The sequence below is a fragment of the Budorcas taxicolor genome, chromosome 11 (genome assembly GCF_023091745.1).
Source record: "Budorcas taxicolor isolate Tak-1 chromosome 11, Takin1.1, whole genome shotgun sequence".
NCBI classification, from domain to species: domain Eukaryota; kingdom Metazoa; phylum Chordata; class Mammalia; order Artiodactyla; family Bovidae; genus Budorcas; species Budorcas taxicolor.
This window is the reverse complement of record NC_068920.1, coordinates 108504968-108647499: the sequence shown is the minus strand read 5'-3', so window position 1 is coordinate 108647499 and position 142532 is coordinate 108504968. Positions and strand designations below refer to the sequence as shown.

At 48.3% G+C, this 142532-nt stretch overlaps 2 protein-coding genes, 1 long non-coding RNA gene and 1 pseudogene across 9 annotated transcripts; 3 read left to right on the top strand and 1 right to left on the bottom strand.

The window, feature by feature from the left end:
* Positions 1-2993: 2993 nt before the first annotated feature.
* LOC128056306 (heterogeneous nuclear ribonucleoprotein A1-like) lies at positions 2994-3928 on the bottom strand (annotated as a pseudogene).
* A 30212-nt stretch (positions 3929-34140) lies between these two features.
* On the top strand, positions 34141-36514 carry GNLY (granulysin). Its single transcript, XM_052649455.1, has 5 exons — positions 34141-34192; positions 34451-34554; positions 35051-35152; positions 35852-36020; positions 36375-36514. Exons 1-5 carry the CDS (start codon positions 34141-34143, stop codon positions 36386-36388), a joined length of 441 nt encoding a protein of 146 aa, XP_052505415.1. The 3' UTR covers positions 36389-36514.
* A 42545-nt stretch (positions 36515-79059) lies between these two features.
* Positions 79060-81849, top strand: LOC128056732 (uncharacterized). The gene is made up of 3 exons (XR_008200176.1): positions 79060-79163; positions 81044-81084; positions 81465-81849. It is a non-coding gene; the product is annotated as an uncharacterized LOC128056732 (long non-coding RNA).
* Positions 81850-98725: 16876 nt separating this feature from the next.
* ATOH8 (atonal bHLH transcription factor 8) lies at positions 98726-139846 on the top strand. 7 transcript variants are annotated; one of them, XM_052648090.1, is made up of 5 exons: positions 98726-99584; positions 111442-111633; positions 137167-137312; positions 138165-138319; positions 138811-139846. In XM_052648090.1, exons 1-4 carry the CDS (start codon positions 98835-98837, stop codon positions 138316-138318), a joined length of 1242 nt encoding a protein of 413 aa, XP_052504050.1. In that variant the 5' UTR covers positions 98726-98834; the 3' UTR covers position 138319; positions 138811-139846. The 7 variants fall into 7 exon arrangements, 4 of the variants coding, with proteins under 4 accessions (XP_052504050.1, XP_052504051.1, XP_052504052.1 ...); XR_008200116.1 differs by lacking the exons at positions 137167-137312; positions 138165-138319; positions 138811-139846 and adding exons at positions 102172-102315; positions 110802-110981 and having other exon boundaries at positions 111442-111553; XM_052648091.1 differs by lacking the exon at positions 138165-138319.
* The last annotated feature ends 2686 nt before the right edge of the window (positions 139847-142532 follow it).

The window sequence follows — 142532 nt, the reverse complement described above, 5'->3', positions numbered from 1 at the left end:
AGAACGGAGTCCATTGGAATTAATTAATTAATTAATTAATTTCTGGGTTTTCCTTGGCAGTCCAGTGGTTAGGACTCAGCACTTTCACTCCAGTGGGCCTGAGTTCGATCCCTGGTCAGGGAAATAGGATCCTGCAAACATTGAGGCATGGCCAAGGAAAGAAAGCAACTTCCATTATTAGTTAACTTGACAGCAGAGAAACTTAGCAGACAGGGGATGCTACTAATGGACAAGTCAACATCATGGGATTCATGATGTAATGCAATGAGAAGAATGTACAGCTCATTTCTGACAATAAGCCTAAATCATCGGGAAAGATCAGACGAGCTCAAACTGATATTTTACATAGTAGCTGCCCTATACTTTTCAAAAATGCCAAGATCAAGAAAGACAAGGAAAGACTGAAGAACTGCCCCAGATCAAAGGAAACTAAGAAATACATTGATCTAATTGCAATACATGATCTTGTTCGGGATCCAGACCTATAAAAGACACTGTTGGGGACAAGCTACGAAATGTGACTGGAGTCTGTGATGCTAATATTGTGTTAATGTTAGTTTTCTGATTTTGATGGTTGTACTGTTATGTATGAGATTGTCCTTGTAAGGAAATACACACTGAAGTATCAAGAGGGGATGTAAGGCACCATTTTCTACAATTTACTGTCAAATGATTTAGAAGCAATCGTGATATGTTCACATAGAAAAGGGGCTTCCTTGGTGGCTCAGTGGTAAAGAACTTCCCTGCCAAGGCAGGAAATGTGGGTTCAGTCCCTGGGTTGGGAAAATCCACTGGAGAAGGAAATGACAACCCACTCCAGCATTCTTGCCTGCAAAATGCTATGGACAGAGGAACCAGGAGGGCTACAGTCCATGAGGTTGCAAAAGAGTCAGACACCACTTAGCGACGGAACAACAGCAATAGCACACAGAAAGACACATACCACATACCTATGGTAAAATGTGAACAGTGGGAATATGGTTAAGGTTAACAGAAACTCTTTGTGCTAGTCTTGCAACTTTTCTCTAAATTTGAAATTATTTAAAGGTGAAAATAAATGACTTGTAGTCATTTGGCCTTAGCAAATGCATAGATGATGTTAAGGGTGTCATCAAAAAGACCTGACTCCAGTTTGACCTGTGGGCTGGACCCAGGTGTTTGGAGGCTGTTCATAGTAGGGATAATCCTTTTCCTCTCTGTAGGGTCAGTCATAATGTCCCTTCTTCTATTTCTGATTCTAATAATTTGAGTATTTTCTCTTTCTATCTTTGGTCTATTTCTGTAAGTTCATCTGTACCACATTTTATTTTTCATTATTTCTTGCTTATTTATTTTTGGTTGCGCTGGGTCTTCATTGCTGCACATGAGCTTTTTGTGGTTGCAGAGAGTGTGGACTACTCTCTAGTAGAAATGCACGGGCTTCTCATTGCAGGGGCTTCTCTTGCTGCCGAGCACAGGCCCTAGAGCATAGGCTCAGTAGTTGTGGCACATGGGCTTAGCTGCCCTGCAGCATGGGAAATCTTCTAGGACTTGGGATTGAGCCCATGTCCCCTGCATTGGCAGGTGGATTCTGCCAATTTGTAGCATATTTTATTCTTTTATTTTTTTTCAAGAGGATACGAAATGTTTTACTGATTACCCATGATACAAGGTTGATACACCAGCTTCATTCCCATCTATAACTTTATCTGATATCATAATTCAATTTATATCTATTACATAGGATGTGCCAGTGATCATTAACAACTAAGAAACTCCATGACTTTGAGTGGGTGAACCTTTTAATGGTGAACCCATGTCACAACACAGTAACTGTCTGTTCAACTACATCAAGGTTCTAAAGACAACAACTTCTCCACCAAAGCAGGTTGTAAATAAATTTTGAATTAAACCTGGGATCACCCTGAAGGAATTCTAACTTCACACTGCTGGGGTAGTTTACCAAAAGGCTTTTGGTAAACTAACTTTACATGGCACATTAAAAAAAAGAGACACATTTATTCAGCGTCACGATCAGACTATTACATTTAGTAATTAACAGCATGGATGCAAAAAAAAAAAAAAAAGAAGAAGAAGAAGAAATCCACATTAAAATCCTTTTTTGGCATACTTTACACTTTCCACAGAACAGAAACTAAGTTAACCTGTTACACAGTTAGTCAAAGCTACTGTTTTTCCAGTAGCCACATATGGATGTGAGAGTTGGACCGTAAAGAAAGCTGAGTGCTAAAGAATTGATGCTTTGAACTGTGGAGAAGACTCTTGTGAGTCCCTTGAACCGTAAGGCAATCAAACCAGTCAATCGTAAAGGAAATCAGTCCTGAATATTCATTAGAAGGACTGATTCTGATGTTGAAGCTAAAATACTTTGGCCACCTGATGCGAAGAACTGATTTATTGGAAAAGACCCTGATACTGGGAAAGATTGCAGGCAGGAGAAGGGGATGACAGAGGATGAGATGGCTGGATGGCATCACTGACTCGATGGATATGAGTTTGAGCAAGCTCTGGGAGTTGGTGATGGACAGAGAAGCCTGACATGGTGCAGTCCATGGGGTCACAAAGAGTTGGACACAAGAGTGAACTGAGCTGAACAGAACAATTAGCCAAAGGGCTTCCCAAGTGGTGCTAGTGGTAAAGAACCTGCCTGCCAACAGACATGGGTTTGATCAAGGAGAAGGGCATGGCAATCTGCTCCAGTATTCTTGCCTGGAGAACCCCATGAATGGAGGAGGCTGGTGGGCTACAATCCGTAGGGATGCACAGAGCTGGACATGACTGAAGCAACTTAGCACACACACATGATTAGTCACAGCATGGTTCTTGAGTTTTTTGCCCATACAGATGAGTATTGTCTAAAACATGTCTTCTTTGTAGCAGGGAGGCCCTGCCACCACTGTCCTTAGCTGAGTTCACAAATTTGTTGTAACTTGCAGCTTCCCTGTCACTTCTCTGGCTCTCCTCTCTGGCTAAGCTTTGTTTCCTGGCAATAATTAAAACCTTCTGCCCTTGCTATAGCTACTGCTGCTGCTGGAACCTCCATAGCCACCTTGCTTTTGTGGTTTGTCAAAGTATTGGCCTCCACCACCACAGGGGCTAGAACTTCTGCTTCCAAAATTTCCTTCTTTCATGAGTCCAAAATTTGAAGATTGATTGTCGTAATTGCCAAAATCACTGTAGCTTCTGTCACCTCCAAATTGCTTCCATCATCACCAAATTCATTCTAGCCATCCCCTCTGCCACCATATCTACCACCATCATGGCTGCCACCAAAGCCACCTCGACCATTCCATGACCAACATTGTCATTCCCTCCAAAACCACCTCCACAGCCATCACCAAAGTTTCCAGATCCACTTCGACCTCTTTGGCAGGGTGAAGCACTAGCGATCTCTGGCTTAGACAGGGCTTTCCTTACTTCGCAGTTGTGGCCATTCACAGTGTGGCATTTCTGAAAGCCAGTCTTATCTATGGAGTCGTGGTCATCAAAGGTTATGAACGCAAAGCCTCTCTTCTGCCACTGCCTTGGTCAGTCATGATTTTAATCGCTTCAGTTTTCCTATACTGTTCAAAATAATCTCTCAGGTAATGTTCTTTGGTGTTTTCTTTAACGCCACCAACAAAAATCTTTTTCACAGTTACATGGGCACGAGGTCTTTGAGAATGTTCTTTTGAGATGGCCCTCTTTGGTTCCACGAATCTTCCATCCATCTTGTGTGGCCTTGCCCTCCCGGCTGCATTAACCTCCTCCACATGATCCATGTGACAGACCCAGGGCCTCTGGAGGGCGTGGTGTTCAGATCCTTCATCACCACACAGTCTGTGAGTGTTCCTCTTTGTTCAGAATGGCTCCTCAAACTTTCATTTGTTGTTTCAAAGCTCAATCCTCCAATGAAGAGCTTCTGCAGCTCTTCTGGCTCTTTGGAGGACTGACTTAGACTTTGACTCTGACTTAGATGGCAGTGGAGAGGGGAACCTTCAAAGATGATTACTCACGGGCAGAAAGTTGTATCATATTTTGAATTACACATATAGGTGGCATCATATTATATTTGTCTTTCTCTGTTTGACTTACTACATTTAGTATGATAATCTCTAAGTCCATCCATGTTGCCGCAAATGGCATTACTTTATTCTTTTTTATGGCTGAGTAATATTCCATCGTGTGTGTGTGTGTGTGTGTGTGTGTGTGTGTGTGTGTATCACATCTACTTTATCTATTCATTTGTTAGTGGACATTTAGGTTGTTTCCATGCCTTGGCTATTATAAACAGTGTTCTATGAACATTAGGGTGCATGTTATATTTTGAATTAGAGTTTTTGTCTTTTCTGGATATATATACTCAGAAGTGGAGTCACTGGATTATATGGTAACTCTATTTTTAGTTTCTTAAAGAACATCCATAATGTTCTCCATAGTGGTATACCAATTTACATTCCAGCCAACAGTATAGGAGGGTTCCCTTTTTTTATACACTCTCCAGGAGAAGGCAATGGCAACCCACTCCAGTACTCTTGCTTGGAAAATCCCATGGATTGCGGAGACTGGTAGGCTGCAGTCCATGGGGTCACTAGGAGTCAGACACAACTGAGTGACTTCATTTTCACTTTTCACTTTCATGCATTGGAGAAGGAAGTGACAACCCACTCCCGTGTTCTTGCCTGGAGAATCTCAGGGACTGGGGAGCCTGGTGGACTGCCATCTATGGGGTCGCACAGAGTCGGACACGACTGAAGTGACTTAGCAGCAGTAGCAGCAGCAGCAGCAGCAGCATTTATTACTTGTAGACTTTTTGATGATGGCCATTCTGACCACCAAGGAGAGGTAAGAAAGCCTTCTTAAGTGAACAATGCAAACAAATAGAGGAAAACAATAGAATGGGAAAGATTAAAGATCTCTTCAAGAAAACTAGAGATACCAAGGGAGTATTACTTGCAAGGATGGGCACAATAAAGAACAGAATTGGTAATAACCTAACAGAAGCAGAAGAGATTAAGAAGAGATGGCAAGAATACACAGAAGAACTCTACAAAAAAGGTTTTAGTGGCCTGGATAAGCACAATGGTGTGGTCATTCACCTAGAGCCAGAAATCATGGTATGTGAAGTCAAGTGGGCCTTAGGAAGCATTACTATGAACAAAGTTAGTGGAGGTGATGGAATTACAGCTGAGCTATTTCAAATCCTAAAAGATGATGCTGTTAAAGTGCTACACTCAATATACCACCAAATTTGGAAAAAGGAGTGGCCACAGGACTGGAAATGGTCAGTTTTCATTCCAATCCCAAAGAAGGACAATGCCAAAATATGTTCAAACCACTGTACAGCTAGAAGGTAATATTCAAAATCCTTTAAGCTAGGCTTCAGCAGTATGTGAACCGAGAACTTCCAGATGTACAAGCTGAATTTAGAAAAGGCAGAGATCAAACTGCAAACATTCACTGGATCATAGAAAAAGTAAGGGAATTCCCGAAAAACATCTACTTCTGCTTCATTTACTATGAGAAAGCATTTGACTACGTGATCACAATAAACTTTAGAAAACTTTTAAAGAGATGGGAATAGCAGACCATCTGTCTGTCTCCTGAGAAACCTGTATGCAGGTCAAGAAGCAACAGTTAAGACATGGAACTGTTCCTTTAGGATTGACTGGTTTGATCTCCTTGCTGTCCAAAGGACTCTCAAGAGTCTTCCCCAGCACCACAATATGAAAGTGTCAATTCCTTGGCTCTCAATCATTTTCATGGTCCAACAGTCATATCATACATGACTACTGGAAAAGCCATAACTTTGACTATATGGACTGTCTGGTTAGGAATCATACATGGAACAACAGACTGGTTCAAAATTGGGAAAGGAATACGTCAAAGTTGTGTATTGTCACTTGGCTTGTTTAATTTCCATGAAGAGTCCATTATGGGAAAATCTGGGCTGGATGAATCATAAGTTGGAATCAAGATTGCCAGGAGAAATATCAACAACCTCAGATATGGAGATGATACAACTCAAATGGCAGAAAGTTAAGAGGAACTAAAGTACCTCTTGATGAGGGTGAAAGAGGAAAGTGAAAAAGCTGGCTTAAAACTCAACATTCAAAAAACTAAGATCGTGGCATCCGGTCTTATCACTTCATGGCGAATAGAAGGAGAAAAAGTAGAAGCAATGACAGCTTTTCTTTTCCTGGGCTCCAAAATCACTGTGGATGGTGACTATAGCCATGAAATTAAAAGATGCTTGCTCCTTGGAAGGGCTTCCCTTGCAAGTCGATAAAGAATCTGTCTGCAATGTAGGAGACCCGTGTTCGATCCCTGGATTGGAAAGATCCCCTGGAGAAGGAAATGGAAACCCACTCCAGTATTCTTGCCTTGAGAATCCAATGGACAGAGGAGCCTGGCAGGCTACAGCCCATGGAGTTTCACGAGTTGGACACGACTTAGCAACTAAACCACTACCACCTTGGAAGGAAAGCTATGACAAACCTAAACAGCATATTGGAGAAGGCAATGGCACCCCACTCCAGTACTCTTGCCTGGAAAACCCCATGGATGGAGGAGACTGGTGGGCTGCAGTCCGTGGGGTCGCTAAGAGTCGGACACGACTGAGAGACTTCACTTTCACTTTTCACTTTCATGCATTGGAGAAGGAAACGGCAACCTACTCCAGTGTTCTTGCCTGGAGAATCCCAGGGACGGGTGAGCCTGGTGGGCTGCCGTCTATGGGGTCGCACAGAGTTGGACACGATTGAAGCGACTTAGCAGCAGCAGCAGCAGCAAACAGCATATTAAAAAGCAGAGAGACTACTTTGCTGATGGTCCATATAGTCCAAAGCTATGGCTTTTCCAGTAGTCATGTATGATATGACTGTTGGATCATAAAAATGACTGAGAGCCAAGGAATTGACGCTTTCATATGTGGTGCTGGAGAAGAGTCTTGAGAGTCCTTTGGACAGCAAGGAGATCAAACCAGTCAATTCTAAAGGAAATCAGCTCTGAACATTCATTGTAAGGACTGACACTGAAGCTGAAACCCCAATACTTTGGCCTCCTGATGCGAAGAGCCTATTCCTTGAAAAAGACCCTGATGATGGGAAAGATTCAGGGCAGGAGGTAGAGGGAACGACAGGATAAGATGGTTGGATAGCGTCACGGACTGAATGGACATTAATCTGAGCAAACTCTGGGAGACAGTGAAGAACAGGGAAGCCTTGCATGCTTCAGTTCATGGGGTGGCAAACAGCCAGACACGACTTAGCAACTGAACATCAGCAATAAATTCTGACCAGTGTGAGGCGATTCCTCACTGTAGTTCTGAGTTGCATTTCTCTAATAATTAGTGATGTTGAGCAAGTTTCCTTGTGCCTGTTAGCCATCTGTGTGACTTCCTTGGGAAAATGTCTATTTAGGTCCTATGCTCACTTTTTGATTGTGTGTTGTTTTTTTTTTTTTTACTGAGCTGTATCATCTGTTTCTATATCTTAGAAATTAAGCTCTTGTTGTTTGCATCATTTACAAATATTTTCTCCCACTCCATAGGTTGTCTTTTCATTTTGCTTATGGTTTCTTTTGCTCTGCAATCAATTTTAAGTTTAATTAAGTCCCATTTGTTTATTTTTGCTTTTGTTTCTGTTACTCTAGGAGATGGATCCAAAAAAAATGAGAATTTTTTATTCTATCTTTTTATTTAAAACTTTACAATGCTGTGTTGGCTTCTGCCTTACAACAATGCAAATCAGCCATAAGTACAATACATACCCTTCTTCCCTAGGCTCCCTTCCCTCCCCCCATCCCATCCCTCCTGGTCATCACAGGGTGACAGACTGGGCTTTCTGTGCTAGACAGCAACTCCTGATAGCATACACATGCTGATGCTACTTTCTCCATTCTTCCCACCCTCTCCCGCCAGCTCTGTGTTCACAAGTCCACTATCTACGTCTGCATCTCCATTCTTTCCCTGCAAATAGGTTCATCAATATCATTTTTCTAGATTCCATATATATGTGTCAATATACCGTATTTGTTTTTCTCTTTCTGACTTACCTCATTCTGTATCACAGGCTCTAGGTTCACCCACCTCACTAGAACTGACTCAAATTTGTTCTTTTTTATGGCTGAGTAATATTCCATTGTATGGATGTACTGCTGCTGCTGCTGCCAAGTTGCTTCAGTCGTGTCTGACTCTGTGTGACCCCATAGACGGCAGCCCACCAGGCTCCCCTGTCCCTGGGATTCTCCAGGCAAGAACACTGGAGTGGGTTGCCATTTCCTTCTCCAATGCATGAAAGTGAAAAGTGAAAGTGAAGTCGCTCAGTTGTGTCCGACTCTTAGCGACCTCATGGACTGCAGCCTACCAGGCTCCTCCCTCCGTCCATGGGGTTTTCCAGGCAGGAGTACTGGAGTGGGGTGCCATTGCTGGAGTGGGGTGCCATTGCCTTCTCCATGGATGTACTGCATCTCCTTTATCCCTTCATCTGTTGTGGACGTCTAGGTTGCTTCAGTGTCCTAGCTATTGTAACCAGTACTGCTATGAACATTGGAATATATGTATTTTTTTCAATTATGGTTTTCTCAGAGCATAAGCCCAGTAGTGGGGTTCCTGGGTCATGTGGTAGATTTATTGCTAGTTTTTTAAGGGTACTGCTGCAATTATTGTCAAAGAGTATTCAGTCTACATTTTCCTCTAGGAATTTTGTAGTATCTGATTTTACATTTAGGTTTTTAGTTCATTTGAGTTTATTTTTGTGTATGTGACAGAATGAGAATGTTCTATTTTATTCTTTTTCATGTAGCTGTCCAGTTTTCCCAGCACCTCTTGTTGAAGAGACTGTCTTCTCCATTGTATATTCTTGCCTACTTTGTTGTAGATTAATTGGCCATAAATGTGTGAATTCTCTATTCTTGATGTAATCAATTTCTATACAATCTTTATTTATTTTTTCTAAAGTTTGTGAAAGTGAAAGTTGCTCAGTCGTGTCCAACTCTTTGCAACCGCATGGACTATATATAGTCCGTGGAATTCTCCAGGCCAGCATACTGGTAGTGGGTAGCCTTGCCCCTCTCCAGGGGATCTTCCTAACCTAGGGATCGAACCCAGGTCTCCCGCATTGCAGGTGCATTCTTTACAAGCTGAGCCATAAGGGAATCTCCTGTTTATGTATTTATTTATTTTTGGCTGCCCTGGGTCTTCATTGTGGTATGTAGGGTTTCTCTAGCTGCAGCACACAGGCTTGGCATTTGGGATCTAAGTTTCCTGACCAGCGATCGAATCCAGGCCCTGGTAGTGAAGGCACCTAACCACAGGACCACCAGGGAATTCCCTGTTCTTTCCTATTTCTTTATGTCTTTTAGTGTTGTGTTGTTGTTGGAAACTGGGTATCTTAGATAACATGCAAATATTATATATTATTATAGCAAATATGGCTACTGTTCATACTGTTCACCCTCCCCTCCCCAGGTATATTATTGTCTTTTAGAGATGAATTGCTTGTTGTTTAGTAACTGGATAATTTTAGTGAGGTACCTCCACCCCTGACAGTGCGAAGCCTCAGATGTTGCACCTCAAGGGGTGCAACCTTGAGCATGCCCACAGCTATCCTGTGATGACAGAGGTCTGGGCAGGGTTCTCTTTGTTTCTTTCTCTCAAAACATCTCTTGTGAATCTCCGCAAACTCCTGGCTGACTGCTCTATTGTTTTCAACAATGCTCCAGGGGATAAACTGCTTTACAGTGAAGTGTAACCAAACCCAAATCCTTTATATGGATAGTACCAGAGGTCAATGTTGGAGACTTTTCTCAGATCAAAGGAGGCCTCTTCACAGCTTTTTCTGTGTTTTCTCTCCAGCAAATTAGCCACTTAGAGTTTAGCTTCATGTCTCCAAGGAAGCTATCATTCTCCTTCCAAATGTCTTTTACCACAACTTCTACTGTTTTTAAGAGCACTTTGAAGCTTAAATCTCTCCACACTCTGTTCCAAATGAAGTCAGTTTTTCTTCCTTTTTTAAAAATTTAATTTTTGATTGAAAGTAATTGCTTTACAATATTGTATTGGTTTCTGCCATACATTAACATGAATCAGCCATAGGTATACAACTATCCCCTCCCTCTTGAACCTCCCTCCCACCTCCCACTCCATCCCACCCCTCTGGGCTGTCTCAGAGCATCAGTTTGAGCTCCCTGAGTCATACAGCAAATTCCCACTGGCTATCTGTTTTACATATGGTAGTGTATATGTTTGCATGCTACTCTTTCCATTCGTCCTGCCCTCTCCTGTATTCACGAGTCTGTTGTCTATATCTGTGTTTCCATTGCTTCCTTGCAAATAGGTCCATTAGTACCATCTTTCTAGATTCCATATACATGCATTGATATATGATATTTGTTTTCTCTTTCTGATTTACTTCACTCTGTATAATAGACTCTAGGTTCATTCACCTCATTAGAACTTTTTTATAGCTCTATTATTCAGCATTCCTTTTTTATGGCTGAGTAATAGTCCATTGTGTATATGTACCACAGCTTCTTTATCTATTCATCTGTTGATAGACATCTAGGTTGGTTCCCTGTCCTAGCTACTGTAAATAATGCTGCAATGAACACTGGGGTATTGAGGTCAGTTTTTTAGGGTGGGATTTGGAGCTCTCTGTTTCTAGCTTGCTTCTTTCGTATGGCAGAAATCTCTGAGCCAAGGCTTGGGTGCTGGAGGTGGGGACAATGATGTGCTTCTCTCTTTGTGACACCTCTACTCTGGGAGCTGAGTGCTCAGTGGAGAAGGGGGGCAGCAGCCCCAGGTTTTGCTCTCGTTTAGGTATTTCCTGCTTTCCATGAACTGGAGCAAAAGGAAACTGTGGCCTCAGTATTTTCATTCATGCCACACTCAGCATGGAGTCTCAGTCAGGGGTGGAGAAAGCCAAGGCTTTGGTGGCAACATTCTTGTCTGATTAGTCTGGAGTGGATTCTTATTCATTGTACCACCAGGGGAGCGACCATCTTACTGAGCTGGGAAGAGGGGGGAGAAGGTGAGTTTTGCTTCAAATACCACAGACTTGTGTAGTTCTTACTGAATTTTACAAGATTTTCTTTTTGGCGGAGAATACAGCAATACGTGAACCGTGAACGTCCAGATGTTCAAGTTGGGTTTAGAAAAGGCAGAGGAACCAGAGGTCAAATTGCCAACATCCACTGGATCATGGAAAAAGCAAGAGAGTTCCAGAAAAACATCTATTTCTGCTTGATTGACTATGCCAAAGCCTTTGACTGTGTGGATCACAATCAACTGTGGAAAATTCTGAAAGAGATGGGAATACCAGACCACCTGACCTGCCTCTTGAGAAACCTGTATGCAGGTCAGGAAGCTACAGTTAGAACTGGACATGGAACAACAGATTGGTTCCAAATAGGAAAAGGAGTACGTCAAGGCTGTATATTGTCACCCTGCTTCTTCAACTTCTATGCAGAGTACATCATGAGAAACGCTGGGCTGGAAGAAGCACAAGCTGGAATCAAGGTTGCCAGGAGAAATATCAATAACCTCAGATATGGAGATGACACCACCCTTATGGCAGAAAGTGAAGAGGAGCTAAAAAGCTTCTTGATGAAAGTGAAAGAGGAGAGTGAAAAAGTTGGCTTAAGGCTCAACATTCAGAAAACTAAGATCATGGCATCTGGTCCCATCACTTCATGGGAAATAGATGGGGAAACGGTGGAAACAGTGTCAGACTTTATTTTTTTGGCCTCTAAAATCACTGCAGATGGTGACTGCAGCCATGAAATTAAAAGACATTTACTCCTTGGAAGGAAAGTTATGACCAACCTAGACAGCATATTAAAAAGCAGAGACATTACTTTGCCAACAAGGTCCGTCTAGTCAAGGCTATGGTTTTTCCTGTGGTCATGTATGGATGTGAGAGTTGGACTGTGAAGAAAGCTGAGCGCCAAAGAATTGATGCTTTTGAACTGTGGTGTTGGAGAAGACTCTTGTGAGTCCCTTGGATTGCAAGGAGATCCAACCAGTCCATTCTAAAGGAGATCAGTCCTGAATATTTATTAGAAGGACTGATGTTGAAGCTGAAACTCCAATACTTTGGCCATCTGATGTAAAGAACGGACTCATTGGAAAAGACTCTGATGCTGGGAGGAATTAGGGGCAGGAGGAGAAGGGGACGACAGAGGATGAGATGGTTGGATGGTATCACCGACTCGATGGACGTGAGTCTGAGTGAACTCCGGGAGTTGGTGATGGACAGGGAGGCCTGGTGTGCTGCGATTCATGGGGTCGCAAAGAGTCGGACACGACAGAGCGACTGAACTGAACTGAACTGAACTGAATCCATTTATTTATTTTATTTATTTATGGCTCTGCTGGGTCTTCATTGCTGTGCAAAGGCTTTCTCTAGTTGTGATGTGCAGGGGCTACTATCATTGCGGTGCACAGGCTTCTCATTGCGGCGGCTTCTCTTGCTGCAGAACTTGGGTTCTAGGTGCACAAGCTTCAGTAGTTTTGTTGCAGGAAAGGGGACCCCTTCCAGGGCCCGAAACTGGGCTCTTGTCTAACACTTGGAAATAAATTGTCCGAGGAGACACATGTGCTGACAAAGCAAGAGATTTTATTGGGAAAGGGCGCCTGGGGGGAGAGCAGTAGGGTAAGGGAACCCAGGAAAACTGCTCTGCCGCAGTGGCTCACAGTCTTGGGTTTTATGGTGATGGGATTAGTTTCTGGTTTGTCTTTAGCCAATCATTCAGACTCAAGAGGCCTTCCTGGTGGTGCAAGCCTTGTTCATCCAAAATGGATACAGTGAGAATGATTCTGGGAGGTGGTTGGACATGTGGAGTCTCTTTTTGACCTTTCCCAAACTCTTCGCTTGGTGGTGACTTATTAGTTCCATGTTCCTTACCAGGACCTCCTGTTGTAAAACAGCTTGTGCAAATGGTTACTATAGTGCCTGGCCAGGGTGGGCAGTTTCAGCCAGTGTGCGTTCCCTAACAGTTAGTGCATGGACTTTAGTTGCCGGCTGCATGTGTAATCTTCCCAGACCAGGGATCGAACTTGTGTCCCCTACATTGGCAGGAGGATTCTTATTCACTGTACCACCAGGGACGTCCAATAGATTTTTTTGAACAAATTTTTGTTTTTCATTTGCTCTCTAGGTCAATTTCTAGAGACTTTAAATAGCTGTTTTTAAAATAATTTTTACCAATTTCACCGGGGAGCAGCTCATGGTGCTAGGCCAGAAGTTGAACTCCCTTCAGTGTTTCATCTGGACAAGTGTAACTGCAGATAAATAAGAGAAGGCAGGTCTTGTAGCTTCAGTTGGCTGCTTAGGGTATGGTTGCTTGTTTGGTGGCTGATGTCACAGCAAGGTCAGGAAGATAGTGACATGGAGTAACTGTGTTTCCAATGCTAAATGCTTCCCACATATTGATTCTGAAGCCAGTTTTGCAAACGTGGAGGTTGAGACATGGAGAGATGAAAAGACATGCCAAGCTCCCACAGCCTTCTCAGATTTGGGGTTTGAACAGAGGCAGTCTGAGCTATCTCTACAAATGCTGCCTTTCTCAAGTGATGGAGGTTTGGGTTCCCTTGTAACTTAGGATAAATGTCCAGCATAGTAAATAACCTGGGCGTGTGTCCTTAGGAACAGCAGGATGAGAAAGTTCTGCATACATTGGAAATGGCTGGTGATAGGAAAATGAAGAACCTGACCATGTTGACCATTTCCTCCATCCTAGGATGCAGTGAGCTTGACCCGACTTGGTTTCCGGAACAAATTCGAAGAATGTTGCAATAGCACGTAGGTAATCACTAGGCTTTTCCTATGAGTTGAGTAAACACTTGAAATTCCACCACTCGCTTCTCTTTTCATACAGGTGGCCTAATTTTGTCAAGTGAACTCAGGTTTTCCGTGTTCTTATCAGAAGTTGTCAGCTAGCAGATGGTTTGCTGTTGTTCAGTTGCTAGGTTGCATCTGACTCTCTGAGACCTCATTGACTGTAGCACGCCAAGCTCCTCTGTCCTCCACTGTCTCTCAGAATTTGCTCAAATTAATGTTCATTGAGTTGGTGATTCTATCTAGCCATTTCGTCCTCTGCTGCCCCCTTCCCCTTCTACCTTCAATCTTTCCCAGCATCAGGGTCTTTTCCAGTTCTTTGCATTAGGTGGCCAAAGTGTTGGAATTTCAGCTTTGGTATCAGTCCTTCCAATGAATATTCAAGGTTGATTTCTTTTAGGATTGATTGGTTTGATCTCCTTGCAGTCCAAGGGACTCACAAGAGTCTTCCCCAGCACCATACTTCAAAAGCATCAATTCTTTATCACTCAACTTCTTTACAGTCCAACTCTTACATCTGTAAATGACCACTGGAAAAACCATAGCTTTGACTAAATGGACATTTGTTGGAAAAGTGGTGACTCTGCTTTTTAATACTCTGTCTAGGTTTGTCATAGCTTTCCTTCCAAGGAACACGTGTCTTTGAATTTCATGGCTGCAGACATTGTCTGCGGTGATTTTGAAGAACAAGAAAATAAAAATCTGTCACTGCCACCACTTTTTCCCTTTCTATTTGCCATGAAGTGATGGGACCGGATGCCATGATCTTAATTTTACTGATGTTGAGTTTCAGGCCAGCTTTTTCACTCTCCTCTTTCACCCTCATCAAGAGGCTTTTTATAACAGTTCCTCTTTGCCTCCTGCCATTAGAGTGGTATCATCTGCATATCTGGGATTGTTGGTATTTCTCCCAACAATATTGATTTCAGCTTGTGACTCACTGAGCCCAGCATTTCCCATGATGGACTCTGCATGAAAGTTAAATAAGCAGGGTGACAATATACAGCCTTGACATTCTCCTTTCCCAATTTTGAACCAGTCCGTTGTTCCTATCTGGCTCTAACTGGCTCTAACTGTTGCTTCTTGACCTGCATATAGGTTTCTTAGGAGGCAGGTAAGGTGGTCTGATATATCCATCTCTGAGAATCCTCCACAGTTTGTTGTGATCCACACAGTCAAAGCTTTGGTCAGTGAAGCAGAAGTAGATGTTTTTCTGGGATACCTTTGCTTTCTCTATGGTACAATGAATGTTGACAATTTGATCTCTAGTTCCTTTGCCTTTTCTAAATCCATCTTGGACAGCTTGGATCTCTCTGTTCATGTACTATTGAAGCCTAGCTTGAAGGATTTTGAGCATTTCCTTGCTAGCATGTGAAATGAGTGCAATTGTACGGTAGTTTGGACATGCTTTGGCATTGCCCTTCTTTGACTTGGCCTCTGCTCAGATGCACTGTCCAGACTTGGCAGGGCCCCAGCCACACAGGCGGACATGGCATGCAATTCCACCTCTGACCAGTAGGTGCAGAGGTGGCACTGCACCTTCCCTGGTGGCTTTAATACACTGAACATGGAGCACCCAGGGGGTTCAGTCTCTCTGCACCCCAGGTTCCACACACCATAGATGTGGCTGTACCTTGATGAGGAAGGTGCTTCTTCACTGCAGGCAGATATTTTTTTAAGCCTCTTTTTTTTTTTTTTTGGTCACACCACAGGGAATGTGGGATCTTATTTCCCTGTCCAGGAATCAAACCCAAGCTCTCTGCAGTGGAAGCGCTGAATCTTAACCACTGGACAGCCAGGGAGTTCCCTCCTGTTACTTCTTGCAACACTGGATACCTGGGATTCTCAGCATTTTAAAAAATAAGTTTATTTGCTTATTTATTTGCTGCGCTGGTTCTTCATTGATGCGAGAGCATTTCTCCAGTTGTGGTATGTGGCTTTCTTGTTGCCACGGCTTTCCTGGATGTGAAGCACTGGCTCCAGCGTGCACGGGCTTCAGTAGCTGTGACATGCGCATCGTTGCTCCATGGCATGTGGGGTCTTCCCAGACCAGGTGTTGGACCTGTGTCTCATGCATTGGTAGGTGAATTCTTTACCACTGAGCCACCAGGGAAGCCTGCTTCATGGCATCTTAAATATTGTTTCTTCTGTTCACACTTACAAGCATGGTTGTTGTCTTCTTTCCCAGTAGAATGTAGACTTCATGCAGGCAGGCCCAGGTTACTCACTTTCCTATCCTCAGTGCCTGGTGGGACATGTGGAAAGGAGTAGACATTCATTAGTATTTGCTGGAAACATGGATGTGGAAATCAACCCTGAATACTCATTGGAAGGACTGATGCTGAAGCTGAAGCTCCAATACTTTGCCTACTTGATGGGAAGAGCTGGCTGACTCATTGGAAAATACCCTGATTCAGGGAAAGCTTGAAGATGGGAGGAGAAGGGGGTGACAGAAGATGAGATGGTTGGATGGCATCACTGATTCAATGGGCATGAACTTGGGCAAACTCTGGGAGACAGTGAGGGACAGGGAGGCCTGGCGTGCTGCAGTCCATGGGGTCACAAAGAGTTGGACGAGGCTTAGTGACTAAACAATAGCAACAACATTGATGGGGATTGAGGCAGGGCTTCTGGTTCAGGGTGTGTCCTACTGACTGGTTGGGAGGGACTATCCAGAGCCTACCTGAGCAGCTGCTGGGAGAGTCCACCTTCTCAGGGAAGAAGGAAGCAGCCTGAAACTCTAGTCTGTAGCAGAGCTCCAGTGTGCCATGTTAGGACAAATCTGAAAACAGCCAGGTCTGTCCCCAGCCTCGCCCCCAGGGACCCTTGTCCAAGTCCCAGGGACAGAATGTCTGTAAGTAAACACTGAAAGAGATGCTTCAGCTAAACCCCCTGGGACATTAGACCCCCTAGTGGTCTAATGGCTAAGAATACGCCTCCCTGTGCAGGGGACACTGGGTTGATCCCTGGTTAGGGAACTAAGATCCCGCATGCTTCAGAGCAACTAAGCCCGTGCGCCATGACTGCTGAATCCCCCGCACTTGGGAGCCTGTGTGCCACAACTACAGAGCATGATCACTGTGTCGAAAGGTCCCACACGATGCAATGAAGATCCCGCACACCACAACTAAGACCTGATGCAGCCAAATAAATTAAAATAAAACATCAAAGACCTGGGACATGCTGGTTCATGTCTCCTAAAAGATGGAGAAGCCGTAGTGGTGCAAGAGCTTTTCCTCTCTTCAGGATAGAACCCTTGGTGCTTCGGGACCTCAGGGGCCCAGCTTTGAAGCCCTGGCAGAGATGGCAGCCAGCAGGTCCTGGTGGCAGTGCAGAACAAACAGCTGTGCTGTACTGAATTACCTTAGCCATGTCCCACTCTTTGAAACCCCATGGACTGTAGCCCACCAGGCTCCTCTGTCCATGGGATTCTCCAGGCAAGAATACTGGAGTGGGTTGCCATGACCTTCTCCAGGGGATCTTCAGAACCTAGGGATCAAATTAGCATCTCTTAAGTCTCCTGCTTTGGCAGGTGGGTTCTTTACAACAAGTGCCTCCTGGAACGCCCAAAAGGAACAGTACCCATCATTAAGTACCCTCAGGGAAAGGTGATACCCAGCGTGGCCACACACACTGCAGTTGGCCTGACTTGTAAGTGATCGAGTCACAGAAATAGCTGGAGGGCAATTTGTAGGAGTCCTGCGAGGCATAAATGTCACCCTCTCAAATTTACTCACAGTGAGTAATAATTCTTTAAAAAATCTAAAGACAAGTAGTGTATCGACCGGCTGATGGTACTGGTTGAAGCTATTTCTTGGTAGAATTATGTTTGATCATCACCCATTGTCTCTATACTTAAAAAACACTGAAACAAAAGAAAGGAAAGCTTCCCTCACTCCTCAGGTATACTAGCAAATAAGAAGCTATTTGAGAACAATTCAAGTTACTGTAGATTTTATCCTATTTTAGTTATGTGGTGAGGCAGGATTGGTGTGAGTCAATGGTAAGAAGACTGAATGCCCAAACCTGAAAGGTTGGGCTGGGGAATAAAATTCCAGAAGAATGACAGCAGTGTCCCCTGTCCTGCCACATGCGGTGGATGTGGCAAGGGTCAGGTACCAGGTCACCCAGCGGCAGAGGTCACTGTTTAAGTGAGCTGCAGGGGAAGCTGGGGTCACTGGGTGATTCCAGAATGGAGCTAGTAGATGTGAGGATGGGGAAGGGGTCCAGGTGAGGGCTCAGAGTGGACTGTGAGAACCCCATTTAGATGGTTTCTGGATCCAAGGTCCCATCAACCTTAGAAGCCAGAGATGGAAGTTGCCAGTGACTGTGAAGTGATGTGAAGATGAGTAAAAGGTGGATACAAGGGAGAAAGGGTGATGATGATAAAATGAATTTCTGAAAGAGAGGCCTCAGTGAAGACTGGGCCCCTCTTGCGGCCTGGGAGCTTGAGAAACTGGTTATGGGCAATCCAGATGAGGTCTGCTGAGTCCGTGAGAGATTGCTAATCTCTCTTTTTATCACACCCTGAAGTGTGACTCAGATGGTGGTGGCTGTGTGGTTGCAAGTGTGTCCTGAGCTCTGATCAGCAACAAGCAGGAGAGGTTCCAGAGTCTGTCCTCTCCATCTGATTTGTCTTTCATTGGCCAGAGTGGTGTGTTCAGGAGCTCCTGTCTGAGACACAAAGCAAGGCAGGCTTGTAATTTATCAAGCACCAGTCAAGCTTCCAGTGTCAACAGGCTTCCCAGGTACCAGGGTGGGTCCACAGAGTCAGCTTATGCATGAACTGTCACTATAACGTGATTTTTAGAAGATATTGAGGGAAGTACATCCAAACTGTTGTGTGTTAGTTGCTCAGCTGTGTCCGATCCTGCGTGACCTCATGGACTGTAGTCTGTGCTCCTCTGTCCATGGAATTCTCCAGGCAAGAATACTGGAGTGGAAAGCCATTCCCTTCTCCAGGGGAGCTTCCTGACCCAGTGTTCGAACCCATATCGCCTGCATTGCAGGTGGATTCTTTACTGTCTGAGCCACGAGGGAAGCCAACATTCAAAACAGTAAAAGGAAACTATGCCACATGAGGCTCCTTCCTGTCTGTCCGCCATTCATCCATCTATCCATTCATCCCTCTCTCCCCCAATCCCTCCCCTCCATCCAGCCATTCACCTACCCAAAAGGACACAAGGTGGTGATGAACAAATTCACTTTCACAACTGCCATAATATTTTCACACATATATACACGTGTCAAAAGTGATAGAAGGTGTGCACTTCAGATGTATGCTGGTGAGTATACTTTAATTATATCTCAGTAAAGTTGGGAAAATGGCAGGAATTCAGTGTATATCTGTAGGTCAGAACTGATGACAACTCACGCAACCATCAATGGAGAATGGATGAAGTATGGCATATTCATGCAAGGGAATGGTACTCAGCAATGGAAAGGAACAAACTCTTCATACACACAACAACGTGGGTAAATCTCACATACCTTAATGCTAATTAAAAGAAGTCAGACATGGGGCTTCCCTGGTGTTCCTATGGTTCCCCATGCTTCCAGTGCAGGGGGGGATGGAGTTGATCCCTGGTTGGGGAACTAGGATGCCATGTAGTGTGCTCCCCCAAAACAGTCACACCAGAGGACCCATTGTTTGTGATTTATTTATACACGTTTCAAAACCAGAGAAGAGAGAACTATCGTGTTTAAGAGTATGTGCTCTGATGGTAAAACTATAGAGAAGCAAGGATAGGATTATCATTAAGGTTAGGGTTGTATTAGCTTAGGGGAGGAGGGTCTGGAAGTTAAGATGCTTCTGGGTGCAGGCAGCATTCTTGGCCTGGGTTGTGATTATGCACCTATCTGCTTCCTAATAAACAATTGTCCATTTTGTTTTGTGCACATTTCTGAATATGCTTTACATTTCATAATTGAGAATGGAGCAATGTGTATGTGCTATGCTTGCATGGAAAGAGAAAAAAGAGTTTTAGCAGTAGTTTACTCTGAGGAGAGAGTCTATGTGAAGGTGGGACAGTGGAAGGTTTTATTTGTTTTCCTTATACATTTCATTAAAAATGTAAATTCCCTCATGCAGTTCATAAATAAAATTAAAAAGCATAATCATAAACTCATGGATAATAAAGCAAAGGAGGGACTGCCCAACTGTAGGTGCTGAAATGGGGACCCAAGGAGAGAAAAAGAAAGAACAGGCAGGATGGCCTGTGTATCTATGTCAGTAAGCGTATGTCAAGTGAAAGACTGGAAGATGAGGCAGAGAGAGCCTCAGAGGGATTCAAACTATGAGAAAGGCCTGATCTGGACAGAGAAGGCCATGAGTCAGGAAATGCCAGTGGCCTCTAGAAGCTGAGAACGAACTTCAGATGACAGCCAGCAAGGAAAAGGAAACTTCAGTCCTACAGCCACAGGGGACTGAATTCTGCCAACAACCTGAATGACTTTGGAAGTGGATTCTTCCCAGAAAAGAGTCCACCCAGCCAACACCTTGATTTTGGCCTGATGAGACCCACAGCAGAGGAACCAACTGAACCCACTCAGACTTCGGACCTACAGAGTTGTCGGATCTTTAAATGGGTGTTCTTTGCTTGCTTGTTTGTGAGTTTGGAGCAGAGAGAGGTTTATTAAAGGGCCATGCAAGGAGATGGGTGGCTCATACCTTAGAAGACCTGAGCTCCCTGGAGGGTCTATATGGGTGCGGTTTTAAGGCACTATGTTTGTGATAACTGTCACAACAACAAGAGAAAACTAATATAGCCATGGGCTGACATAGAAAATAGAAGTGATTCTGTAGCCTATTGTATAAGGGTGTCCTTGAAGACAATGCTCCATGGGTCAGGGGCTTCTGGGAGCAAAATGGAGACACATTAATACAGGACACAGAAAGGTTCCATCTATTAATAGATAGGAGAGGTGGTGGGAAGGACGAGCATTTGTGCTTCTAAGATAGTTTGTCACCTCTAAGACTGATCTACTCTTCAAAGCTAAAGCCACATCCTTGTTAACCACCTACCTGGCAGTTTAAACCATGGGGTTAAGAAGACAAAACTACGTGAGTGTGTGTGTGTGTGTGTGTGTGTGTGTGTGTGTGTGTGTGTGTGTACCACACTCTCAGGGTTCCCTGAAGATATAGAGGACACAGTGCAGGTACAGGTACAGAGAAACCCCTCTTTGGCAGAATAAATTAGATCCCACCCACTCCTACTTTCTTTTCTGGGAGGATTTTACACAGGGAATTAGGTCCTTAAAAATCATATGTAGGACTAAAGAAGTAGGTTCTGAATTGGGCCTTGAAAAATTCAGAAGTTATTCTCAATAGTTGATGCTAAAGGCAACTTGAAGCTGGTTCTGAAGCTCAGAGTTCAAGAACTGACATCCAGGAATAAATTGCTATCCAGGGATTAGAAAGCCAAATTCAAGAAGACTTTTGATACTGGAAAAACTCCTGCCTCCAACTGTCACACTTTCATGACCTTGCTTGCCAGCAGCCAAAATAGTCAAAAGAGAATAGAAAGATGGTATTGGGGTTAGCCTCCCAAATCCCATATCAGTGCATCTAACTGTCCATGGTTTCGCATCCAGACCCCAGTTGCAATGAATTCTGGGAAGTGTTGCTAACTTTCCAACCTCTCCAGATAGAAGGAAGGAAAAAAACAGAAGGTGAGAGAGTCTAAGCATAATAGTCACCCAAGGTGGCTTTGTCTTGTTTTCCTCTCTCATGTTTATATTTTGAGTGGTAAGCTGCTGCTGAGAGGTCTAAAAAAGATTTTTTAAATTGACATATAGTTGATATACAATGTTGCATATATACAGCAAATTGGTTCAGTTATAAATATACATACAATCTATTCTTTTTCAGATTCTTTTCTATAATAGGTTATTATAAGATACTGAATATAGTTCATTGTGCTATACAGTATCCATGATAAAAATTTTGATTAAAATGTTTTAAAGGCTCATTTCCAAAGTTTGCATAAATCTCATATTTATAGAACAGTTTGCATCTAGGTTTTTTGGGTAGTACAAACATCAGTATAGCCAGAAATCAACTCATTTAACTTCAGCAAAGTTAAAAGTTAACAGAAGTTAACTCATTTTACTTTTGCGTTAACAACAAATTAGCATTTGTAATGTACAATGTTCCTGAACGGATATAAACACTATCTTGAAATTATTTTGTTTTTAAAGGAAAGCATTATTTAATAAATAGTATAATGGCCCCAAAAGATGCATTATGAAAAGGTATGAAAGTTGATGGGGGAAAAACTACAGTTCAGTTCATTTTTGTATGTGCTGAGTCATCATTCTAACTCATGTAATAATTATGATTCTTTTTTTATTTTTATTTTTTAAATTATGATTCTTATTGTTATAAGTTTTCATTAGTTTTAATGTTAAAACTAAGTTGTTAAAATATAAAAAAATTATTATTTTCTTTTTTTATTAATTTATTTTAATTGGAGGCTAATTACTTTACAATATTGTAGTGGTTTTTGCCATACATTGATATGAATCAGCCATGGGTGTACATGTGTCCCCCATCCTGAACCCCCCTCCCACCTCCCTCCCCATCCCATCCCTCAGGGTCATCCTAGTGCACCAGCCCCGAGCACCCTGTCTCATGCATCAAACCTGGACTGGTGATCTATTTCACATATGGTAATATACATGTTTCAATGCTATTCTCTCAAGTCATCCCACCCTCACCTTCCCCCACAGAGTCCAAAAGTCTATTCTTTACATCTGTGTCTCTTTTGCTATCTTGCAAGTAGAGTCATTGTTGCCATCTTTCTAAATTCCATATATATGAGTTAATATACTGTATTGGTGTTTTTCTTTCTGACTTACTTCATTCTGTATAATAGGCTCCAGTTTCATCCACCTCATCAAAACTGATTCAAATGCATTCTTTTTAATGGCTGAGTAATACTCCATTGTGTATATGTACCACAGCTTTCTTATCCATTCATCTGCTGATGGACATCTAGGTTGCTTCCATGTCCTGGCTATTATAAACAGTGCTGTGATGAACATTGGGGTACACGTGTCTCTTTCACTTCTGGTTTCCTCATTGTGTATGCCCAGTAGTGGGATTGCTGGGTTGTATGGCAGTTCTATTTCCAGTTTTTTAAGGAATCTCCACACTGTTCTCCATAGTGGCTGTACTAGTTTGCATTCCCACCAACAGTGTAAGAAGGTTCCCTTTTCTCTGCACCCTCTCCAGCATTTATTGTTTGTAGACTTTTTGATAGCAGCCATTCTGATCAGTGTGAGGTGGTACCTCATTGTGGTTTTGATTTGCATTTTTCTGATATATTATTGATTTTTTCAATTTGCTCAAGATTATGAATTATAAGTGGACAAAGCTGCATTTCTAGTTGACAGATGGAACCACAAGTAATGTGGTGTTCCTTTTATTTGGCTGTGCTGGGTTTTTTGGCTGTGCAGGGTCTTTGTTGTGGTGTGCAGTCTTTTTTTTTTGTCTAAGTGTGTTGCTCAGGCTTCTCTTATTGTGGAGCACAGGTTCTAGAGCGCTCAGGCTCAGTAGCTGTGGCTTGGGGCTTAGCTGACCCTCATGTGGGATCACAATTCTGTCACCAGTGATTGAACCCACACCCCCTGCATTGGAAGGCCAATTTTTAACCACTAGACCACCAGGGAAGCCCAAAATGATGTCTCTTAAGTTAAGCTTGTGACAATTAAACCAATCCACTGTAGCAGTAAGAAAACTATTGACAAAGCAGAACCAAAGAATGTTCCTCTTCAAATATGCTAGAGGCTGTACTTTCAGTAAAAGGATGACTACTTGAAGTAGCCCTGATGGTTACCAGGTACCAAGAAAACAGATAATGAGCTTGGACAAGAGTATTTTTTAGAGCTCTCATTATAATTGGAATGGGATAAAAAGGGAAGATAAGATAGTCTCATTCATATGGGAAGTTACTTTAAATAGGCTATAAAAGGATCATGACTTCTGACCAGAGGTTATGTCATAAATAAAATCGTCACCATGGAAAATGACAGGCAGTATGGAGGAGCCTGGTGGGCTGCAGTCCATGGGGTTGCTAAGAGTCGGACACGACTGAGTGACTTCACTTTCACTTTTCACTTTCATGCATTGGAGAGGGAAATGGCAACCCACTCTTGCCTGGAGAATCCCAGGGACGGGGGAGCCTTGTGGGCTGCCATCTATGGGGTCGCACAGAGTTGGACACGACTGAAGCGACTTAGCAGCAGCAGCAGCAGCAGCAGCAGCCCTAAATGCTGAAATCAAAAGAACATTAATAATATTAAACACACTGTGTCTTCAGGTTTTAGTAGATAGTTGGAGCTCTCAAAACAAAAGCAAGGACTGAAATTCAAATTAAAATACTGTAGATAAAAATAAAACAAAGTGTTGACATAAACAGAAACTTGATGACTTTAGAGAAATTCGGGTAATAATCTATACATGCTATCAGGAAAATTGGAGAGACTTCCATGATGGTCCAGTGGCTAAGACCCCATTCTCCCAATGCTGGGGGCTGGGGTTCAATCCCTAGTCAGGGAACTAGATCCCACTTGCTGCAGCTAAAGATTCTGCATGCCACAACTAAGAGTTCACATGCTGCAGCTAAGATCTGGCACAGCCAAGTAAATAAACTCATGAATAAATAAATAAATAAAAAGAAAACTGGAGAACTCGTGGCTGCAAAAAGCTGTTAGTCAAGGAAAAAATTTGGATAAATAGGCGGACATAGTACTCAGTAAATGTAATGTCTTAAAGTACTGAATTCCTGAAATACGATACAATAGAAATGTTTACAGAAGAAAAATATCCATGAAGACCAGTGAAAAGCAAAATACTCCATACAATTTCGGTGGGTATTTTTTCCCTTCTTATTCCAAATGTGAGGCTATTTAATATTTTTCCAAGTATAATCAAGAAAAGCAGACAGTTAACCTCAAGGGGCTGATTTATTTCATGTAATTGGAACTGAATAGAGCAGCTCTCTAAAGAAAGAGCAGGTTTTTTGTTTCTTTGTTTTTGTTTTGTAGAGCAGTCATTTGTTAGTTAAATTTCAGGTGGCCTGTTGAAATATAAAACCTTGCATCATTCTGTTTTTCACCACCTACTTTCTCCAGTGGGCTAATGATCTTTCCATTTATTTCAGCTTTACTGCCTCTAATGATCTCTTTCTTTTTCTACCATTTCATTTCATTATATGAAAATGCCCCGTGAGTAAGCTTAGAGTCATGTGCCAAGTGTGGGACTGTGCGAGCGCAGTGCCTCTAAGCTGCACCTTTCTCGGAAGGCGGTGGGTCCCTACTGTGGCTGCGGGGATGCGGGAGTGGGGGTTGTGCTTTGCAGTCACCATCTCTGGCCACTCGATGGAGCTCAGTGTCCCTGAGTCTGAGTTATTCCTAAAACTTTTTTGAGTGGTGTAAAGGAAGACAGAAAAACTGAAAGTCATAGTATGCTCATGGCTGGAAAAGTGACTGTAAAGAGATGAATTTTTCCCATATTAATTTTTAGTTCTAACAAAATTTGGTATGAGAATTTCATTGTGATAGTTTATTAGTAAAAAAAATTCTACATTGTTATCTTTAGTATTTAGTATTAACACAGTGGCAAAGAATCCGCCCGCCAGTGCAGGAGATGCAAGAGACTCGGGTTTGCTCCCTGGGTCAGGAAGATCCCTTGGAGTAGGAAATGGCAACCCACTCCAGGATTCTTGCCTGGGAAAATTCAATGGAGAGAGGAGCCTGGCGGGCTACAGGCCATGGGGTCGCTAAGAGTTGGACGCAACTATGCACACACATACACATGGAAAATATACTTTATACATACTTTTGGAAAATAAAGTATTAAAGTATATAAAATATTTTAAAGATACTTTTTCTTGTTTTTTGAAGTACACTTTTAAAGTAAAGTGCTATCAAAGAAAAATCTGAAAAGAAAGTTGCGGTAGTTAAACCATGTGGTATTAAATAGGACACTAGATACTCAGACCAGTGGGACAGAAGAAATAGCTCAGAATTTGATTTTATTAAAGGTCACTTGATATATGATAAAAGAATAAATTCAAATCAGCAGAAAATCAGGGAAATCAGGGAAAATATATCATCAACAATCTAAATTAACTGAATATACCATTTTGCAAAGAATAAAATTTGATTCCCACATATCTTACTAAAATGAAGTTCCAGGGAATTAAAATACCACATTAAAAAACTAGGTAACAGCAAAAATTTGAAAAAAAATTTTTTTAGATAAAAGGCAGTAATGACATGACAACTTTCTAAACTGAAAAAACATGTCATAAAGAAAAGATGTGTTTGACTATAGAAAATGAAACATTTCTAAACAAAAGAAAAATGTCACCAACATTTAAAGGTAAGCTATGAAGTGACACAGCATTTGGCATATTTTGTTTTATTTTTTATTATTTTTTTTAATGTTTACTCTTGCTTTTTTTAATCCTCTCTCCTCTCCCAAGTGGAGTAGTTTAATCATACCATTACTATACTTATTACATAAAGAATCCTTAGAAATTAAAAAAAAAATAGTAGAGTCTAATAGATAATGAGCAAGGGACAAAAATCAAAATAAGAAAGATAATTCCCCCAAATAAAAAGTTTAAAAAATATATGTAGATGTTTATTTATTTGGCTGCCTCTGGTCTCAGTTGCAGGAACTTCATTGGATCATATGAGATCTTTTTTTGTTATGCAGGGACTCTCTAGTTGTGTTTGGGAGGCCTTAGCGGCTCAGTCGGAGAAGGCAATGGCACCCCACTCCACTACTCTTACCTGGAAAATCCCATGGACGGAGGAGCCTGGTGGGCTGCAATCCATGAGGTTGCTAAGAGTCAGACACGACTGAGTGACTTCACTTTCACTTTTCACTTTCATGCATTGGAGAAGCAAATGGCAACTTACTCCAATGTTCTTGCCTGGAGAATGCCAGGGACGGGGGAGCCTGGTGGCCTGCCTTCTATGGGGTTGCCCAGAGTCAGACACGACTGAAGTGACTTGCAGCAGCAGCAGCAGCAGCTGATCAGTGGCTTGTGCAATAGTTCCCTGACCAGGGATCGAACACAGATTCCATGCACTGTGAGGTAGATTCTTAACCACTGGACCACTAGGAAAGTCCTCCTCCCCAAAGTAGGGAATCCTACTAGGGATTAACAGTAAATACTATTAACAGTAAATAAATATTTGGGAAAATATTAAATAATTTGTGGTCATAAGTGGAGATTAAAAGTATTTACTATTTCTACTCATTACATTTGCAGATGAAAGGCTATGATAATATCTAACGCTGGTGAAAGTACAGCAAACTTGTAGGTAATGGCAGTGTTCAGTTCAGTTCAGTTCAGTCGCTCCGTCGGGTCCGACTCTTTGCGACCCCATGAATCGCATCACGCCCGGCCTCCCTGTCCATCACCAACTCACAGAGTTCACTCAGATTCACGTCCATCGAGTCCGTGATGCCATCCAGCCATCTCATCCTCGGTCGTCCCCTTCTCCTCCTGCCCCCAATCCTTCCCAGCATCAGAGTCTTTTCCAATGAGTCAACTCTTCGCATGAGGTGGCCAAAGTACTGGAGTTTCAGCTTTAAGATCATTCCTTCCAAAGAAATCCCAGGGCTGAATTCCTTCAGAATGGACTGGTTGGATCTCCTTGCAGTCCAAGGGACTCACAAGAGTCTTCTCCAACAGCACAGTTCAAAAGCATCAATTCTTCGGCACTCAGCCTTCTTCACAGTCCAACTCTCACATCCATACATGACCACAGGAAAAACCATAGCCTTGACTAGACGGACCTTAGTTGGCAAAGTAATGTCTCTGCTTTTGAATATGCTATCTAGGTTGATCATAGCTTTCCTTCCAAGGAGTAAGCATCTTTTAATTTCATGGCTGCAGTCACCATCTGCAGTGATTTTGGAGCCCCAAAAATAAAGTCTGACACTGTTTCCACTGTTTCCCCATCTATTTCCCATGAAGTGATGGGACCAGATGCCATGATCTTAGTTTTCTGAATGTTGAGCCTTAAGCCAACTTTTTCACTCTCCTCTTTCACTTTCATCAAGAGGCTTTTTAGTTCCTCTTCACTTTCTGCCATAAGGGTGGTGTCATCTCCATATCTGAGGTTATTGATATTTCTCCCGGCAATCTTGATTCCAGCTGGTGTTTCTTCCAGTCCAGCGTTTCTCATGATATACTCTGCATATAGGTTAAAGAAGCAGGGTGACAATATACAGCCTTGATGTACTCCTTTTCCTATTTGGAACCAATCTGTTGTTCCATGTCCAGTTCTAACTGTTGCTTCCTGACCTGCATACAGGTTTCTCAAGAGGCAGGTCAGGTGGTCTGGTATTCCCATCTCTCTCAGAATTTTCCACAGTTTATTGTGATCCACACAGTCAAAGGCTTTGGCATAGTCAATCAAGCAGAAATAGATGTTTTTCTGGAACTCTCTTGCTTTTTCGATGATCCAGCGGATGTTGGCAATTTGATCTCTGGTTCCTCTGCCTTTTCTAAAACCAGCTTGAACATCAGGAAGTTCATGTTTCACGTATTGCTGAAGCCTGGCTTGGAGAATTTTGTAAACTGATATAATACTTTTGGAAAGTATTTGATAATGTTCATTGTTGTTGTTGTTTAGTTGCTAAGTTGTGTCCAACTCTTTTGAGACCCCATGGATTGTAGCCCACCAGTTTCCTCTGTCTGTGTGATTTCCCAGGCAAGAATGTAGGAGTAGGTTGCCATTTTCCTCTCCAGGGGATCTTCCTGAACCAGGAATTGAACCTGTATCTCCTGAACTGGCAGGCCAATTCTTTACCACTGAGTCACCAGTTGTTCATTAGAAACAACTAATGAACATTAGGAACCATGAGATTGTAACTTAAGCATTGTTAGATAATCTTTTTGTTGGGATGTGATTTCATATACTGAAATGCATAAATCTTAAGTGTAGAGAGTGATGAGATTCGATAGATGCATGTACCCATGAAATTCACACTCCAGTCAGGATGGAGAACATTTTCATCACCTGAGAGAGCCCCTTTGTGTACTCTCCCCAAAACTCCCACATCCTCTTCTCACCTCCTATCATTTTTCTGCTGTTTTTCACCATATGTGAATTTTGCCTGTTCTAGAATTTCATATCAATGGGATCATGCAGAGTGTATTTTTTGTGTGTATTTGGCATCTTTTTGCTCAGTGTTTGGCATTCATCTATTTTGTGGCATGTATTAGTATTTTATTTCTTTTTTTTAATCATCAAGCAGTATCGCATTGTATGGCTAAACTTTATTCATCCACTTACCTGTTGGTGGGCTTTTGGGTTATTTCTGATGTTTGGATTTTGTGGGAAAGTTTCTAAGAGCATTATCGCTCTCTCTCTCTCTCTTTTTGTTATTGTTGTGGTAAAACACATATAACACAAACTTGCCATTGTAGCCATTTCAAAATGTACAATTCAGTGGCACTAATTAAATATTCCACAAATATCATCAGTATTTCCAAAATTTATTTTTATGACCTTAAATAGAAACTCAGTAACCAATAGCAATAATTCCCTCTTTCCCCCTCCCCTCAGTCCCTGGTAATCCTTGATCTATTTTTTATCCCTATGAAGTTGCCTTTTATAGATATTTCATGTAAGTGGTATCATACGTATTGTTTTGTATCTGGCTTATTTCACTTAGCTTAATTCTTTCAAGGTTCATCCATGTTGTTACCTGTATCAGAACTTTGTTCCTTTGCATGGTTGCATGAATACAATATTCCATTCTATGTATATACCATATTTTGTTGATCCGTTCATCTATCGATGGACACTTGGGTCATTCCCACTTTTGGTTATTTTGAATAATGTTGTTATGAACATTGATGAGCACGTGTCTCTTTGAACCCTGTTTTCAGTTTTTTGGAGTATATATCTATGAGTGTAGGTGCTGGGTCATGCTTCTGTGAACATTTTTGTAATAGTCTTTGTATGCGCATATGTTTTCATTAGCATGGGTAGACATGTAGAGGTTATATGACATGTGTATACTTAATTTTGTGAAACAATGTCAGTCTATGTTTAAAAAGTTCATTTTATATTCTCACCAACAACTTTTAAAGTACTCATTGCGCCACATCCTTATTAACACTTAGTATTGTTTGTCTTTTCTTCCCCCACATATGACAAATATTTAATATGATTTTTAATATCTCAGTACATCCTTGTGCAATAGATGTTATTATTCATTTTAAAAAATTTGAGATGTAATTGACATATGACACATGATATGTTTCAGGTTTACAACATAATGGTTTGATATAATACAGATTGGAAAAAGACTATGACCAGAAGTCCAGTTGTCATTCATCACCACATGTTATGATTTTTTCTTGGGATGGGAACTTTTAAGATTTCTCTCAGCAGCTTTCAAATATACATATAGTATTATTAACTATAGTCACTGGGCTACATGTTGCACATCCAGGACTTGCTTTATAACTGGAAGCTTGTACTTTTTTACCACCTTCACCTATTTTGCCCTCTTCCCACATCGTGCCCCACGCCCAGAAAAGGGCTCTGTTTCTATGAGTTCTGTGTTTTTGTTTTCTTTTGTTTGTTTCATTTTCAGATTCCACACATAAGGGAGATCTTGTTGTTTTAATTGTAGTCATTTTGATGCCATCATTTCATGGTAGTTTTAACATAGAATCCCCTCATGAGTTATGGTATTTAACACTTTTTCAAATATTTATTGGCTATTCTTCCTTTATGAAGTTCAAATATTGTGCCCGTTTAAAAGAATCAGAGTGTTTCGATATTATTATTGATACAGTACTTGCTGTGATAAAGAACCTACGAACAGACCCACATTTATACAGTCATTTGATTTCTGACCCAGATGACAAAGCAATTCAATGGGAAAATGAAAATCTTTTCAACAAATTGATCTGAAGCAATAGAATTTCAACCCAGCTCATTTGAGATGAATTACAGACCTAAATGTAGAAAACTATAAAACTGCTAGAAGAAACAAGAGGATATCTTCATGACACTGGGGAAAGCAAAGATTTCTTGAAGAAGATTGACTTGCAATGGGCCGGTCCACGGGACCCCACGACCACAAACGGATAGGGCTTGTGGACTTGTGCTAGGTTCTTGTCACGTGGGACCCCAGGGCCCCTTGTCCATACCCCTTAGCATTCCAGAAAAGGGCTTGCTCGAATATCTGATCTTACAGAATTCCCCAAAGATATTTGTATATGTGTGTATTTACTGATATGTGTATTTACTGAATATGGCAAAGAAAGACATGAGTCACCTTCTTGGGCTTTTCCCCCTTCACTAATGTGGTCTTCACATATACGCCATGGTATCTTCATGTGGTTAGGAAAGAGGAGGCTTGTGGAGGGGAGCAGGAACAGCGCCTGACCTGGTGGCTAGATGGCAAGCAACTCTGGCCTAGAAACCTAGAGACAGGGCCAATGTGGAGTGGGGACGAACTTGGATTTTGGAGTCTGAGTTCAAATCCCCAGACACATGTGGTTTGAGCTGTGTGTCCTTGGAGCATTCACTGGACCTCTCTAGAGTCCTGGTTTCCTTACAGGAGGCGAACCCATTAGCTGACTCTCTGGTCTCAGGGCAGTTCTGGTAGTCAAGGGCGGATGTGACAGCAGAGGCAGCCCTGCCCTCGAGCAGACCACACAAGTACAGCACCTCGAATTCAGCTTTCACACACAAGCTCCATTTCCTAATTTTCCTGCTTCACCACTGGCCCCTCAGCCTTCAAATACTATAAAACTTTGGCCTCCTCTCTCCTCTGTCTCTTGTATCTGATTAGTTACAAAATCCCATACATTTTTCCTTCAAAACACTGTTTAGCAAGAAGTCCTTCTGTAGCTGATACTGCTGTTGCCTACCTGATCCCCCTGACTTCTCATCTGTCCTTCCTGGCAGAATCTCAGTTTTGTTCAAAGTCCAGCCAAAGGCTTCCATCTGTATAGCCCTTCACAGTTGCGAGTACCTGCTGGGACATACTGATGCGACAAACTGAAGGTCTCTGGGAAATATTTGCTTTAAAAATATATATATAAGTACCTCCCTTTCCTGCTTCATTCTTCTAATTTTTCCACCTGGGGTGGGGCCCTAGGGCCTGGAGGGGCTACAGTAGTCATCTTGAGATTATGAGGCAACCAGTCTGAAGAAGGCATTCGTATCACTCACCCAGACTATTGCACAAGCTATTGATGGGCTCTCCCGACCTCTGCTCTGCAAGTGGAAGCCTCATGAGTCCCAGAATTGAGGACTCCAGTTAGAGTTCATCTCTAAAATAGAATATGAGGCAACCAATGGAAATGATGAAGGAAATCTAAATTTATTGACTGGGATGATGTTCATGATATCTTGTTAAAATTAAAAAGCTGTTCCAAAACATTTTTTATGATATATAACTTTATATAAACATATACTTATTTATAAATATATTCATTTAAAGGTATAAATGGATATTTCTATAAATTTTTATAATTAATTTCCAATGTACTGAGATATCAGACATGCAGCATTATATAATTTTAAGGTGTACAACATAATGATTTGACTTACATTCATCATGAAATGATGATCACAGTGGATTTAGTGAACATCCATCATCTCATAGAAATCAACATTAAACAGACAAAAAGTTTTCCTTATAATGAGAGCTCTTAGAATTTATTTTCTTTACAATTTTCATTTATAATGTACAGCAGTGTTCATTATCTTTATCATATTATACATTACATCCCTAGTATTTACTTATCTTATAACTGGAAGTTTGTACCTTCTGACCACCAGCTTCATCCAATCCTACCCCTTACCCTTCCACCCCAGCCTCTGGTAACCATTAATCCAATCTCTTTTTTCTAAGAGTTTATTTTTAAAGTATAATTGACTGACAACACTATGTAATTTCCTGGTACACAACATAGAGAATCAATATTTCTATAAATTTAAAAATGATGACCACTATGAGTCTAGTTGTCATCTGTCAATATTCCTGTAAATCTGTTTGGTGAACTTATAGGTGGTTTCATTTATTGTTTCTTACTTATCTAATTGAAATTTGCTTAAATTCCTTGCTCCTTAGTGTGGCATTCAGCGACTTCCACAATGGGCAAGAATAAAGGTGGTGTATTTATGTGTGAATTTATGAGTAGATGAAAGTATGTGGTTGTGAATTAATGTGTGAGTATGTGTATGTGGGCATCTGGGAGTGTGAGTGGGTATGAGTGTGTGTGAATTTGTCAGTGCTTTGGAGAGTGTATGTCCCTGAGTTCATGTAACCGTGTGTAAGTGTGTGACATGACTTAGTGTGAGCGTGTCTGCTACCCTGGGATTTGGGTAATAAACCAGAAAGGATTCAAGGGGCTAGACAAACTATGGAATGCTCAGTTTAATTTGAATTTCAGGTAAACAACAAATGCTCTTCAGTGTAAGTATATCCCAAGCAATATTTGGGACATACACATACTAAGAAATTATTTTTATCTAATATTCAATTTTTCTTACAGATGAAGGCCAACGGCCTTTATGACACAGATGACTATTCAGAGGCCCGGAAGTTGGGACCAGACCCTGGCTGGGGCTCCTGTCCTTCCCACCAGCTCTCTCTGCCCATGGGCCAGGTCACAGCCAGGCTGGGCTGAACCCAGCTCTGAGGGAAAGGCCTGGCCTCCTTGATGATGGTGAGAAGGCTGGTGTGGGTCTAGGGGACCCAGGGTGCCCATGCAGCTCATGATCAAGGTCCATGAACCTGGAGAATGCAGGGCTGGGAGGAGGAGCTGTCAGGATCTGCTCTGAGGGCACCTTTTTCTACATCTGAATCAGGTAGTGCTACACTGGCTTAAATGGCTGGAAGGAGACCCGGGATATGAGAAGGATGATGTAGCAACACCAGCCCGGACCTCTGGGGTGGGAGAAAGAGATGAGGCAGGGGGCACGGACGCTCACCTGGCCGAGGGCCCTACCCGACCCCTCGGTAGTGGGGACTTCTCCTCCCGTTACCACATCAGGGCAGGGTGGGCATCACGGCGGCCAATGCTCTCCATCAACACCCGGCTCTGCTCAGAAAGTTCTAGTACGGGGCAGAGTGGGTGGAGAGGGGTGTGTGGAAGCTCTGAGGTACACCCCTCCCCCTACAGATCAGCACCGGTGTTTGTGGTAAACCCAGTGACGAGCGAGGTGGCCAAAAAGAGGAAGAGGACCCTGTTAGGTCAGACTGCCAGGTTCCCAGCCTCTATAAAACAGGTGTGGAGGGAGCCTGGGCAGCTGCCTCAACATGACCTCCTGGGCTGTCCTGCTCATCGCCTCGGTGCTCCTGGTCGCCCCAGGTGAGGACATTCCCCTTGGGGTAGATCCCGATGGCTCCTCCTCCCAGCCCTGCCTTCTCAGATTTGATGGACCTGAGCATGAGCTCCAAGGGCATCTGGCGTGGGTCAGAGCAGCCCCAGGGCAGAGCAGGGCAGGAGGCCTCAAGGCCGCCTCCCAGTCCTGGGCACCAGCTGCCTCCTGGGCTCTCCCCAGCCAGAAGCAGTGACTTCTCCTCTCCCTCTGTCTGTGGAGGGCTGCTGATGCTGTTTCTTCTCCAGGGCTGGCCTTTTCCGGTCTGACTCCTGAACGCCACGACCAGGCAACGGCCCATCTGTGCAATGGAGATGAGTTGTGCCAGGGCCTGGCCCAGGAGTATCCCCAGGTATGTGGATGGCTTCCTGCTGCTCCCTCACCATTCCTCTCCTTCCTCTCCTCCCTGGGCAGTGCCAGGGGCGAGGGTCTGGAGACCGAACTGGTCAGGGGGTGGGGAGGCAGGGCTGGGAGCTGAAGATGCTGGTTTTGTTCACACTGGTGCCTGACTGCGGGGTAGGGGCTACACTGGTGGCTGGGCCCTCCCCAACAGCCTCCTCCTTGTCTGCCGGTAGAACAGCAGAGGGGCAGATGCTGGGCTGGGGAGGGTGCTGTGGGTGTGGGGGCAGGTCGTGGGGTCTCTCAGCCCCCCCCCCCACCCCCCCCCCCCCCCCCCCCGCCCCATGAGAGAGATGGGCAGGGGCCAGCCAGTCTGGCTCAGGTCCTCATATGGACAGACAGACCATGGGTCATCCTACTGGCTGGAAAGCTCCCAGGGGACCCTTCCTGGTGCCCTTCCAAGGTGGGGTGTCTGAGAGACCACCCTAATGGGCTTCCTTTCCTGATAGGGTGGGCTGCTGCTCCAAGGAGAAGAGCTAGGCCTACTCTGTGGTCCTTGTCGGAAGATAATAAAAAGTCTGGAGGACATGGTGGGAGATCAGCCCAGTGAGGTGAGACGGGAGGCTTGTGGGACCTGGTGGGTGGAGAGGTGCCCCCAAGGGGAGTGGGGAGGGCTGGGACTCCCTACCTGGGCTCTTTAAATGAGCTAGAAAGTGGGATGTACTTAGCTCTGAGTGAATACTTAACAAGTGGATGCATCATCACCAGAACCATAGTTTCATTTTCCCTCCCTCCCTCTTCTTGGCTTCCCCAACCTGCTCAGGATCACTACCTTCACCCTGGGGTACTCAGATTTATCCCTTTCCATGGGAGATGTCAGAAGAAGATTTTTCAAAAGCAATGGACCAAGGCTCCAAGCTTGGATCCCCTCCTAACCCACCATACCCCACCCCCCCAGCAGATGGGCCCCCAGTCTGGCCCTGGACCCAGAAGCTATGTAGACAGAGCCTTTAAAGTGGATTTGGGCACCACTCTCCACCCAGAAGACAGGGCCCGGGTATACAGAGGCTAAGACTCAGCAGGGTCAATCGTCCTTTCCAGAGCCCCTGCTGGCAGGCTTGGGATGGGGAGGGGGGCTGAGCCCTGTCTCTCCAGTCCCTACTCCCACTACCACCTGGCACCAACTCCCGGTACCCAGCACTCCCACTGCCAGACCCGCTGAGAGCCCAAGGCTGCCAGGGCCTGCAGAGAGACAGTGCCTGGCAGGGCTCACCTGAGGCCCGTTTCCCACCACGGTGCTGCCGCTGCAGGATACCATCCGCGAGGCGGCCGCCAAGGTGTGCAGCAAGATGAAGCTGCTGAAACGTCCGTGTCAGTCAATCATGAAGAAATTTCTCCGTCGCATCACTGAGGACATAAAAGCTGGAAAACAGCCTCAGGCTATCTGTGTGGACATCAAGGTCTGCAAAAGCAAGGCAGGTATGTGCATAGGCAACAGTAGGGACTCATTCCCTGACAGCCTTCCCATGAAACGGAAACTCCTAACAGCCTGAGGCAACCTCCCCCTGCCGCTCCCCACACTCCCACAAACAATCCTGGAGTAAAATCAGGTCTCCATTTCTCCTCAGCTGTGTGACCTTGGGCAAGTAACCTAACCTCTTTAAGCCTCAGTTTCCTTACCTGTGAAACGGCAATAATGATTTCTATTTCTGAGGTTGAAATGAGGATTGAATGAGACCATCACGTAAGATGAGGTTGACACCAAGGAAATGGCCTGAGACTGAGGTACTGGAGAAATCAGAGCCCTGATCAACCTGTCTCTTCTCTCCACAGTAGGTTTCATTTGATTCCCTGGGTCCTCTGACCCCACCCTGGGGAAAAAGCACAGAAACTCCAGCATCCTCAGCCAGCTCCTTCCTTCCTGAATCCAGGAGTCTTCCTCCAGTTTCTCTCACCAAATCCTTCCACTGCCTTTCCCTCTCAGAATAAAATATCATGAAAGACTTTTGCTTCAGCTTCTTTTCCTTTGTTGGGTTTCAGAAGAGGGGCACGCTCATCTGACTCATAAGTTCAATCAATAAACATGTTGTATGTCCACATGTGGTTCTAGATGCTAGGGATTTAGTGGGGAACAAGACTACTTAGCAGCTCTCACACGTATGGTCATGAAATAATTATTGTACTGCTTGCCGCTCCAAGAACCTGGGGTACATCACAAATATACCCCCAGGAGCTCTCAGACCAGCTGAGGAGACCATTCGGGTTAGGGTTTTGTTGTTGTTCAGTTGCTCAGACTTGTACGACTTTGCAACCCTATGGACTGTAGCCCACTAGGCTCCTCTATCCATGGGATTCTCCAGGCAAGAGTACTGGAGTGGCTTGTCATTCCCTCCTTCAGGGGATCTTCCCGACCCAGGGATGGAACCTGAATTATCTGTGTTTCCTGCATTGCCGGCGGATTCTTTACCAATTAAACTACCGAGGAAGCTCCATATATGTATAGATAGATAGATAGATAAAGATGTGGGCTATTATAAATAGTGCTATTGAACATTGGGGTACATGTTATATTTTCAAATTATAGTTTTTGTCTTTTCTGGGTATATACTCAGAAGCAGGGCTGCTGGATTATATGGTTACTCTATTTTTAGTTTTTTTTAATTTAAAAATTAAAAAAATTTTTTTTTACTTTACAATATTGTATTGGTTCTGCCACACATCAACATGAATCCGCCATGGGCATATGTGTGTTTTTTTAGTTTTTTAAGTAACTTCCTTACTGTTCAGCATAGTGGCTGTATCAATTTACATTCCCACTGACAGTGGAGGAGGGTTCCTTTTTCTCTATACCCTCTCTAGGATTTATTACTTGTAGACTTTTTGATGATGGCCATTCTGACCAGAGTGAGGTCAGATGGCCATCATCAAAACTACCTGAATGTAGTTTTGATTTGCATTTCTCTAATAATTAGTGAAGAAACCTGAGCCCTGAAGAATTGATGCTTTTGAACAGTGGTGTTGGAGAAGACTCTTGAAAGTCCCTTGGACTGCAAAGAGATCCAACCAGTCCATTCTAAAGGAGATCAGTCCTGGGTGTTCATTGGAAGGACTGATGCTAAAGGTGAAACCCCAGTACTTTGGCCACCTCATGCAAAGAGTTGACTCATTGGAAAAGACTCTGATGCTGGGAGGGATTGGGGGCAGGAGAAGGGGACGACCGAGGATGAGATGGCTGGATGGCATCACCGACTCGATGGACATGAGTTTGAGTGAACTCTGGGAGCTAGTGGTTTACAGGGAGGCCTGGCGTGCTGCGATTCATGGGGTCGCAAAGAGTCGGACACGACTGAGCGACTGAACTGCACTGAGTAATTAGTGGTGTCGAGCATCTCTTCATGTTTCTGTTGGCCATCTGTCTGTCTTCTTTGGAGAAATGTCTACTTAGGTCTTCTGCTCATTTTTGGTTGTTTTTTAAAAATTTTTTATTAAGCTGTGTGAACTGTTTTTATGTCTTGGAAATTAAGCCCTTGCTGTTGGTACGATTTACAAATATTTTCTCCCATTCCATAGGTTATCTTTGTATTTTATGGTTTCTCTTGCTGTGCAATTTAAAGTTTAATAGGTCCATTTGTTTATTTTTGCTTTTGTTTCCATTACCCTAAGAGATGGATCCAAAATACTACTGCTGCAAGTTTTGTCAAAGAGTGTCTGGCCTACATTTTCCTCTAGGAGTTTTATAGTATTTGATTTTGCATTTAGATTTTGAATCCATTTAAGCTTATATATGACGAAATGAAAGTGTTCATTCTTTTACATGTAGCTGTCCAGTTTCCCTGGCACCACTTGTTGAAGAGATTGTCTTTTCTTCATTGCATATTGTTGCATAGTTTGTTGTAGATTAATTGGCCATAAGTGTGTGGGTTCTCTATTCTTGATGCAATCAATTTCCACATAATCTTTATTTACTTGTTTTTCCTAAAGTCTACGGTTTATTCAGATTTCCTATTTATTTATTTTTGGCTGCACTGGGTCTTCATTCTGGTGTTTGGGGTTTCTCTAGTCACAGCACGCAGGCTTTGTTGCCTCGTGGTATGTGGGATCTAAGTTTCCTGAACAGGGATTGAACTTACAACCTGACAGTGAAAGGGCTAAGTTCTAACAGCTGGACCACCAGGGCATTCCCTATTCTTTCCTATTTCTTTATGTCTTGTAATTTTTTGTTGGAAACTGGTTATCTTAGATAATATATTATAGCAAATATGGCTACTGTTCACACTCCCCTCCCCAGGTACATTATTGCTTTTTAGAGATGAATTGCTTGTTTTCATGTTTAGTAACTGACTGGGTAATTTTAGTGAGGTCCCTCCACCCCTCATAGTGTGATGCCTCAGATGTTGCACCTCAAGGGGTACAGCCTTGAGCATGACCACAACTATCCTGTGATGACAGAGGTTTGGGAAGGGTACTCTTTGTCTCAAAACACCACGTTGTGAATCTCCAAAATTTCTGGCTGACTGCTCTATTATTTTCAACAATGTCCCAGGGGATAAATTGCTTTATGAAGTCCAATCAAACCGAAGTCCTTTATGGGTCACTGTTAGAGACTTTTTTCTGACCCAGGGAGGCCTCTTCACAGGTTTTTCTTTCTTTGCTTTCTCTCCAGCAAATTAGTCAGTTTAGCCTTATATCTCCAAGGAAGCTATTGGTCTCCTTCCAAATGTCTTTCACCACAGCTTTCACTGTGGAATTCTGTTCCCAGAACAAATCTGAGGACTGCTGCAATAGTGAGTAGGTGATCTTTAGACTTTCCCTGTGAGTTGAGTAAACACTTGAAATTCCACTCCTCCCTTCATCCAGGTGGCCTAACTTTGTCAAGTGAACTTGAAAAGGAGCAAGACCTAATGGTCCTTGCCCCACCCCACCATGTCCTCTGCCTGCCTTTTGTCTGTGGGAAACTTTAGTCAAAGAATAGGTTTAATCAGAGAAGTGAGAAAAGGAAAACAGTCAAAGGAGACTAAATAATAATGCAGTCACTAAGCATAGTCAAGGACTTTTAGTTTCTTCTTAAGGGCTATAGATAATCTGGGGGCTTCCCTAGTAGCTCAGATGGTAAGGAATCACCTGCAATGCAGGAGACCGTGGTTCGATTCCTAGGTTGGGAAGATCCCCTGCAGAAAGGATAGGCTACCAACTCCAGTATTCTTGGGCTTCCCTGGTGGTTCAGACAGTAAAGAATCCGCCTGCAATGCAGGAGACCTGGGTTCCACTCCTGGGTCAGGAAGATCCCCTGAAGAAGGGAATGGCAACCCACTACAGTATTCTTGCCTGGAGAATCCCATGGGCAGAGGAGACTGGTGGGCTACAGTCCATGGGGTGGCAAAAAGTAGGACACAGCCGAGTGACTAACCTCAGCAGAGCACAGCACAGAGGTAATATTCTGAGCCATATCCTGTGAGCTGTCTTATAAATACCGAAACACCAGGTGGAGAAGTTAACATGATGAGCAAACTGTACCCAGGACATGAGCTGCCACACCTCTGAGAATTGACCTCAAAGAAATGGAAACAAATGAACCCTGGAACTGAAGATTAACTGTACCTAAAACAATCAAGATGATGCTGGTCAGACCACTGGTGACCAGTTTAAAGATGACTGTTAGAGATAACTGTGCTGTTTCTGCATGTAGACCCACCCCGCCCACCCCTGTCTATGAAAGCTCTCACCCCTTGCTTATTGGGCAGGGGTGGAGTTGGCCCTTGGACAGATGTCCACCACTCTCGCCTCCTCCCCCATCCCACCCCAGTTGCTGGCATCTGAAATAAAGCAAACTTCCTTTCGACCAACCTGGCCTGTTTATTGGCTTTTGAGTAGCTAAGCAGCCAGACCCACCATACCCTTTCAGTAACAAACTAAGGCTTTCTGTGTTCTGATTGGAAGTTGCCACCTGGCAGATGGTTAGGGCTAGCAAATTTTATTTGGACAGGACTTCCCTGGTGGTGCAGTGGATAAGAATCTGCCTGCCAGTGGAGGGAATGTGGGTTCAGTCCCTGGTCAGGGAAGATTCCACGTTGTTGCTACTGCTGATAAGTCGCTTCAGTCGTGTCCGACTCTGTGTGACACCATAGACGGCAGCCCACCAGGCTGCCCCATCCCTGGGATTCTCCAGGCAAGAACACTGAAGTGGGTTGCCAATTCCTTCTCCAATGCATGAAAGTGAAAAGTGAAAGTGAATTCGCTCAGTCGTGCCCGACTCTTGGCGATCCCATGGACTGCAGCCTACCAGGCTCCTCCGTCCATGGGATTTTTCCAGGCAAGAGTACTGGAGTGGGGCGCCATTGCCTTCTCTGTTCCACATTCCATGAGACCAACTAAGCCTGTGAGCCACAGCTACTGAGCTTGTAAGCTGCAACTGCTGAAACCCGCAAGCCTAGAGCCTGTGCTCCACAACAAGAAAGGCACTACAATGAGAAACCCATGCACTTTAATGAAGAGCAGCCCCTGCTTGCCACAACTAGAGAAAACCTGCATGCAGCAACAAAGACCCAGTGCGGCCAAAAATAAAATAAAAAAGAATCTTGGCCAGTTCATGCCTGGTCTTTGAATCCCTCATGCAGAAGGGAAATGAGGAATTCTTTCTTCCTTAGCATGAGCTGGTGTATTAGCCAGATTCACTGATGGCAAGCAACAGAAACCGACTCAGGCTAAGTTAAGAAAAGGGAAGTGATTGGGTGGCCATGGATGCCTCAGGCTGGAAGGGAAGACCTAGAACAGAACTTGGACAGGAGCTAGGTGGCTCAAAGGGTCCTATGAAGCAGGGAGAGCACTTCAGTCTCACCCAGATGCAGTCATTGGGGTGAATGAATTTCCACAATGAGCTTACTCTGTGTTTGTGTCTCCTGCTCCAAAGCCAAATTCCTAGGAAAGAGAATTCAACCAGCCAAGCTTAGATCAGATACTTGACTTTGATTGTTCTAAGGTGATGAGAAGGAAGTCAGACTCTAGGAGATCTGGGTGACTGTTTTGGCTTATGAAGTGGAGGATAGATTGCTAAATGAGTTACTGCCCACTGAGACAGTACACAGTAGCTGTCAGATAATTCCCCAAAGGAAATTAGAGTGATTATTAGGAAGGAAGAGTAGATGCTGTGTGGCCAAAGCTGCAAATGTCCAGCCCAGCTTGTAATGATGGTGAGTGTTGTCTCTGCGTGTGTGTGCGTTGTTTCAGTCGTGTCTGACTCTGCGACCCCAGGGACTGTAGCCTGCTAGGTCCTCTGTCCATGGGATTCTCCAGGCAAAGATACTGGAGTGAGTTGCCAAGACCTCCTCCACGGGATCTTCCCAACCCAGGGATCAAACCTGCCTCACTTTATGTCTCCTGCATTGGCAGGCAGGTTCTTTACCACTAATGCCACCTGGGAAGCCAATATTGTCTCTGAGGCACTTCCGAATAGGAAGATATTTCTCTGATGGGAATCAGGAACTGTGGATTCCTGGTATTAGGAGCTTGCCTATCTCTAAGTAAGATGTGCTTTCCCATATATTCAGGTTGAGAATCTTGGAGTTTACTCAACAGGCTTTAAGAGTACTGCCTGTGGGCACAGGCCAGGGCCCCAGACAGGTCTTGGTTACATTCAGATGATGTTGATCTTGGCCTCTTTGCCTCTTTGGTTTCCTTATCTGACATAGAACCAACAATACTTGCAAGACTCCTACGTTGCTCTGCTTAGATAACTCATGTGAGTGCCTAGCATGGGGTAAGCTGTGCTAAGAGGTTACCTGGAAGATGGGGCATTATCTAGAAGGCGCTGGGAGTAAAGAATTTTAGGCAGAGGATGAGGTGGTGAGAATCGCAGTTGTCCATGGTGAATGAGACACTTTCCTGCAGGCTGTATCACAGAGGGAAGCTGGAGTCATCACCTTTTCTTGCTGCAGATTCAGCCCCTGTTCCAGCAGTTGCCAGAAACCCAGAGCCTGGAGATGAGTTCCTGTCCTGAGGCACAAGACTCATGCCTGCCTTATGTTTCTCTCCTAGATGCTACCATCCCTCCCTAATGTCCTCCAGAGGACCAAAGAATCACTGTATCTTCAGAATGGATGCTGGATGCCCTTCTCCTACCACCCAGTTCATTCCCATCCAAGGAGATGTTTTTTGGGGAGTGGGGATGATGCTCAGGGGAGCACTTATAGGTACATCTAAAAATCACAGTACCCAGACACTGCAGGCTTCATGTTCACAGGCAGAGACTAAGAGTCGGGAGGGGTATGGATCCCAGGCCAGTAGAACCCTGCAGCCTCTGCGCCTGGAGCCAGGGGAGGGTGCCAGGGAGGAGAGTGGGCTGGTCCAGAGATTTAAGGCTCACTCAGCTACTTTAAAGGTGGACTGGAAGCAGCCCAATGTAGTGTTGAGGGCTTATATACCAAATATTTGAGGATGGATGAAGACTGTTTTTATAATCAAGACATTTAATAAAGACAAACATGGTGAAGACCATCACTTCATGGGAAATAGGTAGGGAAACAATGGAAACAGTGAGAGACTTAATTTTGGGAGGCTCCAAATTCACTGCAGATGGTGACTGCAGCCATGGAATTAAGATACCTGCTCCTTGGAAGAAAAGCTGTGACCAACCTAGACAGCATATTAAAAAGCAGAGACATTACTTTGCCTACAAGGGCTTCCCTGGTGGCTTAGAGGGTAAAGCATCTGCCTGCAATGTGGGAGACCGGGGTTCAATGCCTGGGTGTGGAAGATTCCCTGGAGAAGGAAATGGCAACCCACTCCAGTACTCTTGCCTGGAAAATCCCATGGACAGAGGAGCCTGGTAGGCTACAATCCATGGGGTCGCAAAGAGTCGGACAAGACTGAGTGACACAATTGTTTGTACTTTGTCGACAAAGGTCCGTCTAGTCAAAGATATGGTTTTTCCAGTGGTCATGTATGGATGTGAGAGTTGGACTGTAAAGAAAGCTGAACACTGAAGAATTGATGCTTTTGAACTGTGGTGTTGGAGAAGACTCTTGAGAGTCCCTTGAACTGCAAGGAGATCAAACCAGTCAATCCTAAAGGAAATCAGCCCTGAATATTCATTGGAAGGACTGATATTGAAGCTGAAGCTCCAATACTTTGGCCACCTGATGCGAAGAACTGACTCATTGGAAAAGACCCTGATGCTGGGGAAGATTGGAGGCGAGAGGAGAAGGGGACGACAGAGAATGAGATGGTTGGATGGCATCACTGATTCAGTAGACATGAGTTTGAGCAAGCTTTGGGAGTTGGTTATGGACAGGGAAGCCTGGCATGCTGCAGTCCATGGGGTCTGCAGCAAAGAGCTGGACACGACCGAGTGATTGAACTGAACTAAACATGGTAAAATTTTCACCTTAAGTTGCATTGAGAAAGTGAATGATGATCATTTATATTTACTGATATAAAATATTAATATAATAATATATGAATATATTATTGACAACAGGAATAATTAAGAAAAGTACTGTGGCTCAATGACACCTTTAAATACATTCATATTTTATCCACAAGCTTCCCTAGTAGCTCAGTTGGTAAAGAATCTGGCTGCATGCAGGAGACTGCGGTTCCATTCCTGGGGTGGGAAGATCCCCGGGAGAAGTGAAAAGCTACCCACTCCAATATTCTGCCCTGGAGAATTCCGTTGATTGTATAGTTCATGGGGTCGCAAAGAGTCCATCACGACTGAACCACTTTAACTTTTATTTTATTCACAACAGCGCATACATATCTTTGAAAAATGTTTTATGTGTGTGTTGACTTTACTGGTCTATTCCTGGCTGTCCACCTTTTGGAAGAAAACTCTCCATGGTTGGCTGCTCTCAGTGACCTTGCGACCTGGGAAGCCATATGGGTGGAGCCTGGTCTGTGGCCCGGGCTTACAGCGATGTGCTGGGCCAATCAGAGCCCTTGATCTAGAATTAGAACTAACACACCTGGAGGTGAAAGGCTGTTTAAAGTCTTGGGGCTGGGCAGCAATACCCACTGCAAGCTGAAACTATCAGGGATCAGGAACCATAGTGAAGCAGTGCATGAAAATGAAATAACAATAATATTTGTGGTAACAAAAATGAAAGCTAAGCTTTGTTGAGCCTTTTCTTTGTGCCCCGCTCAGTTCTAAGAACTGTACATTATAATCTCACGCAGTCGTCATAAACACCCCAAATCCCTGTGAAATTTCCAGATAAGGAGAATGAAGCATAGAGAGGGTAAGTAACTTGGTCAAGGCCCACAGCTAGCAGCTGGCACATCTGGGATTGGAGCCCAGGCTGCCTCTTGTCCTCTCCTGCCACTCCAGGAAGCAGGACTGGCAGCCCTCGGGCAGTGAAGGGAGACAGCGACTCTGTGCAGTCACCTTGATTTCCTGAGTCTGAATGTCCTGATCTGTGGTTTCCCTTGCCACAGGATTCCCCGGCAGCGCCCCACCCTCCTCCAACTCTTCTATAGCCAGGTTGACTGGGTCTCTGTTCCTTGCTTCAGATGGAAACTCTAAGCGGAGACAGTTAAGGTGTGCACAAGGGTTAATGTCCCTTTGTGTCTCTTGGGACCCCAGAGTATGAAGGGGTAAGGCCCTGAGACCTTCATTAAGTCCGGTCCATCTTGCCCCCCACCTCCAGCCCCACCTAGGAATGATGATCTGAGGCTGGGGGGCTGGAGCTGTCCCCACTTAGGGGAACAGCTGCCCTGTGGCCTGGGCAGGGTTTGGATGGACTTGTTTGAATTCCCTTCCCAAACTTCCTTAGATGTGGGCTTTTTTCCCCCTTTTTTAAAGTTGTGGTTCGGGTGAAGATATTAACCGTGAAGTTGCTTTCTGTCTCCTACCGACTTGGGTGACCTGCCCTGATGACTTTATTACCAAAATGCAGCAGGAATCCACTCAAAAATGATGGTACAAGTGCTGCCGCCTACTGGAGGAAAATTAACAGTGTCAAAAAGAAGAGATCACTTTGTCAACAAAGGTCCGTATAGTCAAAGCTATGGTTTTTCTAGTAGTCTTGTATGGATGTGAGAGTTGGACCATAAAGAAGGTTAATTGCTGAAGAACTGATGCTTTTGAACTGTGATGCTGGAAAAGACTCTTGAGAGTCCCTTGGACAGCAAGGAGATCAAACCAGTCAGTCCTAAAGGAAATCAACCCTGAATATTCATTGGAAGGAATGATGCTGAAGCTGAAGCTCCAATACTTTGGCTACCTGATGCGAAGAGCTGACTCATTGGAAAAGACCCTGATACTGGGAAAGACTGAGGGCAGGATGAGAAGAGGATGGCAGAGAATGAGATGGTTAAATAGCATCACCGATTCAATAGACATGAGTTTGAGCAAACCCCAGGAGATGGTGGAGGACAGAGGAGCCTGTCATGCTGCAGTCCCTGGGGTTGCAAAGAGTCCGACATGACTTAGTGACTGAACAACAACATTGTTTTATATACATGGATGATTGGATATAGAAATAAAAATAGATATAGGTGTATATGTATGTGTGTGTGCATACAGATGTATATTCCCTAGCTTTGTCCTTTGTAAGGGACTGGAAATAATGATGGTAGCTATGAGTAGACCAGTCTCTGGATCTTGGTTTCTAAGTACCATTTCCCAGTGAAAAAAAATTAGGGCTCCTTGGAGAAATGGCTGATTCTAGGCCTAGAGCAGTGAAAATATAAATGAATACAGAAGACTCTGCAGCGCTAGAAACAGTGCTCAGAAATGGTGTGTGTGTATGTTTGTGTGTGTTAGTCACTCAGTCGTGTCTAACTTTTTACAACCCCATGGACTGTAGCCCATCAGGCTCCCCTGTCCATGGAATTCTCCAGGCAAGCATTCTGGAGTCACTTGCCATTTCCTTCTCCATGGGATCTTCCCAACCCAGGAATGATGAGGATATTATTAGAAAACATAGGATTCACATTGAAGGGGTTCCCAATGGCCAGATATGAGACAATTTTAGTAACAAAATAAATAATAATAGTAATAAATAATATCTCATGGAATAAAGGATATATCCATGACTCCATATACATATAAATAAATAATTTCATAAATAAATAAATGAAGTGAAGCCTCATACAATAAGATTCCAATGAATAAATTTAGAAGGAATGATGGAAATAGGAAATTGTTATTTGGCTAACCCACAATGGCTTCCCTGGTAACTCAGATGGTAAAGAATCTGCCTATAATACAGGAGACCTGGACTCAATCCCTGGGTTGGAAAAATCCTCTGGAGAAGCGAATGGCTCCCCACTCCAGTGTTCTTGTCCGAAGAAGTCCATGGACAGAGAGGCCTGGGTGAGCTACGGTCCATGGTGTCACAGAGTTGGACATGACTGAGCGACTAACACTAACCTCACCGTAATTGTTGCAGGCAAGAACCACTGATGAGTGCTAGAATTAGTGGGTAAAAGTATAATGGGAAAAAAAAAGGTTTCTGTTTATAGTCTCAAGATATCTCCACACAAAATACTTATTAATTACAAAGGGGAAAATGGTAACTTTGCCATGGATAAATCTGATAGACACCACCTTATCCAAGGGGTAAAAGTCCCTATCAGCAGAAATGAGACGTATGGGCATCATGTTCCTCCTGGTGTGATGTGCCAAGAGGACAACATCCCTTCTGGGGGCTTCCCTGGTGGTCCAGTGGTTAAAACTCCACACTCCCAATGGAGGGGGCACGGGTTCAGTTCCTGGTCAGGGAAGTAACATCTTGCAAATAAATAAAGTTTAAAAAAATCACTTCTGTAGGCATTTGTGCCCAAAATGAAAAACCTCAGTCTAATTCTGGAAAAGCACCAGACACACCCAAAGTGAGGAACATTCTGCAGCCCAACTGGCCCCTGCTCTTGAAAAGTGCTGTGATCAGGAAAGACAAAGCTTGAGGGAACTGTCCCAGACTGGAGGAGACTAAGAAGACATGATAACTCAGCACCCTGTGTGAGACTGTGTGGGATCCTGGGGAGAAGAAGAATCCAGGGGCAGTGGACAAAGTTGGAATACCATCTGAAGATAAGTTAGTAGTGCTGTATCAGTGTTCATATCCTGCATGCATGCTAAGTCACTTCAGTCACATCCAACTCTGCGACCCTATGGACTGTGACCCCTCAGGCTCCTCTGTCCATGGGATTCTCCAGGCAAAATACTGGAGTGGGTTGCCATGTCCTCCTCCTGGGGCTCTTCCCACCCAGAGACTGAACTCACATCTCATTATGTCTCCTTCTTTACCACTACCTGGGAATCCCTGTTCATATTCTGGTCTTGATAATTATGCTCTGGTTATAGAAGGTGTTAACATTTGGAAGAGCTGGGTGAAGTGTATTTAGGCATTTTTCCTACTATTTTCGCAAAGTTTCTCAAGTCTAAAATTATCTCAAAATGAAAAATAAAATTAAAAACAAGATTGTATGAAATATACATGCATAATGCTTTTTAAAAGGCATCACACAAAGTATTATATATAGAATGAATAAACGACAAGGTCCTACTGTATAGCACAGGAAACTATATTCAATGTCCTGTGATAAACCATAATGGAAAAGAATATAAAAAAGTATGTGTTGCTCACTCGGTCATGTCTGACTCTTGGTGATCCTGTGGACTATAACCCACTAGGCTCCTCTGTCCATGGAATTTTCCGTGCAAGAGAACTGGAATGAATAACCATTCCCTTCTCCAGGACATCTTCCCAACCCGGGGATCAAACTCGGGACTCCTGCATTGCAAACAAATTCTTTACCATCTAAGCCACTAGGGAAGCCTGGTACTAGTGGTAAAAAAAAAAAAATATATATATATATATATATATATATACACACACACACATATATATATATGTATAACTGAATCACATTGCTGTACAGCAGAAATGAACACAAGACTGTAAATCAACTGTACTTATAATTTTTTTAGAAAAGGCATTACAATGTGTATCAGGTTTCTGATTATCCAAAGTTTGAAACTTCCCTTAGGTCAGAGCCCAGTCTTTGAGATGAAAACCTCTACTTTTATCACAACACAGAAGTAGAAAGAAGGGAAGAATTGGGGCACATATTGAGCAAGACACATGTAAATATTCATACGACGTTTTAGTGGAATTGTAGAACACATTGTGGGGCTTCCATGGTAGCTCAGATGATAAAGAATCCACCTGCAGTGCAGGAGACCGGGTTCAATCTCTGTGTTGGGAAGATCCCCTGGAGAAGGGAATGGCTACCCACTCCAGTATTCTGGCCTGGAGAATTTCACGAACAGAGGAGCCTGGTGGGCTGCAGTCCGTGGGGTTGCAAAGAGTCGGACACAACTGAGTGACTAATATTTTCACTTTCAGAACACACCACAGACTGACCAAACCCTCCTCTCCTGTTCTGGAATGTTCTGACCATTGCTCTGGCTTATGTTCCCACATTTCACAGACATCCCCAGAACTGCATGTAGCGTGGTCCTGAGGATCACAGGACTTAATAGTTCCTGCTTTCATAATGCTGGCCCTCGGGTGGCACAGGTAATGGGATAAAGGAAGCAGATCATATCTGCTGAGGCATGAGATAATAGCAATGAAATGATAGCTGAGTGATCACCTGCCAAAGCTTTTATGCTTAATCTGACCCCTAGAGGAAGGGTCTATTACTATACACAGTTTACGAAGAGGGTGACAGGCTTGCCCAGGGTCTTCTCTGATGTGCACAGCTAGTAACTTGTGGGGCTAGGATCTGAGCCCAGGCAGGCCACCTCCAGAGCCCACATGCTGATGAGTTAGCAGGTGCAGGGGGTGGGGCTGAATGCAAGGTAAGTGGGGCTTGGTCCTCCAACCCATCTTGGGTTTTTTGTTGTTGGTGGTAGTTTTTTGGCTGCTCTGGGTCTTTTTAGTTGTGGCATGTGGGCTTAGTTGCCCCACAGCATGTGGGATCTTAGTTCCCTGGCAACGGCTTCATTGAAAGTAGTAGTAGCAGTCGCTCAGTTCAGTTCAGTTCAGGTCAGTCGCTCAGTCGTGTCCGACTCTTTGCGACCCCATGAATTGCAGCGTGCCAGGCCTCCCTGTCCATCACCAACTCACGGAGTTCACTCAGATTCACGTCCATCGAGTCCGTGATGCCATCCAGCCATCTCATCCTCTGTCGTCCCCTTCTCCTCCTGCCCCCAATGCCTCCCAGCATCAAAGTCTTTTCCAGTGAGTCAACTCTTCACATGAGGTGGCCAAAGTACTGGAGTTTCAGCTTCAGCATCATTCCTTCCAAAGAAATCCCAGGGCTGATCTCCTTCAGAATGGGCTGGTTGGATCTCCTTGCAGTCCAAGGGACTCTCAAGACTCTTCTCCAACACCACAGTTCAAAGGCATCAATTCTTCGGCGCTCAGCCTTCTTCACAGTCCAACTCTCACATCCATACATGACCACTGGAAAAACCATAGCCTTGACTAGATGGACCTTAGTCGGCAAAGTAATGTCTCTGCTTTTGAATATGCTATCTAAGTTGATCATAACTTTTCTTCCAAGGAGTAAGCGTCTTTTAATTTCATGGCTGCAGTCACCATCTACAGTGATTTTGGAGCCCCCCAAAATAAAGTCTGACACTGTTTCCATTGTTTCCCCATCTATTTCCCATGAAGTGATGGGACCGGATGCCATGATCTTCGTTTTCTGAATGTTGAGCAGTCGCTCAGTTGTGTCCAACTCTTTGCAACTCCATGGACTGTTACCTGCCGGGCTCCTCTGTCCATGGGATTCTCCAGGCAAGAATACTGCAGTGGGTTGTCATTCCCTTCTCCAGGGGATCTTTTCAACCTGGGGACTGAACCTGGGTCTCCCCAGTTGCAGGCAGATTCTTTACCATCTGAGCCATTGGAAGGTGGATTCTTAACCACTGGACCACCAGGGAAGTCCCTTCTCTTGGGTTTGGTAGAACTCCTCTCTGAGTTTCAGAATGGAACAGGATCAGAGCTACTCAAGCACTGGCCGGAGCTCTGGCAGCCACCCCGCAGGAGTGTGGGCGTAGCTGCAAGGGCTGGTGCCTGGACTTCCCCGTGACAGCAACTCTTTTTATTATTAACCATTTACCTATTCAGACCGGTCAACCCTAAGGGAAATCAACCCTGAATATTCATTGGAAGGACTGATGCTGAAGCTGAAGCTCCAATAGTTTGGCCGCCTGATGCAAAGAGCCGACTCATTAGAAAAGACCCTGATGCTGGGAAAGATTGAGGATAGGAGGAGAAGGGGACAACAAAGGACAAGAATAGTTGGATGGCATCACCGAAAGCAAGCTCTGGGAGATGGTGAAGGAGAGGGAAGCCTGGCGTGCTGCAGTCCATGGGGTCGCAGAGTTGGACACGACTGAGCGACTGAACAACAACCCGGCCACTTAGCAGTTTCTTCTGTTAAGTACCACAATCAGGACACTTGGAGGCTCTGCTTCGTGGGAGTTTCTGATACTCTCCCTTCTGGGCGAAGTCCCTCCTCATACTAGGGTTGCCTAAGCCTGTTCCTACTGCTGAAAGAAGCCCCAGTGCTGACCCTGGCAGTGGAACAAGCACCCCTTCTGGGACAGTGTAGGGTGGAGAACTGTGTGCCTGCTTAGTCGCTGTCATGTCCGACTCATGTCACTAAGATTTGGCTTCTCTCCCTGCCTGTCCTCTGCTTTCTGGGTGTCACAGTCTCACCACACACTGTCCAGGCAGGGAGTCGGGCTCTGCTGGAAGCTCTGGTGGTGGTCAGAGAAGGCTTTCTTCCCTGAAACCCCAGCAATTATCTCACCTTGTGCATGCATGCTTAGTCACTAAATCGCATCCAACTCTTTGCTACCTCGTGGACATAGCCCACCAGGCTCCATTGTCTGTGGAATTTTCCAGGCAAGAATACTGGAGTGGATTTTCATTTCCTACTCCAGGGTTCTCCAAGGGATCTTCCTGACCCAGAAATTGAACCTGCATCTCTCATATCTCCTGCATTTGCAGGCGGATGCTTTACCGCTGAGCCTCACCTGGGAAGCCCAGGATGGAGGCTTAAATAGGAAGAAAATTGAACAGCCACAAACCACAACACCCCCCACCCCCACCCCTGCCGTGGCCCAGTTTTTCTCCCTTCTCCTCATGTTCTCTGAGAAGTAACATACATAGAAAGCAAGGGTCTGGACCAGGACTCCTGACCTTGCTGTGTGACCTTGAGCAACACCCTGCCCTCTCTGGGCTTTAGTGAACTCAGCTATGAAGGACAGGGTGAGACCCGGTGATTTCTAGGGTCCCTTCCGGCTACTGCACTTCGTGGCGCCAGGAGCTGGTGACAAGGCAGAAGGAAGCCAGGCCCATTCCGGATGGACTTGAAGGTGTTTGCTCTGTGCTCTTGCGGAAGAGCTTGACCGAGGTGTGAGTTAGGGAGGGACTGTGGCTGCTCTGGCTGCACACAATCGGGGCTGAGGTGACTCAGAAGGGAACACGCCATGTGTTAAAATAAGAGTTGGCATTTCTGAGAAGGGAAGTCCAGGAGCCGGCCAGGATGGGATTAGCTGTTGATAAGGGCCCAGCATTGTTCTTAAGTCTCCCCTGAGGTCCACACCACATCCTAGAAGAGGAGAAGCCAGGTCCCTGGACCCTGATGGGGTTGGGACAAAGTCAAGGCGTTGCTGAGAATGAGGCCCAAGGGGCCGCCTGGGACTGTGACAGGAGGAGGCAGGGGAGTGCTGTGGTGAGGAGTCAAGGCCGTCTGGTCCTGAGCGCCCTGCCCTGTCCCTTGTCCAGGGCCAGAGGAGGGTTTGAGAGGGGACGATGAACATGGACTCTGAAGGCCTAAACAGAACAACCTGAAACAGCTGTCCAAGCCCAGCGACCCTGAGCACCCCCACCCCTTCCCTGCTAAAGTTCAGGCAAGAGCCATGAGCACAGTGTGGGGCGTGGGGAGGGGAGTGCCCTCGGGTTCAAGACTCTTCAGTCTCTGAAAAACAAATGCTGACGGGAACGTGAGGAAACCACTGTTTACATTGTTCAAGTGTTCTAGCAAATGTGTTCTAAAGTGTCTCTGGGGCAGGATGATGAGGGAGGTGAGGCCTGAGCTATGGGAAGTAGAGACGGGGGCGAGGACCCTGCAGAGGCCACGGAGAGGAGGTCGTCTCCCCCTGACTCCTGGGGAGCAGACCCACAGGGAGCAGGTGCAGGCCCGCTCTAGAGCTGAAAGGGAGTGCAAAAGACGGGTCTCAGGGCACCTTGTGGGTGCAGGAAAGGCTCAGATTTCGGCTCCCAAGAAGGGGCCTGTGTGTGTTGGGGTGGGTGGGCAGTGGACACTGGTGACTCTCTGGGGGGTTGGTGTGTGGCAAGTGACAGAAACGTAGGAAGCTGGCTCAGCTAAAGAGGAAGTTGAAGCAAGGGTCCCGCAGGACCTGGAGTTACCAGGAGGGTGAGAATGGGCGCCAGGAAGCTTCTGGAACAGAGTGGGCTCAGAGTCACTGTCTCAGTCTCCTTCACCCAGGCTGCCTGGTCACCTGTCTCCATTGTCCATCCACTGACCTGGCCTCCTAGTTTGATCACTGTTGCTCAAGGACCTCAAAAGTTCCTTCCCCACGTGGCAACCACAGGCTCTGAGACTCACGAACTTTTACATACAGAACTCGAAGCAGGCTCACCAGAGGCCCTGAGGCTGAGCCCAGGATTTCAGAGACAGAGAATGTGTTCTATCCAGGCTGGCCAGGATTCCCACCCTCCCCCACCCCCCGCCCACATCCCCCAACCCTCCATCTAATGGGCTCGCCAGGTGAGGCAGGTCCATAGCGACCATGTGGGATCCTCCACTTTGGCTGAGCTGTGGGTGGGGGAATTTCTTTTTTAAATTTAATTAAAAAAATTTTTTTTAACATCAAAACCTTTTGTATTGGGGTATAGCCGATTAACAATGTTGTGATAGTTTCAGGGGAACAGTGAAGGGACTCAGTCATACATATGTATGTATCCATTCTCTCCCAACCCCCATCTGAGGGTGGGGGAAGTTCTTGATCCCAGAAAACACAGAAACAAGAGAAGATGGGGCCAAGAGGAAGAGCCAAGAAAATCTGAAGCTGGGGATCCAGGTGAGGAGAAGCCCAGGAGAGAGCTGGGAGGGAAGAGAATCCAGGACATACATCCACACCCATGAGTGAACTCTGTGTACTCACAGATGGTGAAGAGTGGTTTGAACTTTTTTTTTAGTTGGAATATAGTTGATTCATAATACTGTGCCAATCTCGGTTGTACAGCAAAGTGATTCAGTTATACATATATAGACATTTTAAGAATATTCTTTTCCATTACGGTTTATCACAGGATATTAAAATTTTTTTTAATTGGAGGCTAATTACTTTACAATATTGTGGTGGTTTTTGCCATACATTCACATGAATCAGCCATGGGTGTACATGTGTTCCCCATCCTGACCCTCCCTCCCACCACCCTCCTCATCCCATCCTTTTGCTTTAGAACCTCCTGTAAAAAGAATCTATAACCTGACTGCCACTGATACAGCAAAAAGGTCTGATTCATCAAAGTCATCTTTCCTTATTTCTCTTCTTTTTTCTTTTTAATCTTTTCCTGGCTGCACCAGGTGCCATGCGGGATCTTAGTTCCCCAACCATGGATTGAACCCCTGCTGCCTGAACTGGAAGCATGGAGTCCTAACCACTGGATCAGCAGAAAAGTCCCCATCAAGGTCATTTTTTGCTCAAGGTAACCTCAGAGAAAGAAGTAGAGAAGTTACGTGTGACAATTTTTTTTACAGCCAGGAAGAAATTTCCTGCCTAGAAACAGAAAAGATCAAGAAATGTATACCTGCATGCATGATCAGTCTTGTCCAGCTCTTTGTTACCTCATGGACTGGAGGCCACCAGGCTCTTCTGTCCATGGAATTTCCCAAGTGAGAACAGGGAATGGTGTTGCCATTTCCTATTCCAAAGAAATGTACATGAGTGTGCAAATCCCAGACCCAAGCAATCAGAAACCTCCCATGTGTGTGCAAGGCTGTCACTCACAAGTCTCAGGACAGACAACAAGCCTTGCCCCCTTTCTCCATGATAGGCACCCCGATGTTTGGAGCTGGCTGATAGACGGCAGCTTGCTCCAGTTCTTAGTCCTTGGGCTCTGCCACTAGCATCTAAAAGCCTCATGGTGCAGAGGGGTATTTTCAATATCCCGGTTTCTGTGAGTGAAGCACCCTGCCTGGCTCCACCGTGCCTCCTAAACTGGTAGGAGTTAAGATTCCTTCCCTCTACGTGTTCAGGCAGTCAGCAGGCATTTACCATGCTCAGGAGTCTGTAAAGCATCTTGCTTGAAAGAAACTTCTAGAACTATTAAAAGACAGAGAAAGTGCTAGAAGTTCCCAACACTTGTAGGAGGTTTACTGTCTTAATTTTCTGGAACTTTCCCAATTTTAACACTGAAAAGTCTTGCATCCCAGGAAACCCCTCAGGCCTGGGCAAACTTAGCCAGTGACTTACTGATGTGGAGGACACGTGGAGAAAGATGCTAAGTCACGGTCAAAAAGCCCAGCTGACTGTTTCTAGCATCACACCCAAGCCTCACACCCACAGCCTTCCAGAGGCATTTCTTCCCAGAGTGTCCCTAGCCTGCATCGTTCTCAGCACGGGACTCTACCCTCTTGGAGATGGTTGATTTTTCTCACACCCACACATGCACATACACAAGCAAAAAAAAAAAAAAAACAAACCCAAAAGGCAGGCATTGTTTAAACTTATAGCAGGTTATATTCTAGGAAAAGGTGGTGTAAGTCAAAAAGATAAAAATTGGGTCAATTTTCCCACAGAAACAATACCATGATGAGAAAGCCTGAGCAAGGAAAACTTCTATAAAAAGTTCTATCTTGGCCTTCAACAATTTCTGCAAACTTCTCTAACTTGCTAAACTTTTCTAAGTATTTCTCTGAGGTAACAGGGAGCAAAGTGTTCTCTTAGAAAAATCAGACCCCAGGAATGATTAACTGGACGTCAAATACCTGTACTTTGATGTACATATACTTCAAAGGAAAAAGACAAATCAGTAATTTATCCTTGGATAGCAAGGAGATCAAACCAGTCAATTCTAAAGGAAATCAACCTTGTATATTCATTAGAAGGATTGATGCTGAAGCTGAAGCTCTAATACTTTGGTTCCCTGAGGCGAAGAGCAGACTCATTGGAAAAGACTCTGATGCTGGGAAAGATTTGAAGGCAAATGGAGAAGAGGTGGGCAGAGGATGAGATGGTTAGATAGCATCACTGACTCGATGGATGTGAATCTTAGCAAACCCCAGGAGATAGTGAAGGACAGGGAAGCCTGGTGTACTGCAGTCCATGAGGTTCAGAGTCAGACATGACTTATCGAGTCAACAATAACAACAACAACTGTTATTTTATTTGTTGAAAGGATCCCTCTGCTCAGGGTTCCCACCGAGCAGTTAGAGGAGTGGTCTTCAACCATGTCCTCAATCACCGGAGAGCCATAAAACCTGCTGATGCCTGGGTACCACCCAGAGATGCTGATGAACTAAGTTTGGGTTCCAATGGGTGGTGGATGCACCTGGGGCCAAGAGCTTGCAGCAAGAGAAGGGGAGGAGAAGGAGGGGTGCCTGAGGTCTGGGGTCAAGTCCTAGGATCTTAAGTGCTGGAGCTGGAACACTGAGACACCTACTAACTGGAAACAAAACCTTAGTGGTCATTGAAGTCAGTCTTCTCATCTTGGGGAAATAGATCTAGAGGGATGAGGGGATGTCCCTCAGCATTTAGATGTAAGATTAGAACACAGTTTTTTTTAATTTTTTAATTAAAAATTTTAATTTTAAAATTTTTAATTAGAGGATGATTGCTTTACAGTGTTGTGTTGGTTTATCCAGACAACAGCGTGAATCAGCCAATACCTATATTCCCTCCCTCTTAAGCCTCCTTCTCACACTCCCAGACCCCCACCATCTCACACCTCTCAGTTGTCACAAAGCACCAGGCTGAGCTCCGTGTGTTGCTACATAAAGCAGCTTCCCGCTAGCTATCTGTTTCACACATGGCAGTGTGTGTGTCAGTGCAGCCCTCTCAGGTCGTCCCCCTCCCTCCTTCCCTCTCTGTGTCCACACGGCTGTTCTTGCGTCCGCTGCTCTATTCCTGTCCTGTAACTGAGTTCATCAGTACCATTTTTCTAGATTCCATATATATGCATTCATATAGTTTATTTGTTTTCTCTTTCTGAGTTACTTCACTCTATATAACAGGCTGTAGAGAACACAGGTACTTTGATGCTTTATCTTTCTTTGTTTTGTTTTGTTTCTTTTCTTATATTTATTTATCTTTATTTGGAGGATAATTGCTTGACAATAGTGTGTTGGTTTCTGCCATGCATCAACGTGAATCAGCCATAAGTATATATATATATATATATACATATATATATATATACATATATATATATATATATATATGTCCCCTCTCTCTTGAACTTTCCTCCCACCCCATCGCACCCCTCTAGGTTGTCACAGAGCGCCAGTTTGAGCTCCCTGCATCAAGCAGCAAATTCCCACTGGCTGTCTATTTTACACGTGGTAATGTATATGTTTCCATGCTACTCTCTCAGTTCATCGCATCCTCTCCTCTTGCTGTGTCCACAAGTCTTTCTCTACATCTGCTTCTCTATTCCTGCCCTGAAAATAGGTTCAGCAGTGCCGTTTTTCTAGATTCTATACTACGTGTTAATAAGCGATATTTGCTTTTCTCTTTCTGACCTGCTTCACTCTGTAACAGGCTCTAGAGAACATAGGTGTTTTGACATCTTTATACTGCTTTCACACTTCGGTGGCTTTAAAATATGCCTACATATTGCTTGATGTGCCTCACTTTAAAAAGTGAAGTTTAATTCCTTTTGAGTGTGGGTGGACTTCATGGCTCATTTCAAGCGAGTACAGCCTGGAGGAACTGATGGTTGGTGACTTTTGAGACCAGATCGTGGGTGCTCCATTTATTGTGTCACTCACTCTGGGGAAGTTAGCTGACGTGCCCGTGAGGACACCCAAGCAGCCTTAAGGAAAGGCCATGTGCTGGCAACAGCTTTGTGGGGGTGGCATCTTGGAAGCTTCCCTGGTGGTTCAGATGGTAAAGAATCTGCTTTTCACTTTCATCTTGGAGGCAGACCCTCTGGCTCCAAGCAAGCGATCAGATGACTGGAGTCTTGGCTCACATCTTGTCCACCCCCTGCTGGGAATCCCCAAGCCAGTACCATTCAGCTAAGTCAGTCCTTAACTCCTGACCCACAGAAATGGTGAGATAATAACGGTGAGTTTTAAGCAGCTAAGTTTTGAGGTAATTTGTTACAAAACAATTGATGACAAATACACACACCACCCTAAAATAAAATCATTCAGAGTTAGTAATATCCAATTTGAGGACAAACTCTAGTGCAGGAGGAGAAGATGAATGAAAGGAATAGAAAGTATAGCAGCATTTTCCTTCTAAGGGAGAATGAGGTCAGGGTGGTGGAGAAATCACTCTGTTTGCTATTCCTCTCTATTGGTGGAAGCTGGAGAGAGGAAAGGTGCAAACTTCAAGGTGTCTAGAAGCTCTTCAGTCTGTTGAAGCTTACAACCTAGAGTGGGTGGCTTTTGTTTTATCAGGGCTCACGAAGCAGGCCTGAAACAAGTTGCTGTGGTTCAGTCGCTAAGTTGTGTCCAACTCTTTGCAACCCCATGAACTGCAGCACGCCAGGCTTCCCGGTCCTTCACTGTTTCTCAGAGTTTGCTCAGATTCATGTCCATTGAGCTGGTGATGCTATCTAACCATTTCATCATTTACCACCCTTTTCTCCTTTTGCCTTCAATCTTTTCCAGTGTCAGGGTCTTTTCCAATGAACTGACTCTTTTCATCAGGTGGCCAAACTGAGTGAGAGGTGGAGAAAATGGATGGAGCAACTTTTAAGAATCATGGTGTATGACATTTCTTCATGGCATTGGTGCTGATGTGAGGTAACCTCAAGGCATCCTGTGAGGTCTGCTGCATACATCTTGTGAGGCTGAGCTCTCCATGTGAGTCAGTGCTGAGCATGGGTGGGAATGAACTCATGAGAGGCCCTGTGTAAGGCTGAGGGTTAAATCAGACAGCAGAGAGAACTTGAGGGCCTCAGCATCAATCAGGTGGTCAGAAAAACAGAAGCTGTTCTGTGACTTGGGGACCTCAGTCTGCAGCCAGAAGTGTGAGAGGAGAAAGTGGGAACCCTTGGAGTTCTGTGATACGCTTGCACGTGACCAAGCTTCTGGGAAAAATGGCTTCTGCTTCCCTCCTGCTGCCTAAGTCCAGGGCATGATTCTCTCGTTGACAAAGTCTAACCTGGGAGCACACGAGGGAGGGGACTGTGGGAAGCAGCTTCCAGCCCAGGTGGCAGGGTGATACATCAGGGTTAGCACTGGACTTCCCAGTGTACAAGCCTGGGGAAGCTGCCACTGAGGGCTGGGTTACGTGGGGATGTTCCCTTTTACTTGGTATAAAGGCAGCAAAAAGTCCTAGTTGCTATTTACTTGCCAAATGTTATCTTCAAGAAATTTCCAGAGATAGGTCTTCATGTTGACCAGAAGCTGTTGCTCAGGAAGTGAGTGGTCATATGGTTGGTAACACAAGGCTCCCAGGTGACAGCCTGTGGACACCTAGCCTCTACCCACAATTCTAAACTTTCCTCAGCCACTCCTTCACTGAATGCTTTAATGTCTGGTCTATGTGGAAAACATTTCTTTGGCTCACTGGAGACACTTATCTTTATTAGGGAAACTTTGCCTGCTAGGTCTCCTTTTGGTGATTCTCAGAGAGTGAGTGTATTCATGATTCTGAGAATACTCATTTCAGAGTCTGTCTGTTAAGGATCTGTGGTGTTAGAAGTGAATGGTTTCTGGGACTTCCCTGGTGGTCCAGTGGCTACACCTCTGCTCTCTGAAAGCAAGGGGCCTGGGTTTGATCCCTGGTAAGGGAACTAGATCCCACATGCCACAGTTAAGAGTTCACAGGCTGCAACTAGAAGATTCTGCATGCCTCATCTAAGACCTGGTGCAGCCAAATAAATTTAAAAAAAGAAAAAAGAAGTGAATGGGTTCTGAGCAGTCAGTGCTTCATTTAACCAAAGATATAGGGTTTCTGGTTTGGAATGTGTGGACATTGGGAACAAAGATTCACATGGGCAGCCAGTGAAGAAAATAATTCCAGAAAAGTTTGTAAGCACTCTCTATGTAAAGGCATAGAGAGAATCATCACATAATACCAAAATTCAAATATTGCTTAAAATAAGGCCTAGGAATTATTGGTGCTTTTGACAGCATTGAGTTCTTGAATACCCTTCCCCTCCCCCTACCTCCCACAGTCCCAAAGCGTGTAAGAAAAAAATCTGTCTTCCTGAATCTGGGGCTCTGTAATTAAGAATGGATGCTAATTAATCTCCACCTTTGCATACTTCAGGAAGAAATGGCTGTCATGCAAATGAGTAGGAGTAGCACATTTACCCTAGAGAGATTTTAATTTTTGAAGTTTAATTTCAAGCTTGCTGGAAGTACCTACTTGAAGCCCTACCACTAGCCCAAAAGGATGAGAAAAGATGCCCTTCTTTCCTTCCTTAAGACACCTGGCTGTCACCTGCCAGAGACCTGTGATGAGTATTCAGGTTCACAGTTTGTGCCATGTGAAGGGGGCCCTAGAGTTGTGTAGTGCATTTGCTGGGCTTCTGCACATGGAATCCTGGTGTGCAGCCAGATACGGGTCCTTCAAATTCCAAAGCTTGTCTACTACAGGACATTCTACCAGCTTTTATTTGGACCCATTGAAAGTCCTTTAAAAACAAATGCTGTATTTCTAAAAAAAATAAACAAACAAACTCACCTTTCATTCTCTCCTACTTCCTGAATCAGCTCTGCCTACTGTAATCTGATTAGCAGAAATCTACCAGGTGCCCACCCTGTCCTGTTCTATTCAAAGGGCCAGTCACCCCCTGTGTGGACTCCTCCCATCCTCCCCCGTCTCCAGCCCTGCTGGCCATCACCAGGCAGCGCCCCTTCCTGCGTCTGTTCCAGACCATCCAGCTGGTCTCCCTGAGGTAACTCCCTGCTCCCTCCTCCTAGGCCTGTGGGAACCTTCAAGAAAAGTGAGTCTGGAGCCCTGCTTGCCACAAGGGGCTGATGAAGCTTGTGGCTGGATGCCCCAGTTTTGTGGGTGTGAGGATAGTGGGTTTGTGTGGTCGGGCCAGCTGTAGGTCTGGTGAATGAGCTGGACCAGCAGGCAGTGTAACCAGCACCTGATGTGGAAGTGGCCGGAAACAGAGAGGTCCCAGCAGCTGATGGCAGCAGCTGATGAGGCTACACTGTGCTGCCAATGAACAGGGTCAGAGTCCAGAGGACAAAGGGTCCCTGAGAGCAGGTGAGAGGTAGATGTGATCAATCCCAGGGCAGAGGCTGTGGACTCTGCTAGGCATGTCCCCTCCGTGAGGAAGGTTCCACTGGGATAAGGCACTGAGTCTAGAATGGGGCTCTGCACTGGCAGCCAGTTTGTCGTCAACTCACTTGCTGAGTTGGAAGACACCCTTGACCTCCTGAGCTTTGACATGGGATAAGGCCCACCTGGTCCATCTCAGGGGTATGTTGGGAGGAGAGGGGGTTGGAAGCCTGAGGGTTCTTTGAAAGCAGAGATGAGTGGAGGGGTCTTTGGGAAGGTGGCTGGAAATCGGGGAGCTCCAGACCAAGGTCAGGGATCCCGGTAAGTGGGGTGGAAGGAAATCCGGGACTGGCCTCCTCTCAGATTTCTCCATCTGTGATGCACGGAAGCACCCCACCTTGACCTTGGGCTATTTCTAGAGAGCTGGCCAGGCCACGCTCTCCATGACGGTAGCAGCTGGCCGCCTCTCCCTGGGGACTGGCTGCTCTCTCTTCGGCTCCAGTTGGACCTGCTCCAGGCTGGGCTGTCACTGGGTGAGCTGTGGTAGCTGAGGGGGAGGACAGAGCCCAAGCTGGGCCCTCTGGAGAGGCCTTGTGTCTCAGGGGCACTTTAGCTCCCCAGGAGCATAAAAGATCTTGTGAGGTTGGGCCCCTAGTCACCTTAAAGAATCCCCGCTCGAGGGCAGGCTGAATAGGCCTGTGATATTTACTCGCGCATGAGCACTACAGCCTTGCATTTACTTAGGGCATTGCTGTTGTTTAGTCACTAAGTCGTGTCTGACTCTTTGCGACCCCATGGACTGTAGCCTGCCAGGTTCCTCTGTCCATGGAATTTTCCAGGTAAGAATAAAAAAAAGATTTTTGGACTCAATGGGAGAAGGAGAGGGTGGGATGATTTGAGAGAATAGTATTGAAGCATATACAGTACCATATGTAAAACAGATGGCCAGTGGAAGTTTAATGTATAACACAGGGAACCTAAACTCAGTGCTCTGTGATGACCCGGAAGGATGGGGTGGGGAGGGAGGGGGGGTGTTCAGGGTGGAGGGGACACATGTTTGTCTATGACCAATTCGTACTGATGTGTGGCAAAAACCATCACAATATTGTAAAGTAACCATCCTCCAGTTAAATAAATCTAAAAAGAATACTGGAGTGGGTTGCCATTTCCTTCTCCAGGGGATCTTCCTGACCCAGGGATTGAACCCTCCTCTCCTGCATTGCAGGTGGATTCTTTACCACCTTTGCGATTCCTTCTCACTCAGTCATTCCTCCATCCAACAAATATGTTTTGAGGGCTGACAGGGCCCCCCATAGAGCTTACTTGTGAATAAACAAGTAAATAAATGTGAAGAGCAAATGCAATTCCAACTTCTAGTAAAAGCTAAGAAGGAAATGAACAAACAGGGTATAGTGGTAGGGGCCTTCCAGCAGAGGTGTCATTTAAGTTGAGGCTTGAAGATGGGAAAGGGCTAGCTATGTGAATAATGTGGGAAAGGGTTCCAGCATCCGTTCCAGAGGGAACAGCATCCGTGAAAGCCCTGAAGCAGAAAAGAGCTCCGTGCCTCAGAGGGAGCAAGGAGTCCTGGGGGACTGGATGTGTAATGAGTGAGGAGAAAGGGGTGGGAAACCCGGTCAGAGAGACAGGCAGGGATCAGATCCTGTGACCCTAGGAAAGAGTGTGGATTTTCTTTACGTATAAGAGAAACTGCCAAAAGCCTTTAAGGAAGGTGTGATAAGATCTGACTTAAGTTGCAAAGAAGGTGAAGGGAAACTAAAGAGCTTCTTGATGAGAGTAAAAGAAAAGAGTGAAAAAGCTGGCTTAAAATTCAACGTTCAAAAAACTACGATCATGGCATCTGATCCTGTCACTTCATGGCAAATAGATGGGGAAACAGTGACAGATTTTATTTTCTTGGGCTCCAAAATCACTGTGGACGGTGACTGCAGCCATTAAATTAAAAGACACTTGCTTCTTGGAAGAAAATCTATGACAAACCTAGACAGTGTGTTAAAAGGCAGAGACATTATTTTGCCGACAAAGGTCTATATAGTCAAAGCTATGGTTTTTCCAGTAGTCATATATGGATGTGAGAGTTGGACCATAAGGAAGGCTGAGCCCTGAAAAATTGATGCTTTCGAACTACGGTGCTGGAGAAGATTATTGAGAGTCCCTTGGACTGCAAGGAGGTCAAACCAACAAATTCTAAAGGAAATGAGCCCTAAATATTCATTGGAAGGACTGATACTGAAGCTGCAATACTTTGGCCACCTGGTGCAAAGATCTGACTGATTGGAAAAGACCCTGATCCTGGGAAAGATTGAAGGCAGGAGGAGAAGAGGGCAACGGAGGATGAGATAGTTCAATGGCATCACTCACTCAATGGACATGAGTTTGCAAACTCCAGGAGATAGTGAAGGACAGGAAAGCCTGTTTTGCTGCAGTTCATGGGGTTGAAAAGAGTCGGACATGACTTAGTGATTAAACAACAACAATAAAGTTGTAAAGAGGTTACTCTGGCATATGGTAGGAGAGAGGAGTAGAAGTAGGAGGCTGCTGCAGGAGCGTGGGTGACTTGGACCAGATAGTTTATCAGACAGGATAGGCTATGTTGTGTTATAGTAACAAATAGACCTTAATTTCAATGGCTTAACAACAAACATTTATTTTCAGGGTTTTTTTTTTTTTTTTTTTTTGCCAGTGAGCAGGAGGGCTATGCTTGTATTAATTACTCAGGGATTCAGGTTGTCAGGGTCCTTACTTCAATATGATTTCCATAATCCCCATGGCAGGAGGAAGGGTTGTGTACTGGCTCTTAAAATTCCCCACCAGAAGCAACAGATGCCTCATCTTCTCACGTGTAAGAAGTAAGTCACACAGGCATGCCTAGCTTCAAATAGGCTGGAAAAGTGCTATCATCCCATGTCCCCAGGAGGAGAAAACCTGGACTACGCTGATGACCCATCCAAACTGTGAGAGTGAAGATGGAGAAAGTGAATAAATTCAAGATATGTTTGGAAGTAAAAGTAACAGGTCTTACTGATGAGTGATGTATAGAGAGATGGGGAGCAGAGGGCAGACTTTAGATGATATTCCAGGTTCCTGGTTTCAATGTTCCTGGTTGAACGCCTGTGTATGTTCGCATTTGCTAAGGCATATAATGGGTATGAAACAAGTTTTGAGTGGGGACCAGAATACAAATGTTGGACATGTCAAGGATGATAACTGAATTATGCAAGTTTCTGGAGCTCAGAAAAGAGGTTAAGGCTGGATACAAATTTGGGTGTCATCAAAAAAGTAGTGAAGAACATCTTGGGAGTGGATGGGCACACTTCAGGGAAAGGTGCAGGCAAGTGAGAGGGTGCAGGGTTGAACCCTGGGACCCCATCACCATGAGGCTGAGAGGAGGATGAGTAGCCAGCCAAGCAGAAGAGGAGAAGCCAGAGGAATATGCACCATAGTCAGGAGATAGCTCAGGGATTTTAGAAGGGGGCTGCTAAGTCACTTCAGTCGTGTCCGACACTGTGCAACCCCATAGACAGCAGCCCACCAGGCTCCCCCGTCCCCAGGATTCTCCAGGCAAGAACACTGGAGTGGGTTGCCATTTCCTTCTCCAATGCGCGAAAGTGAAAAGTGAAAGTGAAGCCGCCCAGTCGTGTCCGACTCTTAGCGACCCCATGGACTGCAGCCCACCAGGCTCCTCCGTCCATGGGATTTTCCAGGCAAGAGTACTGGAGTGGGGTGCCATTGCCTTCTCCTTAGAAGTGGGAGAGGCTGCTAAAAAAGTGTCTTCTGAAGGAGTAGGAGAGTGACCTTGGATGCGACACAAGCAGTTTTTGCTCCATTGGTGGAAGCGAAAGCCCCTTTAGTGTGGGTGGAGACAGGAAGTGGGTAGACAATCCAGGGGAGGACTGTAGCCTGACTGAGCCCGGACGATGTTTCTTCCCTATCCCATGTCTCTCTTCAGACAAGCCTTTCCCTGAGAGCCAAGATGGTGGCCTCAGCTTGAGCCCCACTTCCTTTGTGCAGGAAAAGAGTATGTGTTTCTTGCCCAGGAATCTCGGCAGGATTGTCACTGCTTGTGCTGGGTCCTTTTTTGGCCATTTGCCTGAACTAATCCCAGAGCCAGGGAATTCAGGGCCCTGAATGTTCCACCCTGGACTGAGCTGCTCATGCCCTCTCACTCTCCCCAACCTCAGCTAAGGGTGGGGTCCATGACCCCAGAAATTCCATTAAAATACTAATTCCAGAAGATGAGTTGATACTGGGCAGCAAAAACAAAGTTGTATCTGAATGTACCATGTCTAAGTTAACATTTTATTGTACTATTTTTTTAAAGGTTTTCTTTCTGTCCTTCTGGCTGTGCTGGGTCTTCATTGCTGCGTGCAGGCTTTCTCTAGTTGTGGCTAGTCGGGGCTACTCTCTAGCTGTGGTGCGTGGGTTTCTTGTTGTAGTGGCTTCTCCTGTTGCAGAGCACAGGCTCTAGGGTACTGGGGGTTAAGTAGCTGTGGCTCTAGGGTACTGGGGGTTAAGTAGCTGCGGCCGGTCTGATTCTGATCCTTTCTCACATGTCTGTTTCTTCTCTCTGAAGCCTGTCTGATCTCCTGTTGGTTCCCCGGTGCTCTCCAATGTCACAACAGTACACTTTGCTGTAGCTCCATTTTAATTTGTTTGTCTGGTTATATACCAGCCCCTTTAATCCAGAAATGTATATCCTTTATTTAGTTCTGAGTTATTTTCTTATTTGTTTCTTTATTGGTTCCTTCCTTTTGTTTTTTTTTTCCCCTGATCTCTCTTTCTGGAAGTCAGAGTGATTTGGATGTTGGATTTCCTATTCTGATTTTTCCAATTTTCTCTTTTTGTTCTACTTCTGGGAAATTTCCTCAGTGTTTTTTTCTTTTTGTTGAATTTTTCAATGCTACTATGATTTTCCCACCTTTGTAATCTTAAAAGGATTCTCTTAATACACTTTGGAAAAAATCAGTAAATCAGTAAATCAGTAATTTATCCTTGGACAGCAAGGAGACCAAACCAGTCAATCCTAAAGGAAATCAACCCTGAATATCCACTGGAAGGACTGATGCTGAATCTGACACTCCTGTACTTTGGCCACCTGATGCAAAGAACCGACTCATTAGAAAAGATCCTGATGCTGGGAAAGATTGGGGGCAGGAGGAGAAGGGGACAACAGAGGATGAGAATAGTTGGATGGCATCACCAACTCGATGGACATGAGTTTGAGCAAGCTCCAGGAGATGGTAAAGGACAAGGGGAGCCTGGTGGGCTGCAGTCCATGGGGTTGCAAAGAGTCAGACATGACTTAGCGACTGAACAACAACCCTCTGGCATCAGCTCCTCCTGCACTGTGTCGTATCAACCCCTCTTCACTATATTCTTTCCAGCATCTAAAGTTTGGCGCTGTGGTTCCCCCTCTTGTTTTCTCTGCCCTTTGGTTTCTCTCTCTTCCCCTGCTCCCCACACTTAATCTCTTTACTATAATATTGGTGAGGGTACAGGAGGGAGAAACATTGTGTGTGTGTTCTCAGCCTGGACTCTTAACCTGGAAACTTGCAATCAGTTTTTTAATATCACCCTCTTATATATAAACAACCAAAGATCAGCTAGTGATTGAGGAAAGGCTCTGTGTGAATAACAGAGAAAACCAAGGCAAAACACAAGCAGAAGAACAAGCTTACAAAGGGAAATAAAGTCACTGTAGGAAAAAAGAGGAAACTTCAAGAAATATAGTATCCACAATATATTTATGGGATAGTTAGTATATATATATATAAATTTCTTGAAACCGATAACTAGAGAACTTTAGGGATAAGTGTGTGTGGTAGTTGCTCAGTGGTGTCCGACTCTTTGTGACACCATGGACTATAGCCCGCCGGGCTCCTCTGTCCATGGAATTCTCGAGGCAAAAATACTGGAGAGGGTTGCCATTTCCTTCTCCAGGGGATCTTTCCGACCTAGGTATTGAACCTAGGTTTCCCACATTGCAGGCAGATTCTTTTCCGTTTAAGCCACCAGGGAAGCCCAAGGGCAAGTGGTCTTAAAATCTTAAAAACTGAAAATTCCCTGATGGGCCAGTGGTTAGGACTCCATGCTTCCACTATGGGGGGCAGAGGTTTGAACCCTGGTTGTGGAACTAAGATCTTGTATGCTGCACAGCAAGGCCAAAAATAAAATAAAATCTTAAAAATGCATAAAGATGCACATATGAGTATTTATCACAATATGATTTCTAACAGCATAAAATTTATATAACCTAGATGTCTAAAAATAGAGGAGTAATTTAATAAAACATAGTATACAACTATAGTGAAATATCATGCAACTGTTAAAAATGATGTGGTAGAAATGTATTTATGCAAATGAAAAGTAACTCACAGTGTATCATCAACAGATTAGAATAAAAATATTTACAGTAAAATCCTATTTTGGAAAAAATATTGTGTATATGTGCAAAGAAAAATGTACTACTCTAGTTACCAGATGAATTCTGTTGGAGTGGATTTAAAATCTTTATGTGCAGATACAAATCTGGAAATATAGGTCTCAAGATTATTAGCAGTGATTACCTGGAGGTAATAGAATTATAGGTGAACATTATTTTCTTCTTTGTACTTTTCTATATTTGGTCAATTATTTTTCAAAATGCATGTATTACTTTATAACCAAAATTCAGTATTGTTTTTGTTTGTTTCTAATGTTTATTCCATTTGATCCAATGATTCCTTTCCTATGAAAATACCCTAGATAAATAGTCAGAGCAGGTCATAAAAATTATCTAAAAGAATTTTTTGCATAATGTTTTTAGAACTGCCAAGAAAATTGGAAACAATAATAACTGACAAACTGGGATTGGTTAGATTATATTGAATTTATATGCTGTAATACTCAGCTATTAATCCATGCCAGAATTTTTGGATAGATAGCAGTTTTACTTCCCAGGGGGCACTAGTGGTAAAGAACCTGCGGGTTCAATCCCTGGGTTGGGAAGATCCCCTGGAGGAGGGCATGGCAATCCACTGCAGTATTCTTGCCTGGAGAATCCCATGGACAAAGGAGCCTGATGGGTTACAGTCCATAGGGTTGCACAGAGTCGGACACTACTGAAGTGACTTAGCACACACATAGCATGTATATAGACAATATGACCTCAGTGTTGTTCGAAATAACTAGATATAGATTTAGATCTATTTAGGAAAAAGACTTGAAGGAAGCATGTCTGACTATTATAAGTGGCTGGTTGTCCCAGGAGAATGCAATCCCCTTATCTGAGTGTGACCCTGGGAGGGTTGAGATGGGGTCTCTCATTTACTTTCCATTGCCAGGATCTTGTTGCTTGCAAGTTTCTGTTGAATATGTAAGTATTATAAGTTGTTCTTATTTCCTTCTTTATGCTTTCCTGTATATTCCAAAATTTCTACAATAACCTGTTTAATTGCATCATCAGGATAAGTTAACTTTTTTTATGAGGAAAAGAAAAGGGAAAACAATGGGGGAGGTGGTGCAGAAAAATTTCTTTTCCTCAATGGACTCCACTTACCTTCCCAGGGTGTTGGTAGCAATAACACCTTCTTCTGCACACCTCACCCCCACCTCCCCAGACTGGTGAATTTCTGGGCTTCCAGACCACCCAAGGCACAAAACACTGGCACAAGGCCTGATTTCCTTAAGTAGGCAGTCCTGGGTGGGCCAGGAGGAGTGTAGCAATGCTGTTCAGTTTCTCCAGCCAAGCTTCTCCAGGAGTCCCTGGGCCAGGCCTGGTGCATTTCACTTGTCATCAGATTTTGATCTTGTAGATGTCTAGGCCACCATGGGCACCATAATTATTTCCTTGAGTGCAGATTCTTTGCCAGCACTGGGAGGTGGTAGCAGGCAAGTGGTGGGCTGGGGGGGACAGATCACTGGAGAGAGGGTCTCATGGAGAAAGGTGACAGAGAGAGGAGGCAGAATGAAACAGAGGGTCGTCAAGACTCCCACTGTTATAATAGTAGCAATACTTACCGCTTGGGTCTTTACTGTGTGCCAGGCACTCTGCTAATCAATTTTCATGCATTATTTTCTTTATTTTTAAATTTATTTAATTATTTGTTAAAGTTTTTTTTTAATGGGGACTATTTTTAAAGTTTTTATTGACTTTGTTACAATATTGTTTCTGTTTTTTGTTTTGTTTTTTTTTTTTTTGGCTGAAAGACATATGGGATCCTAGCTTCTCCGCCAGGGATCAAACCAGCATGCCCTGGAAAGTGAAGTCTCAACCACTGGGCCACCAGAGAAGTCTTGCATTATTTTCTTTAATCTTCACACAACCCACATGAGTAAGGATCCATATTATCATTCCCATTTCATGGATGAGAAAACAGCCTTTGATAAGTGAAGGAGGCCACTGAAGATCACACCGTGAGTTAAATTGCAAAGCACTGAGTTGAGAAGATACCTAAGGCCCTGTTCTTAGCTATTCCTGGCGCCATATTGCAAAGAGGCCCTGGACGGCTGTGAAGTGGGGGCTCCAGTGGAAAATCTCAAGATTTCTGTCTAAAACACAGAAGTCTCCTGTCTTCAGGATTGGGGTTGACTAGTTTCCCAGAGGTTAGAAACTGGGGGCCTTGGAGACGCTGCTTGGCAGAGGCCCTGGGGGCCACCAGGGGGCAGCAGAGGCCTGCACTGGCTGGGGCAGCCCTGTCCCCAGTTGACTGCAGGCTTGGGGCAGCTGTCCTGACTCAAAGCCTGAACTGCTGGTGGCCAAGAATAGCCAGGGGCTATGGTTCACGTGGGTACTCCTTCCCGGGGTTTCGAAAGCCCCTCACGTCATCCCTATCATTTCACAATCATCCTCTCAGAGCACTTTTTCCATCTTCCACAAAACAGGTCCTATCTTGGCTGGTGAGGAGACAGCTCAGGGACACACACTTCCTGCAGACAGCATGTGAGATGCTGGCTTGGGCACTGGGATTAAGAAAAAACAAACAAACCACAAAACAGGTCTTACTCCCAAGCGACTTTGTCACAGAAATAAATAACCAAGGTATACTGTGTAAACTACAGTAATATATACAGGTATGAGATTCAGTGGCAGGACAAAGTGGGAGAAAGAGGGGCAGAATTATGTCTTAGGGACTTAGACAGAATTAGTATTTTAGGGACTTAGCTTAGAAGTGACCCGAAGGAGTGTGTCTGTATGCAGGAGTCATTTGTTCTGTGACCTGAAGCAAAGAGGCTGAAAAATCTGGCCTCGAAGGGTAAAGGGCCCCTGTTTGAAAAGTGTTAGATACTATGAGAATGGGCTTCCCCAGTGGATCAGTGATAAAGAATCTTCCTGCAAGCAAGAGATGTGGGTTTGATTCCTGCATTGGGAAGGTCACTTGGAGATGGAAATGGCAGCCCATTCCAGTATTCTTGCCTGGGAAATCCCATGGACAGAGAAGCCTGGCAGGCCACAGTCGCTGGGTTTGCAAAAGAGTCGAACTCGACTTAGTGACTAAACAACAACAATGAAAATGTCAAGTGTTCTAGAAATCGTAAAGTTTGCATCTCATAGAATTTGCATCAGGGTGTGGGTTGGGACAGTTGAAGCAGACTGGGCTCAGTAAGCTGGTAAGGGAGGCTGGAGGAGGGTAGTTGGGAGGTGATTATAGGGTCAAGTGTCAAGGTCAATGGGCTCCAGTAAATCTAATGGAGAGGAGACCCAGCCTCATCTCCCACTTCTTACAATGGCGGTCACAGTCCTTCATCCCCAGGGATGGCAGGACAGCTTGGATCAGTTCAGTTCAGTCACTCAGTTGTGTCCAACTTTTTGTGACCCCGTGGGCTGCAGCATGCCAGGCTTCCCTGTCCATCACCAGCTCCTAGAGTTTGCTCAAATTTATGTCCATCGAGTTGGTGACGCAGATGCTCCCTTTCCTAAGCCAGGGACTTGGGCTCTCAGGATTATCCCCGTGAGGATTATCTCAGTGGGATTCCGGGTCTCCACCCAGCCAAACCCCCTCCCTTACAAAAGTCTGAAATGGGCTTGTCTGGGTAATTCTGACAACCTGGACTCTTGGCTGATAGCCTGCATGGTCCCTGAAGCTCTGTCCTCTCCCAAGAAGGTCACAGAATGGAGTGGGCTTGATGGGGGCCCTAGAGATGCTGTCACAGGTCCATCTGCCCCCTGCAGTCCAGCAGGCTTCTGTGGCACCCTCTCCACGGCACTGTGGACACAAGTGTGCTATATCCTGGCCATGAGAATGCCTGGGTCACTTGGGGCTCCTTTCAGTTCGTTCACTTTATTCCCAGATAACCTTTTTTCTGGGCCAACTAAGCCCAGATGGTGCTTTTAGGCAATGGTCCTCAGCACGGCCAAGGGCAGTGGGCGAGGGGAAGGGCACCGGGATCTGGGGGCTCAGTGTGTGTGGCTCCACCTAGGATGCCCAGAGGCTAGTGTTCAGGTAACCAAGCCTTTCTGGTTGAATAAGGGCCACCCTCAATACATTAAAAATTTTAGGCTTTTGGAGTTAGAAATCATTCTAAAATATAATCTCATCAATAAACCTTTAATGAATTCTTAATATGGATCAGTCTTTCTACCTCTTTATTGACTTTTTTTTGGCTGCACAGTTTATAGGATCTTAGTTCCTTGATTAGGGATTGAACCCGGGCACTCGACAGTGGAAGTGCAGAGTCCCAGCTACTAGACAGCTGGGAAATCCCCTGTATTATCTTCTTTGGGACCTCTGTCGTTGTTCAGTCTCTCAGTCCTGTCCGACTCTTTGCAGCCCCACAGACTGCAGCACACCAGGCTGCCCTGTTCTTCACTATCTCCTGGAGTTTGCTTAAACTCATGTCCTTTGAGTTGTTGATGCCATCCAACCGTCTCATCCCCTGTCCTCCCCTTCTCCTCCTGCCCTCAATCTTTTCCAGCATCTAGGACGTTAATGGATTCCTATTCCACCAGTTTTCTAGGACTAGAAATTAAAGAAGTGGGACATGGGGACTTCCGTGGAGGTCTGGTGGAAAGGCTCTGCACTTCCACTGCAGAGGATGTGGGGTTAATCCCTGCTCAGGGAACTAAGATCCCACATGTATGCAGCCAAAAGATAAATGAATAGATATAAAAGTGGGAGGTGGGGCTGAATGACAGTTTACGGCATTAGTGTGGCACGTTTTGACCGCATGTTATCTCACTTGTTTCTTGTAACAACACTGGGAATGTTATCACCATAGACATTTTCACTGGACTAGGGAAGAAACTGACGTTCTGACTGAGGCTTACCCCATGTGGCTAGTGAGTGGTGAACGGGGCTTCCATCGGGTTCTCTGGCGTTTAGCCCCCGGCCTCTCTCTGCTTTCTGGGGCTTCTGTGGTGTCAGAAACACCTGGGCAGCTTTGACTTTGTTTTTTCCAACAAAACTGAACTGCTTTCATGGCCCCCTTTTCCCACCCTGAGGGCCAACCTCCAAATAACTCCAAGACATTGAAGAGAGAGAGACCTTCGAGTCATGCGTGGGTCTCGGACAAAGGCCTATTTAAATGCATTCATAGGTCTGTTCTCCATGAAGTCTCTTAGCGAGGAAAGGAGGCAGTGGGAGTAGCATTGAAATACATACATTACCGTGTGTAAAGCTGTAGACTGTAGCCCCCCAGGCTCCTCTGTCCATGGATTTCCCAGGCAAGAATATTGGAGTGGCTGGCTATTCCCTCCTCCAAGGGATCTTCCTGACCCAGGGCTCGAACCTGGGTTCTTCTACATTGCGGGCAGATTCTTTACCGTCTGAGCTACCAGGGAGGCCCGTAATATAGCTAACGGGAAGTTGTTGCATCTGGTGTTCTGTGACAACCTGGAAGAGCGGAATGGGGGAGATGGGAGGGCGGTTCGAGAGGGAGAGAAATCATGTATACCTATGGCTGATTCGTGTTGATCTATGGCAGAAAACAATATAACATTGTAAAGCAATTATCCTCCAATTAAAAATGTGTGTGTGTGTTCAGTTGCCTCAGTCATGTCTGACTCTTTGTGACCCACTGGGCTGTAGCCCGCCAGGCTCCTCTGTCCATGGGATTCTCCAGGCTAGAATACTGGAGTGGCTTGCCATGCCCTTCTCCAGGCTATTTTCCTGACCCAGCGATCGAACCCACATCTCCTGGATCTCTTGCACTGCAGGTGGATTCTTAACCATTGAGCCACTGGGGAAGCCCCCAATTAAAAATAAATAAATTTTGAAAATGCATTCAATCAGTACCTCTTTGTTTGATCCCCATGTGCTCAGCATGGGGCAATGGAGTGATCCACCAGCGTGTCCTCATGCCTGTGTGTAAAGCCCCCGAAGGGCAGGCCCTGGGACTGTCTATGGAGGACAAAGTCACACCTGAGCTCTTGCAGGCTGCCTCAGCGTCCCCCTAGGGTGCCCCTTGTCAGTGGCAGAGGTGGGCAGGTGGGCAGTGAACTGTCTGCCAACACCGCCAGGTGGTTGAAGAGCTCAGAGACGGACTCTTGAGAACCTATTCGTGGAGGAGGGGCAGAGTGGGGTCAAAGTAGGGGGCTGTGTCACTGAGGAGGTGACATTCGAGCTGCCCTCTGAAGGATGATATAAAGTCACCAGGAGGAGTGAGAGCTCTCTTGGCAGGAGAAGTATGTGAACAAAGCTCAAAGACTTGGGAGTGTAAAGCACAGAAGGGTGGTATGGGGATGAAGGTACATGTGTGTGAGAGACAAGGGGCAAGGAGACAGAGGCTGAGAAAGAGGCTTTATGTAAGTTTCCCGAACAGTCTTTGGCCTCTGACTTCCCCCTTGAGCCCCTGCCTGGGGGCTCTCGGCCCGGGCCTCTGCCTACTCCCCACAGGCTCAGAGCTTCTGCATTTGAGCCCCGCAAGGGCTTCCCTGTTCCCCCAGCAGCCCCTGCCTTGACTTTGTTCTTCCTAAGCCTGTCCTAAGCTTGGCTTCCACCATGACACTCGATCCCATCCCATGGCTGGCAGTGGGGCGCGGCCCTCACAGCAGCTGCAGGGATGGTTGACTCCAGATGGAAAGTGTTTCGAGAATTCTGACGTGACATCATGCTGTCAGGACATCGTGCTGACGGTCAGTAACTGATCCGGGAGTGGCCAGGTGGACTTGTCGCCAGCTTTGCCCCTTGCCCAGGGCTGGCTTGGGTCAAGGAGTTTGGCTGGATTGGCGGGGGGGTGGGGGGGGTGATTGGTGGCACAGGGTGGGGCCTTCTATGGGTCTAGGACCTCACCAGCAGCAGCCCAGAGGCCAATGGATGTCCATCTTCTTTCTATGAACTGAGCCCAGCAGAGGCCCTGCAACCCACGTCCAGCACTATGGGCAAGGCCCAGTTTGGCTCCTCTTTCGCGGCTCTTCTACCTTCCCTGGGGCCTCGGCCACCTCTCCTCCCACACAGGCCAGACCGCCACCCCTAAAAGGCCACTAACACTCTGCCTGTGGCTTCTTTGGGCTCAGCTCTGCTAGCCCCGCCAAGCCTGCTGAGCCAGGTGATGACTGGGGGCTGCCCTGGCTGCTGGGCCGTAGAGTGAAAGGGGAGTCCCGCCACAGCTGACATCTGCACCCGGGCCAGGACCCAGGGCTTGTCTTCAAGGCACCATCTGTTGCCTGTGAGGGCTGAGCAGGGACAGGAGGCTGGCACCAGGGCTCAGAAGGCAGGGCTGGGAGCAGGGAGGTCACGGTGGTTTGAGAGTGGTTTGCTGCCCTTGGGGAGACAGCACCCTTGCTGCCCTCTCTTCTTCTGCCACCCTCACTCACTTGTGCAGAGTTCAGACCTGGAGCTGAAGAGTAAGAGTTAGAAGTGGTCAGCCCCACCCCCAGCTCAGGCTGGCTTCAGCTTCCCCGACATCAAGAGCATTTCCTTCTGGGGAAGCCAGAGGGCATAGCCAGATGGGCTCTAGCCCAGGCAAGCCTCCAGTGCTGGGCATCACAGCAGTCACCGCAGAATCATGAGACAGGAGCTGGACACTGGGCATGGGGCCACAGGATGGCCTGCCTGGGGTTGGTGCCCTGGCTGGCTCTCTGCACCTCCCCGGAGCAGACTGGTCTGATCACAGAGCTGGACATGATGGGAGACACCTCGGAGTGGGAACAAGCCCCCGGCTGGTCATGACCCTCAGGACAGGATGGTGTTCACAGGAACTGGGCAGCAAGAGAGCCATCTGGGCTCTTGGCTCCCTGCTGTCACCATCTGCCACTTTGCAAGGGGCCAGTGGGTTTGTGGGGCTTCCCAGGTGGCTCAGCAGTGAAGAATCTGCCTGCTGATGCAAGAGACACAGGTTCAATCCCTGGGTCGGGAATATCCCCTGGGGAAGGGCATGGCAACCCACTCCAGTATTCTTGCCTAGAGAATCCCATGGACAGAAGAGCCTGGCAGGCTACGGTCCATGGGGTCGCAAAGAGTTGGACACGATTGATTGTGCATGCACACACACACAAACACACACACTGGATTGGAGAGAAGAGAGGAAAGGGAGGTGAGGGGGTCTGAAGATCAGGAGGGAAACAGAGAAGGAAGAGAGGACAGTAGAGGGAAGAGGAGAGAGAGAGGGCAGAGAGGTGAGAGAAAGGGCGACAGGTTACAGAGACCTCAGCACAACAGAGGCTTAAACAAGAGGGCGGTTTCTCCCACATACAGCTGTAGGTAGGGGGTCCAGGGCTAAAGTTGGAACCCAGGTTCGCATTCTTATCCATCATTCCTAACAGTTCCCAGCTGCAGCATGGAGGAAGGGGTCGGGGGAGGGCATGCCCAAGAGAGACCCAAGAGGGCGTTGCACACATGACTTCTCCTGCCAGCTCCCTGCATCTACATCTTGCAGTTGCATCTAGCTGCAAGGGAGGCTGGGAAATGTAGTTGTTCTGAGCATCCCTGTGTCCATATTAGAAAGAATGAGAAAGAAGGAGACTGGCTATTGGGACAGGAAAATAAAGAGAAAGGGAAACTCTTGGAAGGAGGAGCGGACAGGACAGGAAGGGAAAGAGCAGCTTGTACTCATGGCCAGACCTGACCTCCCAGCACACCTGGCTCCCCCCCAGGATGACTGGGTCTAAGGATCTGCCTTAGGCAAGTTCCTTGGGGGTCAGGAGTCCTCTCTCTTCTCAAAGACTGATTAGCCTGCTTCTGGGGCCCAGACCGGAAGTGGGCTATAGATACTTTGGTGAGGTCTCTGGAGAAGGCCTGCATCTAAAACCAGGAAAGAAAATCAAGTGCAGGGTTTTATCAACTCTCCCACTTAGTCAAGAAGAGGCTCCGCAGTGTACCTGGAGGTTGTGAAGATGGGTGTGACATCATACTAAGCCAGGATGTAAGGAAGGAACTTGTCCAGTTTCCCTCAAGGTACATGAAGGTACATAAAATACGGGACCATCTCACATGTCAGCTAGGTTGCTTTAGGCCATCAGTAACAATACACCCAATCAGAATGTTCGGTAAAAGCATTTGATATCTTCCAAAATGAGAAGTCCAGAGGAGGGCAGTTCCAGGATTGGTTAACTCGACAGCTGTGTGATATCTGGGCTCTGATTCCATTTCTCAGATATTCTCATAGCTTTTCTGTTTGGTTATAAGATGGCAGCTGGACCTCTAAGCATTATATCCTAAAATTGCTTTCAAAGGAAGTATTTTCCTCATCAGTGTCATTTTAACTGAGAGGATAACCTTTCCCAGAAATACTCCATCAGAATTCCCCTTCTCTTGGCTAGACTGTTGTGATTGTTTAGTTGCTCAGTTGTGTCTGACCCTTTGCGACCCCCTGGACTACAGCATGCCAGGCTTCCCTGTCCTTCACTATCTCCTGGAGTTTGCTCAGATTCACGTCCATTGAGTCAGGGGTGCCATCCAGCCATCTCATCCTCTGCCTCCCTCTCCTCCTTTTGCCTTTGATCTTTCCCAGCATCAGGGTCGGCTCTTTGCATCAGGTGGCCAAAGTATTGGAGTTTCAGCTTCATCATCAGGCCTTCCAATGAATATTCAGAGTTGATTTCCTTTAGGATGAGCTGATTTGTTCTTCTTGCACTCAAGGGACTCTCAAGAGTCTTCTCCAGCACCACAATTCAAATTTGGCTAGACTGAGTTATACCTGTGTCCCCCAATGAAATTCTGGCAAGGGAGAATGGCATTACCCATTCCCATGGGAGGGTTGGTTTAGGCCATTCCTGATTCATTATCTGGGGCCCACCTTCTCTGAGCAACCGGATTCTGAATAGATGAATTTCTTTTATCAAAGAAAGAGGCCCCCATGTTATAGGGAGCCATGGCTGTTGGTTAGGCTTAGGGCAAACATTGCTAATCGCTTATAGATCTCCTTTTCTGACCGTTATTACCAGTCAAAGTTGGCGCAGGAGATAAAGTATGTGTCCTCTTGGCCTTAGATAATGCGACATAAAGAAACAATTATACACGGGTGTCTTTAGTGACCCAGTCATCTTATTGCCTCACATGGTATCTTTTAAAAATTAAAAAAAATTTTATTGGGGTATAATTGCTTTACCATGTTGTGTTAGTTTCTGTTGTACAACAGAGTGAGTCAGCTACATGTATACACATATCCCTTCCTCTTGAGTCTCCCTCCCACCCGCCCTCACATGACATCTTTAAATATGTCTACAAATTCTTTGGCAATCTTTCCTTCAAAGGTGGAAGCATATTCTCCTCCCCTTGAGTGGGGGATTGGACTTAGTGATTCATTTCTAATGAATAGAAAATGACAGGAGTGATGGTGTGTGAATTGTGAGACTAGGTATGAAAGACAGCGGAGCTTTCTCCTTGCTCTCTCTTGGATCACTTTCTCTGGGGAGGCCAGCCACCAGGCCATGAAGGCACTCCAGCAGCCCTACAAAGAAGTCCTCAAGGGGGAGGAACTCAACCCTCTACAGTCAGCTGAGTGAAGAAGCCACTCCGGAAGTGGGTTTTCCAGCCCCAGGCAAGTCTTCAGATAAATGCAGTCCCAGCCAACATCTTGACTGCAACTTTCTCATAAGAGAAAGCCCCAAGCCAGAAACCCCCAGTTAAGCCACTCTCAAATTGCTGACTTTCTCACAGAAACCATGAGATAATAAATGTTTCTTGTTTGAAACCACCAAGTGAAAGTGATAGTCGCTCAGTCACGCCTGACTCTTTGCCATCCCATGGACTGTAGCCCGCCAGGCTCCTCTGTCCATGGAATACTCCAGGCAAGAATACTGGAGTGAGTAGTCGTGCCCTTCTCCAGGGTATCTTTCCAACCCAAGGATCAGACCTGGTCTCCTGCATTGTGGGCAGACTCTTTGCCGTCTGAGCCACAGGGGAAGCCACCAAGTTTGGAGTAATTTGTTGTGCAGCCAGAGCTGGGACCGGGGTAAAGCAGGTGAGGACCCAGCCCTGGAAATGAACACCTCTTTAACTCTGTGCCCTGGCTTCCTCATCTGCCTCACCTTAGTCCCAGTTCTGTGTGTGTGTTTAGTTGCTAAGTCGTACCTGACTGTTGGCAACCCCATGGACTGTAGCCTGCCAGGCTTCTCGGTCCATGGGATTTCCCAGGCAAGAATACTGGAGTGGGTTGCCAGAGAATCTTCCCAGCCCAGGGTTTGAACCGTCATCTCCTGCATTAGCAGGCAGACTGTTTACAGCTGAGTCACCATATCTAGCAGGATGTGAAGTTTCATGCTCCTTTTACCTACCTAACATTTTCCAGCCTGTACTTGGAGGTCCTTGGGGTTCTAAAGAAGCTTGCTCCTTCTCCAGCTCCAAAGTGGAGCATGTGACTAAGTACACCAGCCCATTCCAGTACCCTTAGGTCATAGTGAAGGGATCAGTTGTAGTACATGACCCCATTCTGTCCAATCAGAGTAGATGTCAAGCCTTTTGCTAGGGATACTGAGACAGATACAATTCCATGCTTGTGATTGAACGAGGTAAATGCAACCAGGGGGACTTCTGATAGCCTTTGGGAGTCCTCTGAGGGGAGTCAGTTTGGGGATAAAGCTGTTAGCAGGATACAAAGAAACTGGGTCCTTGGTAATATTGTTCATTGCTAGATTAACACCTACCTAAAGCCAGCCTCTTCCCTAGACTTTTTAGCCCAGGGAGCTAAGAATTTCCCTTTAAAACTTTTAAACCCAGTTTGAGTCTGGTTTTCTGTTACAGGCAGAGGAAAGCCCAAATGTGATGTTAAACACACAGAGGAGACCCCACATGGGTTACTCACACAGACGCTGCCAAAGGTCCTGCTGTTTCACACTGTGCAGAGTAAGTATCCAGATGTTCCATCGAAGTGTTGTTTCAGCCAGATGTTGACTATATTGTAGATCCAAGGTTAAGCTGGTTTAATGCTTAAAAGCAAACACCCCTGTTCCCCTGCTCCCCCATCTGGTGCCTTCCCACTTCTAGTCCCTTCCAGGTAGTCATGTCCTACCCAAATCCTCAGGCAGGTGTTGTGATTTGTATCATGTGATACCACCTACTCCACCTGTCTCCTTCCTCTACAGTTATGTGGACCAGGAATTGGTATCTAGCCCACAGAGCCAGTCTATAAGCTGGGCAATAACTCACATGTGGCTGGCAGGAAGAGATGAGCTTGAATATTTCCTTTGTCTCTCTGAACTGAGACATCCTGAAGAAGGAAGCGGTTACAGGCAGTGACAGGGCCACAGGAGAATGTTGAGCAAGCAAAAGTTATGCAGAAGAGAGAGGGGGAGTGAGCCCCTGAAAAATGGGTGGAGAACAATTAGTCAGGATAGGTCAGGTTCTGCTGTGGAAACAAACATCCCCCCTGATCTCAGTGGCTTAGCCCAATAAGAGTTTATTCCTGACCCCACATGACTTACCTGTCACCTGTGAGCAGGAAAGACTCTGTATACTGTGGCCACATGAGAACTCAGAGCAACAGAGACTCCCTTTTGACCCAGGCTTCCACAATCGCAGAGGTAGGGGAAGGGAATTCAGCCAGTTGCACGTCAGCTGTTAAAACTTCTGTCCAGAGGTGGCACAGCCCCTTCTGCTTACAATTCACTGGCTAAAGCAAGCCTCATGGCTGTGCCTAATTTGAATATTTGTGACCAGCCTTATTGATTTCACAGAGAGGGAAGCTGGTCCCCAGAGCAGCCTCAGACCCCACAGGTCCAGAGTTCATGAGGCCCTGCCATGCTGTGGTTTGTACTCAGACAAGATCCCCATCACCCTTATTATCCCACTCCTGTCCTGCAATGCCCATCATCTCCACACACACATTTGCTTATTTCTTGCAACTTGGGATCTCCCTTAGTGACTTCCCTGGTGGTCCAGTGGCTAAGATTCCACGCTTGCAATGCAAGTGGCCTGGGGTCCATCCCTGGTCAGAGAACTAGATCCCACATGTGTATATGTGTTCAGTCACTCAGTTGTGTCTGACCCTTTGGACTGTAGCCCACCAGGCTCCTCTGTCTGTGGGATTTTTCAGGCAAGAATACTGGAGTGGGTGGCCATTTCCTCCTTCAGGGTATCTTCCTGACCCAGTGATAGAATCAGTGTCTCCTGCATTGCAGGCAGATTCTTTACCTGCTGAACCATCAGGGAAGCCCCATATACTGCAGCTAAAGTTTCCTCTGGTCACAGTTAAAGATCCCATATGCTGCAATGAATATCAAAGATCCTGAGCGCTACAACCAAGACCCAGGGCAGCCAAATAAATAAATACTAAAAAAAAATCTCCCTCTAGGGACACTAGGGACTTATTTCCTTTGAATGCTCCTTTCCTCTGGAAAGTCTAAAGCCAGGAACTCACTAATAGTCCAGTGGTTAGGACCCCATGTGTTCTCACTGCTGAGGGCCCAGCTTCAATCTCCAGTCAGGGAACTAAGATCCCATGAGACACGTGGTGTGGCCAAAGACAAACTAACACAAGAAACCTAAACCCAGCACAAATCATCTTTGTGTCTCTGATCTGTAGCACAGTGAGGATCTACAGGCCCTCCCGCTTTGGGAATGTCAGGGAAGGATTCAGAGAACCTCCATTTGCACATGAAGACTAGGACCCTCTGGTAGGAATGCTCCACATCTATGAAGTTTTCTAGTGCTTATTTGCCAAGCACTGTGCTAAGAACTTTGCCTGAATTGTCCCATTTTAGATACTTTTTGACCTCACTTTGCAGGTGAATAAACTATGGCATAAAACTATGGCAACTCCCTTGAGGTATGATTTTCTTATCTATGTTCCTCATACTATAGTATGCATCCAAGAAAGATGGTGAAGAGGGCTTTGAGGCTGATGGGCAGCCTGGGGGACTGAGGTTCATTTTTGAGGAGAGGATAGAGGGTATGTGTGGGTGGGTATGTGTATGTGGGGTGGGATAGAGTGTGTGTGGGGTGAAGCTGCCTCAGGTGGGTAGAAAGCTTAACTCCAAGAAGAAGAGACATACTTAATGGGGTAGGGGTTGGTATCTTTCAGATGCCCTTGGGCCCAAACTCGAGTACTTCTTGGAGAAGATTGAGAAACTGAAATAAGCTGTCTTTGACTGAGTACCTAAAGTGACCAAATTGTGGTCTCTAATCACCTTTTTGCTGCTTTCCCAGTGGCTCAGCAGTACAGAATCTGCGTGCAATGCAGGAGATCCAGGTTTGATCCCTGGGTCAGGAAGATCCCCTTGAAGAGGGCATGGCAACCCATTCCAGTACTCTTGCCTAGAGAATCCCCATGGACAGAGGAGCCCGGTGGCTACAGTCCGTAGGATCGCCAAGAGTCTGACAAGACTGAAGAGACTGAGAACATATGCAAGCATCTTTTCTCACTGACAGGAATCCAGTCTTCTTGGAGAATTGGCTGTTTCCAGGTACAGAGCAACAATTATACAAGATAAACGCAGAGCATCTTTTATCAGAAGTTAAGAAAGCTGCCAAACCTCACTGGGCTCATGTCAAAAGGGCTCAGATGCCAACCTGAAGGAGCATCAGATACAAAACCGACCAAATAAAAACCTTGCAATGAATTGAAACACATCAAATATTTTTTAAATCCATAAATTCAAAATGATAATAATAAAAGACATTTGGAGGATGCTTAGAGAAAAATAACTCACCATTCTAAGAACTGATAAATAAAGGGAAAAGAAGTTTTTTAAAAGCTACCTGTGGGGCCTCTCCATGATACAGTAAAGTTGAGGGTTAGTTGGAAGGTTTCTCATGTACTCCCCAAACTCTCCCTCTCGCTCTTTCCAGGTCTGAATTTCTACCATTAGAGACTCATTTCTTTCAGGTTAGAAGTGTCCTTAATTTGAGTCAAGGTACACTTGGGAAAGATTTGTTAACTACGTCCCACACAGATTGTGGTAGAGGGAAAGTGGAGAGTCCTGTGTTCCTGGGGTCTGGACAGGTAGGGGTCCAGCCAGAGGAGAAGGGCTGGAGGGGAAGGATCATGGCACCGTTATGGAGGTGAGGAGAACCCCCTGGGCTGGCCTTCCATAGTACAGCTCCAACCCAATCAGATGAGTTGGATCCAGCAGGTTGAAAGCATGCCAGAGATGTACGTTTATTACACATTCTGGGTGATTCAAACGCAGGTTGTCCTGCTACCATCTTCGGGGGACACTGGACCAGGGCCCCTGAATCTCTCCTCCTGGCCTCTGTGACTTCCTGCTCCAGCAGCGTGGACTGTCACAGCTGAGCACATACATCTTCTACAAACCTCACCAGTCCCCATCACCCTGGGACCTCTTCACTACTGCTTGCTCCCTTTAAGATGCCAGGCCCTTTCCTACATGGGAAGTGGGTACCACAGAGGAGGGACACAGTCACATGGGTCCCAGTGTGAGTCTGGGCTGCCTGCCCTTATCCTCTCTCTCACAGCCTCCCCAGCTGTCCCGCCCAGCTCCTCATGTGACATCCCACTCCCTTGGCGCCCCTGATGCTTGACAACTCCTCTCCAGCTCTGCTGGGCCGGGACTGTACATCCCAGCCCAGGCCTTGACATGCCCCTGGGCCTGTGTCTGACCCTTTGCCACTCCATGGACTATCGCCGGCCAGGCTCCTCTGCCCATGGAATACTCCAGGCAAGGATACTGGAGTGGCTTGCCATTCCCTTCTCCAGGGGATCTTCCCAACCCAGGGATCGAATCCGGGTCTCCTGCATTGCAGGCAGATTCTTTACTTTCTGAGCAGCCAGGATCCCTCTATCCCTGCCAGTGCCCTCATGGGGCCCTTGTCCCTGGGCAGGAGGTTCTTTGTAGCCCTGCTGACCAGTTCTGTGGTTGAACCAGGTTTGCGACCAGTCTACCGTCACTCTAGAGTCTGCAAAGCATCCTCTTTATCCCCTTTCCCACCCCACCACCCTACCTAGCCCCTTCTCATCCTGTGAGCCTCTTCCATCTCTCCCTCTCTGCTGAGATGAGCACCCATCTTCCAGGCCAGAATCCATCCTCTCCTAGCAACACTCCGCAGCCCATCTTTTCCCCAGAGACTAAACCGCCCCATCTGGGGCTGACCTTCTGAGTCTGATCCCCACACTCTCAGCCCTGGCTGAGCACCCCTGCCCTGACACCCAGCCTTTGCCTGACCCCATGGGGAGGCTTGGGCGCCAGCCTGGGCCCCTCCTGACCGGTCTGTCCCCCAGCGGCCGAGCCTGGGTTGTGACATCTTTCCACTGAGCGGCTCTTATTTTGAGAAGGCAAAACACGCCCCCCTCCTCGCGCTGACGCCGCACGCGCTGGCGTGAAAACCCGGCTGGCCGTGTTTATTTTTCTTCCTTTAATTTCCCCTTTAGAACAAACACCAGTCCTGTAACACCGACCACCCTCTCCTTTCAGATCCACAGCCTCCCCACCACCTCCCCCGCCATCCTTGGTCCTCCCGGCGCAGCTGTGAATGAGAACAGAGTAAGTCCTTTAGCAGGAGGCAGTGGCCTGAATGAATTGATCCCAGCCTTCCAGCCAGCAGGGAAGGAGGGCTTGTGAGCATGTGTGTTTGCTTTTTAGAAACTCTGCACATCCCGAGGCTCCTATTTTCCCCTGGGCCTTGGAGCCAACGCCTCTCCACCTCACCCCCCTTCCCCTGACTCCTTTCACATTTGATTTAAATTCCTTTTTGGTCCCATGCATTTTGTTTTCTGTTTTCTACAAGGGAGCCTGAATCGGGGCCTCAGAAAAACAAGACCGGGCTGCCAACTGGAAATGTTTGCTCTGGGGGCGAGTTCGGAGGCTGGCGTCAGGCGGGGCAAGATCCGTGCCAGTGGAATGCGATTTAGGGGGGAAGCTGCAGGTCACTCAATCGCTGGCAGCCCGCCCAGGAGCAACTGAATGCTTTCTGAGCTGTGTGTGTGTGTGTGTTTGTGTGTGTGTGTAGACTTTTTCCCTCATGCAAACAGAGCCCTGGAGACGTGGAGACAGAAGCATTAGGAAGAAACTAGACAGGGGTTTGGAAAAATCAGGGGAACCAGAGAGATGAGGTGGGTGTGGGTAGGAAGATGGTGCCAGGATATGTGCGGCCACTTTATCCAACACCCATTGTATCCTCTGCCTAAAGCTCAGGGTGGGGGTGCTCTGGAGCAAGGAGAGATGCAGTCCCCTGCCCCAGCCCCCAGTGACTCAGAGGCTTTTGGAGAAACAAGGGTCTTAGCACAGAACAGTCAGGCCAGCTTGGAAGTTCCCTGGCTGGAGTCAGGAGACCAGCGGTGCCAGTGAGGTCAAGTGAGTCTGTCTCCTGAGGAGTGGTCTGGACGCTCCCTGAGCCGTCATGCAGACTGCATGAATGGCTGAGGTTTTTCAGGGAAGGCTTCCCAGAGGAGGTGTGGTAGGGTCCCAGCTGAGTATGAAGTACAAGTCTTTCTCTGCTTATGATGGGATTATATCCTAATACATCCATCAGTAGTTGAAAGTATTTTTCAGTCAAAAAATGTGTGTAATACAGCCAACCTACTACAGATCACAACTTAACCTGCCCTACCTTAAACGTGCTTGGGACACTCCATTAACCTACACAAACCCATTTTAACAACTACAAAATCTATTTTGTAACAGACTTTCTTGGGTTTCCCACGTGGCACAGTGGTAAAGAATCTACGTGCCAGTGCAGGAGATGAAAAAGATGCAGGTTCAATCCTTGGGTCAGGAAGATACCCTGAAGGGAGTGGCAACCCACTCTAGTATTCGTGCCTGGAAAATCCCATGGACAGGGGAGCCTGGCGGGCAACAGTCCATGGGGTCATAAAGAGTCGGACACGGCAGAGCGCACACATGGCATGGACTTTCTTATGTAATTTATGGCACACTGGACGGAAAGTGAAAAACAGAAGTTGTCTGGGGACAGAACGTTTGTGCGTTGGTGTGATCACGTGGTTGTCTGCGAGTGGCGGCTGCCCCTGCGGAGCATCTCAAGAGAGTATCACTTCGTGTGGGGGTGGTTTATTCGCTCAGTCATGTCTGACCCTTGGAACCCCATGGACTGTAGCTCAGAGCTTGGTCCATGGGATTTCCCAGGCAAGAATACTGGAGTGGGTTGCCATTTCTTCCTCCAGAGGATCTTCCCAACCCAGGGATTGAACCCAGGTCTCCTGCATTGCAGGTGGAATCCTTACCCACTGAACCACCAGGGATGCACCGCGTGTGCAGGAAAAGAATAAAATTTCAGGTACAGTTTCTACTGAATGTGTATCACTTTCACACCACCATAAAAACAAAAAAATCTTCAGTCAAACCATTGAAAGTCAGGGATCATATGTGTTGCATTGAAAAGAAAAGAGGTGTTCAGGAGATTGTTAGCTACTCCAGGCTGAGACTGTGCTCAGCCCTTTCACTGATGACCCCTTATCGTCCCAGCAACCCTTGAGGGTCAGTGGTCTTTCTATCATACATTGCAAATGAGGAAACTGAGGACCAGAGCTTTTAGGGAACTTGGCCAAGCTCCCAGCTGGTACGTGGCCAGCCTTGTTCAGCTCAGAGTTGTCCCATAATAAAGCCTGACTTCTGAGCACTGAGGGTCTTTTCCCACTTAGCCAAGTTCTCTGGGTAAGAGCCTGTCTTTTTTCCCCCAGAAAAAGAACACTTAAGTTTAAGTTGGGGATCTAAGATGCCAAGGTAGACCTCCCAGAGGGGAATGTGACAAATGCTGAGAGATCTGAATGAAATTTGCCTCATCTCATCATCCCCAGGAAGAGGTGGCTGGGCCCCTGAGCAGTCCTGCCAGGGTTTCTACCAAGCCAGGCCTCTCTGACAGCCGGGCTCACCTTATCAATGAACTGGGTTCCTTTCTGTACTCCTCAGCACACCACATTATGTGCCAAGTTCTTTCCCACCCCAAATATTCACTGTGGGACTGCCCCCTTCAGGGGTCCTCAGTAGTTATCTGCCACTGTGAGAGGTTCATGTAAACCCAGCTGGACCAGACAGAATGGATGTATCCAGGGCACCCAGCATGACCTGAGAGGTAGTTGGGGGACCCAGCGAGGCCAGTATTTCCCAGTGATGTCAAGTGAGTCTGTACCCTGAGGAATGGTCTGGATGGTCTCTGAGCTGTCATACAGCTGGAAGGAGGGAATCTAAAATGACAGAGCTGATATGCAGGTATTGGTTGCGGGGGGAGTGTCTGACCCACCACAGAAGGATTCCTGGTTAGAGAAAGCAAGGTCTATTTCAGGGTCTCTCTCAGGCTCGGGAGAGAAGAAGGAAACAAGCCAGGCTTGGCAGGGAGGGAAAGATGGGGGCGACGGAAGGGAGTATGGACAGTATGGTAAGATCCAAGCTTGTCAGGTAGAGAGCAGAAGGATAGCTGTCCATTGGATTAGAATGACTCCATTGGTCATTTGAGGATTTTATTGTCCTGAGGCCAAATGGTTAGCCTCACTAACCGTTTTTAAAATTTTGGATTTTTAAAATTTTATTTGTTTATTTTGGGTCGCGTTAGGTCTTTGTTGCTGCACGGGCTTTTCTCTGGTTGTGGTGAGCTGGCTTCTCGTTGCAGGGGCTTCTGTTGCTGTGGAGCACGGGCTCTAGGGCGTGCAGGCTTCCGTAGTTGCAGCACATGGGCTCAGTAGTGGAGGGTCCCAGGTTTTAGAGCATAGGTGCAATAGTTGTGGCACACAGGCTTAGCTGCTCCAAGGCACGTGAGCTCTTCCTGGATCAGGGATCAAACCCGTGTCTCCGGCATTGGCAGGCGGACTCCTTACCGCTGAGCCACCAGGGAGCCTCATGGACTCTTTTTGACTGTCTAACCATTAATGGTAGGTAAATACTGTGTAGAGGTCACCTTGGTCTGCCAGGTCGTCTACAGAGGTTGAACTCACTTGTCAATCCTACAAGACAACTGATCTTACCAATTATTCCCAGGAATAAGCCATTGACTGAACTGACCCAACCCAGTCATTCTTTTGCTTTTTCAGAGAGTCTTTGGACATATCTTTGGACCTCACAAATATTTAAGTCCATCCCCCCCCCACCCCATTGACAGGGCTTCCCAGGTGGCTCCGTGAGTAAAGAATCCACCTGCAATGCAGGAGATGAGGGCTTGCTCCCTTGGTTGGGAAGATCCCCTTGAGGAGGGCATGGCAACCCACTCCAGTATTCTTGCCTGGATAATCCCATGGACAGAGGAGCCTGGCGGGCTACAGTCCATGGGGTTGCACAGTTGAATATGACTGAAGGGACTGAGCATGCATGCACTCACACAGGCACACCACTGACAACAGCCAGCCCCCCCAAAAGGCTGGGAAAGACCCTACAGACAATGGGCTTTGGGACTCAATCTCTCCCATCAATAAAATGGGAAGGCTGGACTAGACCAGGAGTGGCCAACACATGGCACGAATCTGCCCTCTCCACGGCAGACACTGCTAATCAATTACAGCGTTCATTCCCATGGGACCCGGGTGCAGCCTCAGAATCCTTTTCAACACAGGGCTTTGGGCAGCCCCTACCAATCAATTAGATTTGGCATGCATGATGAAAAGCGTTTGTCCTCTCGGTGCCCTAGATGATTCCAAGCCTCCCTCCGGCTGTGCCAATCTAGGATTGCAACTGATTAAGTGTGTCTGAGGACTCAGCCCGGAGACCACCAGATCGACAGCTGTCCCTGGGGCTTCCCAGGTCTGTGGGGCGGCTGTGGTAGAGCGGTACCTTTTAAATTTTCCTCACTGCTAATAAACGTGCATTGCGTCAGCTCCGCTATGCCCCCCATGGGCTCCAGCTGCCGCCATCAGAGAGGACTTTTTCAGAGAGTTGTAAAAATAGTTTTTCAAGGAGCCTGTACAGAAGAAGCAGCCAAGCCTTTTTTTTTTTTTTTTTAATTTCCTTTCTTTTCTGAGGGAATGGGGGAGATGGGTAGGGGAATACTTCACAATGAAGGAATGTGCTCCTTGGGGAATTGAAAGTTGTTCTCCTAAAAAAAAAAAAGTTATCACACACTGGTTTCTCATCTAGCCACAGAGCACGCCTGTGAGTCTTGGTAACGGCTCCCGGGAGATCACTGGCTTAAGCCAGTTCTTGTTAGGCTGTTGACAACTAGGTCCTGATGAGGGAAGCACTAATTGGCCCCTGGCTCTCTCTCTGCCCGCCCCCTGACTGATCAGGCTTTGGGTTCCAGTGGGCTTGATGGCTCCATGACAGAGCTTTTCTTGCCTGCAAGAGGGATTAGGCCTGCAAGAGAGTTATCTTTCTAGCCAGTGAACTTTTCACTTCTCCCCGTTGTGCTCTGGATTTGGAAGAGGCTTAAGACAGACGCTGAGATGTTAGAGGTGGGAGTATCTCCAGGTAGGTAGGAGCCATCACCTTCCTACTCTTTCCATTTTACAGATGAAGAAACTGAGGTTTACAAGGGCAGGGGGACAGAGGAGGCAGAAACCCAAGGGAAGGGTACATAGCTGGTCCTGGGAGGAGAACGCATTTTTCGACACCCAGATCAGCAAGTCAGAACTTTAGGACAACTCTGACAACATCCAGCCTGGAATTTCTCAAACCCTGAGTAATGTGTGCTCCTGTCTTAAAAGGTGACACCTTGTCACAGAGCCCTAGGACATCGCTATACTCTTAGGCTTTATACTTTTAATTTTTATATAACTATAAAAAGAAATAAATTAGTAAACAAAACTACAAAGGTGATGTGCTTCCCCAGTGGCTCAGTGGTAAAGAATCCACCTGCCATGCCGGAGTCACAGTTCACCAAGTTCAATCCCTGGGTCAGAAAGATCCCCTGGAGGAGGGTATGGAGACCCACTCCAGTATTCTTGCCTGGAGAATCCCATGCTCCTCTGTCCATGGGGTTGCACAGAGTTGGACACAACTGAAGCAACTTAGCACACATGCACACATGCACAAAGGTGATACAATTCAAATGAACAACATGGGGTAAATGATGGATAAGGTTGTTTTACTGAAACGGAGCACAGAAAGGGCAGAAGAGAAGCATAGGAGAAGCCACTGAAGACCCTGGACTTTCCCTATCAGAGCTCATTGGAATGAAGGAATCTGGGGGACAGTGTGATGTTGGGGGAGGGAAGAGGACCAGAGAGGGCAGGGCCAAGTCAGATGCTGGTCAGGAAAAGCACAGAGCCTGAGCACCCTCATGTCCTCTTGGGGGTGTGCTCTCCCAAGTCTCCTTGAGGCTTGGCTGTCCCCTCACTTCTTAGCAGATCCCCAATGTCAAGGCGGGGCCCTGCTACCATCCCCTCTCTGCTCTGCCATCTTACCCACCACAGGGAGGAACCCTCACTAGGCTCCATGAAAGAGTGGGTACCACTGCTCCCTGCTGCTTCCTGTCTACTTCAGGTGGGAATGCAGGCCAAATGGATCCCATAGATATGTAAGTGGATCGCAGAGTGTGTGTCAAGGAGAAAAGGAGTATGGTTCCAGTTGTAAGTGGGTGGTGAAGGGAGGCCTTAGCGAAAGGTGACACAACAGGAGGCTGAGAGAAGGCTAGGGAGTAAGCTACGGATATTTGTCAGGGAGGAGGTCTGCCTGGCCAAAAATCCCTTTGTCCTTCCAGGCTGGTTCAAATGCCTCTTCTTCAGGTGTCCCTTGTGGTCCAGCGGTTTAAGTATCCACCTTGCAATGTAAGGGACACCAGTTCAGTTCTTGATCTGGGAGGATCCCACAGGCTATGGAGCATCTAATCCCCTGCGTTGCAACTACTGAAGCCTGAGCTCCTAGAGTCTGTGCTCCGCAATGAGAAGCCACCGTAATGAGAAACCACACATGACAAGGGAGGAGCCACCACTCGCTGCAACTAGAGGAAGCCCACGTGCAGCAACAAAGTCCCAACCCAACCAAAAAATAAATAAATATAGTGAAAGTGTTAGTCGCTCAGTCATGTCTGACTCTTTGCGACCCCATGGACTGTAGCCTGCCAGGCTCTCCTTTGTCCATGGAATTCTCCAGGCAAGAAGACTGGAGTGGGTTGCCATTCCCTTCTCCAGGGGATCTTCCTAATCCAGGGATTAAACCCAGATCTCCTGCATTAAAGGCAGATTCTTTACTGTCCGAGCTGCCAGGGATCTTCCCAAATATTCACACAAACAAAAACCCAAATGCCTCTTCTTCCAGGAAGTCTCCCAGAATGGTTCTGCCACACTTGGAATTCCCAGAGTTTTCCCTGCAGTGTGTGTCACTTCAAACTGTCTAACAGCTCTTAGATTTGTATCATCTTTCTACTGGACCCGGAGCTCCTTGGGGTGGTCACCTCATGCCCTCTTGCCAAACGTCAGCTCCCCGAAGCAGGGTTTTTTGCTTTGTTCGCTGCTGTTTCCCTAGACTCAGTAGGTGTCTACAAATGCACACTGAATTTCCACAGGTGGACCAAGTCACAGGTGGGACTTACCCGAGCTGCTGACAACAGACCCCTCATGTCTCCATCCCAGTCCCATCATGGGGCCTGGCCAGGTGCAAAGTTTGTCAAGCGACTGAATGACTGTTGATTTGCACCCACTGTCCCCCATGTTGTTTATCAGGCCAGGAGATACGAAGCCAGAGAGAAAGAAAGTGAATTCGACAAACCACCAGTTCTCGGTGGTCACAGCAATTGTTTCTAAGACATGATCAACTCTGGATCCACTGGCTTCTTCTATCAAAGCAGCTGGTTGAATAGCTGAGTAAGACCTGGTCCAAACAGAGCAGTGAACCTCCCTGGTGGCTCAGATGGTAAAGAATCTGCCCCTAAGGCAGGAGACCCAGATTTGATCCCTGGGTCGGGAAGATCCCCTGGAAGAGGAAAAGGCAACCCACTCCAGTATTCTTGCCTGGAGAAACCCACGGACAGAGGAGCCTGATAGGCTATAGTCCACAGGGTCGCAAAGAGTTGGGCATGACTGAAGTCACTAAGTACACATGCATGCATGCACACATGTGCACCAGGATTGTTCTAGATGCTAGGATATAGCAGTGAACAAGGCAGGTAAAAATCCCTGCCCTCATGGAGCTGACATTCTAGTCCGGGAGACAAAGAAACAAAACCCCCAATAATATATATGCATATATAATATGTCAGATGATGGCAAGTGCTTGAAAAACTAAAGCAGGAAAGAGGCAGAAGATTCTGGAGGGTGGGGTACGAATTTTATGGGGTGCCCAGGGACAGTCTCACTGAGAAGGTGACAGAGGTGCCAGAGGAGGATGAGGGAGTGCGTCACAGGTTACCTGGGGGAGAATATTCCAGAACGAGGGAATAGCCAGTGCAAAGGCCCTGAGGCAGGAGGGAGCCTTCTGGCTAAGTTCAAGGTATAGAAGAAGCCCAGTGTGGTGGGAGCAGAAGGATAGGGTGGGTTCTGGGGAGAACTGAGGGATGAGGTCGGAGAGGAAATGGGAGAAACGGGGGACTAGATGCCAACCCTGGTTCCTACTGGAATGTTTCCATTCTCTATTGCTTGCATAACAAATCACCCCAAAATGCAGTGGCTTAACACGACAATTCAGAACACATTTCCATGGTTCTGGAGGTTGACTGGGCTCAACTGGGCAGTTCTCACTCAGGTTCTCCATGTGGTTACAGAGAGATAGAGGCTGAGGCCAGAAGCATCTGAAGGCAGGTGTTTGGGTCCCTTCCTCCATCACAGAACTGGCAGGCACCATGGGGCTTCCCATGAGGCCTCTCCTTGCAACACAGTAACCTGGACCCCTCACATGGTGACTCAGGGCTCCCATTGGCAGGAAGCTGAAACAGCCAGTGCCTTTAAAAGCACAGCATCACTTCTACTCCAGCAGGCCTCCATTAGCCAAGGCAATCCAGGTTTCTGGGATGGAGGAACATACCCCTGTCTGCATGCTTGCAGGTGGAGAGGATTGCAGCCCCTAACACAGGTGAGAAAAAAAGGAAGTCACCCAAAGGAATGATAGGATGTGTCCTAGGTTTCAAAGGACTTCTGGTCAACTGTGTGAGAACCTGGCACCCACCTGCCTGTTGTACCAGGCTCCCCCTCATGCTTGTTGAACCCCTTCTCTCCATACCTGACCCTCCCATTTCCTTCCTGACCACAGGAGTCAGGACCAAGTGTGCCCTGTGGACTTTGCCTTGTGCAGGGGAGTCCGCTGCATTAACCACAGAGCATGTGCTTGGGCCTGAGAAGGGATACCCAAGCTTATCCCAGAGACAGAACCCCAGAGAGGGAGTCCTAGAGAGGGGTACTAAAGGCCTCCCCGCTTCCCTCCTGTCATGTCCTTATCCAGCCCCTGTCCCAGCCCCAAAGTCTCCCAATTTCTCACAATTTAGATGGTCACTTGGATAGAGGGAGCTAGAAGGAAAGCTGGAGAGGGAGTCTGAGAGCTTTTTGCCTGGATGTCTCCTTTCTGTCCTCTGGATCCAGTGTCTTGCTGGTTAATGGTGGCAGTTCAGACACTGTGACTGAGAGGTAGGGAGGGGACTTGGGGGCCACAGGCTGGCTGTATCCTACTCTCTGCTCACTCCCTTGGGTGGTCCTATTCCGGGTGGATATGAGCACAACTCCAGAAGGCAGTGATCATATGTGTTCTGTAGCCTTCTGGCAGTCTAATTCCATTCTTCCTTGCTCGAATTGAAGACACACCCGCTTTGGAACAATCTGGACAGTCGGAAATGGGAACTCCAGATTCAGGAATGTAGCATTCCATGTAGCAAAGATCCAAGGATCCATCTCATTTGCCAAGGAGATGGCAATCATGGGGTGCCACCTGGCAGAGTTATCTTGTCCTCAACCATGGGTGGTGTGTATGCACTAAGGAACTGCTGGGTAGGTTCCACCCAGCAATGCCAGGAGGTACCAGTGCCTGGATAAGATCTGGGATCCATATGCCTGAGATCATCAAATGTCCAGAGGAAGTACCCCTGACATCTGACCCTGACCTGGAGGATCACTGAGCTGGTCCAAGGGAGGCCAGAAGCTTCCCTTGAGAAGAGGACAGCAGGAAGCTCACCCAGCCTGGTGGCACATGCAGGGAGGCCAGATGGCCAGCCAGAGAGGCCAGCCCTGTACGTGGCCCAGTGACTCGCCTGGTCAGATGCTGGTCACTGAGGTTGCAGGAGGCCACAAAACACAGTGGTTCAAAGCTTGAGTTTTGGGGTCAGTTGGCCAGGGTTCAAATCCCACTTCTGTTAATTTTTCCATTGGGAAGTTTTTTCTTTTTATTCTTTTTGGTCTAGGAACCTCAGTTTCCTTATCTGTACAATGGGTTTACTTCCCCGGGTTATTACAAGAAAATTGAGCCTATATAGAAATACAGTGGCATTCTATCATGTATACTATCATGTAAGAATTGAATCGCTAGTCTATGTCTGACACAGGATACAGCATGCTTGGGGCTGGTGCATGGGGATGACCCACAGAGATGTTATGGGGAGGGAGGTGGGAGGGGGGTTCATGTTTGGGAACACATGTAAGAATTAAAGAATTTAAAATTTAAAAAAAAAAAAAAAGAAATACAGCCTATATTCACTCCCACTGTGGTGGTATTACTGCCTGGCTTTTGAGCATTTGCTCCCAGTGACCCAAGCCCTAGGTTGTTGCCTTCACTTCCCTTTCTAGCTTCATTCCTATTCCCTAGATCAGCCATACAGAGGATGTGGAACCTCCCAGTGGCTGTTTTTAATGTAGGACTTCCCAGGTGGCTCAGAGGTAAACGCTCCGAGTGCTAATGCAGGAGATGCAAGAGACGTGGGTTTGATCCCTCAGTCAGGAAGACCCCCTGGAGGAGGAAATGACAACCCACTCCGGTATTCTTGCCTGGAAAATTCCATGGACAGAGGAGTTTGGCAGGCTACAGCCTATGGGTTCGAAAGAGTCAGACACGACTGAGAGATTGAGCATGCGCGCACATAGGTTTTCTAGGGGTGTGTGTCTTATCCCATTCCAAGCAGGGTGTGAGACCACTTGGGGCCCTGAAAGCCTTTTTACTCTGGCATTTCTATGAATTCACAAAATCTATGTTACTCTCATTTCAGGGCTACCAGTCCTGGTGGCTCCGGAGAAGGCGATGGCACCCCACTCCAGTGCTCTTGCCTGGAAAATCCCATGGACAGAGGGAGGAACCTGGTGGGCTGCAGTCCATGGGGTCACACAGAGTCGGACACGACTGAGCGACTTCACTTTCACTTTTCACTTTCATGCATTGGAGAAGGAAATGGCAACCCACTCCAGTGTTCTTGCCTGGAGAATCCCAGGGACGGGGGGAGCCTGGTGGGCTGCCGTCTATGGGGTCACATAGAGTCGGATACGACTGAAGCAACTTAGCAGCAGCAGCAGCAGCAGCAGCAGCAGCAGCAGCAGCAGCAGCAGCAGCAGCAGCAGCAGCAGCAGCAGCAGCAGCAGCCCTGGTGGCTTAGACGGTAAAGCGTCTGCCTACAATGCAGGAGATCCGAGTTCAATCCCTGGGTCGGGAAGATCTCCTGGAGAAGGAAATGGCAACCCACTCCAGTAGTCTTGCCTGGAAAATCCCATGGGCAGAGGAACCATGGGGTCACAAAGAGTCAGAAAAGACTGAGCGACTTCACTCTAGTCCTGCGCTCTGAATTCTTGTGGGGAGTCAGCTATGCTGTGTGTAGTCCAGACTGTATCATACCACCAGAGGGCGCCAGCAGGCTGGTCTTCCTCCACTTTTCCAGGAGACTAAGGGAAGTGAGCCCTGGGTGGCAGGTTTGCCCTTAAGCTGGGGGACCTTGGGCAGTTAGCCTGGACTTTGAAGGTCTGCCACTTGGAGGGCTGAGAATCACAATAACAGGGACGCTTCACATCACTTGGGCTCTCCAGTTCTGGTACATGGCATTCCATCTTATGATTAAGGAAGTAATGCCCAGATAACAAACTACAGCTCAGAGAGGAGAAGGGAGTACTCAAGGCCACATAGCTGGTAAGTGGCAAAGCAGATGCCTCCTAGGCTAGCCTGATGCCAGCCCCTGGGGCCACGGGAGAGGCAGCATGGCGGGAGGAAGGAGCGTGTCCTGGAAGACCTGCTGGGTCTGAGTCCCGTTCCACCTCCGCCCAGCACAGCTGACCACTCCTATCCACTCCCTTCTCCTCTCCTGTTCCCATGGGATCTCAGTGACCTTCTCCCCTGTTTTGAGAGAGTTGGTGACAGGCTCAGGGTCAGTGTGAGTGGAGCCCTTGATACTCAACAAAGACAGGTGATTTTCCTGGAGCCCATGCTGGCCTCTTTAGGGACAGTTTTCAGTCCTGCTACAAGACTTCCACGTGCTCCAACTAGCTGTGGACACCTCCAGCCTGCAAGTGCACTCCGAGACTGGAGGCAGATGCTGCGATGCAAGGAGTCTGGGCAGCTGTGCCAGCCCAGAGGCCTGAGGCCACGGTCACTCCAGCTCAGTGTTGTATATGCAGTCTCACTCAAACCTCATGCCAGTTCTGGGAGACAATATTATGATCCCCATTTTACAGAGGAAGAAACTGAGGTTCAGAGAGGAACTCAGCAGTTCTGGGGAGGAGGACTTGGCTTTCCCCCCCCATCTCTGCCACTGACTGGCTAGATGTGTGAGGAGTAGGCTAGCTGGGGTCTCAGACTCTGTTTGGGAGCTGGCAAATGTAAAGGCCATGAAAGTGAAAGATAGTGTTACTTGCTCAGTCAGGTCCGACTCTTTGTGACCCCATGGACTGTAACCCTCCAGGCTCCTCTGTCCATGGGATTCTCCAGACAAGAATACTGGAGTGAGGGCTTCAGCAAAGGTTTCCTGGGAGACCTTCCTGGGAGGAAGGAAAGAGCAGCTTGAGTATCTTAGTTCCCTGACCAGGGATGGAACTCAGGCCCCTGCAGTTAAAGCACAGGGTCCTAACCACTGGACCATCAGAAGTCCCAGAGACAGTGGTGTTTCAGGACCTCACAAACCTAGGGGTTCAGACAGGACCTCAGTGGAGGATAAGCTGCAGCAATTCTTGGGAGTGAGCAGAGGTCAGCAAGAGTGACAGGGGGCTGTGATGATCAGCCAAGGCTTACAGAGAGAGGAGACCGAAGCCAGTCATCCAAGAGCGAGAAGAATGTTCTCTGCAAAGGGTCTGGGCCCGGTGGGGGAAGAGCAGGAGAATGGGGGCTCCAGTCCTTACCCTTGGTCTTCAGGAGAGAGGTAAAGTATGGGAAGATGCTGGGTGTCCAGGGAAGTGGGTGCCTCAGGAAGCAATCACTGTATCATGGTGGGACCGATTCCCGGTGGAAAGAAAATGAGGTTTTGCATTTACTATTCCCAGGTGGCGCTAGTGGTAAAGAACCCACCTACCAATGCAGGAGACAAGAGACAAGGGGTTCGATCCCTGGGGTTGGGAAGATGTCCTTGCGGAGGAAATGGCAACCCAGTGTGGTATTCCTGCCTGGAGAATCCCATGGATAGAGGAGCCTGGCAGTCTACAGTCCAGGGGGTGGCAAAGAGTCGGACATGACTAAGCACATATGTACTGTGTTTCAGCCAGCCATAGTCAGAAAATTGCACGCTTCCATGTGTGTGTGTTCCTGTGTGTATGCAGACATATGAGGGTATGTTTGAGGTCAAAGTCCTCTTAAGTCTGTGATCTCTTTTTATTTCCCCAACCACCTTGAGAGGTTGGCTGCACAGAAATGTCACCCTCAAGGACAGATTCAGAACTCCAGTGGGATGAACTGTCTTGTCCAGGGTTGAAAAGCCAAGCACAATCTCTGCTCCTGCTCTTGAACTTTCTGCCTGGACCCCTCTCCTACCTTCCAGGACACTGCAGGGCGCAGGCCACCAAGTCATCTGCCTCCTCACATCCTTAGGGCATTCTCCCCTAGATAAGAGGAGAGAGAGAGAGAGAGAGAGAGAGAGAGAAGGCACTCCAGATGAATCCTTTGGTGGGTATAGGGGGTAGGAGTGAAGGACTGAAACCGGAAAGATAAGGATTCCAGTGGCTGCAGAGGTCAGAGCCCCAGGCCAAGGTCAATCTTTTCCCAAACTACTTAAAGCACCCATCATCACCTTAAGGAGAAACTGCTACAGAGAAAGGAACTTTGAGGAGTATGTGTGGGTCCTTGGGGCAGCCTCTGGGGTGGGGGAGTGTGGGGGTGGGGAGGGCTTAGTGAGGGCCAACTAGCTTGACCTTCCCACTCCCCTTCCCAGAATCTCCAGTAGAATGGCACTGAGGACCAAGGGTCTGGGAAGTCACTTTCTGCCCCCTGCCAATAACAGCAGGCACCTGCAAAGCTCTTAGTTTGCACCAGGCTGCTCTGAACGCTTTGTACATACAGGGTCAGTTAACCTTCACAACACTCCTGGAGATACAACTGTTACTTCCATTCTACAGATGAGGAAAGGGAAGCACAGGGAGGTTCGGTGACTTGCCCAGTGTTACTCAGTTTGTAAGTGGCAGAGCCGGCCAGGAAATCTGCCTCTAGGAGCTATTCTGCCTCGGTTGTTAATAGTAATAATAACCAAAGCTTCCATTGGACTGGTCCCTCCCATGTGCCTGGGGCTTAATTTCTCACAGCCACGCTGTGATTTAGGCGTTGATGTTCTCCGAATTTCTCATTTCATAGATGAGTAAATCCGGGCTTAACGGGCAGCCTGGGGTGAGGTGACTTCAGACTCTCACAGATGCTGCGTCGAAATCCGAAGCTTCCACTCGGATGGGCCTCTTTAAAGTCGCTGCGTGACCGTGGGAAAAGCCCATTCCTTTTTGGAGCCTCAGTTTCCCTCCTTTCCCTAAGTCGCTTAGGCTTTCTGCTCCCGGTTCCCCTTTGCTCCAGCGAGTGACCCAGCGAGTGGGACTGCGGTGCAGGGGGCCCTGAGGGTCTTGGACAACCCTAGAGGCTTCCTCCTCCCCTCAGCCCCCCGTGACCTCACCCTCTTCCAGGAGAAGTCGTACAGTTTCTTTCTTGCCTGGCAAGCTGGGGTAGAGTAGCGGGGAGGGCTGGACGTGGAGGTGCTGGGTGCGGAAGGTCACCGAGAGAAGAAAGCCTAGCTCGGATTTGGGGAAGGGCCAAAGGGCCCAGAAGCCATGTGCGCGGGAGCAGACTGTCCTGCGGGAAAAGAGAAGCGCCCAAGACTCGAGGAGGGGGCGGGGAGGGAGAATCGGAGGAGGCAGGTTCAGGGCAGCAGGGCTGGGGGTGGGGGGAGGCAGAGAGGACGCGGACAAAGGAGGCGGCCGGCAGCCCAGCTGTTTTGAAAAATGCTTCCTGTTTCTTTAAAGGCGCTCGCGGCTCGGGCGGCCGGGGCTGGGGAGGCGGCGGCGCTGACTGATCTGGGGAACCGGGCTTCTGTGTAAACTGAGGCTAAACAAACACAGATGGAGCGCAGCGGGCGTTCTCCAGAAACGCTGGCACGGCGGCAGCGACTTCAGATGACACTCTGAGCGCTCCGGGAACGGACAGCCCGGCGGCGCAGCTGCCCCGGGGCGAGGGGGAGAAAGGGAGGGAGGGAGAGAGCGAGCGAGCGAGCAGGGGGGAGAGCTGGCGACTCCGCGGCGCTGAGCGCGGCGGCCGCCCGGGCAGAGCGAGCGCGGCGGGCGCGCTTCCCGGGCAGCCCCACGCCCCTGCCTCGCACGCTACCCGCGCCATGAAGCACATCCCGGTTCTCCAGGACGGGCCCTGGAAGACCGTGTGCGTGAAGGAGCTGAACGGCCTCAAGAAGCTCAAGAGGAAAGGCAAGGAGCCGGCGCGGCGCACGAACGGCTATAAAACTTTCCGATTGGACTTGGAAGCGCCCGAGCACGGCGCCACCGCCACCAACGGGCTGCGGGACAGAACCCAGCGGCTGCAGCCAGTCCCGACCCCGGTGCCAGCCCGGGTGGCGCCGGCCGTTCCTTCAGGTGGGGGCGCGGACACGGCCGGCGAGCGCGGGGGCGCCCGGGCGCCGGAGGTCTTGGACGCGCGGAAACGCGGCTTCGCCCTGGGCGCAGTGGGGCCGGGACTCCCCACGCCACCTCCGCCGCCTCCTGCGCCCCAGGGCCAGGTACCTGGGGGTCCCGAGACACAGCCTTTCCGGGAGCCAGGCCTGCGTCCCCGCATCTTGCTGTGCGCACCGCCAGCACGCCCCACGCCGTCGGCGCCCTCGGCGCCCCCAGAGCCCCCTGTGCGCCCCGCGCCCCCCACGCGCCCTGGGGAAAGTTCTTACTCGTCAATTTCACACGTAATTTACAATAACCACCCGGATTCCTCCGCGTCGCCTAGGAAACGGCCGGGCGAAGCCACCGCCGCCTCCTCAGAGATCAAAGCCCTGCAGCAGACCCGGAGGCTCCTGGCGAACGCCAGGGAGCGGACGCGGGTGCACACCATCAGCGCAGCCTTCGAGGCGCTCAGGAAGCAGGTACCCGCTCCCAGCCACACACCCTCACTGCTCTTGGGGATGGCTGCGGGAGTCGGTGGGCAAGTGGAGGGGCAAGTGGAGGAGCGGGCGGGGTGGGGGGACTTTAAGGAGGATGAGGGTGTGGATAAAAGGGCAAGTAATCCCCGCCCGGTCGGTCCCAGCGCCTAGACGGGTGTGGGACCGCCTGGGGCAGCGACCTTTGCCACACTTTGGTATGGGTCTTAGTTTGCAAAGTGGGGATGAAGGTTAGAGATATCTGGCCCTCTTTACTGCCACTTCCATCCCTTTTGGGGTGACCCTGTCTGCGAGTCTGACTTCAGCCCTCATAGTTCACTTTTATGGCAGCGAATATTTGTCTCCCGGAGTCCCCTGGGCGCAGTGAGGAGTGGAGAGGGGAAATGTGGGAATCTGTCTCCGGTGGGTAAGGGCGAAGACCCTTACCCTTCTGGCAGACCCGGAATGCTGCTGAGGGGTGGTCCTGGTTTTGCCAGAATAGAAGTGTTCCGCCTTCGCCTGTCGACCCCTTCTCAGCCCCCGCCTCCCAGCAGGGTTGTCCCTGCCCTCAGGTTGCTTACACACTCTGTACCCCCCCACCCCACCCCCACCCCCGCCCCCGGTGTCCTTAAGGACCCTGGCTGTAACCCTTCCCCAGGAATTGGCTGGAGAGAGTCTTTCCTGGAGATTCCCCTTACTGCTGACCTTCAGCGCACATGGAAGAGGCAGGTCTGCTGAGCAGGAACTGGTTGATAGGGCATCTTCAGAAACTAGTTCTGGAGTGGGTTAGGGGCTTCTTAGTTTAGGGCAGGTGGCAGCTGTCCTCACCAGACACTGTCTTCTTGGGGGGATGGGGAGGAATATTTGTCCAAGAATTCCCTGTAGTGGGGAGTGGCAGTTTTACAGTTCCACTTAGACAAGATTGAGACTGCTCAGGCGTTCTAGGCTGTTCATTTTCATAGAGCAAAGAACTGTTCATTTTCATAGAGCAGAGAGATCTAAGAAGTGAATGGTAAGTGCCTTCTGCCTCCACTCCACACAGGGCATGGGGAAGGTTGAGGGGGTGGGTGGATGTGACTATTCTGAATGGTCAGGATTTCTGCTTGCTCTGCAGCTGACTTCCTGTGTGACTTCAGGAAAGTTACTCACCCTCTCTGGGCTTTAGCCAGTAATAAAGGATTTCAGAAAATATGATATTTTTTTTTATCACACTTCCTGTGCTTCCTCCTGTGTGTGGGTCGGGCAGTGCCTGTGTTCATCCCTGGGAGAGAAACTGAACTCTTGGGGGAAAGAGGCTCTATGACTTTTGAGCCAAAGTGTCTCACTTGGGAATGGGTGAGCTTATTAGTCAGTGAGGTAGAGTGGAGTGGAGGGGTCAGATAGCAGTCACAGACAGTTGGGACCCTGGGCAGTGGGCCAAGTGGAGAATTCAGTCTCACCTTCAGGTAGCAGCCTGAAGGATGGAAGGCTGAGATGACAAAGAGATGCCTGTCCACCTGCTCACCTTGAAGCTAGGAAAACCCCCTCAGAAATAGGGAGGTCACGTGCCCAGAGCATCACAGCTGGTGAGCAGCAGGCCAGGGCTGGCACCCAGGTCCTCTGACTGCCAGTTCCGGGTTCTTTTTACTCCTCCATCTGCCTCTTTCGATGCTGAGAAAATATTCATAGTCTCTGTGTGCTCAACTGCATCTCATTTGTCCAGTGGCTTTAACTTCTTTTAGCAATATATTCCATCTTACCTGATCTTAACATCCCTGTCAGTTGAATTAGCTTTCCACTTAATGGAATGTAAAACCGGGGCCCGGAGAAAGAAGGAAGGGGACTCTTCCCAAATCACCTAGTGGGTTAAGAAAGATGATAGAAGTTTCTAGAATGCCCACCTGGCCAAATGCTTCTCACAGTGTTAGCTGTATCAGTGTCGTGGGCCCCCCACCTGGACTTGCAGTGTCATTTATAGTTGGAAGGTGGGCAGACACAAGCCTGACTCTCTGAGACAGGATTGTTAATCCTGGTTTCCTTTCACTTCTGCCCTTCTTGTGGGAAAGTTCTGTATAAAAGGGACAAATTCATGGAGTGAGTGCGTGCACACACACAGGTACACACAGCTGTGTGTATACACACAATCAGTACCTGTGCTCTTAAGCGCACACCAAGTGCTTAGACAGAAACATCCGCTCCTGTTTGTTGCCCTCCTGGCCTAAAGCATCTGTCCTTTCCCCAGAAAGTCTATCTGGGAGCAAAAGAAATTGCTAGGGCACTTCTGGTCCCCAGAGCCCAGGGCCCAGGGCATACTCACCACGTCCACAGCCCTTGTCCGATGAGGAAAGTCCTGTGTCCTGGAGGCACTCCCTCCTCTGGACCTCAGGTTCCCTCCTGTAGAAGGTGTGCATGTGTATACACACACAAACACACACCCATGTGCGTGCCCCTGTCTAGACAGGCTGTGGCTCTGGATTTAGGCTTGGTGGTGGTGGTTTAGTCACCAAGTCGTGTCTGACTCTTGCGACCCCATGGGCAGTACCCCTCCAGGCTCCTCTGTCCATGGGATTCTCCAGGCAAGAATACTGGAGTGGGTTGCCGTTTCCTTTTCCAGGGGATCTTCCCGACCCAGGGATCGATCGAACCCAGGTCTCCCGCACTGCAGGCAGATTCTTTACCAGCTGAGCTACCAGGGAAGCCCTTGGATCTAGGCTCAGGCTTGACTATCTGAAATGGGCCCCTGTGAAAGAAGCAAAAGGTAAGAGTCTGGTTCTGCCTGAAATGAGACCTTGGCCATTGCAGCGCTGAGGGCCGTGGTGGGACTGTGACTCTGGTCTGGAGTTCCGTTTCCCTGAGCAACTTCCTGGTACAGTGAAAGAGTATGAGCGGGGAGCCTGGAGGCCAGCATTTGAGTCCTGTCTCTGCTGTATGCCTCTTGTGTGACCCTGGACAGGTCATTTTCTCTCTGAGCGTCAGTTAATGAAACTGGAAAATGGTGATAAGGTCATACACAGCTTCTTTGCAGACGTCGAGTGAAGAAAGGAAGGGAGGCCATAGGAGGAATGAACCTTTCTCGAACATCCACAATGTCCTTAATGCTGGGCTAAGGCCTGGACAGATGTAGAAATAAGAATTCTGTAATCATTTTTCTTAACAATCATAGAAACTGTCATCAATATGTGGCAGCAATCGAAGCAACTGGGTTCAGTCACTCAGTCACGTCCGACTCTGTGACCCCATGAACTGTAGCGTGCCAGGCTTTCCTGTCCTTTACTGTCTCTGGGAGTTTGCTCAAACTCATGTCTGTTGAGTTGGTGATGCTATCCAAGCATCTCATCATCTGCCACTCCCTTCTCCTCCTGCCCTCAATCTTTCCCAGCATCGGGGTCTTTTCTGATGAGTTGGCTCTTTGACATCAGGTGGCCAAGATATTAGAGCTTCAGCTTCAGTGTCAGTCCTTCCAATGAATACTTAAGGTTGATTTCCTTTAGGATTGACTGGTTTGATCTCCTTGCTATCCTTTGTACTGGGTCCTGGGCTAAGTGTGTAATGTGTATTAGTTCATTCAACAAAATAGGTGTTGTCCCATCCCCACCCCTGTTCCACCCCCATTTCACAGATGGTAAGACTGAGGTTCAGAGAGCTTCTGTAAATTGGTGGTGGTCTCCCAGCCTTTGGCTGCCGCACCAGGCCTCATGGGTTTTGCACTGCTCATCTCCCTGACTTGCCATTCACTAGGCTCCAAGGTGCCTGTGCGCTCTCATTGCAGAATCTGGATTCAAATCAGTCAGTGAGTCCCTCCAAGGCTCAGACTCCTAATAGCTTGGTGATCGCCCTGGAGCTGTCCACCCCCAGCACAGGGAAGCTCGACAGTCTCCTGTTTTGTCCAACGCACCATATTCTCCACCAGGGAAGGAACGGGGGTAGGAGGCTGCCTGGCCATAGACGTGCAGATGGGGGAGAGAGAGGCCCCCTGGCAGGAGGGTGGGGGGTGGGTATGCAGGGCAGATGGTCAGGCCACATGCCACCAGCCCAGCTGCGTGGGGCCCTCCCCGCCGCCTCATGTGAAGGCCATGTGTGTACAGCTGGGCCTGGCCCATGTGCAGGGCTGTTCCGGGCCAGGTGGGAGGGGGTTCAAGGGAAAGCCTGGTGTTGCTGGGTGGGGGAGGGAAGGGGCCTGAGCCCGTGGGCCTCGGCCTTCCCTGACAGAACCTTCTGGCTCACAGGCTGTGCTTGCCCACAGGGCATCTGGTGTGCTTGCAAGACTTCCTCTCTCCCAGAGAAGTGTAAAGACCCTCAGCACTGGAGGAATGGCAGTCTGGCCAGGCCAAGGCCTGGATCAGCAGGGCAGAGCCCTCAGGACATGCTGAGGTGCCTCTTCATAAGTGAAAGTGTTAGTCCCTCAGTCTTATCCGACTCTCTTCGACCCCATGGCCTGAACCCGCCAGGCTCCTCTGTCCATGGGATTCTCCAGGCAAGAGTCCTGGAGTGGGTTGCCTTTCCCTTTTCCAGGGGAACCTTCTCGATCCAGGGATCGAACCCAGGTCTCCTGCATTACAGGTGGAGTCTTTACCATTTGAGCTGTCAGGGAAGGCTCCATGGACTCCTGGGGAATCCTCCACAAGTGAACTCAGGGTGGCCTAGAATGGGGCATGCGAATGGCGCCCCCAACCCCGCACCTCCCTCAACCTCAGACCCCATAGGATGCCAGCCGTGGCAGCCTGTACCCCACTCCTCAGGGAATGAGGGACAGGCCTGCTTGCGTCCAGAGGGGAAAGAAGCGACAGAAGCCTCTCTCCGGCCCCTCTCATCCAGTCACCGGCGCAGCTGCCTTTTGAACCTCTTTGCAGAGGGTGAAGTACCTTACCTGGCCCTGTGGTCACGCATGTGTAGTCCCACGTTCCCACTTCACAGGTGAGGACACTTACAGAGGTGGAACTAGTGACCAGGCTTTGTCCCATCTGGCTCTGGGCCAGGGCTCATAAAGACTTAAGCCCAGGTTTCCAGGGTTTGGCCTCATTGCTGGGAGTCAGTTTGGGATTTTGTTTAGATGGAACTTGACAAGGACCTCGAACGGCTCTGTATGGAGAGACTTCACCCCAGGAAGTCAGAACTCCCTAATATGAAATGATCAGAGAATAATTTCAAATGAATCAGGTGCTCGGCTGTGTGTCGAGGACACAGTGATGCTGGAGCTCTGTGGATCCAGAAGCCTTGGTGGGCATCTGAGGATGGGTCTGAGGAGCGGGTAGAAGTTGGCACAGAAGCAAGAGGGCTTCCAGGCCTTCCCTGCATTGGCTGGTTGGTTCCTGGCTGTGCTTCTCTGTTGCCCCTCCGAAGGAAATGGCAACCCACTCCAGTATGCTTGCTTGGGAAATCCCATGGTCAGAGGAGCCTGGTGGGCTGCAGTCCTGGTGGGGTTGTGAAGAGTCGGGCATGACTAAGAGACTAACACTCACAGCCCCAGCCCCTCTCTACATATGCCCATGATGATTCCATTCTGAGCAGCAGGTGTTCTCATGTCCATTTATTGGTGAGGAAACTGAGTCCCCTAAGCTTGTGGCTCTGCCTAAGGTCATGTGGATGGCCTGGAGTAGAGTTAGGTCCTCAGCGTCTCAGGCCAGGGTCCTTCCTGCTTTCTCCCACTTGTTGGAGCCAGAAGAGGGTCTGGTAAGTAAGTGGGATGGAATCTCTTAGAGGCACATGGGACCTTCAGAAAATCCCCACACGTGCTGCCCTGAAGCTTAACAATCTTTTTATTTTCAATTTTTGTCTGTGCTGGGTCTTCGTTGTTGTGCACGGGCTTTCTCTAGTTGCAGTGAGTGGGGGCTACTCTCTAGTGTGGTGCTCTGGCTTCTCATTGCGATGGCTTCTCTTGTTGCAGAGCACAGGCTCTAAAACACAGGCTCAATAATTGCGGCCCATGGGCTTAGTTGCCCCGAGGCATGTGGGATCTTCCCAGACCAGGGATCGAACCCTTGTCCCCTGCATTGGCGGGTGGATTCTTAATCACTGGACCACCAGGGAAGTCCTGAAGCTTAACAGTTCTTGTGGGTTGAGCATCAGGCAGGTCCTTTTACTTTCTTGGAAGTTTTGCTGCCTCAGGAGTTGGATCCAACTGACCCTGCTACCTTCTTTGGCCTCTGTCCTCTGAGCAAGCTGAACGGATGACTACTGTGGGCTTTCCTGCAGATGGTGTGGTGGCTGGGCTCTGGGCCTTATGTGGATGCTCAGAGAGGTGATGCACTAAGGCTGGGGTCCCACGAAGTCCAGAACTCTCCAGCCCTTGCTCAGAAGTGTGGGCTGCCCACATCCACACCATTTAGATACATCCGCTTTAAAAAGCACAGACACCACTTTGCCGACAAAGGTCCATCTTGTCAAAGCTATGGTTTTTCCAGTAGTCATGTATGGATGTGAGAGTTGGACCATAAAGAAGGCTGAGCGCCAGAGAATTGATGCTTTCCAACTGTGGTGCTGGAGAAGACTTTTGAGAGTCCCTTGGACAGCAAGGAGATCAAACCAGTCAATCCTAAAGGAAATAACCCTGAATATTCATTGGAAAGATTGATACTGAAGCTCCAATATTTTGGCCAGAGCTGACTCATTGGGATAGACCTTAATGCTGGGAAAGATTGAAGGCAAGAGGAGAAGGGGGCGAAAGAGGACGAGATGGTTGGATGACATCACTGACTCAGTGGATATAAAAGTTTGAGCAAACTCTGGAAAATAGTGAAGGACAGGGAAGCCTGTCATGCTGCCATCCATGGGGTTCCAAAGAGTCAGACATGACTTAGTGACTGAACAGCAACACCAAGATACATCCGCTGGAGAAGGGCATGGGAACCCACTGCAGTACTCTTGCCTTGAGAATCCTATGGACAGAGGAGCCTGGCAGGCTACAGTCCGTAGGGTCACAGAGAGTCGCACATGATTAAAGCAACTCGGCACGCACACACGCAGATACATCCATATCCCCAGGCAGTTGCTTCTGGCTAATTGGAAAGAGCTCAGCTAAGGTGTGACTTCAAAACCCAGCTCGTCTTTCATCAGCTGAGAGATACTGGAAGTGCTTAAACTCCCTGGGCATCAAATACCTCTCAAAACAGCCATCCTTGGCCTGGCCTTAGTAGATTGCAGGAAACAGCAGGGGGTGAGCTGGTTCCAGCATCCATGGAGGGTACACAGATGTTATTCCCACCTTCCAGATAAGAAAACTGGGGCTTGGAGAGGTGAAGGTGCCTGTCCAAAGTTACATCCTACTGTTTGGGATTCAGATCAGCTCTTTCTGCCTTACCTTGACCTCCTAGAATCAGATCTGTATTAGGCCAGGGTGCTCTGAGCTGGGTTTCTTGGGGGGCCTGGTTGCTGCATCCTGGGGTGTGGGCACGAGAAGGACCTGGAATTAAGCAGGTGAGCTGAGGAACATCCGCCCTGGAGAGCAGGAGAAGTCAGAGTGAGCTGCCAAAAGGGATCCTTGGTGTGCCATATACGGCCACCTTGGGCAGCAGGAGCTCAGAGAGCCTGGTGGCCATGTGCCTTCCTTGAGTGATAGACACACAAGCTTGTAGCTCCAATCAGGTCTTAGATGAGTGACCTGGGGCCCAATATGTCTCCTCTCTGTTTCCTTGTGTGCAAATGGGGTAATGGTCTTTATTTGGGGGAATGTTTCAATGGGCTAAAACTACCTATGAATAGTGACCACAGGGCCAGGTAAACAACCAGAGCTCAATACATGGTTTTTTTGTTAGACCTGGACTTTGAGAGAAGCAGAGGGGCAGAGTGACAAATCTGGGACAAAACTGGCTCAGAACTTGGCACAGGAGCTCCTAGGTTGGCCTTGACCTCATCTGTTGCTCTGTCATCCCACAATGATCCCGGATCCCCACGAGCAGATCCCTTCTGAGAGCCCTGCTCCCGACTGGCAGATGTGAGTACATGCTAAGTTGCTTCAGTCGTGTCCAACTCCTCGCAACCCTATGGACTGTAGCCCTCCAGGCAATTCCTAGAGTGGCCCCTGGGTGACAGCACACTAGGGCCTGGGTCGCATAGCTGTGCCTGCTGTCCAGAGCCTCCACAGGCAGGCTCTCCCTTCCTGGGTGCAGAGGAGAGTGGGGGCTGGGCTGCTCCTGAGACCCCTGCCGCTCTCCTAGGACCCCCAGGAAACTTTTTGTCCCACGGACCTTGTTTATTTGTTCAGGCTGATAAGCAGGATTCTCCGGGCTCTGGTTGAGAACAGGCAAAGTGCATTGTTCTGCAAGCTTTTTTTCAGATGGATTTGGTGGCATGGTCAGAGCTTGGGGGTGGGGGGCAATGTACGGGAGTTGGGGGAGTTGGCAGTCTCTCTGTCTCCTCCCTGCCCCTCCCTGGGTTTCCTAGCCTGGTGAGGGGCGAGTCCTTGGCTGCTGGAGGATGTTGAAAGGTGACTGCAAACCTTGCCTGGGCCCTGGGCTGTGGTCTCAGGACCCCGGGGGTGAGGGCGGGTAAGGGATGAGCAGGTGCTACTTCCTGGCTCCAGATCTGCTTCTCACCCTCTCTGGGGCCCTTCTTAGGAGACTCTCTGCCACACCTATGGACATAATGCCCCTGACGGGCAGTGTAGCGCATGCGCCGTCTCCTTTAGTCCTTCCCACATTGTGCGGCCAAGCCTGTTTGTGATACAACAAGGACACCCAGGCCCAAAATGATCATGTCTCTTGCCCAGGGTTTGTGGCTAGACCAGGAGTTAGCCCAGGTGACCAAAGGATGTACAAGCTTCACCTCCACACCAAACACCTAAATCTTCGTCCTCAGGGAGAGAACAGTTTTGGAGAATTCCCTGGTGGTCCAGTGGTTAGGACTATGAGCTTGTACTGCCAAGAGCATGGGTTTAATCTCTGGTTGGGGAACTAAGTTCCCTTAAGCCACATGGTGTGCCCTGCTCACAAAAAAAGAGAGAGAGAGAAGAGAGCATTCATTTGTTCATTCAGTCCCTCACTGGACAAATCCTTTGGAGGCCAGTGATGGGCAGGATCTGTGTTAGGCTCTGCATACGGAGACTTGCCCCCGACAGCTCACAAGGAGACTGACCATTAAATGACTCACAGTCATTAGGGGTTAAGAACAGATGGGGGCGATTAGAGCACCATCAAGGACAGGTACCCATAGCCTCTGGTGTGGGGCTGGGGGCCAGGTCAGGGAAAGCTCTTGGACACGGTGAGCTTTAACATGGGCTCCATTTGTGGATGCATTCAAAGTTCTCATCTGAAGCAACCCTCTCTCTCTTTTAAAAAATTAATTGATTAGGTTGTGTCGGGTCTTGGTTTCGTCCTGCAGGATCTTTTGTTGTGGTGCATGGACTCTGTGGCTGCAGCGTGAGGGCTCAGCTGCTCCGAGGCAAGAGGGATCTTCATTCCCCAACCAGGGATCGAACCCATGTCCCCTGCATCACAAAGTGAATTCTTAACCACTGGATCACCAGGGAAGTCCCTGAAGCAGTTCTCTTGTTTATGCTGTCTTGATCACAGCACTGTTGACATTGGGGGCCAGGTCATTCTTTGCTGTGGCCGCGCTGTAGGATCCTGAGCACTGTAGGACATTTAGGAGCATCTACCCACTAGTGATGATCAAGAATGTCTGCAGGGCTTCCCTGGCAGCTCAGTAGTAAAGAATCCACCTGCTCATGCAGGATACACAGGTTTGATCACTGGTCCAAGATGATTCCACATGCCGTTGGAGCCACTAAGCCCGAGTGACACAACTTCTGAGCCTGTGCTCTAGAGCCCGGGAGCTGTAATTACTGAGCCCACATGCTGCAGCTAATGAACCCCGTGTGCCCTAGAGCCCATGCTCCTCAGCAAGAGAAGCCACTGCAATGAGAAGCCCGTGCACAGCAACTAGAGAGTAGCCCCTGCTCACTGCATCTAGAGAAAAAGCCCAGGCAGCAGTGAAGACCCAGCACAGCCAAAAATAGATAAATGAAACTAAAAAACATCTGCAGACATTGCCAACTGCTGCTGAGCGATGATATTATCCCTGATTGAGAACCACTGGTCCAGAACAGTGCTTCATGTGTGTGTTGAGTGATCCTGCCATGGGGACCGCACTCACTGTGCGATGAGGGTTAGTCAGTACCAGGTATCAGTGTTGGGGATGGATGTTGCATATAGCTCCTGGAGAGCCATAGGGAGGAGGACGCCACAGCCTTGGTTGCTGGGTATGCACGATTAGCCATTTAGATGAACGACGCATCAGAGCAGCTGTATCGGTTAGCACGTGTCTAACCGACAGGTGGACTTTGTGGTGACGTCTCCACATTACAGGGGCTTCCCACGTGGCACTAGTGGTAAAGAACCTGCCTGCCAGTGCAGGAGATGAAAGAGACTCAGTTTCAACCCCTGGGTTGGAGAGATCCCCTGGAGGAGGGCATGGCAACCCACTCCAGTATTCTTGCCTGGAGAATCATATGGATGGAGGAGCCTGGTGGGCTACAGTACATGGGGTCGAAGAGTTTGACACGACTGAAACAACTTAGCATGCATGCTCCATGTTTCGACACAGATCTGTGCTGCAGTCCATGTAGCTTTTTGCTCAAGCAGTGGAAACATTGGTGAATGATGTTAGAGACTCCATCTCTTCACCTGATACAAACTGCTGTGCCATTTGTGACTGTCCACTCACCACCTGATGTGAAGAGCCGACACTGGAAAGGACCTTCATGATGGGAAAGATTGAGGGCAGGAGGAGAAGGGGGAGACAGAGGATGAGATGGTTGGATGGCATCACCAACTCAAAGGACATGAGTTTGAGCAAACTCCCAGAGATAGTGAAGGACAGGGAAGCCTAGCACGCTGCAGTCCATGAGGTCGCAAAGAGTCAGACACGACTGAACTGAGTGACTGAACAAGTCAGTGATGAATGTCAAGGATGTCGAGTCAGGTTGGAACTGTACTTATTAGGCACCTGTTGTATGCCCAGCAGCTTCCCAGGTCCAGAGGTCAGAAAGAAAAAGAAAAGCATAATCCAGTCACGTGTGGGCCTCCCAGCTGAGCATTGTCACTTTCCTCTGATCTGTTCTGAGGGTCTGGGTGCTTAGCTCTGCTTTGATGTTAAAGCATCACTCTTTTTAAAAATTAATTTTAGTTAATTTTTGGCTGTCCTCGGTCTGTTGCTGTGCGCTGGCTTTCTCTAGTTGCAGCGAGCGGGGGCTACTGTCTAGTTGCAGTACATGGGCTTCTCATTGCAGTGGCTTCTCTCGTCACACAGACTCTCGGCACTCAGGCTTCAGTGGTTGCGGCTCACCGGCCCTAGAGCTGAGGCTCAGTAGTTGTGGTCCATGGCATGTGAGATCTTCCCTGACCAAAGATCGAACCCATGTTCCCTGCATTGGAAGGTGGATTCTTACCCACTGTACCCCCACTGCGGTCCATAACCTCAGTCTTGAGGGTAAGTCCTCTGATGGTAGAATCCAGTTACTCTTGTCATCAGACCCCAAGTGTCCAGCAAGACAGGTGTCACTGAATGAGAGAACAGACTCTCAGAGCAAAAAACATCTGTTCTGTCCAAGATTCCTTCTCAGGGAGACAGTGGAGGGAACTCTGTCCCAGGGGGAAGCGCACTGTGCTTCTTGATTACTGACATTCGGGCAAGAGCCAAGCCTGGCTTTCCTCCTGTACAGCCTGGGAATGTGGATGCCCCCCAGGGGTTGTGTGTGGGTGTAAACAGCAGGTGATTAGAACAGGGAATAAAATCCGGGTGGAGAGATCAGACAAACCACCTCTGCCGCCCGACCGTTCCCTCCCCAGCAGTGGCGTGAATGGCCCCACACCTTCCTGGCCAAGGTGCTCCCTGGGCCGGTTCTCAGCAGAGACCGGGCAGCCCCTGCTGACGCCTTCTCACCCACCAGGTGCCGTGTTACTCGTATGGGCAGAAGCTGTCCAAGCTGGCCATCCTGAGGATCGCCTGCAACTACATCCTGTCCCTGGCGCGGCTGGCCGACCTCGACTACAGCGCCGACCACAGCAACCTCAGCTTCTCCGAGTGCGTGCAGCGCTGCACCCGCACCCTGCAGGCCGAAGGCCGCGCCAAGAAGCGCAAGGTACGCGCCAGCCATGCGGGCAGCAGCCTGTGGGGAGGAGGGGGAGGCAGCGACCGCAATCCAGGGCTCCTCTTACTTGCATCCAGCGGCTTCCAAAGGGACCAGCGAGACCAGCCTCTCGGAGGCTTGCTGGGATTCACGTCAGTTTCAGTTTCCTTGGGCCCCTGAGATTGTGTGTGACTCTATTCCTGGGGCTTCCCAGGTGGTGCTGGTGGTAAAGAACCCGCCTACCAACGCAGGAGACGTGAGACATGGGTCCGATCCTTGGGTTGGAAAGATCCTCTGGAGGAGGGCATGGCAACCCACTCCAGTATTCTTGCCTGGAGGATCCCAAGGACAGAAGAGGCTGGTGGGCTACAGTCTATAGGGTGGCAAAGAGTCAGGTACAACTGAGCAACTTAGCACACAACACACTGGTAATGGGGCTCCTGGGTACCAGGGCCAATCCCCTTGGGCCTCTGTTTGCTCATCACTTAAATGAGGACAGCTTAACTCTGAAGCTCTTTCTGGTCTTACATGTTCTGGTGCTGAGTTCCCCACTCAGCCCCTGATTAACATCATATTAGGGGGAGATCTCATGGGCTGGTAACTGCCCAAGAGAGCCCTTCAGTATGTTTTGGCACTATGACTTGGCCTGTGGGTTTTCTGAGGTCGTGCATTAAGGCAAATCATGTTCATTCATTCATTCATTCTGAAGGGATTCATAGAGCCCCAGCTCTTTGCTGAACCTGCTGGGCAGGAGTATAAAAATGATAAACATGTGGTCCTAGCACCTCTGTAGCTCACAGGATGCTCAGAGACCCTCTTGCATCTGGATAAGGGCAGGAGAGTATAGACAGGAGGCCCCAGAAGCCTTTGCTGGGTAAGGGAAGGCCAGGCAGAGGAGGGACAGGCTGCCTTTCCTGCCCAAGGGAGTTAGAAAGATCACTTTTGTGTAAGTGGTGTTTGAGCTGGGACCAGCAGGACAACCAGGAGGTTGCTGAGCAGATGAAGCAGGAACAGCATTGGAAACAGAGGGAACAGTGTAAACAAAGCCTAATGTGTTTGGAGAAATATGGGCAGGAGGAAAGGTGTTGGGCACAGCTTTGCTTCCCAGGTGGCTTGGCTTCCAGCATTTCCAGTTGCGGGTCATTGCCAGGCAATGCAGAGCAGGGCTTGTGATGTAGCCCTCTGGATCTCTGTGCACACGAAGCTACAGGGAGAGAGACAGGCTGGGACCCAGTCCGTACCCATAAGAAGGGTGGAGGTGATTAGAGATGCCTGACTCCTCTGGGCATGTAGGGATGGGAAGAGCAGCGGGGTGGGGGGCAGTGACTCTATCATCCTCCATCTGTTCCTTCCTTCCACTTCCTCCTTCCTTCCTGGCCCCCTACCCCCCCTTTCAAGGAGGCCCTTCTCTGGGTTCTCCAGGCCTTCCAAACGCCCCTTCAAGAGGCTTCCAGGCAGAGAGACCCTTGTCGACTCTCCTGCCAACAGCAGGGAGGAGCCTAGCACATCCCCACTACCAGCCACTGCTGTGTTGATGGCATGTTGCAGTCCTGGCAGTGATTTAACGTGGACCAATTAGGTGAAATCTTCATCTAGTGGGTGAGAAAGGAAGTGCCACTGGCTGCTCGCAGGGCGGCTTTCCTCTGGAAAGTGACATGGATAAATTAAGGGTGTGATTGATGGCTCCATGCAGCACTCTGTGACAAAGGAGGGTTGTAAACTCTGGGTGAACTTCCCCTGGCATTTGGGCGGTCGGAGGTGTGGATGGGCAGGGTGGGCAGGCGCCATTTCCCCCATTTAAGCCCCTCGTCCACACCCCCACCCCAAGTCCTCCCCTCACCCACCAAAGGCCAGAGTGCTGCCCCCCTTCCCTGTTCTGTGGAGCAGAGTGTCCTGGGCTGGGGAAGAGGAGAGACACTTGGAAAGTGAGAGGAGAAGAAAGGGGAGTGGGGTGACGATGGCCAGCAGAGATGAGTTTTTGGCTTCCCCTGAAATCAGCCCAAATCTAAGACACCGTAAAGCCCATCTGGTCCAGCCTCCACATTGTCCAGATTGGGAAACAGGTGTTAGATGGTGGATTAGAGCATCAAACAGGCTTCTCTAGTGGCTTAGACAGTAAAAGAATCTGCCTGCAATGCAGGTCCCCGGATTCAACCCCTGGTTTGGGAAGATCCCCCAGAGAAGGAAATGGCAACCCACTCCAGTATTCTTGCCTAGAGAATCCTATGGACAGAGAAGTCTGGCAGGTTACCGTCCATGGGGTCGCAAAGAATCAAACATGACTGAGTGACTAACACTTTCACTTTTAAGAGCATAAAACAGCTCTGAGTTCAAGGCTTGGTTCATTTTGGACTCATTTTTTAACCGCTTGCCTCAGTTTTCTCCTCAATCAATGGGGATGTGGAAGCATCGGTGATTTCCAAGGCTGTTTGCAGTCTGATTTCCAAGTAGAGATCCTGCCTCACCTCTGAAGGGCAAGGGGCCTCTGACATCCTGTAGCCCCTCCTGCCAGGGGGGTGTCCTGAGGCTGCCATCTCCCGAGGACCACGCCTGGACAACCACCATTACCAAGAGGACTTAGAGGGAGGGGTGGGCCAGGGTCCTAGAGCTGTTGGGACATCTTCAGGCCCCGCCACTGTGCTGGTAGATTGGCTGATCACAGCATCACCCCCTTCCTGCTGTGTGTGCCTTCCTGCATCTCTGTCACCAGGCAGGTAGGTAAGTTTCACGGTGTCCTCAGGATGGTCTTCAGTGACTGCCGAGTGACCCTGAGTGGCTTGAATGGGCTACTATTTTGTTAATGAGAACCCCTGGAAATACATCCCTTTATTTGTTCATTCATTCATTGACTCATTCCGTGTTTATCAAGCACTGGCAGTGAGTTGTATGTTGGGAAATCCCAACCTGAGCACATGGGTGCCATGGTGGGTGTCAGCAATGAGGTCTGAGCCTCCCAAGTCTCTGTAGATGGGCTTCCCCCATGGCCCAGCAGTAAGGAATCTGCTTGCAATGCAGAAAATGTAGGAGGTGCTGGTTCTATCCCTGGGTTGGGAAGATCCCCTGGAGGAGGCCATGGTGACTCACTCCAGTGTTCTTGCCTGGAGAGTCCCCATGGACAGAGGAGTTACGGTCCATGGGGTCACAAAGAGTCAGACACGACTGAAGTGACTTAGAGCACTCACACACACAATCTCTGTGGACAGAGCATGTGGATGCAGTGGGGTGTCAGAGGGTGGGGGTTTCAGATGAAGCCCCTGTTACCCATCCCCTGCAGCCACTCAGGGCGACCTGAGGGTTTGGGGATGCAAGTGAGTCAGGCTTACATTCCAATGAAGGATAAAGAAAGGAGGAAACTAAAAAACATTCTGATGTAAGCGACCAGCTGAAAGGAGGTCCTCCATAAATGATCACCAGCAATCCCATCGATGGCACCCTGAGCGGTCCCACTCAAGGGTGGCTCCCTCACAGTTCATGTGCCCCAGGGGCTGGGTGACCCTTTTCCAGGATGCCTCCTTGAGAGATTGTGCTCTGTGTCTGCTGATAAACTGCCTTGTCCCTCCAGGCCTGTGTTAAGAATAGGATTTAAAGTGAACTTGACTTACCCCCTGGGCCCCAAGCACACCCTTGCCCACCCCAGCCTTGCCTTGCTGAGGTGGGCACCCACATTCCTTGACTGGTGAGTCCTCCAACTCTGGGCCTCACAGGATGTGACTCTGAGGATCCAGGGTCCCTCTGGAAGCCCCAGTCATGCAGAGAGGTGCATCGGAGGCTGCCCAGCTGAGAGACAGGTGGGAGGAGTGGAAGGGCTCCACAGAGTTCGGCTCCACAGAGTTCAGCTCCGACTCCGGCCGCAGCCGGAGATAATGTGCCTTAAGCACCTGGCTCTGGGCCATGTTTCCGCAGCTCCTGTTTTTAAAGCAGCGACTCCTGGGAGCTTCTGAGGAGGAGGGGAAGAAAGAGCAGCAGAGCTGTTCCACACCTGGGCTGGATCGGCATTGCTGGACCTCGGAATAGGAGAGGACCAGTTTCCTACAATCTAGGGCACTGCCTTCCAGTGATTTGAAGCTATTGAATAAAATAATAGCAACAATAACAACAATAATAATAGCAACAACAAAAGTAATAGCAGCAGCAGCAGCTACTAACGTTGATGGTATAGTTTAAGCCCTGATGATGAATGACCAGTAAGTTCTTGTCCCCCACCAAGTTGCTCACAGGCCTCGGGGCTGTTCCCCAGTGACTCAGTGGTAAAGAATCCACTTACTAATGCAGGAGACTCAGGTTTGATCCCTGAATTGGGACAATCACCCAGAGAAGGAAATGGCAACCCACTCCAGTATTCTTGCCTGGAGAATCCCCATGGACACACACAGAGAGAAAAATCAGTCATGGTGTGCTGAGCTTGGGGCTGTACCAGTTGCCTGGGCAATGATTGGTGACCCCAGGCTGTGACTGTAGCTGTCAGTGCCAGCTGGACCGGAAAGGTGGGCTCTGCAAGTCTAGAGGCTGCTCCTCACCTGTGGGCGGTCTTCAGCCAGAAGAGGGGCCAAGGCTGGTGTGGCTCCATCAGATCTGCGTCATCCCCCTTCTGCTGCTTTCTGGGCAGGGAGTGCTTTTGGTGGTGATGGCAGTTTGGAGGGTAGTCGCACTCCTCTTTGGAAGGACATCTCAGGTGCAGACTTCTATGTTTTGGTGCTGGGGGCAAGCTGAGATGGCACATTGGTTTTGGGGTTAGGGGGTCAGTGGGAGCCGAGAGTGTTCTCTGTCTGGTGTCTGAGCCCAGGCCGCAGACCTGGAGGGACCTGCTGTTTCTGTGGACTGTTCCTGAGCCCTGAAGTGTGGGAGACAGCAACTCCACAATTCCTGTGCCTCCTGTGTCCCCAGAGTGTCCACTGAGTGGCGTTGTCTGAGCTCTGTCCCCCTGTCGCATGTATGGTCACCCTTATTGGGGCTTTGGCTTCTACGCCTCCAAGGTGAGTTGACCCCGGAAGTGATTGCTATGGCCCTTTCTGGTCAGACTTGCTGAGCTGAGGTCGCTTCAGCCCCTTAACTATCTAAATGACTAAATGTGTTTTGCTCCCTTCCCTTCTGCCCATCACAGGCATTTCACACAGATTTGAAAATCACTCACAGAGACTGTTGGGACCCCAGTGCACCACAAGAGTACTGACAATACCTGACGTTCTTAGAGCCTGGTTCACATGCTAGGCATGGTGCTGGGTGTTTAGTACTTCCGACGGATCACCCCGTTGACTCCTCCCTCCCCCATCCCTTCAAGGTGGAGACTGTTGTTGTCCCCTGTGCGTGAATGCTGTCACTTCAGTCATGTCCGACTCTTTGCAGCCCTGTGGACTGTAGCCCACCAGGCTCCTCTGTCTATGGGATTCCCCAGGCAAGAATATTGGAATCGGTTGCCATGCTCTCCTCCAGGGCATCTTCCCAGCCCAGGGATCGAACCCACATCTCTTATGTCTCCTGCATTGGCAGTCTGGTTCTTTACCATTAGCGCCATCTGGGAAGCCTGGTGTTGTCCCAGGAACAATGAATCCAAGGCTCAGAGGCCTAAGGAACTGGCCAGTAAGAGGTGCCGGGGGGGCCCTCTGCTGCTTCCCTGTCCTGCCCCCTGCATGGAAATGGGGTGGTGAGAGGAGGTTCTATCTCTACATCCTCTGGGCCATGTTACTGAGTTAAATACCATGTGCTTTGAAAGCCCGTGGAGCCCCTCTCTGCTGGGAAAGAAGGGGGGTGGTGGGAAACCACCATCAAATTCCCTTCTCGTCATAAAAATGGATGCAATTTATTTTTTCTGGCATTCCAATTACATAGACGTTTGTCGCCAGCTGTTTGTTCTAACGTGGAGCATTCTCTCAGCTGCTGTTTCCCCTCTCACATTTGACACCGTGAGTCCACAGGGCTGGCAGGCACTGGGCTGGAGGGCTCGTTTGGCCAGAGAGCCTCCCAGGTTAGGCTGGAGCTGTCTGCCCTGGAACGCAGGACGTGGCCGTCTGATGTTCCCCGGGTGGTCCCAAGGTGGGGAAGAGGCTGGGGCGCTGCTTTCCCCTCTCCTTTCACACTCCCTTCACTTCCTCCCCCTCCCCTCCCCTCACTCACAGACCCCCACCCTCCTCCCCTCTATACTGTGTGTGAATGAAAACTCAGGGTCTCTGACGGTGAGAAAGAAGCAAAGTCTCCCACTCAGAAAATCACAGAGACCGTGGAAAGTCCCCTCTAACGCTTAAGCCACTACCTCTCAGAGAAGCCCCTGGAGCACCGCTTTGATCCAGGGTACTCCCTGGAAACCGCTTGAAAGACTTGGTGGTCCCCCATCCAGGATGCTATAGGTGGGGGGTCGGTTGAGAGAACCCTACAGTTCTTTTAAGTTTCTGTGCTGCTGTCATTAACTTCAAGGCACATACAACAGGGAGATCGTTGGCAAGACCACAGAGTGGGCGAAGAGTAGGCTTTGGCTCTGGAGACCTGGGTTTGAGTCCTGGCGCTGGTACTTTCTGCCTGTGTGGCCTTGGGTGTGTTCCCTAACTTCTCTGAGCCCCTGTTCTCGCACGTGTGAAGGCAGAGCTTCCATGCCTTCCTTGCCGCCTTGCTGGAAGGCTTCAACAACATCCCGTAGGAGAAAGGGCTGGCCTCTTCTCAGTGCCAGGAAGGAAATCTCATGAATTTACAGCTACAAGGTAACAGCTTCATATGGAGCCCCAGGAAGGATCATCCCAGGAACAGGCAGTGCTGAGAAGGGATGAATGACCAGAGCAAATCGTTCTGAATGGGGGGTTTCTGTTTGTCCAGCGCTCAGGGCAGAGCTCTGGCCCTGCATCCTTAAAGGGGGTGAGCATCTCACCAGCCCAGAAACTCATGGGCTTTCAAAGTTCATGGGTTCATACCAGAGAACAAGCAGTAACCTGTGGTTTTACGTGATAATAATGCTGTTAAACAGACTCACCCTGGTGGCTCAGCGGTAAAAGTATCTGCCTGCCAAGCAGGAGATGCAGGTTCGATCCCTGAGTTGGGAAGATCCCCTGGAGAAGGAAATGGCAACCCACTTCAGTATTCTTGTCTGGGAATTCCCATGGGCAGAGGAGCCTGGTGGGCTACAGAACATGGGGGTCACAAAAGAGTCGGACATGACTGAGTGAACACCACCACATGAACACCAGAGACCACACTGACTGGGTGGGGAGCGCCCTCTGGGTGCCAAGCACCACCCATAATTTGTCTCTACCCCTTTTGCTACCCCTGCACTTTGGCATCACTTCCCCCGTTGCTCGGAGGGGAAACTGAGGCCCCGCGAAGTGCAGTAACTTGCCCAAGGTCTTGCGCTAGAAGCAGTGGAGTCGCTTTGTTTCTTTGGTTCCAATCTCTTAGGGCCCTAAAGTTCACGTACCGCCCAGCAGGGTGGCCCATGCCCCGGGAGACCCCCAGCAAATGGGGGTACAGGACCTTGTGGTGTGGGTGAGGGGAGCAACAGCTCTTATGTAAGCAGTCCGGCGGCGACTGCAGCGCGTGGAAACTCCATTTAGACGCGGGGAGCCAATAGCCCTCCGCCGCTGGGGGTGAAGGGGGTGTGGGCTGGTCTGGGGGTGGGGGTGTCAGCAGCCCCGATCCACCCCCACCCTCCCCGCGCCCCCCAGCGCCGCCGCCGCCAGCGAGGCCTGACACCAGGTTAAGTCGCCCGGCGGCCTCTGGCTGCAGCTGGGAGCGCGCCTGGTTCCCATTCGGGCGCTGTGGTTTTGATTAGCTGTTCCGCGAGGCAGGCCTGGTGGCGAAGCCCTGGGAGCTCCGCTGGAACACAGGGTCCCCCGCCCGGCCGCCGCGGCCCCCCCTCCTGGCAGCCCCAGACTCCAGATGTTCCGAGCGCTCGCTGGGAAGGCCTGCTGGCGCCACGGAGGGCAGAGGGCAGGGAAAGCACGCGAGCTGGAAGCCCAAGCACTCAGTCACCGCAGGGCTTGGCAGCCCGCCCAGCCCTCTGCTGGCACATTCCCCAGCTCTCCCCTGGCCATCTGTTCCCAAAAAACCCTTTCAGAGCCTCATCATCACTCACGATACAACAGCGCGAGCAGCTGGTTTGGAGGCAGCAGGGAAAACCGTGCAAAAGGTCCTTTGTGAGAGAGGAAACTCGCTTATGAATAACAGGGCTGGACGCCGTAAAAGTTGGCGGCTGGAATCCCTGTTTCTCAGGCGCCGCAGTTTTCTCCCGACTCTTTATCTCTGCTTTTTATTTCGTTTCCCCTTGTTTGCTTTTAATGTTGTTCCTTCCTCTTCTTGCACCAGTTGTGACTTTTCTTGCTCCTCCAAGGTGCCTGAAGGCCACCTCATTAAGTCTCCTGGACGATGCCCGACTGTTTTTTTTTTTTCCTGTTCTCTAAGCTGTAAAAATTGGGGATGGTTAGAAGTGACTGTTTTTGTAAAACCTTGGCTGGAGGAGACAGGGCAGGAAGAAGGTGCCTGGGAGGGCATGGTGCAGACAGGGCAGCAGAAAATCATAAACTGGAGGAAGGGTGGAGGGCAGAGAGGGTGCAGAGACCCCCACCATCTCATCAGAAGGAGACGCTTAGGGAGAAGAGCTGCATTAATGAAACACCCAGTGCCGGGCTCCTTGGCTGATTGCAGTATGACATGAAGCCTTTTTTAAGAACTGCTGCTGCTGCCAGAAACTTCTGGGAGATGTCTGCCTGGAATTTGGGCGCCTCCTGGGAGGGTCATCGGGGGCCCTTGGGGTGCTGGGGGAGTACTGGCCGCTGGGAGGCCGGCACTGGGGAGGAGAGGAGAGGGCAAGGCCTGTCTGCCTCCCTCAGACCCCTCTGGACCCTTGAGGAGGAGCTGAGAGTCAGGCCCAGGGTACCAGGTGGAGGTGGGGACAGTGACCCCTCCCCAGGTGTCAGATGCTGGTGACGGCATGGGGGTGTCACAGGTCAGGGGCAGGGAACTGGGGGCTTCCTCTTTCCTCTCTCAAGTCCTACCAACCTTTATTCCTTGCCTGCCCCCCACACTATTCCGTGAGACCCAGAAACTCAGCCACCCTTCACCCCAGCAGTGGAAAAATCCTGTCTTCCATACTGCTATGGGTTGTCGGCTCTTCCTACATCAGGTGAGGCTCTGGCTCTGGAGGGCATTTCATCTGCACTTTGGCTAAGACAGTAAAAGAACCTGCCTGCCATTGCAGGAGACACAGATTCGTTCCCTGGGTCGGGAAGATCTGGAGAAGGGAATGGTTACTTACTCCAGTATTCTTGGTGGAGAATCCCATGGACAGTGGAGCCTGGCAGGCTACAGTCTATGGGGTCGCAAAGAGTCGGACCCAACTGAGTGACTACATTTTCACTTTTCTCTCATCTGCACTTTACTCAGGTCGGTATGCCTTTCTCCTCTCTGCCCATTTTCACTTGGAGAGATGGCAGCTCCGCAGGACAAAATATTGAGACTTATCACAATGTCAGGGCAGTTGATCTCCTGATCCGAAGGGCTGGGTGTGGGCTGATTTCCCCCATCTCTGCTGAGGCCTGGGCGGGCAGATGTGTGGTCTGGATGCTGAGGCTGGTGTCAGCTTTGCCCTGGGGGCTGTGTAACTGGTGGCTTAGCTCCATTGTCTTATCCGGGAGATGCCAGTCTGCCTCCCTGTCTTTCCAGGGGTCAGTGGCACAAAGGATGTGAAATGCTTTTGTGAACTCTGCCTTTCCTCTCGTGTCTCCTGGTCTTTGTGGGGCCAAAGTTGAGGCGGGCCTGGGGAAGGACGGGTGGCCATTGGCCCCAGGCCTCTGGTGATGATGTGGTCTGTCCAGTGACCAGAGCTTGCTTTCTAGCCCAGAGACTTCGAGAGGACCAGGGAGAGGCAGGGGACAGGGGGGCAAGACTGCCCTCCCACTGGAGTGACCAGGCCTGTCCTGCCCACTGCCCAGCCTTGAGCCCCTGCCCTTGGTACAATGGACAGCCGGGCACAGGGAGCGCCAGCAGGCCCTAGTTCCCCACCTGTCCTCAAGCTGGTCATCCTTTTTCTTCCTGCCCCCACAGACCGGAGGCAGACCTATTCTAGGGGAAAGTATAGATCGCTGCCTTCCTTGACCTCCTGGTGTAAATGTTTCTAGAGGGTGAAGTAGGGAGCCTCTCATGCCTTCAAGGTGTTTGTTCTCTGCCCAGAATTCATGGCGACCTGGGGCCCCACTGCCTGGCTCCTCCCTGGCTCGATTCACCCCGACCTGAGCCCCTCCTTGCAGCTCTGCTGAGAGCCAGGTGTGACAGCCTCCCTGTCCTGCTTGGGACCCCTCAGGGGCTTCCCACAGGCACCTGCCCCTCCCCCCAAGTGACCTGGCTCCAGCCGGTCACTCTGGCTATCCCAATTTACACTCTAGCCACATGGAACTCCTCACCCAGAGGGGCTATTTTTGGCCTCTGTGCTCATACTGTCCGTTCTGCCTGGAATGCCCTTCTCTGCTGTCTGTCTGGCCACCTCCTGCTCATGCTGGAAGGCTCAGCTCCTCCTGGAAGCCCTCACTGACCCCCACCGCAGCCTCCTCAGGGCCCCAAAGCACGGCCACTTCCATGCCCTTACACAGGGGTGAGTAAAGTCTAATTCAGGCAAGCATCCTGTGATACACTTTGATAGAACATATTATATTATGTGATCCTCTATGATGTAATATTTTAGAGCTCGTTTTTTGTCATTATATTGCATTTTTACATAATTTGTTACCTGGTAAATTATGTGATATTAAAGCTTTATACTGTGAATTGACATATGTACACGATACCATGTGTAAGGTAGATAGCTAGTGGAAAGCTGCTCTATAACAGGGAGCTCAGCTCGGTACTCCATGATGACCTAGAGGGGTGGGACAGGGTGGTGAGGACGGGAAGTTCAAGAGGGAGAGGATCTATGTATACATATAGCTGGCTCACTTCATTGTACAGCAGAAACTGACACAACATTGTAAAGCAATTATACCCCAATTAAAAAAAAAACCCCTGTACTACATTACATTACACAGTGTATGTTTAATGTATCTATCTAGACTGTGAGCCCTTCCATCTTTGTGTCCCAGCTCCGGCACATACGTGTGTATGTGTGTTAGTCGCTCAGTCATGTCTGATTTTTTGCAACCCCATGGACTGTAGCCTGCTAAGCTCCTCTGTCCATGGAATTCTCCATGCAAGAATATGGAGTGGGTTGCCATTCCCTTCTCCAGGGAATCTTCGAAACCCAGGAATCAGACCCAGATCTCCCATACTGAAGGCAGGTTCTTTACCATCTGAGCCCCAGGGAAGCCCCACCCACTAAATAATGCACAGCATTCCTTCCATGAAAATCCACACGTTTGGGGCTGAATGTTCCTGGGCTGGAGGCTAAGACTGTAGGAAGGACCAGCTAGGGGTTTCAAGACACAGACACGGAAGTGCCCCTGGGCTCCTCCCAGGCTCCTGTTTGGGGAATTCTGGATCTTGTTGGCTTGAATCAGTGAGAAAAGCTTTGCATTTTAGATCACAGAGACTCCTCAGGCAGCAGTTTAAACTAACAGGGCTCCTGTTTCTCACAGTTAGGAAAGGTGAAGGGAGGTAACTATTCCCTGGCTCCAAGGCTCTGGTGATGCTGAGACTTCGGCTTCATTTTTGGTCTTTACCTCATGGCTACACAATGGCTGCCACAGCACTTGAGTACTTCATCCACATACTACATCCAAGGCAGGGCAGGGCCTTGCCAGTAAGAGCTTTTGTCTCCTCACCAGTTCAGTCAATCCTTTCCAGACATCCCTTACCCAGGCTGAAAGAGGGGGTGCTCTCCCTGAAACAGAGGAGGACATCAGGTCCTCTCAGCTAGGAGGGCAGCCAGGGCAACAGCCACGTGGCTAATCTCTCAAAAGTTGATCTGGAGTTGTGACAGAGTGATTTTCTTCCCAGTGAGGCTAAACAGTGTCATAACCATAACCACAGTACCAGAACCTCATCTCTGTGAGTTTGCCATTCCTCACTGCAGCTCCCCAAATTAAGGGCCGGTAGCCCAGGTGGTGCTAGTGGTAAAGAACCCGCCTGCCAGTGCAGGAGATGCAGGTTCAATCCCTGGGCCAGGAAGATCCCCTGGAGAAGGAAATGGCAACCCATTCCAGTATTCTTGTCGGGAGAATACTGTGGACAGAGGAGCCTGGCTGGCTACACTGCATGGGGCCACGAAGAGCTGGGCATGACTGAAGCGACTGAGCATGGACGCAGCCCATTTTCGCTGCGCAGCACTGAGGCCCAGAGAACCGAGGTGGCCATGCCAGGCCATTGGTGGCCTCATCAGTCTGCAAGTGCTTTGCAGTGTGCAGAGCCTCTCACACTTCTTGTCCTCTTTAGTCCTGCAGGGACCTCCTGAAATCCACATTTCTAACGGAGCTAGATGAGGAGGCTGGGACTTAGGGGGGTGAAGTCGCCAAGGGCCATCCAACCGGGTGGCCGGGCAAGACTTAGGAAGGCTCATCCACTTCTGTGAAACAGGCACTCCTGAGTCTAGACCATCACTGGCCCCTGTTCTCCCAAGGTGAGAGGTTTGGCAGTGCAGGGCCTCAAGCTGGGGGGCTGGAGTCTGAGTCTCAGCCCAGCCGCTTGTGAGCTCTTTCACCTTGGGCCTTCTCCAAGCTTTGCTTTCTTCTAAGACATGGCTAGAGATGTCCTCGGGTGAGGAGGGTTCAAGGCAATGATGGCCACGAGAGGGCCTCATCAGCTGGATGAGCTTGTTAGTCACTGGTGTTCCTAGAGGTCACTGCTGTCCATTACAAAGGTGAGCAGAGGGAGCCCACATGTCCCCTCCCCATCCCGTGACTTACCCTGGGTTGCTAGGCAGTGGACACCAGGTCTGTCCCTCTGCTGTGTGTGCATCCATGCACAGGTTTGCTGGGCATAAGTAGTCACTATCTGCCAGAGTCAGATGGAGGTCCTCACACGTGGTGGGCTGAGTTCCCAGCACTGGGGAGATGCCCGGAACTTATAGGTTTCAAATCTCCCTCTTTTTCCGAGGGATCAGGAGCCCTTAGGGGGGTTCCATTGTAGTAGGCAGGGTAGAGCCAGGCAGCTGGGAGCACAGGGGCAGCCCAGTGACCCCACCCACAGCCCAGAGAGCAGTGACAAGGTGTTACTGAGAACTACTCTGCCTCCGCCCTCAGGACAGCGAGGCGTTCCTGACACTCTCCCCACCAGCACCCCCACCACACACACAGAGGGTGTGGGTGGCAGCCAGTGTGCTTATTTGCAAAGGTTTAGCCCTGCGCACCCAGGGGCAGAACCCTCCTCCTCTGCATACTTGGGGTTGGCCAGAAAGTTCAGCAGCTTTTCTGTAAGATCGTGGAGAAAAACCTGAACAAATGTTTTGGCCAACCCACTACATGCCGTTGTTCTTTTATTTTTCTTCAGACTTTAACCTTTTTATTTTGTATTGGGGTATAGCCCATTAACAACATTGTGATAGGTGCTGGTGAACAGAGAAGGGACTTAGCTATACACATACATGTATCCATTTGTGGTTCGTCATTTGTTGTATCTCTATATGGGGACAAAAAGATGAAGCCAGCTTGAAGGACCCTTTACATTTATTTAAATAGTTTTAAAAAATTTACTTGTTTTAATTGGAAGATAATTACTTTACAATATTGCGATGTTTTTTGCCATACATCAACTTGAATTGACTATAGAAATGCATGTGTCCCCCTATCCTGAACACCCCTCCCACCTCCCTCCCCACCCCATCCCTCTAGGTTGTCCCAGAGCACTGGCTTTGGGTGCCCTGCTTCATACGTCGAACTCACACTGGTCATCTATTTTGCATATGGTACTTATATGTTTCAATGCTGTCCTTTCAAATCATCCCACCTTCTCCTTCAAGGATAAATGAATTCCTACTATGTGCTAGGAATTGTCCTAGGTACTGGGTCACTTTGGGGAACAAAACTGACAAAGGCCCCACCCTTTGGAACTCGGGGTAAGTAACACAGAGGCCAGACGGGAAAGCTCACAGGGGAGCCCTGCTTCTGAGCCCACTGTGCTGAATCTGCGGACAGCTCTTATGAGCATGACTTCCTGGTGTCCCAGGTCAGAGCAGCCGGGCAGAAAGGGCTGGGAGGCCAGTTCCTGGAGCAGGTGCAGTGAGAGCCCCCAGAACCACAGCCAGTGGCCCGATGGTGTGGGAAGAACAAAAAGAGCAACACCAGAGGCTCAGAAGAGCCAGGAGGCATGGAGCCATTCGGTGTCAGGGTAAAGGGCCCAGAAGCCTCCGGGACCTGGAGGGTCTTCTGTAGGCTGATTTCCCCGGGCTTGACCTTGAGTTGTCAAGAGGAAGCCAAAGTACATCCAGTAGCATCTGACGGAGAATGCAGGGAAGTGCATCAATTATCAAGAACTGGGACCTGTCCAAGCCGTTCGGGCACAGAAAATACGCGCTTCCTTTCTCTAGGGAAACTCACTTCAGCTCGGGGCTGCTTCTCTAGGGCGGGTGGAGGGGGTGGTCCTTGTGTGTTTTGCTCACCGTGGGACACTCACATGCTCTGAATGGAGCCTGGCATGGTCTGAACACTCAAAAAGTGTTCCCCAAATGAATGGAAGCGTGAAAGTCCAAGCAAGTGAGCTGTTTCCAGCAGTCCTCCACGGTATCCCATGGGCATCTCCTTGGTGCGCCCAGCGGAGCCCTGGTCACCTGATGGGGAGACGCAGTTCCTGTCGTGGTCAACTGACATGCAAATGGGGGAGACACACGCATACACACATGTGCGCACTGACACGTGGCTGCCGAGCGCTAAGGGCTTGGCTTCCCAGCCGTTGTGTTCTTTTTTAAAAGTAATTAATCTTTGGCTGTGCTGGGTGAGTCTTCATTGCTGCACACCAGCTTTCTCTAGCTGCAGCAAGCGGGACTTCTCTTGTTTCGGAGCATAGGCTCTAGGCACACGGGCTTCAGTAATTGTGCCGCCTGGGCTTAGTTGCCCCAAGGCATGTGGGATCTTCCTGGACCAGGGATTGAACCTGTGTCCCCTGCATTGGGAGGCAGATTCTTAACCACTGGATCACCAATTCCAGCCATTGTGTTCTTTAATCCTCTCTTCAACCTCAGACTGTAGACTACTATTATTACCCTTTTACTGGTGGAGAAACAGAGGCGCAGAGAGGTTAAGTAACTGCTCAGATTCACACAGCTGGTAGAACGGGGAAGTAAGGCTTCACACAGGGTCCGTCTGATGCCATAGCCACATCTAACCACCATGCTGCCTTGCCTCTCAATAGGGGTGGTGTGCGTTCGGGGGTGTCTCTGTGTGCATTTAAGTGTGTATGTGTACATGTGTGGGTGAAACATACATTTTTCTTCCTGGAACCTCTGTGGTGTCACTGATAGTAGGTGGTGGTGAGTAAAGAGCCCTGATCAGAGATGCCCCAACCCTCCCTTGATCCCATGGTAGCTTCAGAGTCTAGATGTAAGGGGCTTAGGGACAATAAGAAGGGCCAGAGGAGGGGTTTGGACACTGTTTTTACAGAAATCATTTGGTTATTTGGGTTGTCCAGGGCCTCACGGCTTCTCCCAGCCACCCCATTATTGCCTCCACGCATCCTGAAATATCAACAGCTAGACTCTTACCGAGGGTCTCCTAAAGACATGCTGTGGGCTTTGCAAAGGCTTGCAGGCTGCGGGCTTTGCAAAGGTTTGCAGGCTGGCACTTTGGCATGGATTCACTTGTCTGGCTGGTGCCCCATCACTCCTGCTGTCAATTTGCTATAAGGATTGGGGAGGGGAGACCAGAGATGTGCAGAAGGGTGCTTGGATCCCTGACACTGTGGTTGGGGATGTGTGTGTGTGTGTGTGTGTGTGTGTGTGTGTGTGTGTGTAGTGTTGGTGGCGGATCATGTGAGAGTCATGAGTCAGGGTCCATGGGAAGCTTCCAGGGAGCAGAACCTTCCTCACCTGGCTGGGCCACCTGTCTGCCCAGCTGTCTGCTCCCCTCCAGCCTGTCTGTGGGGCAAGGTCAGGGGCTCCTTGTGCTTCTGGGGTCTCGAAGAGCAGTGTGCAGCCAAGTGGAGTTGGCTGGACACTCTCCCAGGATGGGAAGCAGATGGGAGGCTGCAGCAGCTGGGGCTCAGGCCTCACCCAGGCCAGCTTGACCCTCGCCCTGTACTGTGGGGTGGGGTGGGATGGGGGCCAAGAAAGACAGACAGGCTGAGGGACTTGGAGAGAGAGACAGAGGGGCAGTCAAGAGAGAGTTGGCACAGAGACACACAGGCCGAGTATGGAGACAGAAGCAGAGCCTGGCCGCCAGAGAGCGTGGTCTGAAGCCCAAGAAGGCATCAGCATGATGGGGCCTGGGGTCTCCCTGCCGGTCCCCTGCAGGACCACGGGCTCCCTCCTAGCACTGGCCTGACTGTGGGAGTGCCAGGCCTCCCGTGGTCAGCCACCTTCACTTAGGCCCCAGTAGATGAAGGCTGAGATTTCCTTAGAACCAAGGAGGTAGCAGCTGGGTGGATGGCTTGGGGACTTTCTAGTCCTCTTTGCTGGTGAAGAAGCTGAACCTTATAGGGGCTTAGGGCTCTGCTTTGCTCTGCTGCATCCTAGCGTGTGACCTAGGGCCTCCATTTTCCCATCTGTAAAATGGGCACAACAACAGCCACCTCCCAAGGGCCGTACAACAGCAAAGGAGTGTGGTGGGTTCCAGACGAGGCCTCTGTCAATGGATTCGCTGACTTCTGTCCCCAGGTCTGGGGACACAGGGAGCCGAGGATGACCTGGCCTCCTCTCTCAGGAGCTCATGGTGGCACTGTGTGGGGTGAGTGGGCAGGCGATGGCAGTTGCACCAACCATAACTCGAGCACAGAGGATAGAGGAGAAGTCGGTGTGAAGCTCTTGGAAGCTTCAAAGGGAGACACATGTCCCCAGCCTGCAGTGAGGTGGATCTGGTGCCTCACTGTCTGAACTGGGGACACAGCGACCAGCAGAGCCCCACCCTCCTGTAGTCTCTGTTTCTGTGGGCAGGAGTAACTGGAAGCTAGGCTGTAACCAGGATAGAGGGGGCCTGGGGGATTGCATGGGGATGTCTCAGAGCTGCTCCTGGTACCTGCGTCCCAGCACCGCCTCTAGCATCTGAGCCCAGGAGGGATCCCCTGTGCTTAGCATGGTAACCCTTGTTGTTTCTTACCACTAGGAAAGTTCTTCCGTATGTGCTTGACTGACCCTGAGGTCTGAACACATCCATTGGCCTCAATCTGAAGGGGCTTATTTATTTATTTAAATATGTATCTATTTATTTGGCTGTGCCGGGTCTTAGTTGAGGCACCAGGATCTTTTATCTTCTTCGCGGCATACAGGACCTTTAGTTGTGACATGTGAACTTTCAGTTGCGGCATATAGAATCCAATTCCCTGACCAGGGATTGAACTCAGGGCCTCTGCATGGAAGCACTGTGTCTTAGCCACTGGACCACCAGGAAAAGTCCCAGCAGCAAGGAGTTTGGACTGTTGGACCAAGACATGCTCCTGACCTGGCCTCCTTGTATCACAGACAGTCACAGCATCCTACAGCCCAGGGCCCCTGACAATTGAATTCACTCCTCTGGTGTGCAGCTTGTTGGGACAGGGGAAAGGTGACTAGACAGCATTTACCAGCAACAGTGGTTTCAGTGGGCTTTCCTGATAGCTCAGTTGGTAAAAATCCACCTGCAACTCAAGAGACCTAGGTTCGATCCCTGGGTGGGGAAGATTCCCCTGGAGAAGGACATGGCAACCCACTCCAGTATTCTTGCCTGGAAAATCCCACAGACAGAGAAGCCTGGCAGGCTACAGTCCACGGGGTCTCCAAGAGTCGAACACGACTTAGCCACTACACCACAGGTGGTTTCAGCTTTGCCCTGGGGTTAGATTATAAGCTGCCCCAGGACAAGGCCTCTAACTCCAGTGCCTGTCACAGAGCTGACACTCAGGAGGAACTCAATAAATCTTTGTTGAGTAGATGAATTTTTCCCCCCAGTTCATGGTCCCTAGGTGGAGTCCTCCGGCTCACAAGGGGCTCTGGCCATCACTTTGCAGCTCTAAGACCTTGAGAGTCCTCCTAGCCAGGACACAGTGTGATCCTTGATTCACACCATGTTCCCGCCCTCAGCAAACAGCAGCCAGCTCCAACTGCTCATAAATTTCCTGCCTGTCACTCGTGGCGCCCGGGCCAGGCGAGGCAGGAGGCGCTGGGGGTGGGCTGAACCATACCTGCTTCCAGTTCCCTGGGAAATGTGGAGGCCAGAAGCCCAGGCCTCTGCATGTGCCCAGAATAACCTCAGCAGAGCTAGGCCCCTTGGAGATGTGGAAGCAGGTCTGCCAAATGCAAAGATGAATGGGCTGGAATGTTCGAGAAAACACAAACACCCGCTTGCGGTATGGTTTGTGCAAGCTGATTTCATTCCCAAGAAATCTGATACAGGTCTGCCTAAGCACAGGAAAAGTGTGTGGATGTATGGACCTAGAGAGTATCATACTGAGTGAAGTAAGTTAAACAGGGAAAGACAAATATCATATGATATCACTTATAGGTGGAATCCAAAAGTGATACAAGCGAAGTTATTTACAAAACAGAAACAGACTCACAGACATAGAAAGCAAGCTTATGGCTACTAACAGGGAAAACAATGGGAAGGGATAAATTAGGAGTTTGGAATTAACATATACACACTACTGTATGCAATAGATAAATAGTAAGGACATATAGCCCAGGGAACTATATTCAATATCTTGTAGTAATCTACAATGGAAAAGAATCTGAAAAAGAATATGTATGTATATATATGTGAATCACTTTGCTGTATACCTGAAATTAATACAACATTGTAAATCAACTGTGGTGGTGGTGATTTAGTCATTAAGTCGTGACCAACTCTTTGCGACCCCACAGACTGTAGCCTGCCAGGCGCCTGTGTGCATAGGATTTCCCAGGCAAGAATGCTGGAGTGGGTTGCCATTTCCTCCTCCAGGGGATTTCCTGATCCGTGAATTGAACTTGTGTCTCCTGCTTGGCAGGCTGATTCTTTACCACTGAGCCCCCTTAAGACTTCCCTGGTTGTCCCATGGTTCGGAATTGACCTTGCAATGCAGGAGATATGGGTTCTATCCCTAGTCTGGGAAGATTCTACCTGCCTCAGTGTGACTAAGCCTGGGTGTCACAACCCTAAAGCTTGTGCTTCACAACGAGAGAAGCGACCATAAAGGGAAGCCCGTGCAACACAGCCAGAGAGCAGCCCATGCAGCAACAAAGATCCAGGGCAGCCAAAAATAAAAGAAGTAAAATTTAAATGGAAATAGTAAGGAAATAAAAAACAAAAAAATTAAAAACTAGAAAAAGGAAAGGAAAAGCGCGTGGAAGAGCAATCACCTATAGCTATCGTGGTTTCTCTGGGTGGGGAGGGGGAGGTGACTTGAATGGTTTTCTTCTGTTTAGTTGTCTGTGTTTTAAGTTTTCTACGATTAACCTGTACTACCTATACATGTACAGAAGTTCTAATGGTTTTATTGAGATTATAGTTTACCCACTTAAAGCTTACAATCCAATAGATTCTAGGATTCTCATCAAAATGTGGCCATCCACACAACCGATTTAGAGCATTTTCTTTCTTTCCCCCTTTTTTCTTTTAATATTTGGCTGCACTGGCTCTCAGTTGCAGCCCACTGGATATTCATTGCCGTGTGCTCTGCAGCATGTGGGATCTTTTTTCTTTTTAGTGCGGCCTCAGCATCTTTTCCCATGGATGGAGGAGCCTGGTGGGCTATAGTCCACGGGGTTGCAAAGAGTCGGACACGACTGAGCGACTTCACTTTCACTTTCAGCATCTTTAGTTGTGGCTTGTGGGATCTAGTTCCTTGACCAGGAGTAGAACTCCCAGGGCCCCCTGCGTTGGCAGTGTGGAGTCTTAACCACTGGACCACCATGGAACCCCCAGTTTAGACCATTTTTATCAGCTCCAAAAGAGACCCCGTATGCTTTAGCAGTCCCTGTCTCCTTCCCAGTTCTGGGCAACCACAAATCTATAGATTTCCCTGTTATAGACATTTCGTGTGAATGGAATCATATAATACTTGAACATTTGTGTCTGGATCCTTTCACCTAGCATATTGTTTTCAAGGTTTATCCAAGTTCTGTCATGTGTCAGTACTTCATGCCTTTTTATGGCTAATATTCTTTTGTATGAATATACCACATTTCACTTATTTGTTCATTATGAATGTGATTTCAGTAATTTAAAAATTGTGCTTATTGAAGCAACTTAGTGCACACACCATCTTGGGATTCCCGGGTGGTGCTAGTAAGTAAAGAACCCACCTACCAATGCAGGAGACATAAGAGACGTGGGTTTGATCCTGAGTCAGGAAGATACCCTGGAGAATGGAAGGGCACCCCACTCCAGAATTCTTGCCTTGAGAATCCCATGGACAGTGGAACCTGGCAGGCTATAGTCCATAGGGTTGCAGAGTTGGATATGACTGAAGCATCTGAGCATTCATGCACAGATTTATTGCTTCCTGTTCTGAACGTTTCTGGCCAAGATGGCAGTTGGTTCCTTGTGACTATTTCTGGTTACTTGTTTTGAGACTTTTCAGCCTATGGTACCATTTGATGTTTTCAAACACCAGTGAGTCACCCCAAGGACCCAGCTCTTTGCAGGAATGGGAACTGGTGCTTCAACTGTGGGTCAGACCCTGTTGGGCACATGTGGCTCCCTTGTCCCATTGATTCTTTGCAACTGACCTAAAGGTGGGTACTATTACCGTGCTCATTTTAAAGATGAGTAAACTGAGACTCAGAGATCAACCAGCCTGCGCAGGGCCCCAGGGCCCCAGAGCCTCACTGACTTTAAGGCCAAGATGAAACCTAGCATTCAGCATTTAGAACCAAACACAAAATCCCCTTTTAGCCTACATATTGGTTTACATAAAAGTGAAAGATAGGGAATTTCCTGGCAGTCCAGTGGTTAGGACTTGGCACTTTCACTGCCAAGGGCAGGGTTCAATCCCTGGTCAGAGAACTAAGATCCCACAAGCCGTATAGCTCAGCTTTCCCTGCCCCTCCACCCACCCCCCCCGAAGATGAAAGTAAAATAATGCCTGATAGTGTACATCTCTGATGCCCTCCCTGTTTGTCTTTTTTTTTTTTTTAGTATTTTTTAAAAATTAATAAATTTGAACAGTTTTTGCTTGCCCTGGGTCTTTGTGGCTGTGTTTGGGCTTCTTCTAATTGTGGCAGGTGGGGGCTACTCTCTAGCTGCCGTGCTCAGGCTTCTCGCTGCAGTGCCTTCCACTGTTGCAGAGCACGGCTCTAGGGCACAGGCTTGATAGCTGGGGTTCACAGGCTTCGCTGCTTCACAGCATGTGCAGTCTTTCCACAGCAGGGATAGAACCCATGTCTCCTACACTGGACATTGGCAGGTGGATTCTTTACCACTGAGTCACCAGGGAAGCCTCATTCTTCTTCTTCTTCTTCTTTTTTTTTTTTTTCATGTTTTGCCTGCACCATGCAGCCTGTGGGATCTTAGTCCCCCAACCAGGGATTGAACCCACTCCTCCTGCGTTAGAAGCATGGAGTGTTTACTACTGGACTGTCAGGGAAGTCCTTGTCTTTTGTATTTTACTGTTAAAATAACATTTGGAATCTGACTGCTCCTTTAAGGACGAACCATAAAAAAAAAAAAAAAACTTCAGGATTTCATTACCATTTGATGCCTTTTTCTGCTTATAAAAGGCTGTATCCAAATTGCTTATCTATAGAAAAAATGTATAATTTGAAAACAGTGAAACATGGTTAAGTAAGTAAAGTGACTGAAAATGTGCTTGAAAGGTAAAACAACTTACAGGCAGAAATAATAAGTTTTAAAAATGCCCCTACAGTGATAAAATTACTCTGAGGAAACCAATCCACTTAAAGCCAGAGACAAACTTAGTAAGCTGAGGAGGTATAATTAGAAATTTAAAAACTGGAAGTGAACAAAAGCAGAAAGATGCAATACGGTTCCCGAATTCACAACAGTTACAGGCGCAGTTAGCCAAAATGTCCAATGACACATTTGAAATAGGAAACCTATCTGTGGCACATAATCGCTACATTAAATAAAACGGCAGTGACTGGAAATATTTATTCACGTGGTCAACAAATAGCAAATATTTATTGAGATGCTACTGTGTGTCCAGACTGTTTTAGGCCCTGAGGCTACAACAGCCAACAAAACAGACCACATCCCTGGCCTTGTGGAGCTGATGTTCTGACAACAAATGAGTGAACAATCAAAACATGATTTCTGGAACTTCCCTGGCAGACCAGTGGTTAGGACTCTGTGCTTTCGCCTCTGAGGTTGCAGGTTCTATCCTTGCTTGGGGAACTAAGATCCTACAAGCTGTGAGGTGTGGCCAAAAAAAAAAAAAAAAAAAGATGATTCCTGAATGTGATAAATGCAGCCACTTTGTCACACTGACCAAATCACCTCGATCGGACTCCACACATCAGAACTGCTGAAAGGGACCTGGGAAGGATCTTGTCTAGTCATTTTTAAAGTTTACGATAGTAAGACTTTTTGATGCTTTTGAACTGTATAGTGTTGGAGAAGACTCTTGAGAGTCCCTTGGACAGCCAGGAGGTCAAACCAGTCAATCCTAAAGGACATAAACTCTGAATATTCATTGAAAGGACTGATGCTGAAGCTCCAATACTTTGGCCACCTGATGTGAAGAGCCAGCTCATTGGAAAAGACCTTGATGCTGGGCAAGATTGAGGGCAAGAGAAGGAGTGACAAAGAATGAGATAGTTGGATGGCATCATCGACTCAATGGACATGAGTTTGAACAAACTCCAGGAGACAGTGAAGGACAGGGAGGCCTGGCATACTGCAGACCATAGAGTTGCAAAGAGTCAAATGTGGCTGAGCAACTGAACAACAACGCTAATGAGAGGCAGAACCTGTATTTAAAGGGCATCTTCTTTGTTGAGGGACCATGTAGGAGGCTCCTCAGGACCATGAAACCCTTGCCCAGCCACACCCAGAGCCTTGGCTGCAGTGGAAACAACCACCCACAAAAAGTTCAGAGCTGGATGGGGTGCAAGCTGTGTTTCTCACCTGGAGCAGGATGTGGCCAGGGGTTATGGGAGAAGGAGTCTGTGGTGTGGTCGTCACAGTGGAGAGTAAGCGCAACCCTCTCCTCTGTATTTGCAATTATTCTTGCGTGTGTGCATGTGTATACACACCTATACATACACCTTGCCTCTTCTGAAAGGATGGCATAGGTAGGTTTGTCTCCTATCTTTCAGCCACAGCTGATGGGTCCATGGTAAGAAATCTGACTGAGGCTGGACCAATTGCCTGCCTTCACTGGGCGTTTGGGGTGGGGATGTTGAGAGACTGGGTCAATGGGGAGACAAGCAGTAAAGAAGCAGGGCCTGGATGTGGCCGAGTGATGTGGTTGGCAGGCACCTGGAGGGAAGGGCCATAGATTGCCCCTTGAGGTTTGCAAGCTTTCCTGAGACTTTCTTCCAGGCTCCTTGAGATGCCCTTTCATTGTTGTTTAGCTGCTAAGTCATGTCAGACTCTTTGGGACCCAATGGACTTTAGCCCATCAGACTTCTCTGTCCATGGAATTTCCTAGGCAAGAATACTGGAGTGGGTTGCCATTTCCTCTTCCAGGGGATCTTCCCAGCCCAAGGATCAAACTCATTGATCTCCTGCATTGGTGGGCAGATTCTTTACGACTGAACCACAGGGAAGCCCCTTGGGCAGCCTTGAATAATGGAAAGATTGGAATGAGTTTCTTCTCCTCGCAATCCAGTCACAATCACACAATCAAAAGAAAATGCTGGGTAAATAAAACCAAACACATTTCTTGACTGCAGGATTTTTCAGAGCTTTTAATATGTCCATATATACTGTGACTTTCTCCAGGGGATATTCCTGACCCAGTGATCGAACCTGGGTCTCCTGCATTGCAGGCAGACTCTTTATCAGCTGAGACACCAGGGAAGCCCATACAGTGACTTTCCAAGGTGGGGCCAAGGTCTGTGATGTTTCTAAAACTCATGGGATATGCCTCACCTGGCTCATACTCTGCAGAACAACGCTTTGGGGAGTGCTTATCCACGTGCATGGACTTGTACTTGCCATACAGGTGAAGGAATTAAATCATAGAGAGCGAGCGTCAGCTTCCCAAGGTCACACAGCTGGTTAATTGCAGAAAAGGTCCTGGCACCTAAGACTTCCCGTTGTTCCTCCCGCCACGCCCCAGCTGACATAAGACTTCCTTGGATGGATGATGTTATGTGTGGGATTCCTGGTCCCAGGTGGGTGGTGGAAGGCAGGTCCAGTATAGACGCGAGGGAAAGGGTGGGGTTCAGAACTGAAGGTCAGGCCTTGGGCTGGTGGTAGCCATGGCTTCCGTGGAGTCTGAGAGCCCCAGCGATGGCTTGGGACAGAGCCCAGCTGGGCGGCCGCGCCTTGACAGAGCAGCCAGTGGGCTGGCTCCAGCTGCCCCAGCCTCGCGCGCCTTCTCTGACCGCAGGCGGACTGAGCAAGGGAGGAACTTGGGGCCAGTCCTCCGCCGGCCCGCCCAGGCAGCCAGCGCCGGGATGACGCGGCTGTAAATCACCCCGTGGACCACAGACCCAGTGCCATCCCCACGGGTTTCCTTTCCGCTTCTTAATCCTCCTCTTCAGACTCGGTAACAAAAAGCAGATTCCTGCTGGGGCCAGCACGCACCATGGGCTCGGAGAATGTGAGCCCGAACTCACCACATCAAGATGCTCCCTCCTCTCACTTTTCCTTTTACCCCTGTCTTAGCCTCTATTAGCCGGAGGACACTCCCTCCTCCTGGCGGGGCTCCCTCGCCCTCCCTGGACCCCACTTCCAGCCTTGCCCCAGCCTCTGCCTTGGCCGCCTGCCCATCGGCCGCCCAGGCCTGAGGCTTACCGGGGCCTGTGGTTAGCAGCCCCTCCAGCCTCGTGGTTTGGCTCCAGCCCGGCTCCCCAAGCCTCCCTTTCAGCAGGAGTTGCCTTCGTGTGTTAGGATAAACGGCACGATCAGGGTTCAAATGCTGGTGCTGCCAACTCACCGATCAGGGTTCAAATGCTGGTGCTGCCAACTCGTAGGTAGCACTTACCTCTGAGATGGGGGATGTGAGAAGGTTCCCTGGCACCTCGGAGGTGCCTGACAGCTGTTCTGTTCCAAAAATAAGTGCTTAGCTGTTTGTTCAGGGTTGTTGCAAGAAGCAAGAGAGAGGTATTTGGCACTGCTTTGCTAGGGGTTTGCGTGCCCAGTTAAGGGATGGTTGTTCTCCTGAGTGTTCTTAGGTGGACTTGGAGCCCCCGAGAGCCTCCCCACCAGCTCTGATCTCCCTCCAAAGCTAAAGCCCTGGCAGCCCCTATGACCTCTCCCCATCTCCTATCCCTTTCTATAGCAAATCCCTCCCTTTGGTCAGTTTTTTCATGAGCAACACCAAGTTCAGTGGCCAGAGTGAAGCTTCTGAAGGTCAGGACTGCAAGGGACTAAAAGATGGTCTAACCTAAGGGTTTTCCAATTTGCCCCAAAGCACCTGAGTTCTCAGAGACTTCACCAGGCTCCACATTGGAAAGAATACTGTAGACTCTGGGTCCCCTTCTCTCCGTGTCCCGCATCCTCTCCTGATTCAAATAGATCGGAACCATGCTCATCTGTTTTCTGCATTAGAATTTCAAGGTCAGAATTCATTGCTATTTTATTTCCACTAGATGAAGACACTATCATTTTATAGATAAGAACACTGAGGCCTAGATGGCAGGGGGATGGGCTGCACCTAGAGTCGGCCTCTTGGCTGCTGGTGTAGTATCTTGTCTGAAGGATGTGGGGAGAAGGAGGTGAGGGTGCCATTCCTGTGGGCAGGGGCAGGGCTGACATTCCTTGGAGGTGTGACCTGGGGATTGTAGGTCACACCTGGGTATTAGGACCAGGGGTCCCTGGGCTTCTTCTACCTGCTACACCCCCTCCCATCCCCCAAACCAACTAAATCAGCATGTGTGCTAAGTCGATTCAATCTTGTCCTACGCTCTGTGACCCCATGGACTGTAGCCCACCAAGCTCCTCTGTCCATGGAATTCTCTAGGCAAGAATACTGGAGTGGGTTGCCATGCCTTCCTCCAGGGGATCTTCCCGACCCAGGGATCAAACCTATGTCTCCTGTGTCTCCTGCATTGGCAGGCGGGTTCTTTACCACTAGCACCACCTGGGAAGCCCAACTCAATCAGCAGTGGCTCTGAAATGCAGTGGGGGTGGGGTGGGGAGTAAGGGGACACTGTGGGCTCTCGTGGCAGCCAGTCCTGGGTCCAAATGTTGGCTCCATCCCTTACTGAACCCTTCAAGATGCAGTCCCTGCCTGAGCCATATGGGTCCTTCCTGGGGCAGCCGTGAGGGTAAGTAAGAGCAGATGCTACCAGTGAGGCACCTGGTGCAGGCTGGCCTTCTGGAGTTAGGACCAGTGTGTGTGGGGGGGTACTTCTGACCATTGGTTGTTTCTTTTAAAAAAAAAAAAATTTGTTTATTTGGCTGTGCCAGGTCTCGGTTGCAGCCCGTGGGACCTTTAGTTGTGGCATGTGGGATCCAGCTCCCTGATCAGGGATGGAACCTGGGCCCCTTGCATTGGGAGCAAGAAGTCTCAGCCACTGGACCACCAGGACGTCCCTGTTGGTTGTTTCTTTTTGTTTGTTGAGGTATAGTTGATTTAAAATACTATATTATTTTCAGTTGTATAATATAGTGAATCAAAATTTTTATAGATTTTATTCTATTTAAAGTTATTATAAAATATTGGCTATATTTCCCGCACCATACAATATATCCTTTTAGCTTGGCTATTTCATTTTATTTTTTGTTTGTTTCTTAGCTTTTTTTTTTTTTTTTTGTATTAGAGTGTGTTTGATTCGGGGGCTTCCCTGGTGGCTCAGCTGGTGAAGAATCTGCCTGCAGTGCAGGAGACTGCCTCTTGTTTTAGTTCCAGGTGTGCGGCAAAGTGATTAGTTATACATACACATATGCCTATTCTTTTTCAGACTCGTTTTCCATATAGCTTATTGCAGAGTATTGAGTCGAGTTCCCTGTGCTCTACAGTAGGTCCTTGTTGATTATCTATTTTATATATGGTAGCGTATATGTTAATCCTGTCCTAATTTATCCCTTGCCTCCCACTGGCTGTTTCTTTCAGGAGTGACTAGCCATGGGCTCGCCCGAGAATGCTGCTGTGGGCCCTCTTTCCAAGTCAAGCTTGAGGAGAAGGTGAGCTTGCCGAGTCCAGCCTCGTCTTCCTCTCTAAGATGCCACCGGATGCTCAGACCACCGCCTCTCAGGACAAGAGCTAGCCTGCCTCCTTCTCACCCTCTCCCACACCCCCACCCCCAGCCACTCTACGGTGACTTTGCACTTTGCTCTCTGCCTGCTGGGGTGGGGAGAGCAAAGCCTTCGCCTTGCCCGGGCCTGAGGCCCACCGTCCTTCTGGCTGCAGAAATTCGTTGCCAAAGATTCAACAGGGACACTGAACAAACGGGGTGAGAGGACCCCACGGTGAAAAGCCACACTGTGGCTCTGTGACCTTTGCTCCTCATGTTGCCCGGGTCCCATCTCAGGCCAAAGACGAATCAACATTTCCACTAGGAACTCATGGAAGAGGTGGACGTTTGGTGACTTCAGACTTGACCTGGAACTGTCTTTCTCCACCGGGCCCTGAGCTGGCTGGACCCAAGATAAACCTTCTAGGGGTTGTGAGAGGGAGGCTGGGGGTGCCTGTGGGGAGTGGGATCTGAGATCCTGGCCCTCTCTCCCTCCCACTGGCTGCCCAGGCCTCTGACCTTGATTTTCCATGTTCCCTGGGTCCAGGCTCCTTCTTGGGCCCTCAGCATCATGAGAAGTGAGTGTGTAGGGGGAGCAGCACCCGTACCCCACCCCCAGGACCTGCCTCGAGGTGACCTGCCCCCAGCTGGCCAGGCCAGCACTCCTTGCCAGGGGCCCACCCTCCTGACAGGACACACAAGATGGTGCCCTGCCTGGAGCCCAGTGGTCTGTGACGGCTGTGCAGGGGGCAGAGGGGAGAAAGGGACCAGGGGAATGGGCCAGTAATGTGGGGAGGAAGGCATGTTCAAAGCCAAGGCCTGTTCTTTCCTTGTGCTCACAAGGCCAAAGCTGTTCACATCTGTGCTCAACCATCTGCTTCAAATTGAAGTAAAAGCCCCAATGTGTAAAGAAAACACTTGCTTGTGTTGATGGACTCTGTGGGTGACCAGGACTTTGGCCGGTCAGTCAGAGGGAGGAGAGAGGTTGAGAGTCCTTCAGAAATAAACAGTGTGTGAATGAGTGTGTGTGTGTGCGTATGTGTAACGGGGTGGGGTGGGGCTTTCGTCATGGCCCTGGCCTAGACCAGTGACCAGGAGGCCAGGTCAGGAACACGTGAGGAGCTTTCTCTGCTTGTCCCTCATTTACTCCATACCGTGAGTTTATAAGGTGGAGACTGAATTTTTTATCCTGTTGTACAGACGAGGAACCTGAATACAGAAGGAGACAGGGCAGGTCAGTGACAAAGCCAGGTCTCACACGGTGGCCTCACTCCAAAGCCTGGGCTCTTAACACCTTTCCAGCCCCGTAAGCCAGTTCCTGCCCCAGGTCTTGGCGTGGCTTTGTCCCATCCATGCACTGCAGTGGGCCTTGAATGGGACAGTAACAGCCCAGCAGGGGTGGTTGGGTTGTGGTTTAGTCGCTCAGACGTGTCCAGTTCTTGTGACCCCATGGGCTCTAGCTCACCAGGCTCCTCTCTCCATGAAACTGCTCCTCTCTCTCTTGCTCCTCTCTCCAGGCAAGAATACTGGAGTGGGTTGCCATTTCCTTCTCCCGGGAACTTCCCAACTCAGGGATCGAACTCTGGTCTCCTGTGCTGCAGGTGGTCTCCCGCATTGCAGGTGGATTGGCTTCTTTACCAACTGAGTCACCAGGGCAGCCCTCGTGGGGGTGGGGGAGGCGTAATAAGAAAGCACTCTGGAAGGAATGTCAGGGTGGGCAGAGGAGGGGCAGAGGTCTTGAAGGATGAATAGGAGTTTTCTGAGCAGAGGAATGGAAGAAGAACTTTCTATGCAGAGAAGTCTTCAGCCCTCAAAAGAGGTTAGAATCACCTAAGGAGGTTATTAAATATTGACATGAAGTGTTAATGCCAAAGTTCCATCTTCAGAAATTCTGCTATATTGGTCTGGGCACTTGGGACTTTTAAAAGCTCCCCAAGTGATTCCAACGTGCAGGCAAGGTTGAGAGTTACTGGATTAAGTGGGGTTAGATCACTGACAAAAAAAGTGATTTAGAATCGCTGATGTGGAATACAGGCTGTGCTAAAAGTGTGTGTGTGTGTGTGTACAAATAGACAAGCAAATAATTGTGATACCATCAGATGACTGCATGAATGTATACACACATATGAGTGACAAGAAGTTCCACGTTTTTCTTTTCTAGCTTCTCTCCCAATATAGCAGCTTTGATTCTTTTGCACACACACACACACACACACACACACTCTCCTTCTTCAAGGCACATGTATGCCCAGATGTCCATCGTGTACATCCCCAGGGAAGAAAAATCCATTTCCCATGGACACATTTCATTGGCAGCCTTCTCAACAGTTTGTGTAAATGACCGTGCAAGAAGACCCTCACCAAAGTAAAAGTGATAAAGAGCCGCCTTCCTGGAGCCTTAAGAGCACTTGTCCTGTTTCAGCTGAGAGTGTGGTCACAGGGCCCCTGCAGATTCACTTACACACATACCCTCCGTGCTCCGTTGTTTGCTCTGGGTCCTGGCTCCACACACCGGGGGTGGCTCAGTCACGGAGGGCTTGTACCCATGTAGGAGGCCATGTGTGTGCACACCATGTCCACGTGTGTACCTCTGGTTCATGATTGGTTCCTGCAGCACGCGTGCTTCTTGCTCTCCAAAGGGCAAAACCACAAAGAAGAGCTCTGGAAGTCGGAGATTCCCCCCAAGCTCAAGGCTGAGCGTCATCAGGCTCTTCAAAAACAACAGGCTGCATGTTCCTTCTTGGTTCCGACCTCAGGCGGTCCCAGAAGAGAGGTGTAAGTTCTGGGGAAGGGTTCCACAAGTCCCCGGGCCACTTTCTGGGGTCATAGCATGGCCAGGGCCCCTGTGGATTCCATCTCCCCACACCGTCCTTCCTCCCATCCCCACGGCCCACCACGTGGTCCTGGACCTCCCAAATCCCCGCCACTTTATGTCCCATTTCTTTTCCTGATTAACCTGCCCACTCATCTCCCCTTCCTCACAAGTCAGTGAGATGCAAGAGCTAGTAGGTCCCAGGGGCAGGGAACTGGGTAGCAGAGCTATGAGCAGGGACTGCCTAGGGAGCAAAGGTGCAGACAGGGCTCCTTTGTGCCCAAGATACGGGGCAGAGTTGGGTACTGCTAACTGGGCTGAGCTGGGGCTGTTCTGGGGCTTCCCGGGTGGCTCAGACAGTAAAGAATCTGCCTCCAATGCGACAGACCTGCATTTGATCCCTGGGTCAGGCAGATCCCCTGGAGAATGGAACGGCAACCCACTCTGGTATTTTTGCTCAGAGAATCCCATGGACAGAGAAGCCTGGTAGGATACACTCCATGGGGTCACAAAGAGTGACTTTGTGTCCACTCAGTCAGACACAACTGAGTGGCTAACACACAACAACACAAGGGCTGTACTGGGTGGGGTAGGGTCAGTCGGGGGCCCACTAGGGAGCTAGAGCAAGGGTTACACTTGCCTCCCACCTTGCACTTGGCTTCCTGAGCTACAAAGTGGCTATTGCCAGCAGCCCAAGTGACAAATAACCTAGCCCTCTGGAAGCAAGACTCTGATGTCTCCAAGTGTGTCTTTCAGCAGATTCATGTAGCCACTCTCCTTACTCTCTGC

Excerpts from the sequence above, each read along its gene's own strand:
- GNLY (XM_052649455.1), top strand. The coding sequence starts at position 34,141 with ATGACCTCCTGGGCTGTCCTGCTCATCGCCTCGGTGCTCCTGGTCGCC. Across the intron at positions 34,555-35,050 it reads TGGCCCAGGAGTATCCCCAG|GGTGGGCTGCTGCTCCAAGG; the intron begins GTATGTGGATGG and ends CTTTCCTGATAG. Across the intron at positions 35,153-35,851 it reads TGGGAGATCAGCCCAGTGAG|GATACCATCCGCGAGGCGGC; the intron begins GTGAGACGGGAG and ends CTGCCGCTGCAG.
- ATOH8 (XM_052648090.1), top strand. The coding sequence starts at position 98,835 with ATGAAGCACATCCCGGTTCTCCAGGACGGGCCCTGGAAGACCGTGTGC. Across the intron at positions 111,634-137,166 it reads GCCGCGCCAAGAAGCGCAAG|CACCTGAGTTCTCAGAGACT; the intron begins GTACGCGCCAGC and ends TTTGCCCCAAAG. Across the intron at positions 137,313-138,164 it reads TTCTGCATTAGAATTTCAAG|GTCTCGGTTGCAGCCCGTGG; the intron begins GTCAGAATTCAT and ends TGGCTGTGCCAG.